At 36.8% G+C, this 118,157-nt stretch overlaps 14 protein-coding genes and 1 long non-coding RNA gene across 20 annotated transcripts; 5 read left to right on the top strand and 10 right to left on the bottom strand.

Moving 5' to 3' along the window:
* Positions 1–728: 728 nt before the first annotated feature.
* LOC133883105 (hydroxyproline O-galactosyltransferase GALT3) lies at positions 729–7,738 on the top strand. 3 transcript variants are annotated; one of them, XM_062322333.1, is made up of 9 exons: positions 729–995; positions 1,762–2,686; positions 3,046–3,281; positions 3,401–3,679; positions 4,410–4,538; positions 5,237–5,413; positions 5,503–5,610; positions 6,026–6,086; positions 6,287–6,426. In XM_062322333.1, the coding sequence occupies exons 2-9, from the start codon at positions 1,915–1,917 to the stop codon at positions 6,292–6,294; spliced, it is 1,770 nt and encodes a 589-aa protein (XP_062178317.1). In that variant the 5' UTR covers positions 729–995; positions 1,762–1,914; the 3' UTR covers positions 6,295–6,426. The 3 variants fall into 3 exon arrangements, with proteins under 3 accessions (XP_062178317.1, XP_062178310.1, XP_062178303.1); XM_062322326.1 differs by lacking the exon at positions 6,026–6,086 and having other exon boundaries at positions 730–990; positions 6,287–7,738; XM_062322319.1 differs by lacking the exon at positions 6,026–6,086 and having other exon boundaries at positions 730–995; positions 6,287–7,738.
* Positions 7,739–9,828: 2,090 nt separating this feature from the next.
* LOC133883087 (probable protein phosphatase 2C 47) lies at positions 9,829–13,258 on the top strand. Its single transcript, XM_062322295.1, has 2 exons — positions 9,829–10,239; positions 11,912–13,258. The coding sequence occupies exons 1-2, from the start codon at positions 10,030–10,032 to the stop codon at positions 12,908–12,910; spliced, it is 1,209 nt and encodes a 402-aa protein (XP_062178279.1). The 5' UTR covers positions 9,829–10,029; the 3' UTR covers positions 12,911–13,258.
* Positions 13,259–13,788: 530 nt separating this feature from the next.
* Positions 13,789–17,022, top strand: LOC133883080 (dihydrolipoyl dehydrogenase, mitochondrial). Its single transcript, XM_062322283.1, has 2 exons — positions 13,789–14,193; positions 15,550–17,022. Exons 1-2 carry the CDS (start codon positions 13,912–13,914, stop codon positions 16,798–16,800), a joined length of 1,533 nt encoding a protein of 510 aa, XP_062178267.1. The 5' UTR covers positions 13,789–13,911; the 3' UTR covers positions 16,801–17,022.
* A 993-nt stretch (positions 17,023–18,015) lies between these two features.
* On the bottom strand, positions 18,016–21,337 carry LOC133883096 (uncharacterized). Its single transcript, XM_062322307.1, has 5 exons — positions 21,223–21,337; positions 19,872–19,961; positions 19,602–19,726; positions 19,182–19,475; positions 18,016–18,777 (listed from the first exon to the last, which is right to left on the bottom strand). The coding sequence occupies exons 1-5, from the start codon at positions 21,251–21,253 to the stop codon at positions 18,412–18,414; spliced, it is 906 nt and encodes a 301-aa protein (XP_062178291.1). The 5' UTR covers positions 21,254–21,337; the 3' UTR covers positions 18,016–18,411.
* A 9,326-nt stretch (positions 21,338–30,663) lies between these two features.
* On the top strand, positions 30,664–31,218 carry LOC133860564 (pectinesterase inhibitor). The gene has a single exon (XM_062296147.1). It carries the CDS (start codon positions 30,664–30,666, stop codon positions 31,216–31,218), a length of 555 nt encoding a protein of 184 aa, XP_062152131.1.
* Positions 31,219–31,404: 186 nt separating this feature from the next.
* On the bottom strand, positions 31,405–34,091 carry LOC133883073 (stress-response A/B barrel domain-containing protein HS1-like). Its single transcript, XM_062322272.1, has 2 exons — positions 33,874–34,091; positions 31,405–31,821 (listed from the first exon to the last, which is right to left on the bottom strand). Exons 1-2 carry the CDS (start codon positions 34,011–34,013, stop codon positions 31,632–31,634), a joined length of 330 nt encoding a protein of 109 aa, XP_062178256.1. The 5' UTR covers positions 34,014–34,091; the 3' UTR covers positions 31,405–31,631.
* Positions 34,092–39,400: 5,309 nt separating this feature from the next.
* Positions 39,401–42,129, bottom strand: LOC133883065 (stress-response A/B barrel domain-containing protein HS1). The gene is made up of 2 exons (XM_062322262.1): positions 41,906–42,129; positions 39,401–39,743 (listed from the first exon to the last, which is right to left on the bottom strand). Exons 1-2 carry the CDS (start codon positions 42,043–42,045, stop codon positions 39,554–39,556), a joined length of 330 nt encoding a protein of 109 aa, XP_062178246.1. The 5' UTR covers positions 42,046–42,129; the 3' UTR covers positions 39,401–39,553.
* Positions 42,130–44,520: 2,391 nt separating this feature from the next.
* Positions 44,521–48,288, bottom strand: LOC133860554 (galactinol synthase 2-like). Its single transcript, XM_062296139.1, has 6 exons — positions 47,986–48,288; positions 47,542–47,865; positions 47,078–47,212; positions 46,777–46,948; positions 44,794–45,092; positions 44,521–44,607 (listed from the first exon to the last, which is right to left on the bottom strand). The coding sequence occupies exons 1-6, from the start codon at positions 48,286–48,288 to the stop codon at positions 44,521–44,523; spliced, it is 1,320 nt and encodes a 439-aa protein (XP_062152123.1).
* A 4,833-nt stretch (positions 48,289–53,121) lies between these two features.
* On the bottom strand, positions 53,122–55,329 carry LOC133883058 (galactinol synthase 2-like). The gene is made up of 4 exons (XM_062322249.1): positions 54,938–55,329; positions 53,882–54,202; positions 53,626–53,760; positions 53,122–53,497 (listed from the first exon to the last, which is right to left on the bottom strand). Exons 1-4 carry the CDS (start codon positions 55,238–55,240, stop codon positions 53,291–53,293), a joined length of 966 nt encoding a protein of 321 aa, XP_062178233.1. The 5' UTR covers positions 55,241–55,329; the 3' UTR covers positions 53,122–53,290.
* Positions 55,330–59,443: 4,114 nt separating this feature from the next.
* Positions 59,444–60,994, bottom strand: LOC133869534 (galactinol synthase 2-like). Its single transcript, XM_062306906.1, has 4 exons — positions 60,692–60,994; positions 60,248–60,571; positions 59,783–59,917; positions 59,444–59,653 (listed from the first exon to the last, which is right to left on the bottom strand). Exons 1-4 carry the CDS (start codon positions 60,992–60,994, stop codon positions 59,444–59,446), a joined length of 972 nt encoding a protein of 323 aa, XP_062162890.1.
* A 22,650-nt stretch (positions 60,995–83,644) lies between these two features.
* On the bottom strand, positions 83,645–85,859 carry LOC133883048 (galactinol synthase 2-like). Its single transcript, XM_062322237.1, has 4 exons — positions 85,469–85,859; positions 84,408–84,728; positions 84,152–84,286; positions 83,645–84,023 (listed from the first exon to the last, which is right to left on the bottom strand). Exons 1-4 carry the CDS (start codon positions 85,769–85,771, stop codon positions 83,817–83,819), a joined length of 966 nt encoding a protein of 321 aa, XP_062178221.1. The 5' UTR covers positions 85,772–85,859; the 3' UTR covers positions 83,645–83,816.
* A 7,161-nt stretch (positions 85,860–93,020) lies between these two features.
* On the bottom strand, positions 93,021–95,465 carry LOC133860537 (uncharacterized). Its single transcript, XM_062296124.1, has 2 exons — positions 94,710–95,465; positions 93,021–94,373 (listed from the first exon to the last, which is right to left on the bottom strand). Exons 1-2 carry the CDS (start codon positions 95,463–95,465, stop codon positions 93,021–93,023), a joined length of 2,109 nt encoding a protein of 702 aa, XP_062152108.1.
* Positions 95,466–95,779: 314 nt separating this feature from the next.
* Positions 95,780–97,190, bottom strand: LOC133871952 (uncharacterized). The gene is made up of 3 exons (XR_009900906.1): positions 97,160–97,190; positions 96,951–97,037; positions 95,780–95,811 (listed from the first exon to the last, which is right to left on the bottom strand). It is a non-coding gene; the product is annotated as an uncharacterized LOC133871952 (long non-coding RNA).
* Positions 97,191–100,887: 3,697 nt separating this feature from the next.
* Positions 100,888–104,509, top strand: LOC133883041 (small ribosomal subunit protein bS1c). The gene is made up of 7 exons (XM_062322224.1): positions 100,888–101,257; positions 101,997–102,272; positions 102,639–102,719; positions 103,235–103,516; positions 103,605–103,715; positions 104,023–104,109; positions 104,275–104,509. The coding sequence occupies exons 1-7, from the start codon at positions 100,958–100,960 to the stop codon at positions 104,377–104,379; spliced, it is 1,242 nt and encodes a 413-aa protein (XP_062178208.1). The 5' UTR covers positions 100,888–100,957; the 3' UTR covers positions 104,380–104,509.
* Positions 104,510–104,953: 444 nt separating this feature from the next.
* LOC133883014 (uncharacterized) lies at positions 104,954–116,842 on the bottom strand. Of its 4 annotated transcripts, none has more exons than XM_062322191.1 (14): positions 116,566–116,842; positions 116,234–116,346; positions 115,862–115,958; positions 115,605–115,729; positions 114,382–114,904; positions 114,032–114,217; positions 112,877–113,170; positions 111,683–111,835; positions 108,479–108,633; positions 108,192–108,297; positions 107,123–108,070; positions 106,545–106,626; positions 105,936–106,301; positions 104,954–105,442 (listed from the first exon to the last, which is right to left on the bottom strand). In XM_062322191.1, the coding sequence occupies exons 1-14, from the start codon at positions 116,668–116,670 to the stop codon at positions 105,246–105,248; spliced, it is 3,450 nt and encodes a 1,149-aa protein (XP_062178175.1). In that variant the 5' UTR covers positions 116,671–116,842; the 3' UTR covers positions 104,954–105,245. The 4 variants fall into 4 exon arrangements, with proteins under 4 accessions (XP_062178175.1, XP_062178189.1, XP_062178196.1 ...); XM_062322205.1 differs by having other exon boundaries at positions 114,391–114,904; XM_062322212.1 differs by having other exon boundaries at positions 105,936–106,298; positions 114,391–114,904.
* Between the last annotated feature and the right edge of the window lie 1,315 nt (positions 116,843–118,157).

Raw genomic sequence — 118,157 nt, 5'->3', positions numbered from 1 at the left:
TTTTTTGTTGATAGGGCTTATAGAGCTTGTTGCTCGTGTTTGCCCTGAGTGTAGTTTGTAACTAGTTGGGATGTTTTTGGGTTGGTTGGTGCTATAAAAGTTTTTTTTTTCATCAAAAAAAAAAAAAATTCGTTTTCAAGTATTTATAATTTTTTTTAATTTTTTTTTATAAAAAAAAAAGAAAAAAAAATCCATCCAAAGGTTAAAAATGCTCCTGGTTCTGTTCCTTCGTTATAAGTTTTCCTAATGACCCAACCCAAGGGCCCGAATAAATTCATTTGGTGGTCACTGGGCATCATCTTATCTATGTTTAATTAGATCTTTTAGATTTTGGTATCTCGAATAAGAGGAATGCTAGAATTTCTTTTAGTGTTATTTTTTTGTCCATTTGGAATGACATAAATGTAATAAAAAAATAAAAAAATTATATCCATGTCATCTAGAAAGATATAGATGCAATTTTTTTTATTACATTTATATCCTTTAAGATGAATACCAGAAGAACACTAGAAGGAGTTGTAGCATTCCTCCTCGAATAAAACTCGAAACTTGTAAATATTTAGAAAATAGGCCTACAACAAAATAAGTGCCACGTGTTCCACCGTCATCAAAGGTTGCCACGTGTTCCACCGTCGTCAAAGGTTGCCACGTTTTGTGTCATCGAAGGTCACGGAAGTTTCTTCTGCTCCTTGCTGCGACAAAACATAATGAATTGCGAAAGACATGGATTTGACAAACCAACCATCAAAACGACAGCGTTTCTTTGCACTCCCATCTACGCGACTACACGGACACATTGCCTGAAGAAGGGGGCTGATACAGGAGAAATAACAAGTTGAAACTTGAAGGCAGGCCTGAAGATGTAATGGTTTCCCCTCAAGGTCCCCCCAGTTCCAGAAACCTGAAGCGGTTAGTCTAGTTGGTTTTTGGTGCTCTCCTTCAGATTTGAAATCCTCAAGCTCTTTTATTCTTACACACTGGAGGATCCGGGTAAGGTATGCATCATGGTTCTATATCTTTCTGACGGCATTTAAAAATTTTCAGCTATATACTTATACAGTTATACTGAATACTGATTGCCTTGCTTTTGGCTGATATTGCTAAGTTTAGATAGAGACTTATGAAGAAGATTCATTGTTGATAATGTACTTTTCTTGAAAGACATATGATAAAGAAGATTGTTACGCGATAAGTGATGCTGTTGGATGATTGATTTGCTTGATCTGGGCCGTTCAAATGGTTGACTATCTTATGTTTTGACGATATACTGTGTTAAATATTAATGCACCTGCTTACATTTAAGGAAAGTTGGCAAACTTTGATCCATGGGATTAGTGTCTTTCACACTTTTATAGAGCTTATAAGCCATTGTTTGGTTGTTGGGAACACAAAAGGAAAAGAAAGTAAATTTTGGGTTCTTTACTTTCTTTTACTGTTTTCAACGAATACTTAAAAGTAGCCTTATCGGGTTTAGTTGAGGAAAATTTGTGTTCTTGGGTCGTGAAAAGTAAATTTTAAGATCCGAAATTAGGATATCTTTTCGTTTTTCTACACTTCACTCTGCAATTAAACTGAGCTAGGTTGGTCTTAATTTTGCTTTTTTTTTTTTTTTTTTTTTGTCCTTTTGAGTTTGATTGGTAACATTCGATCCTAATACCTAACCCTGTCCCCACCCAAGCCTTTTACCACCTGAGCCAAGGCCTTGGAACTTCTGTTATTGACTTTTTTTTTTTTTTTTTTACATTTGAAACTGTCTTACAGCTCCCTTATGATCTGGAGTATATGATGATGACAGAAGATGACAATGCAAGAACTGGGTTACATACTTGTTCACAATTTTTCCTTATGAAATGGTTAAAAGAAGAGTCGTATGGTTTTTCTGCGTCATGATTTAATTTAGCTGAAGTGTTGAAAATGAAGAAGTGGTCCGGAGGAATGTTTATCATGGCTCTTGCGATGATCATGTTTCTGGGTTACAGCCTTATAGTAATCCGGCCACAGAAGCAGTCAGCATATAGTTTCTTTAGAAACCATCCGGCCAATGATTCTCATACAAAGGACAGTGACTTCGTTAAGTCTTCTCAAATGGAAGTGAAAAAAGCATCAAAGCCATCAAAAAAGCCCCCTCTTATAAATATTGATGGGCTCAGTGATCTGTATGCTTCCAAAAAAATTTCTGGGGAAGAGTCGAAGGCCTTGCTTGTGTGGGCTCACATGCGTATGCTACTGTCGAGGTCTGACACTCTGCCTGAAACAGCTGAGGGGGTTAAAGAGGCTTCCGTAGCTTGGAAAGAATTATTCTCCACAATTGAGAAGGAAAAAGCCTCCAAGTTTAGCAACAGTAACAACACTGAAGATAAGAATTGCCCTTACTCTGTAAGTACACTTGATAATACAGCATCGCATGGTGGAGTCGTTCTTGAGCTCCCTTGTGGTCTAGTTGAAGATTCTTCCATTACTTTAGTTGGCATTCCTGATGGGCGCTATCAAAGCTTTCAAATTGAACTTGTAGGCTCACAACTTTCTGGGGAGCCAACACCTCCTATTATCTTACATTATAATGTCAGTCTGCCTGGAGATAATATGACGGAGGAGCCATTTATAGTTCAGAATACATGGACGAGTGAAGCTGGGTGGGGCACAGAGGAACGATGTCCTGCTCACGGGTCTGCCAACATTGTCAATGGTTCGTTTCATAATAATTTTTTGTGGACCAGATTTGCATCTTGTGAGAGTATGGATAATGCAGTGTGACGAGTGCAAAACAATTCTCTTGCATCTTTTGCATGCGCTCTGAACTGTATTTTAGATTTTGTTGGTGACTGAGCCATACTCTCATCATTTAATTTGGCAGGGAACAAACATTTAAGTCACATAGGAAGACTTATTCATCTCATGTATTTCCCATAGTTGTGTAATATTTAGTCAGCATATTTTCAGTATTGATTGATCTTGTTATTTAGTTCCTTTTTTATTTCTTTCTTTAACAAATTTGAAGAACAGTTCTTGCAATTAGTATCTAACATATCTTAGCAAACTTTGCAGTTGATGGGCTTGTTCTTTGCAATGAACAAATTGTCAGGAGCACTGTGGAAGAGAATATAAATGTGAGTCATCCTAGTAGTGACGCGTTGGCCAATGTTCCCAGTGGAAGTGCCCATGGAAGCGCTAGTTTCCCTTTTGTTGAAGGGAACCCTTTCACTGCCACATTGTGGGTTGGTCTAGAGGGGTTTCATATGACCGTGAGTGGAAGACATGAAACTTCTTTTGCATATAGGGAGGTAAGGTGTGAGATTACTTATACGATACGTATTAAAATGGGAAGCTGGGTAATACTTTGAAATTATGCATTTTTATAGGAGTGATCACTCTACCCTGGATGCATTTTCTACCAATGCAGAAACTTGAACCATGGTCAGTTAGCAGAGTGAAAGTGGCAGGTGGTTTGGATCTCTTATCTGCCTTAGCTAAAGGCTTGCCTGTTTCTGAAGACAATGATTTAGTTGTTGATCTGGAGCACCTCAAAGCTCCATCAGTTTCCAGGAAAAGACTTGTAATGTTGGTTGGGGTTTTCTCTACCGGAAATAATTTTGAGCGTCGAATGGCGTTGAGGAGGTCTTGGATGCAATATGAGGCCGTACGTTCTGGGAATGTAGCTGTCCGATTTTTTATTGGCCTTGTAAGTGATAAAACACAGACTGGGTAGAGTTACTTTGTTCTTATCAAGATAGTCTTCATGCTATTGCATTCACTCTGGTCTTCCCCAATGGAAAATCTTAGGCTGTAATCCTCTGTTCCAAGTTGTCTTGCTTGTCTGTTGAAGGAGGCTTTAGGTGTAATAATCATAAGTTATCATTTATCGTTTTTGAGCTTAGTTTTGTTAATTGTCTTCGTAATGTGGTAGTGGTTGCTATTGCCTGAAATTTTGAACCTTGTATGCCTTTGCTAAGCCGACTGCATAGCTGAGTCAATTTCTAAAACCTTGTACTTTGTCGTTGTGTAGCTATGACCGACTTAATTAGGGTTATCCATGGGAATTCCTTTCTTACAATTTTCCTTTGATGTTTGTTGGGGGGGGGGGGGGGGGGGGGGGTCGCAGTGGGATTGTTGTGTTGATGGTGCCTTACTTGGGAGATATACACTAAGATGTATCCTGCAGGACCAAGTCCATCTAGTCAGCCCTGCTTGACAAGATTCCTTTGAAATTTCAGTTCATAATATCTGATTCTAGCATATATCTGTATCCCTATATTCTTAGTGTTATGAATCTGAAAAAGAACGAAACAAAAACTGCTATACTGTAATACACTTCTGGATTTGAAGATAGGCATTGTGGTTGTGCTATCAATCAATATTGTCACTTCATCAGAAAAATGGTGTGGTAACTTTGATATCTTTCGAATGTGCAGCACAAGAACAACCAGGTCAATTTTGAGCTATGGAAAGAAGCTCAAGCATATGGGGATGTCCAATTGATGCCCTTTGTTGACTATTACAGCTTGATTGCTTTGAAAACAGTTGCAATTTGCATCTTGGGGGTAAGTTAAGTATATTCAAAGATTGGAGAGAGAAAATAATGGGATTGCTGCCAGCTATTTCTGCAAGCAAAATTATTCTCATAAAGTTTCCCTGATCTCTTTGCTTATTTGTAGTTAGATTTACTTTGGAGAATTTTGTTTTCCTTAATTGCAGAAGTTTACAGCCTTACTCTAATTTAATGGAAAGAAGACACAAAAAGACTTTACTATGAAGATTACTGAATACCTTACCCAGGAAACCTGCAGCATATGACTTCACTGACAACTCCCTGTAGCCAATCTCAGATAGGCTTGAAACCCCTCAAAATAAGAGTTCTAGTCAAAACAAAAATGAAAATAAACTAGTTTACCTTCATATACTTCTGAATATGGCCTTTTCGGGTTGTGGGTGGGAGCAGAGCAGCGCCCTCTGCCCCTTTTTTCTCACCCTTTTCTTTCCCTCATCCATCAAAATAGGTAAATAGGGCTCTGTACTTCAAAGCTGAGCATACAAGTAGTCGTAGCTATGAGTTGTTAGTAGAAGATTGCTGTTATCCTAGTGCTCAACTATATCAGGAAAATGACTAACATGGCACTCTGTTGTTTTATCAATTCTGAAATGTGCTCTTTAGAGTTTATCATTAGATGTGGCAGTCCATGATTGAAAAGGCAAAACTTCGTAGTTGATTTTCAAAAAATCTTATTTTCTAAATATGCAGACCAAAATCCTCCCTGCCAAATATATCATGAAAACAGATGATGATGCTTTTGTTAGGATTGATGAAGTTCTCTCTAGCCTCAAGGGAAAGGCATCTAATGGCCTCTTGTATGGTCTTATTTCTTTCGAATCAGCTCCACATAGGGATAAAGACAGCAAATGGTATAGTAGTACCGAGGTATCCATCTTAGTCAAAACTTTACTTTTATACGAATGATATTTCACTCTTTGACTTGACTTTGATATTTTATTTATTTATTCTTTAAGGAATGGCCACATGCTTCTTACCCACCATGGGCCCATGGTCCAGGATATATTATCTCTCGGGACATTGCGAAATTCATTGTCCGTGGCCACCAGGAAAGAGATCTCAAGGTAAAATTTACTTACAAACTGCAAAGCAACTCTAACATATAATCTGTTTATGATCTGCTTGAGTTGTTTAGAACACGTGTATATTTGCTTGATAAATAGTTAAAATTGCTCCATGCGCAAAAACAAAAAGTAGAAAATGGGGAGAGAGAAATTTACTTACAAACTGCAAAGCAACTCTAACATATAATCTGTTTATGATCTGCTTGAGTTGTTTAGAAAATAGTTAAAATTGCTCCATGCGCAAAAACAAAAAGTAGAAAATGGGGAGAGAGAGAGAGAGAGAGAATATTTGGGGAGTTTTTGGAACAATCAATGGGAAGAGTAGCAAATCCCATCTCTATTGACTAGTCTTGAACTTCATTGCAAGGACTCCTCAAGTCTGTAGATTAATTTAGGCTATCTATATGTGCCCCAGGGATTCAAACTTTTCCAAACAATGTGCAGTAGTAACAGAGGAAATAGTCAGCCAGATAAAGGTGCGCACTTTCACAAGGGAAGCTGAGCTAGTTAGTTTCCAACTTACGTCGAATAATCCTTTTGAGTCATCAGTGTCAGCATGATGCATGTCTCTCAGGAATAACCAAATTGCCATAGAAGTATTTTAGCTTCCAAAGCTCCTCTTCTTTCAGTTATGGCAATTTCTTCTTCTTGAAACTCGTCATTGCTCTTTTTTCAGCTTTTTAAACTAGAAGATGTTGCAATGGGCATATGGATCGAACAATTCAAGAAAAGTGGTCAAGAAGTGCATTACATCAACGATGACAGGTTTTACAATGCCGGATGCGAATCAAATTATGTTCTCGCACATTATCAAGGCCCGAGGAAAGTGTTATGCCTTTGGGAGATGCTGCAGAAAGAGCACCAGGCCATTTGCTGCGAGTAAATATATCAACCTTTCTGACAAATGAAACCCTTGATGAGCTCAAATCCTTCTATCCGAGAACCAAATACTATCAATAATTGCAGTCATGCAGCTATTGATATTCTTTGGTGCAAAAAGGATGGGTCAAGTTCTTTGTTTGACCTTTTCGGGTCTATTTTTGTAAAAAACTGTATCCTTTTAATCAAATTTTTTTTTTCTTCAGAAAGCACAACTTATTTGTTCATGGAACATTGAAGGCAACCAAATTCCCCAATATCTTACACCTGGCGTTTAAGCCAAGCCAAAACCTTTTGAGTGGTTGGTTTGATCCGTGAAATATGCACCACCCAGTCATGATTGACACGTTTGAGAATCAATTCTTTTTCTTACTCTTACTGACAGCCTCCAATTTTCAAGTGGAAGGACCACAGAAACTCTTGGAAGCTTTAAGCTTAGATTTGTTGTCCGTGATTCTTATGCAGACACGCATGCATACAAACTGCACATGGATCCCTGCAATTGAGTAGGCAATTTCCAATGAGGGATCCGACAAGATAACTTAGAATCTTTTGTAATTGTCTGCACCGACAATCATTTCCGGTCCAAAAAGATATTTATGAATCCCTCGCTCCTCCAATCGGGCAAGCAATCGTAAGAGGCTTACCGCCTGAAGGCCCTGAACACGTGCTTCGACAGGTGGCCGCATCGAAAGTCTTCACAATTGCAAGAAATTCCTCGCCATCTAGGTAGGAGATCCCGATCCAACTGTAGGCCGTACGTATAAGAATATGACTACTTTGAGGCAACAGCTTATTAACTTGGAAAAGATGGAACTTCTACCAACCAAGAAACATTCAAACCGGACAAGCAGGGTTAGGAAGCAACGTGGCTTTTTTTTTCTTTTGCCGTGGAGACTTAAAACTTCACGTGTGTTTAAATCTAGAAGCATCGCCAAGACACCAACTACCCTACAGTATTAATATAACACTAAAAAGTCTCGGCTGTTCTTCAAAATGTCATCATATCACTTGGTGAGTCATTCCAAATTGTAGCTTGCAAGTTAGTGCTTGGGGCTGCTGTATGCCATATCTGGAAGCACAGAAATGGTCTTTCTCATAGTAATAAGTTGAATTCTGATGAGCATATTCTTGAAATGATATGGGCTCCCGTAAATTTGTTAATACGGTTACTAATAGAAACTACTGTTGTTGCTGGAAGTGTCTGAGAAAGTGTTTACCGGATAAATTAAATTGGTGATTTGGTTTTTATATTTTTGTAGGTGCATAAATGAGTTTTATGAGTTGGTTTGAAATTGTGAGTTTGAGGTGAATTGCAAGTAGTAGGGAGTTTTGCTATTTGTGAGTTTTTTCTTTTTTCTTTTTTCTTTTTTCTATTCAAATATGGGGAAAGGGGAAGGTGATCAATCTACAAACCAACCGAACTTCAACGGAAAAGGCAGGAAAACACAAACACAAACAAGTAACAGTAAGCAATTGTGACTCCATCTATGAGTCCAAAAGAACCATAAACAAGCCGGGTATGTCCTAGGACGGCACAAGGCAGTTTAAAAAGGCAAAAAATCTCTATTATGTGCTTCCAATAATGATGTGACTTTTAAAATTATTATTAAACTTATAATTAATCATTATTGAATTTTGATCAAATTGTAATTTTAAAAGTCGTCTTATTATTAGAAAGACACAAGAGAGAAAAACTTGTAGAATTACTCAGTAATCTTCCAACCAAACCCCCACACGAAAAGTAGCTCATCATCACAATGATCACATGATTCACATTCTCATTTGCAATATTTAAATAAATATATACATTAAATTAATTAAAGTCAGCATTCGTTACGGGTAGCTGGTTAACGTGTTGCCTAAGCTACTTCCTTTAAACTTCTTTATTTCTTTGGGTATACGGATACCTTTCTTTAAACTTTATACAGTAGAAAGGAAAAAATAAATAATAAAGAAAGAAAACTTGTGAGGAAAGCTATCGTTATTGGGTTTTGGTTTTAAACAAATGAATTGGATGGAGATGGAGATGGAGCTTGTGTTTTGGTTCACACGAAGTGGCCGAGACGGCCTCATTTGGATCCGACAGCAGGCACTATAAAAAGAAAGTCCCCACTAAATGAACCCATGTACTCAACCCCCCCTTTCTGACTAAGCACGGCACTATGAAAGGTGCTTAATCATTGGCCTTCAATGACAATTGAAAAGGACCCTTTTTGTAAATTTATTTTTTTAAAAAAATAAAATAATATTATTCTGTAAATTTTTTTACAACAACTATCATACAACTGAATAATGTAATAGTAAAAACTAATTTCTAAATCAGTATTCACTTTTTTTTTTTAATTGTTGATCTAATGACTAGTTTTTATTGTCACACATACAACTGTATGACAATTATACATGAATTTATTAAATAGAATTATTTATTAAAAAAAAAAAATTAAAAACCAATGGACTGTCCAATAGAAGAAACAAACCATGGGTCTTATGATATATTGTAAGCAATTATAGTGAAAATCATTGGTTTTCAACGAAAATGACCCTTTTGTTGAAAAAGGACGCCACGAGTCTTAGAATATATTTTAAGTGACTATACATTCAACTTCCATTAAAAATCGTGTGGGAGAAGGGGGAGCAATTGCGTCTACGTTTGTTTCTCTTACTATTTTTGCCAACACTTATTTTCTTCGTTTCTTGATGATTTATGACGTCATCATTCTATAAGGATTAATTAAGATATAATTTAAGTTTTTTTTAAAATTATTTATCGTTATAATTTGTGGAGCAATAAATGGGGGAACTTCATATTTTCATATTTATAAAATATGTGGGTTTACATTTAACATGAACTTTCTTTGCAATTCTCACTTGAATTAAAAATACAATTCGTGAGGTTTAAATATGTTTTAGTAGTCTTTTATCTTTTATGTAAATTCCATGCTATTTTAAAGAGTGCTCTTAGAGTTTTTTTGTGAGAATAAAATGAAGAAAATCGTTTGTTAATATTTTTGACTTTTTTTCTTCTTTGGGAGAAGGAGTTCACATTTGTAGCGAAGAAAGCGTGTGCTATTATTCCACAACATGCCTCTTTTTATTTATTTATTTATTTATTTATTTATTACTTTTTCATTCATGATAAGGAATACATGCTTAAGGTGGAAGCAACAACAACCGCTCTCAATTCAGCAGCGCCGGCGCCGGCGCAGCAAAGGAAAATGAAAGAAGGGGCAAATTAGTCACAAAGGTGACACGTGTGAGTCACCAAAAAGCTGTGTACCGGCTCAGCCAGTCTCTACTGCCCTAATTACCCTATTAAACCAAAAACAAACCCAACACACGCGCATGAAACATATTACCATATCGAGAGAGAGAGAGAGAGAGAGAGAGGAGAGATTCCCATTCCCATACACGGTTTTCGAGAAATCAACAACGCAAAGCGCTTATTAGCTCTTATTTCAGATTCTCTGAATCCCATTAATCCAATCCCAAGACCTTGAGCAAAGAGTGAAGAAAGACAGCAATACGACGCCGTTAGAGATGATCGTGAGCCAGGAGATGGTGACCGAGGCTGAGATTATCCGCAAGCAGAGCCTTCCGATGCTGGACGTGAAGTACCATCTGAGCGTGGCCGCCACTACCCAAGACCACAACCTTCTCGTAGACGTGGCGCCCTCCCATTCGTCTCCGATCTTTCGCGAGCCTCGCGTCTCGGAACCCGTCTCCGCTGATATATCTCGCTCCGATTCGGTACGTCAGCCGATATCTCCTCCTTTTTTCATTTTTTTTTTTGGGTTTTCTTGAATGAGGTTATACTTATAGGATTGTATGAATTATTTTTGAACTCTGGTTTTGATGTTTGGTTTTTCTTGGGTTCCTAAAAATGGACCCTAAGAAAACCCTAGATTTGTGGTGGTTCAGAGTTCAATGAAGTTGTATATTTTTGAGTTCTGGTTTTGATGATATGGTCTTGTTGGGGTTTGTTTATTTTCGAGGTCATTTAATTCCTAAAATTGAAACCCTAGATTTGTGGTGGTACAGAATTCAGTGAGGTTGTATGTGGATTGAGTAAATTATTCTGGTTTTAATTTTATGGTTTTCTTGGGGATTGTTTATTTGAGGTCATTTAATTCCTATCATTGAAACCCTAGATTCGTGGTGATACATAGTTCAAGGAGGTTGTATGCATAAGATTGAATAAATTATATTTGAGTACGGTTTTGATGATATGATTTTATTGGGTTTGTTTATTTTGGGGTCATTTAATTCCTATTGTTGAAACCCTAGATGTGTGCTGATATAAAGTTTAGGCAAGATTTATTGCCGTTATACAATTTGAAGCTGCATTATATACCTCGATCTTGGAGTTCCAAAGTTTTTTGTGGTTTGATGATTGGATGGGGTCATTTAATTCCTATTATTGAAATCCTAGGTTTGTGCTGGTATAAAGTTAGTTAAGATTTATTGCTGTTATAGTTTTTATTGGGGGTTACAATTGGAAGCTGTATTATATACCTCGATTTTGGAGTTCCAAAGTTTTTGTGGGATTTTTTGTATTGGAAGCTGTATTACTACCTCAGTCTTGGAGTTCCAAAGTTTTTGTGGATGTTTTGTATTAGCTTATGATATATATATATATATATATATATATATATATATATATATATATATATATATATATATATATAAAGAAAAAGAATTGAAGCAATCAATTGAAATAAGTGCAGAAAAAGTTTCAAATTCTTGTTGGTTTCCTTTGCGGTTTGCCATAGTTGGAGAGGTAATTTTTTTTCTCTTTTAATCTGTGAGATTCTTGATTTGAATCATGATGAGGTATCTGGTTCTTGATTTTTGTTTCATTTTGTATTGGGGTTTATGTGTCTATCTGAATTATATAATTTCTCCAGTCTATGAGGTCAGATTGTATGCATAGATTGATGCAAAAAAACATTACCCTGCTAGAAATTGTAGCATAGGAATCGTTTTAACAGGGTTAGGGTTTACTATGGTATCTTGACTTTTTTTTCGATTATTGAGGTCTGATGATTTGGGCCTGTCAGCTTTCCTTTCTGTGAATAATGGTCTAAGGAGTGCAATTGATAGCTTGTGGATTTTGTTCTTATAAACGCATAAAAATGGGGGAAAAAAACATTTGGCAACATACTAGCAGGAAAAGAAGAAGGCATTATTTTGATATGATTGAAAAAGAATTGTTGCAATAGGTGAAATCAGTTCGATTTATGTTGTCAGTTAATAGATTTATATTGGGTATCTATTTATGATACTCGTTATGCTTCCTTGCTAAAAGTTTTGTTCTTTTCATCTTTATTCTTTTCTTTTATTTTCTTTTTTTGGGACAAATGCCTTAGAATGTATTAAGATGTCTCTGGACGTTGACTTACCCTTGTACTTCTTTAATCAGGTTGTGGGTTGCTTGGATGCTGTTGAAGATGCCGCTATAGAGTCTTCTGCTGCGAACTTTGCACCAAATATTCGTTCTGGTAGCTATGCTGACATTGGACCACGGGAATCCATGGAGGATGAACACATTCGAATTGATGACCTATCTACCCACATGGGTTCCTTCTTCGGGTGTTCTATGCCAAGTGCTTTTTATGCGGTATTTGATGGTCATGGAGGGCCTGATGCAGCTGCTTATATCAAGAGAAATGCTATGAAATTATTTTTTGAGGATGCTGATTTGCCACATACATCTGATATTGATGCGATCTTTTTAAAAGAGTTGGAGAATTCTCATCGAAAATCATTTTTACAGGCAGACCTCGCCTTAGCAGCTGGTGAACATAGCATTAGCAGTTCCTGTGGAACAACGGCACTAACTGCATTAGTACTTGGAAGGAATTTACTGGTTGCAAATGCTGGCGACTGTCGAGCAGTACTCTGCCGCAAAGGAGTAGCAGTTGAGATGTCTCAGGATCATAAGCCTTCTTGTTTACCAGAACGGAGGCGAGTTGAGGAGTTAGGTGGTTGTATTCATGGTGACTATCTCAATGGTCTCAGTGTCACCCGAGCCCTTGGAGACTGGGCCTTGAAATTACCACTTGGTTCTGCATCGCCTCTCATTGCTGAGCCAGATTTTCAACAGGTTCTGTTAACAGAGGAAGATGAATTCTTGATTATTGGTTGTGATGGGATCTGGGATGTGATGACTAGCCAGTTTGCAGTCAGCCTTGTCCGCCGAGGGTTGAGGAGGCATGAAGATCCACAGCAGTGTGCCAGGGAACTTGTCGCAGAAGCATTACGCCTAAATACGACTGATAATGTCACTGTGATTGTAATCTGCTTCTCTTCCCCTAATCGTGGTCGTGTTGCTGAGTCGTGTTCTCGGCCGCGAAGGTGGAGGTGTAGTCTATCTGAGGAGGCCCGACGCAAACTGCAAAGCTTGCTAGAAGGCAACTGAATGTGTAGAAATCATTTTATTTACTGATATTTCTAACGAGAAAGGATCATTATCTGTTTTTGGCTGTTTCAAATAGTTTAGAAAAAGCGGCCAGCAAGTTTTGTAGGGATTAGAAGAGAATTTAGGGTTGGCCTCCATTGGAAGCCATGTTTGTCGTGGCCACCATATTTGATGTGTATGTGTGCATTCAGTATTACCTTGGTATTTAGGAGATTCTGAAAAACAACACTGCTAATGCCTCCTGTGAAAGCAATTCTAATCGTATTGGTTTCACTTAATTTTTGAGAATGTGGTGAAAAGTGGTTGATTGTGTTACCTGATAGAATTGTAGATTGGTTCTTCTCTCAATCATGCTTTTATTTGTACGTGTGATGTATTGATGATAGCAAGTGGAAGGTGCTTTTGGATTTCCCATTTTGTATGGATGGATATATAACACCAACCCATTCGAGCTCAGGAGATACAAGAATCCTCAGCCCACGATAACCTCACACGTTTAGGGAAGCCAATCGTAATCGTCGTCCTCCACCAAGCATCCAAATGTTGATGATGGTAAGGCGTGTGAGGCCACCATTTTCTATGATGTATGTACGTTTATCATATTTCACGCCCACATAACCTCCAATCCCCCTGATTGGGCCCCTATAGCCAATTAGCATCCAAACCACTATTGTTGGGTCCAATGGCTTAGATTCCCCACCTTTATTTTTCAATTTTTTTTTTCGACGATCCAGATTGAATGATAATTTCTTTGACTGTTAACTCACTAAAAAATCAAAAATAGCCAGCATCCAAGATGGACAGACCGTACATAAATAAAAAAGCAAACGGCTGAGATTGCATCTCACTTGTCCTGAAACCATACGCGCACCAGTTCAGCCTAGTACCATTTTTCTAGTCTCTACTTGTCTTCGACAGCCGCAGTAGTATATTAATATTGTAGACCCAAAAACCAGACCAAAGCAGACGAGCAGGGTTGGTTGATCAAAAGAGAGAAGGAAATGGCCATGGCAAGCTTTGCGAGACGGAAGGCGTACCTGCTCTCAAGGAACCTCTCGAACTCGAGCCCGGACGTATTCAGGTATTCCCACTCGCTCACCGCCTTCTCCAGGGGCTTCGCGTCCTCGGGATCCGATGAGAACGACGTCGTCGTCATCGGAGGTGGGCCCGGCGGCTACGTGGCCGCTATCAAGGCCGCCCAGCTGGGTCTCAAGACCACCTGCATCGAGAAGCGTGGAGCCCTTGGCGGCACCTGCCTCAACGTCGGCTGCATCCCCTCCAAGGTAGGGTTTTATACTTTGTTTTCTATTGCGTACAATGGTCGTGTTATTTGGTTAAGTTTGGAATTTCTGAGATCTATTTTAATTGACTATGTGAATTGATATCGGATTTGAGGTCATTGAAGATAGTGTTAGTTAGAATGGTATTCATTTTCTTTCAATTGGATTTGATTTGGTATTGAAAGTTTTGCCATTTGAATGCACCAAGGTACTCCAAAAGGAGGTTCTTTTGTTTGGCCTCGAATAATGCTAGTAAACGAGTGTTTGGAAGCTTTTGTGTCTGGGTTTTATGCATAGTCGAAAACAGCGGCGGCGGATGCTTAAGATAAAGGAAGAGCATCTATGTGGCATTATTTTTTAACATATTAAACAACTTCTTCTCCTTTTCATTTTCATATCCCATATTTTTATGCCTCCTAAGAGGGATGAGTATGATCCAAAAGATAACCTACTCGTGTAATCAAGTCTACTGCACAATTAAGTTTTTTACAAAGTGTGCAAGTGAGTGGGTTTGGCATTAGAGCTCTGCTAAGATAAGGTCTTTCCACAATATTCATGACTGTCAACTAGTTTGAATTATGAGGCATGGGTGTGTGAGAATTCTTAATGTTGCGTCTCAATTGAGTTTCCTGTATAGCGGGGATCCTCCACGAGTTTTTCTCAGCAAAGTGATGGTGTCCCCGTGTGGTTGCACCCCATATTGCAGCAACCCAACAGGACCTTATCATTCAAACCGAATTGTTTTAAGTACTTAAACTAATGACACTACTAGTTTGTTCCGTGGAAATTGGGTTATCAATATTACTTATTGTCCAGTAGGCAGGCCTTTATTCAGATTTTCCAGGTTACTTGTTGTCCAGTAGGGAGGTCTTTATTCATCTCTCCTGGGTAAATAAAATCTTTTTGCTCTTTAAAAAAAGAAAAGTTGAAAAGAAATCCTTAAAAGATAAAGTATGACTGCTTGCCAATGGTCTTTGGACCAAATGGCATCTCTTTCCATCTAAAATAAAGGGTTGAGTGTAAAGTCATGGGTCTGATCTTGTATGGATGCATTAGTGGTGTTTACCTGTAAAAAAGAAAAGTGTGACTGCTTTTCTGATTTTCTTGTTCGTTTTTCTTTGCCTTCTTAGGCGTTTCCTTGTGTATATTTCCAGTGTACTTAGAGGGGCATCTTACGCTTTTATAAAATTTCATTTACTTATCAAAAAAAAAAAAAAAAAGTGTGACTAGTGACGTGAACTGGGTGAGTCTATGTTGGTTGTTTAAGTTAATAATTACATGCCTTTGTCCTTGATCAAATTGTGGATAGTACTGCGTATGAGATTTTTATCGTCCTATATCTTATGTTCTTGGGTTCAGGCACTTCTGCATTCCTCCCACATGTATCATGAAGCTAAGCATTCATTTGCCCACCATGGAGTAAAGTTTTCTTCTGTTGAGATTGATTTACCTGCCATGATGGGCCAAAAAGATAAAGCCGTCTCTAATCTTACTCGAGGTATTGAAGGCCTATTCAAGAAGAACAAGGTGAACTATGTCAAAGGCTATGGCAAGTTCATTTCCCCCTCTGAAGTTTCTGTGGACACCCCTGACGGTGAGAACACCATTGTTAAGGGCAAGAATATCATAATTGCCACTGGTTCTGATGTCAAATCCTTGCCTGGGATCACCATTGATGAGAAGAGAATTGTATCATCAACGGGAGCTTTAGCTTTGTCCGAAATCCCAAAGAAACTGGTGGTCATTGGAGCAGGCTACATTGGCCTAGAGATGGGCTCAGTCTGGTGCCGCCTTGGCTCTGAGGTAACTGTTGTAGAGTTTGCCCCGGATATTGTCCCAAGCATGGACGGGGAAATCCGTAAGCAATTTCAGCGTTCTCTTGAGAAGCAAGGAATGAAATTCATGCTCAGGACTAAGGTGGTAGGAGTTGACACTTCTGGAGATGGTGTGAAGCTGTCCCTTGAACCAGCAGCTGGTGGTGATCAGATCACACTTGAAGCTGATGTTGTTCTTGTCTCTGCCGGCAGATCTCCATACACAGCTGGACTTGGGCTGGAGAAAATAGGAGTGGAAACAGATAAGATTGGACGGATTTTAGTCAACGAAAGATTTGTTACAAATGTGCCAGGAGTTCATGCGATTGGCGACGTAATTCCAGGGCCAATGTTAGCCCACAAGGCAGAAGAAGATGGGGTTGCTTGTGTAGAGTTTATAGCTGGTAAGACGGGCCATGTGGACTATGACAAGGTCCCTGGGGTCGTCTACACGTCTCCTGAGGTTGCATCTGTTGGAAAGACTGAGGAGCAGGTAAAGGCACTTGGTGTTGAATACCGTGTTGGAAAGTTCCCTTTCATGGCAAATAGCAGGGCCAAGGCCATTGATAATGCGGAAGGGTTGGTCAAGATATTGGCTGAAAAGGAAACAGACAAGATACTGGGAGTCCATATTATGGCATCCAATGCTGGAGAGCTCATTCATGAGGCAGCGATAGCCTTGCAGTACGATGCAGCAAGTGAGGATATAGCACGTGTTTGCCATGCGCATCCAACAATGAGTGAGGCTTTGAAGGAAGCTGCCATGGCCACTTATGACAAGCCCATTCACATCTAGAAGGCTGGTTATTACTTTCATTTCTTTCCTTTTTTTTCGGTTTTAAAGAGTTTTGGAATGACTTGTGAAGGCTTTCCATTTTCTTGTTCATCCACTCATGGAAGCAGATCAAGTCTCTGAAAATAGAAATGTGCTGTTATCCTTTCACTTGGTTACATTGACAAAATAACTTTGTGCTTTTCTCATTCGTGTTTCAATAACAACATAAGAGGGTTATGTTGAGCTAATGGCTCATTACGACTAGTTTACTGCTAGCCTGTTGGATGTACCTTTATTGTCTTATCATGAGACACATAGATGCATATGAATATGAATGCATTGATATGCAATAATCTGCTTTTCCTACACACGTAGATACCTGAATGCTTGAATGCATGACTCGAAGACTTTCCTCTTTTTTATTCGCCATGAATCAGATGTGTGTTAAGTGCTGTTCTTCGATTTTATCTGTCGAATGTGCCTTTTAGTTTTATGTTTTCTTTATCTTATCGATATTTTTCTTAAAAATGTTATACGCATCCCTTTATCTATCGATCAAACTATCCACGCATGCGTGACTTGCGTGGGCTTTTCATCGTTTTATGCAGTTATACATATCTTCATAAATAAAACATATATACGGTGCCCATTTATCCAGGCATGCATGTAACAGTTGGGGCAATCTGGAAGCCTGCTTCGTGTTCTGTTAACGTCAAACTTCCTCACATTCAGTTTGACTAATCAAATTCAAAACTCCAATTCTTGGGCTTGTGATAAAAAAATGTATGAACAGGGCTTTTCTTTTTGTACTGATGAAGTCAGTGATACATTATTCCTACATCACATTAATCTACATCAATTTTACACTAAAACACATTGAATGTAGGACCCATGTACATGAAACTTACATATACGAGATCTACATGCATAGGTCTCACACCCTATATATGTTGATTTAGGATTGATGTAAGGTAATGTGATGTAAAAATATCATTTCTCTTACTGCTCCGGAGGCCACTTTTTTGTCTGTTCTGTCGAACAAAGAAAAGAAAAGGATTCCATTTCTACAGGCTAGCTCATCGTGTGGAAGGAAAATACTGGCTTACCGGTTAACAGTACAATTCAATAAAGGTCGCAGCAGCCGGAACGGGAAATGGTAAAATCAGTACCAGATTTATTTTAGGTAGCAATATATATATATATAAAAGAGAAAGAAAAGAAAAGAAAAGAGGGAAGGAAAGAAATAATGAAGGGTTAGACGAAGGAAACGAAATGTCATCCTTTATGTTTCATCAAGTGGTAGTGCATGCCTCAAGCTCTAAGAAACATGAGACCCACAATCCCACCAAAAAAAAATTAAATAAGAGGACAAATACTTTGCTGATATTCAATAAAAGCCTATTATTCTGGCCTCGGAATGATCCTATAAAAGGAAATCCCAATACCTGTTGAGGATTTATAAAACCTACACGCATCATATCCCCACCAACAATATCGAAGGTCTTATTTCCTCTTTGAAAGCAAAGACCTTCATAAAAATTATCAGCAACTCTCCACCATCTCTCCTCTTTGCAATTTTTACAAGGCAATGGTACAAACCATCAACTATGGAGAAATTTGAGTCTCATGCCATCATGGCTCCTCCCGCATATCTGGCCTCCTCCTGGCCTGCAGAGCCAGCCGTGCATCTCTCTCCCGCTCAAACTCCCGGTAATCTGTTCGTTGCAAGAAGGATACCCTATCCAAATACTGGTTTGAGCTCTTCTTGTAAGCATCCAATTCATCCTCCAACCCCTTATTTTCATCCTTGAACTCCCCCCAATCCTTTTTTGACTTGTCAAGCACACTGAGCTTTGGTTTCTTCTTGATTTGTTCAAGTACAGCATCAACAGCAGAAGATGCAGAACCTCTAGCTTTTTCAGAAGCCTCCTTTGAATCAGCATCAACAAGCTTCTTGACTTCAATTTCTTGCCCGGCAAAGTCCCGAACCTCAGAGATCTGTAGAAGGAAAAAAATGTATAACAATATTACTATCAAATTGTTCATAAACAAACCGAGGGGGTTTGCCAACCACCGCGACATGTGAGAGAATTTCAAATTTAAGATGCAGCAAACTATATATATATATATCTCTTAACGCATAAGCAATTTAGTTTCGAGTAATTTCCTGTGGATTCTAGCTAATTAGCAAAAGGCCAGTAGGTAATTTATCAAAGTCTACCTGCTAATTGTTGAAACAAAAAAATGATTCTGGAAGAAATTAAGAACTAGACTACTAGGCAAAAGTCAACTTCAATATTAACAACATAAACCATGGCAAGACTATGAAGCCAATATGACACAATGCTACATGAACACCAAAGGGGGACAATGAGAAGGGTATTAGCAAAAGAAGTAGTTACCTCAACTTTCCCCCTGCTTGCTGCAGCAGCTGCAGCATCCTTAACTGCTGAAAGAGCAGCAGCAGCAGCACGCCTCTTGGCCTCTGCAGCATCCTTAACTCCTGAAACAACAGCAGCAGCAGCAGGCATCTTGGCCTCTGCAGCATCCTTAACTGCTGAAAGAGCAGCAGCAGCAGCAAGCCTCTTTTCCTCATCACTGGTGCTATCCTGCATGACACCAGGTTCCTTCGGCAGTACATGTTGTCCAGGAGATATTGTATTCTTTGGTGCCAGGCCCAGATACGCCATCAAATTCTATGAAATAAAATCAAGCAAGAAGAAATAAATAGATAATTTCTATCCAATTAGCGTATAAGTAATTTCCATTTTTCAAAATACTGTCTATAACAGTTCCATCACAAATGATAATAAAATCCTCACCTTGGATGAATTCTTTGAGTTTTTATTCACAATCGAACTATGCTTGTTTGAAAAAATTTTGAGCGTCTTATTAGGTAGGCCTTTATTCATTTGCTCCCACATAGCATCTACCCGAGCTTTACTTTCTAGTAGAACAAAATGAACACATTAGCCCCTTTGTTTCAAGAAATAGCCCTTCGCTTCCACAGTGCTAAGTATAGCCCCAAGAACAATACAAGAATTGGAAAAACAAGAAGCAATTCTGAAGAATAAAGAATCATAAGTCCTCACTATTTTCTTCTGGTTCTGCCTTGGAGTTTGAAATGGGACTAGTTTCTTTCACAGACTCATTTGATAACCCATTGATCTCATTTACCGTACCTGAAAACAAAGTCCAACCAGCTACTGAGGTAGGAAGCCAAATACCGCACCAATAATGTGCATGATTGAATCCTGAATTAATTATCTGATCATAAAACTCTATGAAATGAAGAGTTTGGATGAGAATGGAGTATGCCATTTTCTTTTTAAAAATCCCAAGACAGCAGGTCTAACAAGGACAACTACTCAACTAAAAATGGATATAGATCATTGGATCGTCATGTGCCCAGTCTTGATAGAAACAAAGGAGGAGGCATGCAGTTAAAACCATTGTGGGTGTAGCATTAACTGTGGTTTGGGGAGGAAAAAAAGTCTGGAGAGTTCCATTAGCTGTGGATCCAGATAATAACTCTCTAGGTGTCCCTATTCCATCGTGATCCAACCCCGGCCACTTCACTAGAACTAAGAAAGAAAGATAGTGAACTGATTAGTCTAGGATGTGCCTCCACTATGTAGCAAAATAACTAAGTTTCATTCCTCCTCAAACCAACCTAAGCTAATTTTGGGATGAGCTCTTAAGAGAACACCAATCATCTTTCACAATCCACTGAAAATAAACGAGCATATAATAAGCTGCAGACACAAGAACAAAAACCAAACAACAATGATCTACAAGGTCTTGTAAGAAATCTTCTCATAAAGTAAATTACTCCAAGGAACTAATGCAACGTAAAATGGATTTTCTTTAGCTAAAAAACAATAATACCAATAACTCCCCAATCCTTTTGTCTATCTACTCTTTATTGTTCTAGATATCTCCAAAGAGACATTAATTAACACTCTCTAATTCTTTTAGATTAGGCTAATAGCAAGCATAAGACATGGAAAACCCAGGAAGACGAACGTACAGCATCGAGCAACCTACTACAACAAGATAACAAGTCCCAATAGCCAAACAAAAACCAAAAACCAAACTAATGCGTTCAAACACGCAATAGAAGGCAAACGCCGAGAGGATAAAACTCAAAAGCACAAATATGGGTCACACATATTTGCAATGCCTGTGGAAAACCTTCAATGTGCCTCACTAATTCACGTTGAAGGCAACTCAAAGAGAGTGCCCAAACACTATGAACACCACGAAAATAATAAACACTAAAAAAAGCTTCAGATTTTCCCGGGAAAAAAGTTTCCAAATTTTCCAGGGAAATAAATGGAGCCTGACGCTAATTGATTGCAAATCGGGAATTTCAAAATGAAATCTTAAATACCAAGAAGAAAAAACACATAAGTATATAAAAGCTCAAAGCTTAACAGGTACCTGAGGCGTCGAGTCCGCTCGTCGTAGCCATTGAAGACTTCAGAGTTCATCGATTGAGCTATTTAGGGCTTTGCCTACTCCGTCGGTTACGTCTCTTTCTGGGTCGGACCTTGAATCTGTGATGGGCTCATCCGAATTGGATTCTATCCAGACGTAAACTTTTTGGTCCAGCCCAAGCACGGCCCAAAAAATAATGATCCATCTGAGCTTTTCGATAGGATGGGCTTTTCGATAGCTCCACAATGTGGTGTAGTTTCTGACATTTCTGTTTCACAAATTAGGATCCCCTCAAATTATGTCTGAATTTTAAATTCGGACAAGTGATTGTGAGTGATCACTTATGGAACCCACCTGACCAGATAAGTGGTTGGACAATCCAATTTTTATTTGGTTAAGTGGGTCTCATAAGTGGTTTCTCACAATCACCTGTTCGAATTCTCTCAAATTCGAACAGATAATTTGAGAGGATCCTGATCTCTATTTCACTAGCTTGATGCTCGATTTTTTTTTTATTTTTTATTTCCTAGGCAAATACAAGGGAATTGGGAAAGAGATTAATTACATAAATAAATAAATAAGACACTAAGATTTCCTAGGAATGGGCCAAATAAATGGCTCAGTCCATATTATTTTTGGCCCATCTACCAATAAAAGGGCAGCCTAAATCAACAATTTTAAATGACAGTCTAGAGGTAGATCTGCCTGAAACAATACCGACCAGAGATGTATAAGCGGGCCGGTCGCCAACAACCACTACCCGAATAACAGGGTACCCTAGTTGCGGATACCCGTTATAAAGTTTAAGGAAACCAGGTAACCGGTGACCAGTTTTTATATATATAATTATGTAATTATATATATAACCTATTCTCATTATGAGAAACTCTAGTAGAGTAGCGGAGTAGGTTAGACAATTATTGCTGAAATTACAAAATTAAATACAAGTGATGGACGGGGGAGAAATAAAGGAAACTCTAGATTCCTGTGCAGATAAGCAATTAATTAATTATGTAAACATTCACGAGTACTAATAGAGTATTGAATATAAACTAAACTTCCTTCCCTCTGGTTGGAGGTGAAGTCTTTTCTCTGACTGCTGTCTTCAACGGTTGAGAGTTTTAGTTTCTTTTCCCTCTTTAGCCTGTGTCTGTGAGTCTTTCCCTCCTTGTTTGGTCTGTATTTCTCTGGTGTCTTCTGTTTTTCGTCATGGATGTCACGTTAGCTAACTTATGGGGTAAATTTTCGTTGGTGGAAGAGGAGAGTTTGGGGGTGTCTGTTGAAGCCGAAGAGTTGGATCCTTTGCTAGTTAAGGGAAAGGTATGTGCAATAGGTAAGATCCTTGCTGATCGGGTTATACCTAAAGATTCTTTCAAGGGTCCTTTATCGCGTGTTTGGAGGCAAGAAGGTAGCATTTCTTTCAAATCACTTGGGGAAAATCTTTTTATAGTCGAATTTGAAACTGAATGGGATTAGGAGAGGGTTTTGGAAGGAAGACCCTGGCTGTTTGATGGTTTTTTAGTCTCAATGGTTGATTTCGATGGAACCACGCCCCCGTCAAAATTGAATTTTGATAAAGCAGCCTTCTGGATTAGAATGTATAATCTCCCTTTGGCTTGTATGAGTAAGGAAGTTGGGCATAAAATTGGGAGCTCGGTAGGAACTATGGAGGAGGTGGATGTGTTCGAAGGGGAAGCTGGTTGGGGAGAGTATCTGAGGGTTAGGGTGATGATGGATGTTACTAAGCCATTAGCTAGAGGACGTATGTTACACCTTAAGGGGCAATCGGTGTGGATTGAGTTTAAATATGAACGTTTGCCCCGGTTCTGTTTTCATTGTGGTGTCATACGGCATGGATCAGGAGGCTGTTTCAGTCTTCTGAATAGATCCTCTACTGGCGCTGAAGTTGATCTTCCGTATGGTCATTGGCTTAGGGTTTCATACCCTAATCGGAAAGGGGGTAACGGTGTACAAAAAGGGAAGAATCAGAGGATTAGAGGAAAAAATTCAGTGCAGAGTGAGGGTGCTTTTTCTGATTTTAGTGGGGACTTGAGGTTTGCACCCAAAGATGGAGAGGCCGGAGTTGGTGACTGTTCCCCTTCCTACAGCGTTCCAATGGTGGATGATGGTGGTTTGAATCCCAATGAGTCTAACTTGGATACACAGATGTATGGTGCAGATCGATCCATTTTTCGGTGCCCAAGGGTCCCTACTGGTAGAAGTGACTCGGGTGATGAGCCTATTGTAAATTCTCAAGTGGCTGCGATTGGTGAAGCTACCGAAAAGACAGATGTTGCAATGGCTTCTTGTCTAAGTGGAAGTGATGGGGGCTTTTCGGAGCAAAGGGACGCGTGTTCGAAGATGGGTAAGAATTCTGACGCGTTAGTGGCTTTACAGCCTGGTTTTCCTGTTGAAGCAGGTCTGGCTTCAGGTCAGCAGTCTCATGAGTTGTGTTTAATGCCTGTATGTCAGTCTAGTTTTAATAATGATCTTGATAGTTACATTTCTGCCCTTACTGATAAGCCAATTTGTGGGGAGAAATTGGACTTTGCGCATTCTAAGTTTCTTGGGCACTGGAACTCAGCTAATGGACGCATGGATTGGACGGTAGTGGGTGGTGGTTTCAGTAATTTTTTGGGTGACTCTAGTTCTTCAAAAAGATCTGGTCCTAGTCTAGTGATTGGTGATGCCCCTCGAAAGAAGGTAAAAGATATCCAGGAGCCTAAAACTGCTGTTTTTCATAAGTTTGTAGGAGTAGGACTCCTTCTCAGCACAGAAGTGAATCGAAAAGGTGGAAGAAAAGAGCTAGGGGTCAGCTGGTACTGGAGGATGAAATCGAGGCTGAAGATGGTGATCCGTTTTCATCAAATTATTTCCGGGGTGAGTCCCAAACTGTTAGTCCAACTAAAAGGGCAAAACTTGATGTGGCGGTGGCTGCAGTGCAGCCCCGCCAATCACAATGAATATCCTATGCTGGAACTGCCGGGGGCTTGGGAACCTCCGGACAGTTTGTCATCTTTGCCGTTTGGTAAAGCAAAAGAGACCCGTGATTGTTTTTTTGATGGAAACCATGGTAGTCCAGAGAAAGGTTGATATGTTGAGAGTGAGATTTGGTTTTCAGAATGTTTTTTGTGTTGATAGTCTGGGACGGAGTGGTGGCCTTCTTTTATTTTGGAGCTCTGATGTGGATCTGGAGATTCAAAACTATAGTCAAAGACATGTAAATGCTGTTATCCATGCCTCTGATATTGGTGTAAAATGGAAGTTTACTGGGTTTTATGGGCATCCTGATCCAATGAAAAGAAAGGAATCTTGGTCATTGTTGAAATTTTTGGCTAGTTTGAATCCCTCTCCTTGGTTAGTCTGTGGAGACTTTAATGAAATTGTTACGTTATCATAGAAGTCCAGTTGTTCTAAAAAGTCTCAGCTGCAAATGTTGTCATTCCAGTCTGCTCTGAGAGACTGCAATATGTGGGACCTTGGTTTTAAAGGTCAAAAATTCACTTGGTCCAATGGTAGGCATGGAAGGGACCGCACTTTAGAGAGGCTGGACAGAGCTGTTGCTAATACGGAGTGGAGTGGGGTTTTCAATGTAGTAGAAGTGAATATCTTGCCTAGATTCTGTTCGGATCATAGTCCACTATTAATATCTTTTGATCGGGCTAGTTGTAAGACATGGACAAAAAATAGGAGATTTCTTTTTGAGGCTGGCTGGATGATGGATGAAGGATGTGGAGCATAAAAATCTGGTAAGGAAAGCTTGGAGAATCAAAGGTCCTTCAGATGATAAATGGCTTACTCTCAAAGCCAAGATGGATAGTTGTCGAGGTCTGTTGAAAAGTTGGGCTAGGAGTTCTGCTAACAAGGAGGGGTTGGATATAAAAAAGGTGGAGGAAGATCTTCAAAAGGTGCAAATGGAAGGGGATCCGAAGGACAGTGTCAAGGAGAAGGAGTTGAAGGATAGCCTTGATCGTCTACTGGAGATAGAAGATCTAAAGTGGAGGCAGAGAGCGAGAGAAAATTGGCTGCAATTTGGTGACAGAAACACCAAGTATTTTCATGCTTGTGCATCCTAAAGGAAGAGCAGAAATGCTATTAGGGAAATTAAAGACCTCAAAGGGAAGAAATGGTCTTCACAGAAAGGGATAGAGAGGGCTTTTATAGATTATTTTAATTGGTTGTATAAGGCTGAAAGTAATCTGGAGATGGAGGCTTGTTTAGATTCTATCTCCCCTAAAGTCACTGCCGAAATGAATTACCAATTGGTGGCCCCTGTTTCTGTGGATGAAATTCATCTTGCTCTCAACCAGATGGATCCTCTCAAGGCTCCTAGTCCGGATGGATTCCCTGCCTGTTTTTATCAGCACAATTGGGAGATTTTGCATAAAGAGGTATGTGATGCTTTCAAGTATTTCTTTGAAACTTGTAATTTGGATGCCTCTATAAATGCTACTGTTATTGCTCTTATTCCTAAACCTAAGAACCCTTTGTCGGTTGTAGACTATAGACCCATAAGCCTTTGCAATGTGATTTGTAAGCTTTTATCTAAAGTTCTTGCAAATAGGCTTAAGGTGATTTTGCCCTGCATTGTCTCAGAATCTCAAAGTGCTTTTATTTCTGGTAGACTTATTACTGATAACATTATTGCTGCCTATGAGACTATGCATACTATGCAGACTAGAATGTGGGGTAAAACTCGTTATATGGGTATTAAGTTGGACCCTCTGTGGATCAAATGGGTTATGATCTGTGTAAGATCTGTGTCCTATTCGGTTGCTGTGAATGGAAATGTGGTGGGTAAAGTTTTTCCTTCTAGGGGATTAAGACAAGGAGATCCAATCTCTCCCTACCTTTTTATTCTTTGTGCTGAAACTTTTAACTCCCTTTTGTATAAGGCTCAGCTGAAGGGATTTATTTCTGGAGTCCCAACGTCTAAGAAGGGCCCTTCTATCTCTCATCTATTTTTTGCTGATGATAGCCAAGTTTTCTGTAAAGCTAATATGGTGGAATGGAGAAGGATTTTGAATATTATTGATGTTTATGAGAGGGGTTCGGGGCAGAGGATTAATATTAAGAAGACTGCTGTTTTCTTTAGTCGTAACACTTGTATTGATATAAGAAAGCAGATTATCAACCTCTCTGGTCTAGTGGAAGCTAATAGATATGACTCTTACTTAGGGCTTCCAACCTTGGTGGGGAAAAAGAGGATTGTTGCTTTTAATTGTATCAAAGATAAGGTCATTCGGAAGTTAAATAATTGGAAGTCTAGATTGTTATCTTTGGCAGGCAAAGAAGTCCTTATTAAAGCTGTAGTGCAAGCGATTCCCACCTATTTCATGAGTGTTTTCCTTCTCCCAGTCAGCTTGTGTAAAGAGTTAAATCAACTCATGCAAGTTTTTTGGTGGGGACATTTGTGTAATGATTCCAAGATTCATTGGATAAGTTGGTCCATAATGGGTAGAGCCAAATCTGCTGGGGGTTTGGGTTTCAGGGACTTGTTGATGTTTAACAAAGCCCTTCTTGCAAAACAATGTTGGAGATTGGTTCAGTTTCCCCACTCTCTGAGCTCTCGGATTCTCAAGGCTAAATACTTCCCAAATTCCTCTTTTTTAGCTTCCGAGTTAGGGAAGAGACCCTCCTTCATCTGGCGTAGTTTTTTGGCTACAAAGGACCTTCTCTCCTCCGGTATTACTTGGAGGGTGGGTGATGGCAAATCTATAAATATTTGGGGAGACAATTGACTGCCTAATTTTGGAGTTTTAAACTTCCAATCTGAGTTGATTCTTCCTAGGGACGCCAAAGTCTCAGACCTTATAGATGTTTCCATAAGGGGTTGGAATGATGGCCTGATTGATATTTGTTTTCCTGCTCATGTTGCCAAAATTATTAAAAACATTCCTTTGTGCCCCTTATTGCCCCCGGATAAGATAATTTGGAATGGTTCTAAAAATGGGACTTTTTCGGTTAAAAGTGCCTATCATTTGGCTTTAGATTTGTTGAAACAAAAGAATGGGGAATGCTCATACAGTGTGGGTAGTAGTGATTTCTGGAAGAAAATTTGGACTATTAATGTTCCTAATGTTTCAAAAAATTTTCTTTGGAGGGCTTGTCAGAATGCTCTGCCTACTAAGCAGAATTTGTATAGGAAGGGTGTGGTTGAAAATGATATTTGTCCTTGTTGTCAACTAGAGGGGGAATCTGTTGTTCATGCTCTGTGGTGTTGTCCGGGTGCTCAAGATGTATGGGGCTGTGGACCTGTTTTCTATCAGAAATCCCCCTCTCTTTTTTCGGACATGGTTGATCTTGTTTCCTACTTATTATCTAAGTTAAATGCTGACATGCTGAGTCTTTTTGTGGTTATTTTACATAGGATTTGGCTTCGAAGAAACAAGCTAATTTTTGAAGGACAGTTTTCTCCTCCTCTGAAGGTATGTCTTGAAGCTTCTCATCTCTTCCAAGACTTCTAGAATTGTAATATGAGGAAGCCGCTGTCGTTGGTTTCCAGAGTTGATAGTTCTAATTCTTGCAAATTCTGGAATCCTCCTGTGGCTGGTTTTGTGAAAATTAATTGGGATGCTTCTTTGAATGTAAATTCTGCTTTGATTGGTATGGGTTGTGTGATTAGAAATGCTGATGGTTTGGTAGTTGCATCTAAATGTGGCGTTTCTAGGGCTGTTGCAGAACCGGTTTGTGCTGAAGCCATGGCTGCCCTTTTTGCTCTGGAGTTTTGTTGTGAGTTGGGTTATGTGAATGTTGTGAGTGAGGGTGACTCTTTGCAAATTATCAAAGGTGTTTGTGATTCTGGTTATTCCCTCGACAGAATTGGTCATTTTTTGGATGCCATTAGACAACAAGTTGGTGAGTTTTCTGAATGTAAGTGGAGTCACTGTCCTAGAGATGCCAATGAAGTGGCCCACTGTCTTGCTAGAAGGGCTTCTTCTCTTGGTCTTTGTAATGTCTGGACTGATAATATGCCTTTGTTTATTTCCTCTGTTTGTATTAGAGACTTTTTAGTCTCTAGAGTCTAGACTGTAATAGTCATCTTTCTTAATGAGAAGAATTACTTCGTTCAAAAAAAAAAAAAATAATTATGTATGTATATTTAGAAAAGATCCTTCGATGCAACTATAAATGATTTTCAACAACTATAAAAGATTCTTTGATATTGGATTAAAAAAAAAAACTGAAAAATAATAATAATAATAATTCAATAATGTATGAATACTGGTTACCTGGTTAATAACCGATTTTTAATAACCGAATAACCGGCAGTTGATAATAACCCCAACCTGTCCTGGTTACGATTGCGGTTATTTAAATAGGAATGACCAGGTATTCCGGTTGCGGTTACGAGGAAATAACCTCAACAACAACTGATTGTACACCTCTAATATCTACTGTAGAAACAAACAAACTTGACAACCACAATAGGAAGAGAAGAAAAGTGAAATTAATATATATATATATATATATATATATATATATATATATATATATATATATATATATATATATATATATATAAATATTAACTTTTTTTTTTTTAAAACAAAAAAAATGAAACAGTTATGAATTCCATTGAGTTTCCTTACTTGATCGTGGTAGCGGCTCGACCGAAGTTGCCGAAGAGCACAACCACTAGTCCACTACGATGTTCGGTGAGGTACCTGAAAATGAAGGTGCAAAGAACATCGCATAGGAATCTAGAGACCTCCATAAACAAAAGTGAGGCAACAACTATGGAAATCCAAAAGAGAGGAAGCAGGGGATCTAAGGAACTATCGTGGGAACCAAGAACAGGGAGGAAGACGTGTGCAGCCGTGCAGGCCACGCTTGCCATGCGGCACATGGGATGCACATGCAATGGAGGAGCTTGACGACAACAGGAGCAGGGGCTGCTAAAGACGGAGGAGGGAGCGGATGCACGGTAGATTTGGCTTTCAAGTCGTAGAAATAATAAATCTATAAATAAAAAAGGCAAGGATTCGTTAGAAGAAATAAAGGTACTGAGCACTCCCGATAACCTATGCATTTTTATATGCAAGATGACTAATCAAAACTTAATTTATATATTATATATCCGATTATCTATTCTTACTCTACATTTTTTCTTTATTTCTATTTTAAAGATCGTATTTTTTTTTTACCGTCATTTTGTCCAAACATTCTTTTATTGTCTTTTTCATACGGACATTTTTCTAACGGTTGTTTCGTTAAAACAGTTATTTTTTTAACACAAATTTTTCAACGGTCATTTTTCTAACTGTTATTAAAGTTCTCTACTATTCTGCACCATGCTATAGAAATAATTGCAATCCTTAAACTGTTTATACTGTAGTGACTAAGTTCGTTTAAAACTAATATCATCAATGAAATTGAAAAAAGCTGTAAATGCCAATACGAGTTTTTTCTCGTTTGCGAAGAAGTAAAAAATAACAACTAATTAATTATAATTACAAGCAATTGTGAGAAAAGAAAGAAAAAAAGAGAATTTGTGAATAGTGGCAAATCTATTTTGCATTTTTAGTAGATAATGGGATGGAATAGCCTTTTTATGACTTTGCTTAACTATTCTAGCTAAAAGTGAGAGATGCATAATTAATTAAGAATGCTCTTACATGACGAGAACGCTCACTAAAGAGAGATGTGCTCTCTTTGGAGTAACTTATGCTCGATTTTAAAGGACAAACGAAAATGATATATATACCAAATTGGTTGTGCCTAAAAATGTGAGCCCAAGAAGCCCATTTAAAAGAGGTTGAGTTCTGATAGGCAGAACAGGCCGCTTGGCCCATGGTTAAAGACATCACAATATGAATTCAGCTTGAAAGCAATAAATGTATCCGAAACTGCCATGATAATAAGTTAATAACTACTGAAATAAATTCTCCAAAGGCATACAAATAATTAATGAACATTTAATTCTTCACACGCTACAAGAAAACAGACCCAATAGACTACTTCCCCTTGGGATTTAGATTCTTTATGATTTTAAAGAAATTTGAGATTTTTAATTTTTTTTTTTTGAAATTAAGCCCTTTTTTTACATTGAAATGACGTGAAAAATACTACGTATTAAAGATATGACATGTTAACAATGAAACAAAGAGAAAAAGAAAAAAATCATTCCAAAAGATTTTTTCTTACACTTTATGCCGTATAAAAGTTTTGAGCAAAAAACTATATTTCAATTTATTATAAAAGAAACGTCTTTTCAAAAGTGAAAACAAGCTTTTTGAAACGATTTTTTCTTTTGGTTTCATTGTTAATATGTCATATATTTAATATGTAGCATTTTTCACGTTATTTCAATGTAAAAAACGGCTTAATTTCAAAGAGTTTTCAAATTTTCAAATTTCTTTGAAATTGTAAGGATCCAGATCCTTCCCCTTTCACCCACTATATATAATACGATGTTCTACATATTGTGAAGAGCGAATAGGAATGGCTTTTCCATTACGTAGCTCATCCTTTTTGTTGCCTCTTCTGATAGTGATCACATTCACTACAGCACCCTCATCAGGGAACCCAGATTTGAAGGTGAGCAATAGCACGATTAAAGCTGTTTGTTCTAAGACCCTCAACCCTCCCTTCTGTTTGGATCTTCTACATTTCTACGCCGATCATCCCCACGAGAGAAGCCTCAAAGACCTTGCCCGGATCACCATTTGCTTGGCGCATTCCAATGCCACGGCAACTCGTGACCTTCTCCACAGACTGATCCAACACACCGATAATCCTCGGCTGAAGGAACGCTACACCTCATGTTCCAAAAACTATGTTGACTCTGTCGGTGACATGGAGCAAGCCAAAAAGAGCTTGAAATCCAGTAACAAGAATGGTCTAAGAGATGCTGTGGCGGGTGCCATGGGAGAAGTTAATGCTTGTGGAGAAAGCTTCGGGCAACCCCCAGCTGATCCATCCACACTCCCTAAAAGCAACCAGAAACTGTTACATCTTTGTAGTATCATTTTGGTCATGTCCAAATTTCTGCTCTGATCAAATATAGTTTTTCTTTTAATTATCTATAGACTAAATGTCACACCTTGAGACCATATGAATTAAATATAGTTCCATTCCCAATAGCTTATTATGGATTTGGAGGCTGGGTTGGAGAAAATTTCCTTCAACCCAGCTTGTAGGAAATGTTTGTCCATTATATAAAAAATGGTGAAGATTGAGATATGTACAAGGAGTCCATTGATTCATATTTCATATCAAACAATGACATTTCCCAGGGCATTACTAAGATACAATACCAAAGGAAGAGTTCATCAAAATCAATATTGCATGGCATATAAGTTCGCCAAATGCCGTTCAACGAGATAGAAGAACTGGTTTTAAACCTTATGCATACCATAGTTCCATCGAAAGGCAGCATAGCAGGATCTGAGAGGCACTGCCATTAATATTCAGATACGAACAATAGTGGGTTTGTAGTCAATCACAACGAATTTCTCCAGGTTGGGAAGGATCAAGTTTGCATATTCAACATGGGCAGGATGAGCTATATACCCTGTAAGACCTTCAGCACTCTCGAAGGTAGATTCAAAGACATGAGTGAAGCCCTGATCCAGGTTTTCAATGCTTAGATCCGTGCCCCTGTAGTTAGATTGAAAAAGCAAAACAGGGGACAAATTTAAGATCTACCAAGTTAGGAGGCCACATTAAACCAGTGTTTCAGTGAATAAAATTCACTATAATTTTGTGTCCAAAGAAGACTGAGCAAGAAAATAAGGAGGGATTTCTCCACAACAAATTCGATGGACATAAACAAGTTATTTACAAGATTCTACAAGCTAAAGGAACATTTTACAGGTTAATGGTTCTCATTCATTATTTGTGCATAAGTTGGGATCATCCAAGGCAAGGCAGTCATCAAGTTTAAAAACCAAAAGCATTAATCCACCTCATGATGATTGCAAAATATTAAAGTCGTGATTTTGTTTTTCTGCAAGCACAATCATTATATATATAGTCTATTCAATGTAACAATGAACTATCCAACAATTACCCCTAGTATCCCACATAGAAATCTTTTTCTTTGGTATCTAAACAGAAATCTCTCTAGTACAATGAAGAGTAAGTAAGACTGTTAGGGATGATGAGCAGACTGTGCAAATGTACAAGAGCTTGAGCATCGAAGTCATGGCAAGAAAAATATCTTCTTCTTCTTTTCCTTTTTTTGGTGTTAAAAACTAAGGTGGCATGAACATCAAGTACTGTCGAGCAAAAAACCTTAACTTAGGCATTTGATCAAGCTCTTTGGAGTTGGACCCGTCACCCACCCCCATCATTAGTTAACAGAATACAGTAATTAATCAAACTAAAAGCCAACAATGTCTATACAAACTAAATTAAACCAAAACAAAACATCTTGCCAACATTAAAAGTTTGCAATTACTATGTATATATATATATATATATATCTCCAGTAGTGTCATACTCATATGTTGCCTTCTAAAAAATAGTGCCTACTTCCCCTTGATCAACTGTATATGTGGCTCCTAGCATGCAATGCCAGTCCAAGGGTTTTGAAGTTGGAGAAAAAAGGTCAAAGAAAGAGAGAAAAGGTCCCTTCTTTTCTACCATCTCCAGAATGCATTCGCGAGTAGTTTTTCCATTCACTACTCCATCGGCTGCTTTTCTGAGGGGAGATTCCGTTACAAGGGTGCTGTAAGTGTGATCTACTTGTACACTTGAGTTCTTCTTACGTTTGGCTGCTCCACAGTAGTTTTACTGTGTTCTTCAAAAGGTTCACTTCGTCAACAAAATCTGTAAATTGATTGTGTGATTGTTTATCTTTGCATTTGTTGTGGTTTGATAAATTGATATTCATTTCTAAATACTGTTTTTCACTCAAAGACAAAAAAATAAAAATAAAAAATCTGTCTTTCTGTTTGTGGGTTTTGAAATCTAATCCTCGCAAGCCAACAAAGATCTTCTAGGCTCTTCCCAAATTTCTCTCAAGTTAGTTTGTGTGATGTAATCTGCTTGCTTATCTAACAAACAATTGGCCCTCAACTAACAAGCTCATCAAAACTTGGCATGTATTTACCACAATCAGGTGAGCCTCGCAGCTCCGGATGCCATGGACCAAGTTAACCACTGTGAATAAGACTTCAAAAAGCCTCCACCGACCCATCTAAATACCCAAATATAAATCAGGATCTAGTAGATCTTAGTGTCATCATCAGTAATCTCTAATCATCGATCTCCCCCATTAAATTAGGCTCTTTGTATACAACTTGAAACTACAAAATTCAGAACATGGTTTCGCTAAAAACATTATATATATATATATATATATATATATATATATATATATATATATATATATATATATATATATCTCGACCTGGTCTTCCTTACCGGAGCCTCACTGACTATATATATAAAGTTATCTTTATCGGATTACTTAATACATATTCTAGTTTTCAGCATCATGGGGTTCAAATCTCTTTTTCGAGTTCCCTTCTAATTTTTACTTACCCGATAAAAAAAAAAAAATACGGGTTTCAAATCCAACAAAGCAAAAGACAAAGAAGTTATATTTGTTCTTACACTTTCTTGTTGCGTGTGTCAACTGCGTGGATCTAATGGAAATACATGAGCGCTACATGTTATATAACATGTTAGAGTGAGTTTAATTACCAGCGGAAGGACTTCATGGGTTCAGTGAGATTGACGAGGTTGGCGAAGCCCTTGATGAGTTGGTCAATCAGGTCCGGCGGTGTTCCATCTTTGAACTTGGCTAACATTACGTGTATCAACACTCCCTTCTGTTCCTCCATCTCTCTCTCTCTCTCTCTCTCTCTCTCTCTGATTTGTTCCTTATTCTATACTAGAATAACCATTAAAGTAATAAGAGCTCTACTATTAATTTGATCTTATAAGTCTGAATTTCTTTCACAATTCTTTTCTTTTTCGAGTACGAGGTTTACTCCACTCCTAGCCATATGATTTGGATAAGAATAATGATTCAATGCCACTTAAATATACAATTTTTCACCACCTTACCTATGTGGTAAGATGGTCTCCATAATTTTTTTGAGTTTTTTTTTAATTTTTTAAAATAAATTAAAGTGGAGGACCACATTGCCACATGGATAAGAAGGTGAAAAATTATATATTTAAATGGTAGTGAATCACTTATCTTACGTTATCCGCAAGTGCGAGTCGTGGTCTTTAACTACAGCCACTAGTGTTTAATGTTTATCGCCCAAATCATTTTTACTGTGGCGATGGATATGATTGAAATTTGAAAGAAAAAAGAATGCTGTGAAAATATAAAATATAAAATAAAAAAAGGCGAATAAAAATAACTACACTTAGTGAGAGACATAGTGATCAAGTAAAATCGTCTGCCCAGAGCCCCCCAAAAGGAATATGTTGTTGGCGGGGGAGGCAGGCCGCCTGCCTCCCTCCGGCTCGATTGTGTCCCTTAGTCCACAAGTCCATGTGAACTAAGGTCTTTTGCTCTCCTATCTGAGTTTTTTCAGTCGAGGCTTGACTTCTCCCAGTCATCTGGGCTGTTGAGGTTTTGTTCCCCCCAGTAGAACCGGTGGAGGCTGTCTTTCCCCTAACCTTTCGAGGCTATGGTGGCTTGTTTCTTGTGTTTTTGTTTTTGCTTTTTTTTTTTTTTTTTTTCTTTTCGTCTCAGGCAGGAAAGCTAAATCAAGGTGTCCCGCTTGGAATGTGGTGGCTGTTCGTGTTTTTCAACGGCGGTTATGACCTTTTCTTCAACTATTTTTCTTCGACTTTTTTGGTGCCAGATCTACTCAATCCCGTTGCTTTCTTAAAGACACACGCCCCTTAGCTGCGTTCCCCGACGTCGTCCGCTCCTTTTGCCGGAAGCATTGGTCACGCCGGTAGTCAGAGTCCAGTGCATGGTCTGCACGCGCCAGAGAGCTTTTTGCTCTTTGGCGCGCGTGACGGCCACGCTCCGCTTTTTTCTAGCCGGGCACGGTGGGGCTGGGGGCTACGGTGGCTGATCTGCGGCTGGGTGGCATCGGTGACGGTGCGTGTAGGACACGCGCCGCCGTCTCCGGCGGTTTCAGCCCCTGCCTCTTCTGCCGGCAGCTTGATTTTTGTGGCCTCTGTCTGTTTGTGTTGTGTATTCTCTTGTTTCTTCATGTACAGTCTGCTTGTGTATTACTCAGATTTTATTGGAATTTTAGTTGGCTTGATGCTAGATCGGCCCTCTTTTATTTGAAAGTGAGCTTTAATGTAAGAGAGGCTCAAATGTAATTCTGGTAAGGTTTGATGTTTCTGCGCAGGCAACTGTTTTTTAAGTCAGATCCTTTTGGCTTAGAGTTAAAGGGGTCTTGTCCTTTTACTCATGATGTACTTTGCAGATTTTATAATAGCACATGCTATTTGTTCAAAAAAAAAAAAAAGGCGAATAAAAGAAAATGACGACGAGATTCTCATGTGATTTGGCATCGGTCTACGATTTACGTTCACGTGGTAAAGTTATTAGACTACATTTTTGTTTTTATTCACTTTATATTTTTACAATAAATGATACTCTTATTTAAATAATAAAAAAAATTGAAGTAAATAAGTATGATAATCAAACTCAAGGCGAAAGATTTTAAAACTTTGAATTTTATCTTCTTCTTCTCTCTCTTTGTTTGCTGGAGATAATAGAGGTAACCGGAGGTGATCAGCAATAGTGGTTGGGTATGCGTCGTAAATAACAATAAGCTTAAAAGAGGGCTAACTATGAGCCAAAATGAAAGCTAACAAATGGCAAGAATGGGAGCCCAACTATGGTTTAAAATGAATTTAAATTTTAAACTATGATAGAAATTTCCTACAAACCGGTTTGTAGGAAATTTTCTACGACCTATGTATAAAAGTGACATGTGTCCTTTAAGCAATTGAGAATCACATGTTTTTTTATTAATGTTATTAAAAAAATATGTGATTTTCACATATTAAGGAACACATGTCACTCTTATACGTGGTTTGTAAAAAGTTTCCTACAAACCGATTTGTAAAAAAAAATTTATCCAAAATGGGCCGAAGTTTCAAACAAAATTACAAATACTAAAAGAAGAGTCTGGATAACAATAAAACGATATTTATGGGGCTGTGAAACACACGGATCCAAAGAACAGACATTTTTTTTTCTTCAACTGAATATATAGTCACAAAGCAACAATAATGATGCGTAAAAGCAATTAGAATGACAAAAGGAGGTTATGCACAGAGAAAGCGACTGGTTTTTTATTTTTTTATTTTTTTATTTTTTATTTTTTATTATTATTATTATTGGTAAATACAATTTTACAAAAAGCACAGCTACGAAATAGCAAAATTTCTGGAAATCATCCGAAAATTTTGCTTATCACTGGCATTTTTTTTTTTCCAGTTGTCTACGTGTGACTTGACATTAGCACTATGTACAATCCCCACGCGCACAAATGCCACGTGAGTTGTTCTATATATATTGGATTAGAAAACTGAAAACTTTTTTAGTTTGGTTGGGTTTTTTCACAAAACGAAACCAGAACAATTTCAAATTTTCTATTCTAAGAAAGGGAGACTTGAATTTTTAAGACTACAAAAGATTTTAAGACAGACTAAAGAAGAAAATTTATTTTCTATTCAAGAAAGAAAAAGAGACTTGCGGTTTTAATGTTTGTTCATTAAGACATGTAATTATCTAATTTTGCAATTAACTATTATTTTAACATTCAATAACATACACTATTACTAACGATCATTTAATGATAAATGTTAGTTTCACTTAATCTCAACCGTTACATTAAACTTAATATCAACCGATCGTTGACTTTACTAATAAGATCAAACCATCATATTGTATGATCATGATCATTCAAGTGCCACATCGATGTGCCACTAGCGCCCTACAACCAATTGTCATGCATGTGTCTGGTGCTTTGCACCGCACTCGAGCATGCTTTAAAGCAATAACTTGGTGTGTGTTGGACTTTTTTTTTTTTTTTTTTTTTTTTTTTTTTTTTATTATTATTTCTAAGCAAATTGGGAAAGGGTTATAGGGAATCAAAACACCGGAAAATGGGAGGGCTCTCCAACAACGACAAACCCAAAACAAAAATACAATCAAATTGTAAGAAATGAGCCCAAAAAAAATACCCAGTCCTCTCTGTAAGGGCTGTAAAAAAACAATAACTGTAATAAAATTAATGGCACGAACCTCGAAATGTCCCTCAACCATTTTTGAACCCCACTAGAAAGCAGTTGAAATGACAAGCAAATGGATGCTAGTGAAGGATACACATTGACGAATTTCCAATATGATCCGTCCAAGAAAAGGAACAATCTCTATTAAAAAAGTCTCCCAAACAAGATAAAAACACAAAGGCACAAAGAAGACTAAAACCCACAAAAACAACAAGAAAAACATAAAAATTACACCAAAACAACCAAAAACACACAACAAAACACCAAAAATAACATCGGCGAAGTAAGGTGACAGCAAGGTAGAGCGTGAGAGCCACACGAAAGTGCGAAGGGAGGTGACGGGGAATAGAGAGGCCAAGGAAGATGATGGTAAGGCACATTGGTGGTCGGGATTAACAAAGGGTGACAAATTAGGCTTTGTAAGAACCCAATATGAAATCCATTTCGATTTCGAGTGCAAGCCACCATGAGGGAGCTGAATAGGGATAGAAAACGTCACAGGGAAGGAGGCCAACATGACTATGGTGGAGGATGAGTTGAAACTGCTTTTTTGAAAGGAAAGAAAAAACCAAAGAGAAAGAGAGTAACATGAGAAGAGATCAAAGAGAGGAATGGAGAGAGGGGAACCTCCATCCTCCTGCACTTGCTGAGAGGCGATAAGTTCTCAAAAGAGAGACGAAAAAAACCTAAAGTTTCATAGCTTCTCTCTCTTGATTTAAGAGAGAGAAGAGTGGACCATAGTCTACTAACGTTAATAGTTGTGTGTTGAGCCTTTTAAATGCACACTTGAATTGCTCTTTTTCTCATATAGAACTATCTTCTTCCAAAACTTTTTAAAATCTTATATAGTTATATTTAACACATTCACAAACCACATGCTATTTATATATATATATATATATATATATATATATTGAATTTGAAAATTCTTTTACAAAGCAGCCTTGTCTAGTTGTCTCCGATCGTGTAGCAGGACCCCGAGTGCTTTGCATGGTAAACAGGTAGGATCTCCAAGGTCACGTGCCAAGCATTGGGCTCCAAGTGTCCGGTTTTGCTACTAAGGTGGTAGCCCTTGGCAGCAGACCTTAAACGGGATACCACTTCATTTCTCAGGATATCAGGTCCTTCCGAAGACACATTTCATTGTAAGTTAAGATGTTTTCAACTGTTTGTGCATACGATGTGCACTGTCATGAGCTCAACTTCAAAAGAAGGACAATCTCTTGAGGAGCTGTCAATAGCTTGGGAGGATTTTCAGCTTTTGGAGGCTTCTGAATAGTTAATACTTTTTTTCTCCTCTTCTGGTGACCGGGCTGCTGTTGCCCATTGTGGAGAGCAGTAGTGCCAGCAATAACGCATATAGAGAATATGATCCATTTCAGATAATCAATAGTCAATTATATAAGGACCGAAATTTCCTACAAACTAGGTTGATTGATGAAATTTTCTCCAACACATCCTCTAAAAGTGATATGTGTCTCTTAACCATGTAAAAAACATATACTTTCTTATTAATACTATTAAAAAAGTATATGAAAAACACGTAATATTAAAAAAAATATGTTCTCACATGCTTAAGAGACACGTCACTTCTAGAGGCTTGGTTAGAGAAAATTTCTTCCAACCTAATTTGTAGAAAATTCCTCTCCATTATATAATAGAGCTTGTTGTATTAAACAACCTTGATAGCATTAATTTCAATAGGAAAAATGGTGAACATTGAGATATATCCAAGGAGTCCACTTGATTCATATTTGAGTAATGCTAGATTCTATATTTTTATCCTACAAATTTACAATTATCCAACAATTTTGACATGACACTCTCAACTAACCTTTGGATTAATTCTTGTTAAACAATAATAAGAAAAAATTAACGATTGATTTGGAGTGCCTCGTCGACATTTTTGGATAATTGTAAGATAAAAATATAGTATCAAGTATTACTCTTCATATTCCATATCAAACAATGCCATTTCCCACTTCCCAGGGCATTACTAAGATACAGCACACAGAAGAGTTCATCACCATCAATAATGCATGGTATATAAGTTCACCAGATGTCGTTCAATGAGATAGAACTGGTTTTAAACCTTATGCATATCATAGTTCCATCGAAAGGCAGCATAGCAGGATCTGAGATGCACAGCCATTTCAATTCAGACACAAACAATAGTGGGTTTGTAGTCAATCACAAGGACTTTCTCCAAGTTGGCAAGGAACAAGTTCGCAAATTCAACATGAGCAGGATGAGCTATATACTCTGCAACACCTTCTGCGCTCTCAAAGGTAGATTCAAAGACATGTGTGAAGCCCTGATGCAGGTTTTCAATGCTCACATCCTTGCCCCTGTTAGATTGAAAAAGTAAAACAAGGGACAAATTTAAGATCTACGAAGTTAGGAGGCCACATTAAACCAGTAGTGTTTCAGTGAATAAAATTCACTATAATTTTATGTCCATAGAAGACTGGGCAAGAGGATTATTTTCTCAACAGCTCTAAGTGCAGGTGGGATTTCTCCACAACATATTCTTCTTCTTTTTTTTTTTTAAGAAAGTTTTATTAAAAAAGTGTAAGGCGCCCTTAAGTGCACAGAAGATATATACAGAAACAGCCAAAGCAGCCCACAAAAAGAAAAAAGAACACAACAAACCCTCAAACCCGAACCTCGAGAAGCATTCACCGCTACCGCACGTGAGTCTTGCCTTTCCTATGCCGAGTGGATGCACTTGCATCACCGTAGTTGATGGAGCTTACCACACGCACTTCTCCACAACATATTCGATGGACATAGTCACGTAAACATGTTATTTACAAGATTCTACAAGCTAAAGGAACATTTTACAGGCTAATACACACAAATATATATTTCATTTGATATCCAGCTCTCTCACGGTTCATATTCATTATTTGTGCTTGTCCACCTACATAAGTTGGGGTCATCCAAGGCAAGTCATTAAGCTTAAAAACTATAAGCATTCCACCTCATGATGATTGCAATATTAAAGTCATGATTTTTTTTGTTTTTCTCTGAGCACAATCATTATTTAGTCTATTCAAAGTAACAATAAACTATCCAAGAATTGCCCCTAGTATTCGTAACAGCCCATAGAAATCTTTTTCTTTGGTAAGTAAACAGAAATCTCTCTAGTACAATGAAGAGTACGACTGTTAGGACTGATGAGCAGACTATGCCAATGTACAAGAGCTTGAGCCTCTAATTCATGGCAAGAAAAGTATCCTCTCTCTTTTTTTCTTTTCTTTGGTATTTTGAAAACTAAAGTGGTATGAACATCAAGTACTGTCGAGCAAAAAACTTAAGAGATTTGCTTAAGCTCTTTGGAGTTGGACCCATCCCCATCATTAGTTAACAGAATACAGCAATCAAAAAAAAAGTCAACAATGTCTATACAAACTAAATAAGTAAACAATGTCTATACAAACTAAATTAAATTACAACAAGAAACATTAAATGTTTGCTATTACTATATATCTCCAGTAGTGTCATACTCAATATTTTGCCTTCTAAAAAATGGTGCCTACTTCCCCTTGATCATCAACTGTATATGGGGCTCCTAGCATGCAATGCCACTCTCCAAGGGTCTTGAAGTTGGAGAAAAAAAGGTCAAAGAAAGAGAGAAAAGATTGCCCTTTCACGAGTGGTTTTTCCATTCACTACTCCATCTGCTTGGCTAAGTGCGAAGCTAACCAATTATGTGCTTAATGACAATTACTCAAAGACACAAATATAATCCGTCTTTCTGTTTGTGGGTTTTGAAATATAATCCTCGCAAGCCAACAAAGATCTTCCAGGCTCTGCCCAAATATCTATCAACTTAGCACGAGTGATGTAATCTGCTCGCTTATCTAACAAACAATTGGCCCTCAACTAAAGGAACAGAGCACATTGTAATGTAATACACAACTGGTGGCACTCACGAGCTCAACAAAACTTGGCATCTATTTACCACAATCAGGTGAGCCTCGCAGCTCCGGATGCCATGGACCAAGTTAACCACTGTGAATAAGACTTCAAAAAGCCACCACCGACCCATCTCAATATCCAAATATAAATCAGGATCTAGTTGATCTTAGTGACATCATCAGTAATCTCTAATCATCTCCCCCATCAAATTAGGGTCTTTGTATACAGCTTGAAATCAAAAAATTCAGAACATGGTTTCGCTTAAAACAATATAAAAAATAAAATAAAATAAAATAAATTGTCTTTTTCGGATTACTTAATACATATTCTAGTTTTCACCATCATGGGGTTCAAATCTCTTTTTCGAGTTCCCTTTTAATTTTTACTTACCCAATAAAAAAAAATAAAAACATGGGGTTCAAAATTGAAATCCAACAAAGCAAAAAACAAAAAGTTGTATTTTTTCTTGCACTGTCTTGTTGGGTGTGTCAACTGTGTGGATCTAATGGAAATACATGAGTGCTGCATGTTATATAAGCAGAGACCAAAGGTTACATGTTACAGAACATCGACAGAGTGAGTTTACCAGTGGAAGGACTTCATGGGTTCAATGAGATCGACGAGTTTGGCGTAGCCCTTAATTAGCTGGTCAATCTGGTCCGGTTGTGTTTCATCTTTGAACTTGGCTAGCAGTACGTGTTTCACCACTCCCTTCTGTTCCTCCATTTCTCTCTCTCCCTCTGTTTCTTTGTTTCTTTCTGTATTTCTCGGATGCAGTACCGATGCGTTTCTGATACTACTCTAGAATGAGAATAGGCAAAATAAAAAATAAAAAATAAAAATAAAAATAGAAACTCTAACTAGGCCGTTTTTAAGTAGCCTTATGAATTATCATGTTTATTAATATGATTTTTCATAATAGGTAATTCAATTAGTCGGAGATCATACCTCATGAAGCGGAGGTTATTAGTTCAAATCCTTACTCTTCCTCTTATGTAGATATTTTAAAAAAATAAATAAATTGACATATTAAAAAAGCATGTAAGAAACACATGTTATTAAAACAACATGTGATTCTCACATGCCAAGGAACACATGTCAATATTATAAGTGGGTTGTATGAAATTTCCTACAACCGATTTGTAAGAAATTTCGTACAATTCATATATAAAATTGACATGTGTCCTTTAATCATGTGAGAATCACGTGTTTTTTTATTAATTCTATTAAAAAAGCATGTGAGAAACATATATTAAAAAATGGACACATATTAATCTTATATGTGGGTGGTAGGAAATTTTTGTCATTTTCCACATTATTAAAGAGTGTCAAAAAAGTCTTTTTTGTTAAAATATTATTATAATACCCTTATCAAATATCATATATTCAATTAAAAAAAATTAAAAAAAAAATTAAACAGTTTTAAAAAAATATTTAAAAGTCAAAGAAAAATTTAGAAAATATATATATATTAAAAAAAAAAAGAAAAAAAATGAAGAGGTGGCTATTTTGAGCCAAATTTTGGTTAAGGTCATCGTCATTTTTGCCCATGAGGATTATTGGCCACCTCTATTCTGGTCAATGAGAGTGGCCCAAACCACCTCCAAGGACCTTAGAAGTGGCTCGGCTATCCCCGTTTGACATGGGAGTGGATTCGGCCACTCTTAAGGGCCAAATCCTAAACATTTTTTTTTTTCTTTGGCTTTGTGGGGATGACATGTGACAAGGGTATTATAAAAATATTTTTAATAAAAATATTCTTTTTTACGCTCTTTAATAATTCAAGAGGTCATATTAATATACTCGGTAGTTCATAGAACTACTTTAAAAACAAAGAATAGTTTAGATGAATGTTTTTTATAATTTTCCCATTAGAATATGTGAAGCCCACTACCACACCATGGCCCCCGGCCATGCCAGTCATGTGATTTTTTTTTTTTTTTTTTTTATTTGTAAAAAAATTGACAATCGTATCGAAAGTGACTGTTCGACTATCAGAAGTTTGAAAAAAAAAACTCCAAATCATCCAGCTTCATTAATTACTGGAGAAGCGTCCGATAAGTGCCAGGAGTGAGAAGAGAAAGACGATCAACGGAGACGATCTTCTGTGGGCCATGACGACGCTCGGGTCCGAAAGACTATATGTTGAGCCTTTGAAGATTTATATGCAGAGGATAAGGAGGTGGAGGGAGAGAAGAGTGCTATTGGAAGGCAAGGGGAGAGAGATGGTGGTGATGGCAGTGTTGGGAACATGGCTTGTTCATTAGCTGGCTAATTAGGTAAGCATTTAATAGGTTTAGATTTGCGGTTTCAAAAAAAAGTGTAATTTAAAAAATTTAGTTAGATTTTTAGTAAAATTGTAGTTTATCTTTTAAAATAATATATTTTTAATAACACTGCAATTTCTTACCTGCGATTTGAAAATGTAGTATTTTTTTTTTTTTTTTTTTTTTACGTTTTTAAATCACAAATTTTTAAAACGCACTTCCAAGCGATACACTTTATAGGATTTTGTTTAAAATTGCAGATATAACACGAAAAATCAAACTCTCAAACACACTTTTTGGCATACAAAATCACACTCGCAAATGCTAGCTCCCCGGCCCCTCCCAATGAAATAAGGTGTAAGCAGTAAATATAATTAAGTTTTTTTAAACAAAAGATAATTTTAAGCCCCAATTATGGTAAAGTGCATGGTTAGTCAATCATCTTTAATTAATGCTAAATTATGGTAAAAAAAATTACTAAAATTGAATCAAAAAATATTGAGACTTTAGAGAAAAAGAAAAGAAAAAAATGCAAATTTTATTTTGTGCATATTAATTAAATTCTACTTAAAATGAATTATATGTGTAGCTCAATGCAAGATATGTAATTCGTTAACGCTAAATGTCCTGATGATTACATGGATTTTACATATTGTTTGGAAAAATTAAGATAAACATTTCTCTTTTAAAAAAAAAAAAAAAAAAAATCAAGAGTTGATGGCAACTTAAACTAACAAAATGAGGATGAAATGAGGAGTATTAATTCTTAGAGTATATATATATATATATTTGAAGAGAAAATGTAATCATTTCATTAATACACCCAAAGGGTAACATAGGTACAGACAGAAACACACTCAGACCAATAAGGGACTCATAACGATACAAATGTCCCATTACAGTTACCCCAAATTTCAGATTATACCGATAGTTACTACAAATAAACCTGGTCAACAGAAATGTGCCTCTGCGTTGACATATGAACCTCTACTTGCACTATGGAGTCGGTCACAAATCTGTGCTAAAAAGCAAAGACCAAGCTAAATCTAACACAGAGCAACCTATCAAATACAATCTGTAATCAAGAACAAGAAGACACCCAAAAAAGAGCTGTCGTCGGAATAATGCACCGCCGGAGATAGAGCGTGTACCACACGCGTCGCCGCCAGCATATCTCCTGCAGCAACCGAACCCAAATCCACCAAACGCCATCAAGCACGGCAACAGAGGCGGAAACGTGGTCATCACGCGCAGCCCAAGGAGTGACGAACCCCCTGGCTCGTGATGACCACGCGCCGGGCAACGGAGAGCTTTCCGGCCGTAGCAAGCAGCGGCAGAACCGGAGGACGACGGCGAGCAAGGCTGGGAGGCGCGTGTCGACTAGAGATTGGGGGAATAGAGCAGATCTGGAACTAAAAAATGATAAAACTGACACTCCCCAAATCGTTCCGCCGGCGACACGTACGACGGATTCTACCCCATCCGGCTCCTCTCTGGAGAGTTTTCCTGCCAAGAAACAAAGAAACCTAAAAAAACTAAAAAAACTAAGAAACAAACTATCCTCCATAGTCCAAAAAGACTAGGAGGACTAAAACCACCACTGGAACAAGTCCATGGGGACTCAAAACTCCACAAACCCTAGTGGTTGGAAGACTCTAGCCTCCACTGGAATAACCCAGGGAAGAACAAAATCCGGGAGGAGGGAGGCTTGGAGCCTCCCTCCCCCGGCAACCCAAACACAGATGTTTCTCCCTCTTTTCGTCGAAGTCCTAGAAGGGGCTCTCTTGTTGGAAACAATTCTTGGAGTATATTAAGGGTGCGTTTGAGATTTCGATTTCGTAGGCAATAAGTGCGATTTTAAACCAAATCGCAAAACATAGATCGTTTGGGAACTGCGTTTTTAAAAATTGCGATTTGAAAACGCAGAAAATCTGCTTTTTCAAATCGCAGATAAGATGATGCTTTTTTGAAAACGCAGAAATTTAAAGGTAAATTCGCGATTTTAAAGGCTAAACTGTAATTTTGCCAAACGCTTAACTGCGTTTTTAAAAATCACTTTTTTCAAATCGCACATTTTAAAATTGTTATTTTAAATCGCACTTTTTGAAATTGCAAACCCAAACGGACCCTAATTAAGTGTCTAATAAGTGTCCATCAAAAAATGAGGTGGTTTTTAAAATCACAATTTGATCAAAATCATCATTTGATCAATCACACGCGTAATGGTGATTTTAAAAACTACCTTATTTTTTATGGACACTTAATGTACTCCTAAGATTACTCTAAAATGGGAATAAATAGTATGTTGTGTTACTCTATCAAATAACCGGCTTTTTGAAGGCTTATTAACTCTTTACATAAAAAGAAATATTATCCAAAATATAAAATACATATATAGATATATAAGCATTAATTTTGAAAACTTTGATTAACGATCTTCAATATATGATCCGCAGGAATATATGGCATTTTTTTTAATATATGGATTTTATCTATGGGTAATCCTTCCTCATATAAACTATCAGGATATCTTCTAATATCCAAAAAAAGTTTGATGCATACTTTTTTCTTTTTTTCTCTTATTGGACAATATATTGTCCTCTTTTAGTCCCAAATAAAGCTAGGTACATTGCATGACTGCTTTCAGAATTCTGACTATGAAAAATGTTAGATTTACAATACCAACACAACAAGAGCACAACACTCTCTCACATGAGGGTGGGGTCCACCCTCATTTGAGGGGGTGTTGTGCACTTGTTGTGATGGTGTAGTGTAGGAATAATCAAATCCCTTTATTTAAATTTATATATGACAATTTTTTTTAATTAAGGGATGAAATTAATTAGATTAAGGGAACAACGCTGCTAATAAAATAAAATAAAAACACCACTTCAACAATATATAAAGACAATATTAAGGGAATTGTAACGCTAATAAAAAAAAAATAAAAAAATAAAAAACATTATTTGGCTACATGAAGCTGCCAAGGCTGTTAAATAAAAAACCAACAACCTTTGACATATAATGTAGCTTTCTAAATACTACGTACTAGCTTGTCGAATAAAACTTAGACAGTAGTAGCAACTGAAAAGACATTTACTACTTAGTCTATAAAATGGCTCTAATACTACTAGAGCTAATTAATCAATTAATTAAGCAGCCGATGGTGCATTATTCTGGTCAACCACACCAGCCTCCGATAACGCCTTGAATATTAGAGGGTGAGCTATAAAGTTAGACGCGGAATTCTTGTAATCCAAAGACTCGTCATCATAAATATCCCACCATTTCTTAACCAGCATCCTGATGTCTTCCCTCTCCATGTTTTCTTCCTCCCCTGTGTACCTCCAAGGCTTTGCCCCCTACATCATAGAAAATGAAAACAAGAAAACAAATTAGTCGTCGTATTCTAACCTAGCTCACAGACTAAACGACACCATTTAGAATCACCCGATTAATTAACAAGTGATAATCTATATTAATTAACATACCGCAGCACAATAGTGGACAACCTTCACGTTCTCAATGTCCACATTTTCGGGGTGGCGCCACAGCATGGCTAAGACAAGGTTGTACATGGAAGGGATAGGTTTATATATATCCCTGAAATACATGTTAAGCAAGTCCTGCATGCACAATATAACAGGTTAATAAAATGTTGTCTAAACAAAAGATATGGTTTACCTTTGACCAAACAAAAGAAACTGTATAATTTTCAATTACAAAAAAAGAATAGTTTTTTTTTTGTAAGTACAGAAGAACCGAAGCAACAAACCTTACAGCAACAAAAACTAGAAAGAACCAAATAAATCAAATCAACAGAAAAATCCAATCTAGACAGACAGGCCGGACATAACTGCTTCTGATCTAGGGAGACCTTACATGTAGAAGACGAGCGGGATGCAGACAGTTACAAAAAAAAAAAGGTAGTTAATCGTACGTTACGGTTAATTACCTGCTCAGCAAATGAAGTGGGAGGGGTCACTTGGAGAGTCTCTAAGAGATCATGGTAAGTCAAAAGGTTAGGCTCATAGACGAACATGCCCGCATTGAAGTAGAGTGGGGGAGGCGAGCCCATCTCAGCCGGCCACTCCACCTTTTGAGGGCACTGTTGGCAGTACCCAATAGTATACTGAGAAGAATTGCTCCATGTCTTCTCACAAAAGCAATCCATCACAGCATAAAAGTACCCATCCAGACAGTGATCAAAGAGGTGATCAATATTTTCAAACACTTGTATATCACCGTCCAAGTAGATCATCTTGTCATACTCCACGAACTACAAAACAGTAATCAGATTACAGATTCATATTTATAAATATACATTAGCATATATAGGCCAGGATACGTATTATTTGCTGCATGTACGTGTGACCAGAGCAAAGATATAAATATATACCTCCCAAATACGGAGTTTAGAGTAGTTGATGACGTAGTATGCCATAGCATACTGAGTCTGGTTCTCCGGAGGGTTCACCGGCTCGATCTCACGGACAATACATCCCTGAGATTCAAGGATCCGACGGTGCTCCTGGGGCACGTCAGGCAAAATGGCGACCACGAGAGGGTAGGCTGACTTGGCCTTCCTCAGGCCCTTGGCCAAACCGACCACTCCTTTCACGTAGTCACCATTCCCGGCCAAAAACGTCACGTAAGCTCTCCTAGGGACTTGCATTGTCTCTGTTATTGCTTCCGGTGCCATCAAATTATTTGGGTTAAACAAAATGAGTTCCCTAGTATATATATATATATCGCCTAATCTTCCGAGATATGCTACATTCAAAATCGTGTGTATATATATATGTATATATGATCGTTTTCAGTCTATATTAATGACTGAGGATTAATCAACTCTAATCCTTTGAAAGTGAAGCAAATTTTACCTACTAATTAATCTGCAAAAGGGTACTTAAAGTAAGAAAACTTCCATTTAGGTTTTTAACGGTTTTTTCCTTTCCTAGCTAGTTACCTAACTTGAGGAGTAATATTCTCTTATGTATACTCTATCCTTTTCTTGGGTGGCACGTTTCACATGCACGTTTGGTAGCAATTAGTAAGTTAGTAACAGTTTATATATGTTTCCCTGTATGAGTGATGGGTTTACGATTTTAAAAAGTGCGATTTAAAATAACGATTTTAAAATGTGCGATTTGAAAAAAGTGATTTTTAAAAACGCAGTTAAGTGTTTGGCAAAATCGCAGTTTGGCCTTTAAAATCGCGAATTTACCTTTAAAATTCTGCGTTTTCAAAAAAGCACCATCTTATCTGCGATTTGAAAATGCAGATTTTCTGCGTTTTCAAATCGCAATTTTTAAAAACGCAGTTCCCAAACGATCTATGTTCTGCGATTTGGTTTAAAATCGCACTTATTGTCTACGAAATCGCAATCTCAAACGCACCCTTAATTAGTCCAACAAATTAAATTAAAGAAACAGATGAACAAACAAATAAGCAAATAAGTAATACTGTTTGTTTGCAGCTGAGACTTTCAATATGCATGCATGATTGCATGCTACGTTGTTGATAAAAAAAAAAAAAAAAAAAAAAAAAAAAAAAAAAAAAAAAAAAAAAAAGGCCGGGCTTCTGATTATAATTATATTTTTTTTTTATGGAAGATTATAATTGAGAAAAGTACACATAACCCCCTCAAACTACCACATCATTGTCAATGTACCCCCAAACTACCAATTGTGTCAATCTCCCCCCTTAAACTACCAGAAAATATCAATGTCCCCCTAATGACAAAAATGCCCTTCATAAAATTATTAAAATAAAATAAAAACTAAAAAAAATTATTAAAAAAATATAAAATAACAAAAAATTATTCCAACAAAAAAATTAAAAATTAAAACTGTGTTTTATTATTTTTTTTAAATAATAATTTTCAGTTTTTTTTTCTTTTTTTTTTTTTAAAAAAAAAATTGTTCTTTTTCGTTTTTTTAATTAAATAAAAACTGGTTTTTTTTTTTTCATTTGTTTTATTTATTTTAAATAAATAAATAAATTTCAGTTATTTTTTCGTTTTTTCGTTTTTTTTTTCTTTAAAAAAAAATTGTTCTTTTTCGTTTTTTAATTTAATAAAAACTGTTTTTTTTTTTCATTTGTTTTATTTTTTTTTAAATAAATAAATTTCAGTTATTTTTTGTTTTTTTGTTTAAAAAAATTTGTTATTTTTCGTTTTTTAATTTAATAAAAACTGGTTTTTCTTTTTTATTTTTCTTATTTGTTTTTTTTTTTTAAAAAAAAAAAATCAGTTATTTTTTGTTTACTTTTTTTAAAAAAAAAATAAAAAATAAAAAATTTGTTCTTTTTTTTTTTTTTTAAATATTTTTTTTTCGTTTTTTATTTAATTTAATTTAATTTTTAATTTTTAATTTTTTTAAGTTTTTTAGTTTTAGTTTTAATTTTTTTGAATTTATGAGGACATTTTTGTCTTATTCAAAAAAAATTAGGGTCATTTTTGTCTTTTTGTTAGTCTTAGGGGGGACATTGACATTTTCTGGTAGTTTAAGGGGGGAGATTGACACAATTGGTAGTTTAGGGGGTACATTGACAATTGAGTGGTAGTTTGAGGGGGTTATGTGTATTTTTCCCATTATAATTATATTAAGTAACGTAATCACTTTGCACTAGAAAATATAATATTGTCGTCCATGATGCCTAGGCCTATATATACAATGCCACAACCATTGATCAGCTAATTAATATATGCTATAATATTAAGTAAATGATTAAATTCATTATTTTCTATTAGCTTCTTCTCTTTCTTTCTTTTTCTTTTTTTTGGTGCATAATTAGCCAGTTAAAACCTTATCTTAAATATTTGGAAAAACTACACTTACCCCCTCCCCCTCAAACTACCACCAAATTTGTAATGTCCCTCCAAAACTTTAAAAAATTATAATTTTCCTCTACAAACCGCCAAGACCTTTCACTTAGCCGACCGCGGCTAAGAGCTTCTATTACTTTGGATGGCAAATTCATACCTCCTATGAGATGCGTAAAAATACTACTACTCCCTTAGATAAAAATATTTTTGCTAGCTATGGCGGTGACCCACGGCCGGGTACGTCATGGCCGGGTCTCCTCTATTTTTTTTTTATTTTTTTTAACTTTTTATTTAAAAAGGGTTACTATTGTCATTTTGGGTATCACACATGACTCATTTTTCTTCGGATTTAACAAAAAATCACAATGGAGAACATTGCAAGTTTTTTAAAAGTACTTTAGGAAATTTTGCAAATTGGATAGCAGTTTTAGGGAGATAAGTATAATTTTTTCTAAATATTTTATTAGTTGAGCCTTACTAATTATTGCGGGAAAGTTTGATCTCACATATGGTCGAAAATGTTAAAATATTAATTAAATAATTAAATTCATCATTTTTTTTTAACTTAAACTTTAGGGATAAATAAAAATTGTAAAATACTCGTTACAAGATTAATCTAATTGAATTTGTCCCTTTTAATTCTTTAGATTTGTTAACCTTGTTTTACCATGACTAATAGCTAGGGTTAGATTAGGATTCCGCTTAATGTGGAACTATGTATAACTTTTAACTTTTAGAAATTTGATGTGGCAAGAGATCCTGGATTCATGGTGTAAACATAAAATTATATAAGAAGTCCGCATATACTTTAAATCCATAAATATTTTATAAATTTAATTTATTACTATCTTATTTTGACAAAAAAATAAATATAATAATAGGGATTAAGTATATTGCAAAATATTTATGAAGAGAGGATCATGCATTGCCAAGAAAGGGCCATTCCACTGCAAAATTTCGTAAGACACGCTGCCGTTCCTTGTCTAAATGCTAGATACTGGACGTAATCACTAACATCTATACCGTTCCGACACCATAATTATCATTGAATTTGTAAAATTACGTATAAGTTTCACAGATTTACTGATAAATTTGAAAAAAGACTGGACAAGAGATCAGTGAACAAGAATGAAAAGATCGAATAGCAGTTCTCTAGTGAAAATCATTATATCAATGCACTCTATTTTTAATTTTTAATTCCATATTAACACCCGGCCTCTTCAATTCTACCATTTTTTTTTTTTCAATTTTCCAATGACCCCGCAGACAGAAGCCACGTGAAAAAACGACCTACATATCATAGTATTAATGGTTTTATCCTAACTCTAATATCTTTAATTTTCCGAATTTTTTTCTTCTTTTCTTGCTCTTTCATATTGTAGTAATTAAATATACGATACTAGTTACCGTTATTAATTATACCCAAAATTATCTTAACCAAATCAAGTTAGAAATTAAACTTAAAAAGGGTAAAGGACTGGCCTGGCCTGATCAGTGAAAGGCTAGCTTGCATGACTCTTTTTTTCTTTTTCTTTTTTCACGATAAACATGGAGATCGACCTTCTTTGTGGCTGCGAAAATTTATATATATATAAATATCATAGTATGGAAAGACACCCCATCACATAACCCATATTTATAATGCATAAGACAATAATACTAATGCTCCGTTTGTTTCGACGTAAAATGGTTTCCGTCGTAAAATGGTTTTAGAGAAGTCATTTTTCTGGAAAATATTTTTCGTCGAAAGCATTTTTCGGTGTTTGGCGCGTACAGAAAATTACAAATATTTTTTATATTTTCATTCAAACATATTAGCCTATAAAAATTATTTTTTATTCAAAACATATAAATATTAATATAAAATAATATAAAAATCATCGATGACGAGATTCCGTCACTGACCGACAAGATTCTGACCATTTTTGTTTGATTTCGGTTAATACAGTCAGAATTCAAGATAATGGCCGGAATCCGGACAGTTTCGTCGGAATCTGGGATGGCCGGATTCCGGCGAAGTGGCCGGATTCCGGCACAAACGGCCGGATTCTGGCCATCCTGCCGGATTCCGGCCAGAGAGGCCGGATCTGGCCAGATCCGGCCGGCATCTAGCCGGAATCCGGCCTCTCTGGCCAGAGCCGGCTGGAATCCGGCCAGAGCCGGCCGGCTCTCTGGCCAGACCGGCCGGATCCCGGCGATCTGGCCGGATCTGGCCAGACCGACCGGATCCCGGCCAGATCCGGCCGGTCTGGCCAGAGAGCCGGCCGGATCTGGCCAGATGGCCGGATTCCGGCCATCTGGCCAGATCGCCGGAATCCGGCCGGATTCCGTCCAGATTGGTTGCCGGAATCTGGGCTGACCGGATTCCGGCGAAGGTGGCCGGATTCTGTCGCCGGATACCGACAACATTAACCGGATGTTGTCGGAATCCGATACCGATAAGATTTCGATGGTGGTCGGCTGCTTAAACGTGAAGGTCGACTGCTTTGTTTAAAATAAATCGACCGCGTCAGACGTCTTCGGAAAATGATTTACGCTTTTAAAAAGTGTAAATCATTTTCCAAAATTTACTAAGCATTTTTGGTCAAACAGAAATCATTTTCCGGTTGACTATTATTTTCGCCCCTACCAAACACCGAAAAATACCGAAATCATTTTCCAGAAATCATTTTACGCTGAAACAAACGGAGCATAAGAGAACAAAGGTTAATATAAAAGTCCCCACTTTATTTATTTAGCAATTGGCTGCCAGGGTTGGTAATACTAATAAATCAGCAAAACCCATGGCGTATAATAATTTAGCATAATTTCAACCTTACTTGTCCATACTCTTAAGACAGTATAACGGCAGTTCATGTATATAATATAACAACAATTAAGCAGCGGGTGGAGCAGTCATGTGGTCAACAGCAGCAGCCTCCGAGAGAGCCTTGATGAGAGGGTCAGCTTTTAAGTTAGACAAGGTATTCTTGTAATCCAAAGACTCATCCTCATAAACATCCCACCATTTCTTCACCACCATCTTTATGTCTTCCCTCTCCATGTTTTCTTCTTTCCCTGTGTACCTCCAAGGCTTTGACCCCTGTTCATAGTTATAAACAATGAAAAAAAAAATTATTAATCATATATACTAAAACCTAGCTAAAAGCTTAAACGACACCAATTAGAATCACCCAATTAGTTAACAAGACATAATCTATATTAACATACCGCAGCACAATAGTGGACAACCTTTGCTTTCTCAACGTCCACATTTTCGGGGTGACGCCATAACATGGCTAAAACAAGGTTGTATATGGGAGGAATTGGCCTATATATATCCCTGAAGTACATGTTAAGGAAGTCCTGCATAACATAACAAAAAAAGTTCAGAATTTTTTTTTTCTTTTCGCAGTGAAAGTGGAAACAAGAAAAGATCTAATTTGCAATGACCAAAACATAGGCAAGTACTGTTAATTAATATTACCTGCTCAGCAAATGAAGTGGGAGTGGTCAGTTTGAGATTCTCCAAGAGGTCATGGTAAGTCAAAAGGTTAGGCTCATAGACGAACATGCCCGCATTGAAGTAGAGTGGAGGAGGCGAGCCCAGCTCAGCCGGCCACTGCACCTCTTCAGGGCATTGTTGGCAGTACCCAATCTTATACTGAGGAGAAGTGCTCCATGTCTTCTCACAAAAGCAGTCCATCACAGCATAAAAGTAGCCATCCGGTGAGTCGAAGAGGTGATCGATATTATCAAAAACTTGTATGTCACCGTCCAAGTAGATCATCTTGTCATACTCCACAAACTACAAAATTACCAACAATCAAATCCCAGAATAAACTTCAGAGTAGTACAATACATAGCAATAATATGTAATTTAATCATTTAATTAATATTTTAAAACTCTCCCTCACATGTCGGTTTAAACTCGATCTCCTTTAATAAGGGGCTTAATATGTTAATTATAGGTACATACTTAATTGAAGAGAAACTCTTGCCTTCCAGATCAGATAGCAAGAACAAGAATTGCAGTGAATCACCTCCTAAATAATTGTATATCAATAGGTTTCTTTTAGGTAGTTATGATGTGAATCTTGTAACACATGCATAATAATCTCTTTTATCATTATAAATACAACACAATGCCCTATATATATATATATATGGTACCAAATTTTTACTAAAAGAAGGATACTAAAATGACGTAGAACTTATTGAAAATTATCAAAACAATTAATAAAAAGAAATGTTACGAATACCAATGAATAAGCTCCACATCATTTTAATATCTAATCCTTAGTTAAAAAATTGATACTCCAAGCATTTCTCTTAATTGAAATGTCCAACCCGTCTAATTATGATATCTTGTTAGAAAAAAAAAAAACAGCGATTTAATAAAACTAGACACGGAAATGGTGACCCAACTAAAAGTAATAAAGGGTGCGAAAATGGCTAGCTTCTTCTAAAACATGTGCGATATGCATGCACCATGCATATAAGATAAGAATGGCTCTTATAGGTGACAATGGAAAAGATTTACCTCCCAAATCCGAAGTTTAGAGTAGTTGATGACATAGTAAGCCATGGCATAGTCAGTCTGGTTCTCCGGAGGGTACACCGGCTCAATCTCACGAACAATACATCCCTGAGACACAAGAATCTGACGGTGGTCCTCAGGCACGTCCGGCAGAATGGCCACCACAAGAGGGTAGGCTGACTCGGCCTTCCTCAGACCCTTGGCCAAACCAACCACTCCTTTCACGTAGTCACCATTGCCCGCCAAGAACGTCACATATGCCCTCCTGTGCACATTCATAGGCTCAGTTATTGCTTCTGGTGCCATCTCGATCAAAGAGAAAAACAAAGAACAAAACAGATTTGGCTATTGAAGATGGTTTTTGAAGGATGGGTGTGTGGCTCTGTATATATATATACATCCATTTATGGTGGTGAAAATGGTGATGTAAGATATGGGAATTGAAATGAATATTATCATGTTGTATCTTTTGCTAAAGATTATGATTCTGATCATTTCGTATGCTGCACGCGGCATGCTCTGATTGGGTCATGGAAGAGGAGTAATCTTTTGAAGTGATAACGTACGGCTCTGATTTAATCTAATTATAGCGTTAATATCGTTGAGGTCGGTGGTCTAAATTATGTATAAAAGGCAAATAAAGAATATTAAAAGAAAAAGAAAAAAAGAAGTGAATTTTTGGAAGTATATACTACGTGCACGAAACGGCATCTTGTGATTCAGTTGGTTCCACCGTGTGTTCTCAGTTGATCAAAGATGTGTCTTTTCTTTTTCTTATTTTGTCTGAGATGATCAAAGATATGTCAATATCTCTATAATTACTCCCTTATTGATACCTTCAGCTTCCTTTTCTTCCCTTTTTTAGAGTGAATGATTTAAAAATGGAAAAATAGGTCATATTTCTTTTTTTTCTTTTTTTCTTTTTATAAAAAATATAACAATTTTCCTAGATTTGCTACATTGAAAAATGTTATTAAATTGAATGTTTAATGAGTGAGGAATCGATTTCAATCCTTTAAAAGTGAAAGAAATGACTTCTTAATCTATAAAAAGATACCTAAAATTAAAAACGTACGGTGTAACATTAATGTCAATCTCTTGCGCGCATAAAATATTATTTTCAATTATGTTTTTAAGGGTTAATTCCTTTTCTAGTTACCTTAATTTGAGGAATTAAATACTCTCCTCTTTGTATCCTAGTATCTTTCTCTTGTGCATGTACACGTACGTGTGGGTATATAGCAAGTAAAAGTTTAATTTGCACTTGCCCAGACCAAAAAAAAAAAAACCTAAGCTAGGTTTGCATTTAATTTGATATTAGTACGCAGTAACACATGCAATTAGGTCCTTAATTAGCCAAAACAAACAAAGAATAAAATAAAATGTGGTCCATATAATCCCTAGCCTATACCTTGCCACGTTAAAGTGCCATGCATGTATGTATATATATATATATATATATAAAAGCCAACGTGATCACCTAAAGAAAAGGCATTGATACTTTTTATGAAGTTATTTCCTGTTGACAACTCACAAGTAAATTCTGGAGAGAAATGACTTTGTGCCAGTATTGGAGATGGAATAAAATGTTCTGCACCGTCCGATCACGTACACTCAAATAAAAATCTAAATAAGGGGCTTTGATCAGCATGCATATGTGTAGTATTTGCTTTTAATTCCTACAGCTCATGATATTGCTTGTCAGCTTGTGGAGATTGTTGTTATTTTGAAGTACTATTACATATATATCAACAACACTTTCGTATATATGGACCCCAAGACAAATGGCAACGTATATAGCAACTAGCAAGATAATGTACAAAAAACAACCATACCTAAGGCTAAAAGTAAAGGCTAGAAGTAAGGGTTCCACCAGAAGATAATTCAAGATAATTTTATTTAATTATTTGATACAATTTTGGAGGGATCTTAAAGAAATTAATAAGACAAAATCTCTACAGACTACAGTTGATGATGATGATCACCACCACTGTTGCCGGGTCTCGTATATAGCAGTGCACTTGCAATATTAGATAATACATACGTGTATATATATTCGTGGCAGGAGTAACAACGTATCATTATATTCTACACGTGTTCGTACACTACAAAAATGCATGCATTTTGACACGTGCAGTTTGACACGTGTACAGTGTCATACACGTGTCAAACAGTTAGACACGTGCATTTTGACACGCGTGATACGCGTGTCAAATGTGCATGTTACGAACTGCACAATTTGACACGTGTATGAAAATACACGTGTCAAACGGTTTGACACGTGTATAAAAATACTCGTGTCAAAACGTTTTGACACGTGTATTTTCATACACGTGTCAAACCGATTTTTTTAAAAAAAAATTCCAAATTGCTAGCCACGTGTATGCATACACGTGGCTACATGTGTGTATATATATATACATATAAATTATATATTTTTCTTGATACGTGTTAAGAATACACGTTGCCAAAAATATTGCTTTAAAAAAAAAAGAAAAGAACATGTCTGTACGTTATTTAAAATATTGCCAAAATCAAAAATATTAAGCGTTGCTATACGAAACACATGCACTGATGATCGTCCACTTAGAACTGGCCGGTGGTCCGGTGTTGACGAGAGAGAGAGAGAGCGAGAGACAGAGAGAGCGAGAGAGAGAGAGATAGAGCGAGAGACAGAGACAGAGAGAGCGAGAGAGAGAGAGATAGAGCGAGAGACAGAGACAGAGAGAGCGATGGTCGGGAAGCTGGCCGGAGGGAAGGCCGACCACGCGGTGGTCGGGAAGCTGGCCGGTGGTCCATTTTTGACGGAGATCGAGAGACAGAGAGCGAGAGAGTGAGAGAGAGCGAGAGGGAGCGAGAGACCGAGACAGAGAGGCGAGAGACAAAGACGGAGAGGCGAGAGAGCGATGGTCGGGAAGCTGGCCGGAGGGAAGGCCGGTGGTCCATTGTTGACGGAGATCGAGAGACAGAGAGCGAGAGAGTGAGAGAGAGCGAGAGGGAGCGAGAGACCGAGACAGAGAGGCGAGAGACAGAGACAGAGAGGCGAGAGTCGCGTCGGGAAGCTGGCCGGAGGGAAGGCCGGTGGTCCATTGTTGACGGAGATCGAGAGACAGAGAGCGAGAGAGTGAGAGAGAGCGAGAGAGAGCGAGAGACAGAAGCTGGCCGGCCGGTGGTACAGAGAGAGTGAGAGAGAGCGATACAGTGAGAGAGAGAGAAAAAATAGTGAGAGCGCGCAGAGAGAGAGAGAGCGAACGAGAGTGTATAAAAAAAAAAAAAATTCCGTTTTGAAACTTAAATTAACAATCAGGTGGGCGCGGGATATAGTTCCCGCGCGCCTGCCTACACCAATCCGGGACGTGTATTTAAATACACGTCCCCAATTGTTAAAAATCTATTTAGTTAAAAAAAATTATATTTAGAAAAAAATAACATTTTGACACGTGTATTTAATACACGTGTCCAATTAGACACGCGTATTTAATACGCGTGTCCAATTGTTGAAATTCTATTTAATTAAAAAAAAATTATATTTGAAAAAAAATAACAGTTTGACACGTGTATGTAATACACGTGTCCAATTGGACACGCGTATTAAATACACGCGTCCAATTGGACACGCGTATTAAATACACGCGTCCAATTGGACACGCGTATTAAATACGCGTGTCTAATTGTTGAAATTCTATTTAATAAAAAAAAAATTAAATTTGAAAAAAAATAACAGTTTGACACGCGTATTTAATACACGTGTCAAATTGGACACGCGTATTAAATACACGTGTCAAATTGGACACGCGTATTTACTACTCGTGTCCAATTGTTAAAATTCTATTTAATAAAAAAAAATTATATTTAAAAAAAAAAACAGTTTGACACGTGTATTTAATACACGTGTCCAATTGGACACGCGTATTAAATACACGTGTCAAATTGGACACGCGTATTTACTACTCGTGTCCAATTGTTAAAATTCTATTTAATAAAAAAAAATTATATTTAAAAAAAAAAACAGTTTGACACGTGTATTTAATACACGTGTCCAATTGGACACGCGTATTAAATACACGTGTCAAATTGGACGCGTGTATTTAATACACGTGTCCAATTGTGGCGGCTGTACAATTAGACACGTGTCTCATAAGACACGTGTCAAATTGGACGCGTGTCTACAGTAACCGGTACTGTAGACACGCGTCCAATTGTCAGTATTTTTGTAGTGGTATGCATTATTCTGGTCATTTTATATATATATAATTTTCTTACATCTTTTATACATATTTCTTACACCTTTTCTTACGTGACGTCATTTTATATATATATTATTTGGCTACATGTAGCTGCCAAGGCTGTTAAATAAAAAACTAACAACCTTTGATATATAATGTAGCTTTCTAAATACTACGTACTAGCTTGTCGAATAAAACTTAGACAGTAGTAGCAACTGAAAAGACATTTACTACTTAGTCTATAAAATGGCTCTAATACTACTAGAGCTAATTAATCAATTAATTAAGCAGCCGATGGAGCATTATTCTGGTCAACCACACCAGCCTCCGATAACGCCTTGAATATTAGAGGGTTAGCTATAAAGTTAGACGCGGAATTCTTGTAATCCAAAGACTCGTCATCATAAATATCCCACCATTTCTTAACCAGCATCCTGATGTCTTCCCTCTCCATGTTTTCTTCCTCCCCTGTGTACCTCCAAGGCTTTGCCCCCTACATCATAGAAAATGAAAACGAGAAAACAAATTAGTCGTCGTATTCTAACCTAGCTCACAGACTAAACGACACCATTTAGAATCACCCGATTAATTAACAAGTGATAATCTATATTAATTAACATACCGCAGCACAATAGTGGACAACCCTCACGTTCTCAATGTCCACATTTTCGGGGTGACGCCACAGCATGGCTAAGACAAGGTTGTACATGGAAGGGATAGGTTTATATATATCCCTGAAATACATGTTAAGCAAGTCCTGCATGCACAATATAACAGGTTAATAAAATGTTGTCTAAACAAAAGATATGGTTTACCTTTGACCAAACAAAAGAAACTGTATAATTTTCAATTACAAAAAAAAGAATAGTTTTTCTTTTTGTAAGTACAGAAGAACCGAAGCAACAAACCTTACAGCAACAAAAACTAGAAAGAACCAAATAAATCAAATCAACAGAAAAATCCAATCTAGACAGACAGGCCGGACATAACTGCTTCTGATCTAGGGAGACCTTACATGTAGAAGACGAGCGGGATGCAGACAGTTACAAAAAAAAAAGGTAGTTAATCGTACGTTACGGTTAATTACCTGCTCAGCAAATGAAGTGGGAGGGGTCACTTGGAGAGTCTCTAAGAGATCATGGTAAGTCAAAAGGTTAGGCTCATAGACGAACATGCCCGCATTGAAGTAGAGTGGGGGAGGCGAGCCCATCTCAGCCGGCCACTGCACCTTTTGAGGGCACTGTTGGCAGTACCCAATAGTATACTGAGGAGAATTGCTCGATGTCTTCTCACAAAAGCAATCCATCACAGCATAAAAGTACCCATCCAGACAGTGATCAAAGAGGTGATCAATATTTTCAAACACTTGTATATCACCGTCCAAGTAGATCATCTTGTCATACTCCACGAACTACAAAACAGTAATCAGATTACAGATTCATATTTATAAATATAAATTAGCATATATAGGCCAGGATACGTATTATTTGCTGCATGTACGTGTGACCAGAGCAAAGATATAAATATATACCTCCCAAATACGGAGTTTAGAGTAGTTGATGACGTAGTATGCCATAGCATACTGAGTCTGGTTCTCCGGAGGGTTCACCGGCTCGATCTCACGGACAATACATCCCTGAGATTCAAGGATCCGACGGTGCTCCTGGGGCACGTCAGGCAAAATGGCGACCACGAGAGGGTAGGCTGACTTGGCCTTCCTCAGGCCCTTGGCCAAACCGACCACTCCTTTCACGTAGTCACCATTCCCGGCCAAAAACGTCACGTAAGCTCTCCTAGGGACTTGCATTGTCTCTGTTATTGCTTCCGGTGCCATCAAATTATTTGGGTTAAACAAAATGAGTTCCCTAGTATATATATATATATCGCCTAATCTTCCGAGATATGCTACATTCAAAATCGTGTGTATATATATATGTATATATGATCGTTTTCAGTCTATATTAATGACTGAGGATTAATCAACTCTAATCCTTTGAAAGTGAAGCAAATTTTACCTACTAATTAATCTGCAAAAGGGTACTTAAAGTAAGAAAACAGCGTAATTCATTGTTCAAGATTAAATATTCCATTTAGGTTTTTAACGGTTTTTTCCTTTCCTAGCTAGTTACCTAACTTGAGGAGTAATATTCTCTTATGTATACTCTATCCTTTTCTTGGGTGGCACGTTTCACATGCACGTTTGGTAGCAATTAGTAAGTTAGTAATAGTTTATATATGTGTCTCCAAGAGGTAGCTCAATCGGCTGGGGACCACGCCTCATGAAGTGGAGGTCTCTAGTTCAAATTCCTCCTCCACCTCTTGTGTGGACATGTCAAAAAAAAAAAAAAAAACAGTTTATATATGTTTCATGTATGAGTGATGGGATATGAAGTAAGTAACATTGCAAGCTTCTTAATTAGTCCAACAAATCATATATATATATATATATATATATATATATATATATATATATATATATACTCTGTTAATTCAGAGCTCCACCCGTGATGCTAACATCCGAATTCTTCGGATGATCAAATGGAGTGAAATCACACTCCCAAATGAATGGTTTATTGAGAATGTTACTCAACCAGCCAAGGTTGCTCAAAACGATGCTAATGTTGATTACATCCAACAATACATGGATGGATCTGTCAAAATTAGCTTTGCCGATTTAAATCTTTCAAGGGCTGAAAGGCCCTTGCCTAATGAGAAAAGAAATTCCTTCTCTGCTAATCAAAGAAGAAATTCTTTTGCTGATTCAACTACTACTGAAGGTTTTCAAAGACGTGATAAAGATATTGAAAACTTTTTGGCTGATTCTGTTTCTGCTGATTACAAGCTTATGGGAGTTGTCACCAGTTCCCAAGTTTGTTCAGCTTTTTATTCTGCCAAGCAATCGGCAGTCCCTTCCCAAGCCTAACAAGCTGAAGAAGGAGATATTTCTCACTCTGCTTCTGATTTAAATGCTCCTATGCCAGAGCCTGTTTTCCATCATTGTAATGCTATTACTTTTACTGAACCTAAGAAAATGGATTTTAATGATCTCGACTGGCCTTCTTTAGAGAAAGATTTTCGATCTGAAGAAAATCGCCAGAAGAGAATAATCTATTTTAAATCTTTTTCTCGAAAGGAACAAGATTTGTTAAAACTTCAGTGGGTGGAAAAGATGCTTGAAGAGCAGAGACATACTTTGTTTTTCGACTTTATTCAAAAGGTTAAACCTGGTGTTTTAAATGTTGTTAAAAAACCTTTTGTTTTGACTGAGGACAACACTGTTGTTAAAGCCTCTCATCCTCCTGTTGAAACCCTCCGAGTAAAGGGAAAAGATGACATTGTTGTCATTGCTTCTCCTTATAAAAATTCTAAGAATGATCCTACTCATTCTGAGGCTCGGAAGATTATTGAACAAAATAATTTTGCTAATCAATCTCTTCACATTATAGGTCAACAACTTGATCGTATTGAAGAAAAGATTGATTCTTCTTCTGTTAAAATTATTGAAAAACCTATTCCTATGGCTGTTAAGAAAGATGTTGAAAAACCTTTGATTTCTTTACCAGAAGAATGAAAAGGAATCAGTTTAAAAACTAATAGCCAAAAGAATTTGGAAAAAATTGAAGAAATGCTTTTGGAGATAAGCCTTCGCAAGGCTGCCCGAGAGATTGCTCCAGTCCCTGAAGCCAATTCTTCAAATATTTCTTCAAGTATTAATAAAGCCTGCGCCATCAACCATGACAAACGCAAAAATGTTTTAAATGTTTCAAACATTCTGAAAATAAGTTTGAAAAATCAGAGGAATCCAGTTATTCTGAACCTGAGTTATCCACTGATGAAGACATTAAAATTCTTGAACAAAATTTTGGGAAAATTGACATTTCTCCAAAAATCCAAAGAATTTTTAAATCCAAACCTGTTAACCTTACCAAGAATTGGTATAATAAACCCACTCCTCCTGATTTGCAGTTTGAAGAAAGGGTTTTCCAAAACCAGTTTTCTGTTTCTGTTGATAAATTATATGAGTGGAATATTGATGGTTTGTCTGAACAGAAAATCCTTAATAAGATGAATCATATGTCTATGGTTGCTAATGCTTACATGACTAACCATGACATTTCTGACTTTGATATTGTTGAATTATTAATCACTGGTTTTTCTGGCACCCTCAATGCTTGGTGGGACAAGCATCTTTCCCAAGATGCTAAAACCCGGATTAAAACCGCTGTTAAGACCAATGATGATGGGACTCCTGTCCTTAATGATGGCAAGCAATTGCCTGATGGTGTCAATACCTTGATATACACCATCGTTAAACATTTTGTTGGGACTCCGTCCAATATTACTTCTCGTATTTCTGATTATTTGAATAATCTTAGATGCCCTACTATGTCTGATTATAGATGGTATCAAGATGTTTTTATCTCTCGTGTTATGCTTAGAACTGATAGTTTTAAGCTTTGTTGGAAAGAAAAGTTCATTGATGGATTACCTTCATTATTTGCTCACAAAGTAAAAGATGAACTTGTTAATCCTACTACAGGATCCATTGATTATGAAAACTAAACCTATGGTGATCTGTTTTCAATTATTAAAAAACTTGGCATTAAAATGTGTGTCGATCAGAAGATGATAAGACAACAATTAAAGAATGCTAAGAAAGCTAAGTATGAAATGGGTAATTTCTGTGAACAATTTGGTTTACCTCCCATTGCTCCAAGCAGGAGACACAGGAAGAAACCGGATAAGTTCACTAAAAAATTCAGTCATACTAAAAGACGAACTGTTAAGCCTGAAGGACCTAATAAAATCTTTAGAAAGCATAGGCATTCTAAAACTGTTAAGACTTCTAAAGGAAGATGTTTTAATTGTGGTAAAAATGGACATTATGCTGATAAATGTCCAAACCCACCTAATAAATTAAAAAATAAAATTAATTCTTTAAAAATTGATGAAAATGACAGGAATGATCTTTTCAGGATTTCACAATCCCAAGATTACTCCGACTCTGATTCATCTTACATCGATGAAGCCATTACTTCTGATGATTCTCACTATCATTCTGCTAGCGAATCATCCAGTAAAGATGTTTTCAAAATTGGCTGTAGTAAATCCTGCTGTGAAAGTAAATTTTGTAACGTTACTTCTAAAGAAGAAGAATAAGAAAATTTACTAATCACTCTAATTGCGAAAATTGAAAATGATGAGTTAAAGGATGAATATCTTAAAAAACTCAAGAAAACAATGAAGCATGATTTTGGAAAATCTGTTAAAACCAAAATCTCTCTTGATGAAACTTTGGAAAGATTTTCAAAACAAAAATCCAAAGCTATTACTGTCTCAAACTTGCAGCATGAGATAAGTAATATCAAGAAAGACATTGTTGATTTGAAAAATGATATGCATCATATTAAAACTGATAATCAAGACTTAAAAAGTCAACTGTTAATAACCAATCTTCATAAAAAATTCCGGATTGAAAATGAAGATTTGAAAATTGAAGACAACACTGGTAACCAACATGAGCATTCTAATGATCCTGAATCCAGCAATGCAACTATCTGTTCCAGTAGTGATTTAAAATTTATTAAACTCGTCAAGAGTTTCATACCACCCAAATGGTATGCAAAAATTACTGTTATTGTTGCAAAAGATTATTCTTTTGATGCTATTGCTTTGATTGATTCTGGATCTGACATGAACTGTATCCAGGAGAGATTAGTGACTAGTAAATATTTTGAGAAATCTACTGAAATGTTAAATTCTGCAGTGGTGATTCTCTCCATGTTAAGTATGAGCTTAGTAAGGCTTATGTTTGCCAGAATGATGTTTGTTTTCCCATTCCTTCTGTGCTTGTTAAGAACATGAAGAGTGATAAAGTAATTTTAGGAAATCATTTCCTCTACTTACTTTACCCCTCTCTTCTATTGATGAAACTGGGATAACAACTGTTAAGATGGGTACAGAAGTGAAATTCACTTTTGCATCCAGACTGGATATTGAGCTGGACCGGCTCAACCTAGTCACTGCTAAAACCAGACACCTGAATTCCTTAAAACAGGAACTCAAGTATAAGAGAATTGCCCAGCAACTCTCTGACAAATTGCTACAATCAAAGATTGTTGCTTTTAATAACAAACTAGTTGATACTGTTTGTTCTGACCTACCCAATGCTTTTTGGCACCGAAAGAAGCACATTGTTGCTTTACCTTATACCAAGGACTTCTCCGAAAGGAAGATTCCCACTAAAGCTAGGCCCATTCAAATGAATGCCGAAACTTTAGATTTTTGCCAAAAAGAAATTGCTGATTTACTGGCAAAAAATATTATCCGAAAGAGCAAATCCCCTTAGTCTTGTGCTGCCTTTTATGTTATGAAAAATGCTGAACTTGAAAGAGGTTCTCCTAGGTTGGTAATTAATTACAAACCTTTGAATGATGTGCTAGAATGGATTAGGTACCCTATTCCTAATAGGAAAGACCTAGGCAACCGTATTAGTGAAGCCCTTGTCTTCTCTAAGTTTGATATGAAGTCTGAATTTTGGCAAATTCAGATTGATGACAGGGATAGGTATAAGACTGCTTTTACCACACCCTTTGGACATTACGAATGGAATGTTATGCCTTTTGGCCTTAAGAATGCCCCTAATGAATTCCAAAGGATCATGAATGACATTCTTAACCCCTTTAGTCATTTTGCCATTGTTTACATTGATGATGTCCTCATCTATTCTAAATCCATTGATGAACACTGGAAACATTTGAATTCGTTTCTAGAAATCATTAAAACTAATGGACTTGTTGTTTCTGCAAAGAAAATTAAATTATTCCAAACCAAGATTCGATTCCTTGGTTTCAACATTGCTAAAGGACAAATCCGTCCTATTGATCGAGCCATTGAATTTGCTAGCAAATTCCCTGATGTTATCACTGATAAAAGTCAACTCCAAAGATTCCTTGGATCTTTAAATTACATTGCTGACTTCTACAAAGATTTGAGAAAGTATTGCAAACCTTTGTTTGATAGGTTGCAAAACAATCCTCCTCCTTGGACAGAAGTTCATACTTCTCTTGTTAAAGAGATCAAAACTCATGTTAGATCTCTTCCTTGTTTGGGAATACCCACTGATACTGCTTTCAAAATTGTTGAAACTGATACCTCCGACATTGGTTATGGAGGAATTCTGAAACAGATTGTTTCACCAGGATCATCTGAACAAATTGTTCGATTCCATTCTGGATCCTGGAATAATGCACAAAAGAACTATAGTACTATTAAAAAAGAAATCCTTTCTGTTGTTCTTTGCATTACAAAGTTTCAATCTGATTTATTAAATTAGAAATTTTTATTAAGAATTGATTACAAATCTGCAAAATATGTTTTGAAAAAAGATGTTGAAAATATTGCTTCAAAACAAATATTTGCCAGATGGCAAGCAATTTTAAGTGTTTTTTATTTTGATATTGAATATATTAAAGGAATTAACAATTCCATCCCTGATTTTCTTATTCGTGAATTTTTGCAATGCCACCATAACAAGTAAAAAGGATCGAGGAAAATGAAAAGTTGTTAATTCTTCTATTAATAAGCCTCTGGCCATTAAGTCAAAGTTTTCTCCTGTTGGCCCAGCCGCCTCTTCTATTACCACTTCATTGGCACTTACTAACCGGTTCATGACTTTCAGCCCTGAACCAAATATTACTTACAGTAGTGCTCTTGCCTCTAAATACAGCCCATTCCTTAGCCCTTCTCATAGACCAAGAATGCCATTTATTAAAGCTGAAAAACCCTCAGCTTATATTCGCCTACCCTATTTCCAACACCAATTTTTTGTTGAAATAGGAATGGCTCCCATTAAAGATCCCAGCCAGTTGGCTCTTGCTTACTTCCCCCCTCGTTTTCATTGGGTTCCTGAACACCCCCTCAAAGATATTGCCTATTACACCACTATTTTGGTTGAAACAAAATCGGCCCATTTCAAACCGATTCCTGACCAAAAAATAGGTAAGACTCTCTACATGAGTGTCTACTTTGATAAGATCCTCCTTCTTAAAGATTGGGGTGAACATCCTTCCCAACCCAGAATGCTTGCCAATTCTGAGTTGTCCTATTCTTATTATGATTATATTGATGCCTGGTTCAGATTTATGCTTTACCAGAACTCTGCCAATAACCATTCATGGTTTATTAATTTTGATAAAAAGTTCATTGGGATACTCCCTCTCTGGTTCTCAAAATGGTGGGGACAGTTCGGAGCAATTCCAGATATTTTCCCTCTCCAGCTCGCCAAAGCTTTTGGAACCTTCAGAGACAATTACAACATTGATGCTTATGGAAAAAAGTTCCCTACCATAATGCATTTTGCTATAAAATTCAAGATTTCTTGGATTTTAAAATGGAATTATATTAAGGATGGTGATACCATTGATCTCCATTGGTTTGTTAAATGGTGGGACAAATTTCCCCAAACTGATGCTATTATTCAGACTGTTTACAAGGATTTTGCTAAGAGGTCCTCATCAGAAAAGAGTACTTCTCCAGCAGTTCCTATTACGGTCCCATTAATCACTACTACAGGACTTGTTACACCATCACACTTCCTTCCTCCTCCAGAAGAAAAGAAGGTTGCTGCTGATAAGGTCCCAGAAGACAAGTCTGCTGCTACCTCATCATCTTCATCTAAGAAGAAGAAAGGCCATTCCAAGAATGATATGAGAATGTTCCAGCAATTTCTCAAATCATACAAGGAAGAAAATAATGTTGAAGACAGTGAAGACAGTGGAGATGAAGAAAATGATAACTCTTTAGAATTCTCCCTGGACACTACTGGCTTGTGCGGATAAAACCGCTACCTATTCGGGCATGACCCGATTACTACTCAGGATGCTCTAATTGCCTTAGATGAAATCTCAGGCATTGAAGATATTCTAGAACTCAATTATTAACCCTATGGGTCCCCTATTGTTGATTCACACTTCAGACAGCATCATTGAGCTACACTGAAAGTTCATTTGTCTTTTGCGGAATTATTGATTGCATTTGCAGTTGGCCGACAACTTTATTGACTGCTACAGTACTACTACAGTTCCGTCGCATGCTGATCTACAGTCTTGTTTATTTACTATTATACCTCTTGTAATTGGCCTATAAAAAGGACCAAAGCCTTCGGGGTAAGGCAGAAGCTTTTAGACAAGAAAATTTAATTTTCCTGATCTGCTATCTCCTGCTCTCTCATTCTCCTATTGTGATCTTCCGATCTCCTCATTTGTATTATCCCCTATTAATTCTGTAAGTATTTCATTTTGAAATAAATTACAATTTGATAATTCTGTTAATTTTGATAAAATTTATTTTATCATTTTATTATCATTACTTGCATCCCCAGTTGGCAGGTTCATACCGCCTTCCCCTTCTCCCTCATACACACACACAACAACTTTCTCAGGTCTCTCTTGACCTCCTTCTCCCCACGCTCTTCCGCCCCCTTTATGGTATCAGAGCCATAAGTGTTAAGATCTGTTTCGTTTTGTTTATCTTCTCTCTCAGACTGTTAAAGCTTTCGTTTTCCGAAGACTTTCTCCTTAAGGTTAGGGATCATAACCACCCCCCTGTACATGCCGCTCTTTAGCACAGACCTGGTTCCCGTCCAAGCCGGGGTAGGCGTTTAGGGATTGGTCGAAAAAAGGTCTAGGGTCAAGGTATGTGTCGTAAAATAACCAACTAAGGTTAGAGACTTTGTTGATTATGTTTGTTTTAATGTTTGCTTGATTTTGATTTGCAAAATGTGGAGGTCTAACTCTTCAGTTAGCTGTAGGTCCCCTGTTAATTATGTAAATATTTCATTTTAAAATAAATTACAATTTGATAATTCTATTAATTTTGATAAAATTTATTTTATCATTTTATTATCATTACTTGCATCCACAGTTGGCAGGTTCATACCGCCTTCCCCTTCTCCCTCATACACACACATAGCAACTTTCTCAGGTCTCTCTTGACCTCCTTCTCCCCACGCTCTTCCACCCCCTTTATGATATATATATATATATATATAAAATAGAGGAATCACTAAGGAGATTGCATAACATTAATACAAGTGGCATCTTAAAATGCTTCCAAGTGTTCATTTTAAGTTAAACGGTGAGTTTAGGTTTGTGTTAAATGTGATAGTAAACTCAATCCCTATTTGCATGCTAAATAAAAACTGAATCCCTATTTTTTTCAAAAAAAAAAAAAAACTGAACCCTATTTTGGTGTTAAACATGTGTTAGCCAACTCATTATGCATCAGTTATTTTTTCCTACAAACTAACTAAAACTAAAACGTAGTGTTTCACAATAACTGTAACTGTTTACTACACTCTCAAAATCACAACCCTTTACAAAATCGTTCTCTGTACAAAAATCCATAACTATCTTCTGCCCCTTGGAGTTCGTCTTCAAATCTGAACAACCAAAAGGTTATCTCTCTGTAAATTTGTGGGGATCATATGTATTTTATTAAAGTGTATATATATATAAATTTTGATTTACAAAAAATAGAGTAAATTTTTTTTGTTTCAGTGGAAACAAACGCTACTTGAGAATTTAGTTTGACTCATCGCCTCTGACACCATTTTGTAGGAAATTAATCCCTCTCAAATTCCAGTAAAAACTCAAGTATTGTAGTATTATTAATTTATTATTATCACTCTCATTATTCAAAAGCCAGAAGCAAGAGGCTTACATGATTCTTCAAATCGTTACTTTGTTGTATTAAACGTAATGATTAATTTCTAGATTTTATTTCCTTTATAAGAAAACAGAGGTTAATGAATGCCTTTATGCGATATATGATTAGTATTTTCTTTTTTCTTGTTTTTATTTTCTGTGATTTTCTTCTTCCTTTCCTTTTTTGTTTTCCTTCTAATTTATTATTTTCTCTTTTGTAAATTTTATAGTAAATTTAGTAAATTTATGGTGAGAGAGAAAGATTCACATCGTTGTGTTTTGCACAAGGTATGACGATTTTTTAGTTTACACAGTTATTTATTAATTTTTTAAATCCTTTTTTTTTTGGAACATGTAATACACATTGTTTACGTATTTAATTCATGGACGGCATTGCTTTCAAGGTTTCATTAGAATAGGAAAAATTATACATAAAATACAGTTATTTTGTGTTATATTAGTATGTTTGATTCTTTGTTTTTTGTCTTTATTTTTGTCAAAATAAATAATGCTCTTACTTTCTTATTCTCTTATATAAGTGGTTTTTTATTTAGCCTATAGCAAAAATTTGGGGTATACATACACTCTATAATTTTTGTTTGCTTTATTGGAATCAGGAAAATATACAGCAAATAAATTTTTTTTTCCATTATTTGAGTAATTTCTCTTCTTCTTTTTTTGTCCCTTTTTTTGTCTTTATTTTTTATGATCATGTTAGTTTGTTATCGTTTTTTTTTTTTTTGTTATAATTTATATATTATTATAATTTATGTTCTAAAAGTAGTTTATATATATATATATATTATACATGCAAAGGATGATCGTAAGAAAAATTTCTATTTGACAAAACTTATTCCTATAGGTATGAATTTCATTGGAACCAAACAAATTGCTTTTTTCCTATTATGAATAGATTTTGTTTGTCGTTGGTAGTCCGTTTTCATTTTTTTTTTCCTTATTTGATATTATAATTTATATACAAAAAATACAATTATTTTATATTATAGGAGTATTTTTTCAGTTTCTGTTTATTGTCCGTTTTCATATTTTGTCCTTATTTTCTGTTATATTTTATATATTATTTTTATTTTTGTTCTAACAGTAGTTTTTTTTTTAACCTTATATATGCAATGGATCGTCGAAAAAAAAAAAAAAAAAAAATCTGTTAGACATAACTTCTTCTTATACCTATGAGGCTTTGAATTTGTTGTAATTGGAGAAAATATACAATAAAAGAAAAATAAAATTATTTTTAGACTATATGAGTATTTTCATTTTTTTTTCGTTTGTCATTTGTTTTCATTTTTTCTCCTTATTTTATGTTCTAATTTATATATTATTGATTATTTTGTGCTAAAAGTATTTTCATTTATGATATATATGTGAAGGGCGGTTGAAAGAAAAAAAAATTATTCTCATTTTGTCGGGACTTCTTCTTATACATATTAGTTTCATTGAAACCGAGAAAAATCTACAAAAAATACAAATCTTACGTTTCAATTTTTTGTCCTTATTTTTTGTTCTAAATATAGTTTCTTTTATGTTTAACGTGCAATAAATATATATAGACACCTCTAAAATGTTGTATGAGTTACACTTCATTTCATATTGCCCTCAATTTTAAAGGTAATAAGAAAACGATATTTATAAAAATGATAATATAATATTTGGCTTCATGTTTGATGGTTTATAAATTGTTAATTATTCATTATTTGATTATGGTGAAAGTGCGATTTTCTTTAGTTTAAATATGTTAATTGTTAACAAAAGTTTCTTTTGGGTTTCTTTTCTAAATATTAAATACAAGTTATAGCAATGATGTGAGTACACTATTTTGTTCTTTGTTTTTATGAATTCCTATATTATGTAAAAAGTCTCTTGAATTAACGTCTATAAAAATTGAATAATGTGATTACTTATAAAAAAAAAAAAAAATACATGTGTTTTATTTTGATTACTTACAAGACAATTTACAATATACATTTACGTATTTTTAATATTTTTATATTTTTATTTTGTTTCTTAAATTAAATGTAATGTTCTAATTTGTTATGCAGTTTTAATTAGTAAAACCTCGCGCATGACGCGGGTTACATGCTTAGTTAAATTAAAGAAACATATGAACAAACAAATAATCAAATAAGTAATACTGTTTATTTGCTTAGACTTTCAATATGCATGCATGCTACGTTGTTGAAAAAAAAAAAAAAAAAAAAAAAAGAAGAAGAAAAAGGCTTCAGATTATAATTATATATTTTTTTGATTGAAGATTATAATTATATTAAGTACATAATCACTTTGCACTAGAAAATATAATATTGTCGTCCACGATGCCTATATATACAATGCCACAACCATTGATAAGCTAATTAATATATGCTATAATATTAAGTTCTTCTCTCTCTTTTTTTTTTTTCTTTTTTTTTTTTTTCCGCATAATTAGCAAGTTAAAACCTTATCTTAAATATTTGGAAAATTACACTTACCCCCTCCCCTCAAATTACCACCAAATTTGTAATGTCCCTCCAAAACTTTAAAAAGTTATATATAATTTTTCCCTACAAACCACCATGTCCTTTCACTTAGCCAACCGCGGCTAAGAGTTTCTATTACTTTTTGGACAGCAAATTCATAAAATGTCTATTATACCTCCTATGAGATGCATAAAAATACTATTACTCCCTTAGATGAAAATATTTTTGCTAGCTATGGCAGTGACCCACGGCCGGGTACGTCATGGGTCTCCCCCTTCTTTTTTTTATACTTTTTATTTTAAAAAGGGTTACTATTGTCATTTTGGGTATCACACATGACTCATTTTTCTTCTGATTTAACAAAAAATCACAATGGAGAACATTGCAAGATTTTAAAAATACTTTAGGAAATTTTGCAAATTGGATAACAGTTTTAGGGAGGTAAGTGTAATTTTTTCTAAATATTTCATTAGTTGAGCCTTACTAATTATTGCGGGAAAGTTTGATCTCACATATGGTCGAAAATGTTAAAATATTAATTAAATAATTAAATTCATCATTTTTTTTTTAACTTAAGCTTTTAGGATAAATAAAAATTGTAAAATACTCATTACAAGATTAATCTAATTGAATTTGTCCCTTTTAATTCTTTAGATTTGTTAACCTTGTTTTACCATGACTAATAGCTAGGGTTAGATTAGGATTGCGCTTAATGTGGAACTATGTATAGCTTTTAACTTTTAGAAATTTGATGTGGCAAGAGATCCTGGATTCATGGTGTAAACATAAAATTATATAAGAAGTCCGCATATACTTTAAATCCATAAATATTTTATGGGAACTACACTTCACCCCCCTGATTTATCCACGGTGTGGCGATTTACCCCCCAATGTACAAAAATTGGTACATGACCCCCTTGAACTTGCCAGCGTGTAACGAAATAGACATTCCTTCCAGTCGCCCGTTATTTTGGACGGCAAGTCGGTCACGTGCAAGTCACGTGACCGTTTCTGACAGAAATTCTACCCAAAATACCCCCGCCTCACCTCATCTTTATACACCCCCGTGCTCGCACATATTTCTCATCTCCTTCACCAACGGCTCTTTGCAAGAACTAGGAACTAGGGTTTTCGAAGTGGGCTTCCGATTTTCGACATCTCTGACCAGTTTTGCACCATTTCCCGAAGATGCAACCATCAGGCACTGCTTCTACGGAGTCGGAGTCGACAACGAGTGGGGCAACTTCTGCAGTAATGCTGATTTGTTATTGCGAGCGTCCGGCATGTATGTTAACCTCCTACACCGAGAAAAATTTCGGTAGAAGGTTTGTAAAATGCCAAAATTACAAGGTAATTTAACTGAAAATCTTCAGCAATTTTTATGAAGAGCAATGCTGCTTACTTCTTACAGTACTTATATAAATATTTTTTTTAAAAAAAAATGGACTGGATTGATTTTTATTTAGTAGTTTTTTTTTTTGGAGCATGTTATTAGATTACATTTTTACACATGTGATTAATTCTGTATAGACACGTGACTTTTATTTTGTTAGTTAGTTAGACTGTTAGATTATACTTGCAAAGCAAGTCATGTAACTCGGTATATATATACTGCGAGTCATGTACAGTTGATTATGATATTCAATACTAAATCAGAGAATCATTTTTCTCTCAAACCTTTTGTTCAGTTTCATATTCACAGCTTGTTCCTGCTTTACATAATCATTCAACATCAAATTCAATACATGTATTAAACTCATTAATTTTCTGAAGATTAATGAGTTTTGAAATGATATGGAAAAGTGCATAAATAGCCTACGACGATTAATTTTCAAATAACATAAGCCAGAAATAACCTTTGTTTCTGTCTGTTTTATTTTATTTATTTTTTGATTTATTTTTGTTATCGTTTTTCAGATAAATCGAGCTTGTGGTTTCTGGCAATGGGTTGATCCCAAAATGTGTTCACATGGAGAAAGGGTGGTAGGTCGTTTGCGTGAGTGGCATGGAAGTTTGATTCAAGACGCTGAACGATGCCGTACAATGGTTGAAACTGAAGTTGCAAAGTTGAAGGCGAATATGGGGATAGAGGAAGCCGAACGATGCCGACTTATAGTTGAAGCTGAAGTTGCAAAGTTGAGGGCAAATATGGAGATTGAAAATGCTGCCCTCCGTAAAGAAATCGAGATTCAGGGGATCAATTACCAAACAATGAAGAAGATTTATAAGACAATAATTGTATGTACATGGATATTGATGATTGTGTATCTGCTTATGGCTGGATCAGAATCAAAGGGTGTATTCGATTCCAAACATGATCGTATGTTGTTACCATGAAGATTTAGGGTGATGATGTTTAGGGTTTAGGGTGATGTTTTGGGCAGGGTTTATGGTGATGTGTTTATGGTTACTTTATGTAGACCATTATTGGTACGTAATGGATGATGTTTTAGAAATGAAAAATGTATGTGTGTTGAACCTGAACTTATTTGAGTCCGGTTGTGTTAAAGCATGCATGTCCACTCTAATTTTGTGTTAAAGCATGCATTCACCAAACCAAACCTGTCCAAACCCATTTAACAAAACCTATCCAAACCCATTTAACAAAACCTGTCCAAACATACCAAAATCATGCATTTACCAATTCTGTCCAAACATAATTCTGTCCAAACATAATTTTGTGTTAAAGCATGCATTCACCAATACTATGCATTCACCAAACCAAACCTGTCCAAACCCATTTAACAAAACCTGTCCAAACCCATTTAACAAAACCTGTCCAAACATACCAAAACCATGCATTTACCAATTCTGTCCAAACATAATTCTGTCCAAACATAATTTTGTGTTAAAGCATGCATTCACCAATACCATGCACATACCATGCATTCATCAAACCAAACCTATCCAAACCCATTTAACAAAACTTGTCCAAACCCATTTAACAAAACCTGTCCAAACATACCAAAACCATGCATTTACCAATTCTGTCCAAACATAATTCTATCCAAACATAATTTTGTGTTAAAGCATGCATTCACCAAACCAAACCTGTCCAAACCCATTTAACAAAACCTGTCCAAACATACCAAAACCATGCATTTACCAATTCTGTCCAAACATAATTTTGTGTTAAAGCATGCATTCACCAATACCATGCACATACCATGCATTCACTACACCATAGGTTTTTTAAAGACACTGAAATCTGTTCAAACATACCAAAAGCATGCATTCACTACACCATAGGTTTTTTAAAGACACTGAAATCTGTCCAAAAGAAATCAGCATGCAATTCAAACTACTTACATAAACTACATGTCCAACCTTTTCCTATATACAAAATGCCATTATATTCCAAAAAACAAAAACTTCAATGCTTCCATTCTGGTCTTTTCCTTTTCGGCTTTGACTCCATAATCTGTAATCCTTTTTCAATGGTATGGGCGATCCTTTTTCCTTTCGCCGGTGTTGAGGATGTTGTCGCCGCACCGTGTTCTGCAACTTGTGGGGTTATTGGGGTCAACCCAAATACTCTCCCTCCTCCATCAGTACTAGTCCTAACTGTGAGGTCAATCAAAACAGGTGGACCCTTTTGAATTAGAACACTCTGCACCATGGCCCTGATTCGATTAGACACTCTTCTAACTGGTATGTATGGTTTGGGTGCTGGCGGTTGCCTGTTCCAGCTGGGCACTTTAAGTCCAACAGGATTTTGCTGCCATAAATTTCAAATATGAGATATTGACAAATAAACAGTAGGATGCATTTTAAAGACTAAACTAAAGTAAGTACTAAATTTTTCTCAGCTGTTACAATAGGTGGGCCAGTGGCAGTGGCAGTGGGCTGCTGTGTAGCACCAGTAATTGTCCTTTTGAGAGCTGGTTGTGCACCCCCCCTTCGACTGTTGGGGGCTGGTTGTGCACCCCCCTTCGACTGTTGGGGGCTGGTTGTGCACCTCCCCTTGTACTACTACTACATCCAACGCTTTGGGTCTGAAGGCGAACATTAATAACACATCAAATAATACATTAATAGCACATCAACTACTATACAACTATATTGGTTAGTGAGACTTACACTTGTTGGGGGTGGAGTGGGCAAACTAGCTGGGGGTGGAGTAGGCAAATCAACTTCTGTCGAGGGCTGGTCCTTCTTCATTGGACAGGTCCTGCTGTTGTGTCCAACCAACTTGCAAATCCCACATCTACCCTTCAATCCAAACTTTCTCATTCTATAAGGATTCTGAGGAACTCTCGACTCATCAGGACCTCTTACCCTGGCCTTTCGAGGTCTGCCTGACATATTTCTTAATCTAGGCGGATCCAATACATCATGCGCAGTCTTTACCCACTGTTCCTCACTAGGCATTGGATATATGATGGGAGCATAAGCTTTCTTGTACATCTCAATGCTATAACATGAATCTAAATAATCCTCCGGTTTATGCCCATGAAATGTTATGGCAGAATGTGCATGTGCACATGGGATCCCAGTCACCTCCCACTGTCTGCAACCACATGTCCTCCTCCTCAAATCCACAGCATATTGCCTTCTTCCCTGCTCTACTTCAAATATGCCATCACCAGCAAAACGGGATAGGCAGTCCGATGCAGCCTCACCAATGGCCTCAAGCTTCTCAACAATTCTAGGGCACAACTTGCCCTTCAATTTGTTGATGCCATCTCTTTTAAGTTGGTACCTTCTCATGAGCTGCTTCCTAATCATCTCAAGCATCGTCAGAATTGGCTTGTCACGTGCCTTCAGGATGTATGAGTTGAAACACTCGCATATATTGTTGACAAGGAGGTCACATTTAGGATAGTCACTGAACCATGCTCTCGACCATCCGCTGGGGTCAATCTTGTCTAGGTAGTCAAAGGCATCAGGACTGCCTTTCTTCATCTCTTCCATCTGAAATCTGAACTCGACCTCAGTATATGCCGATGCTGCCTTCCACAACAATTCCTTCAAGGTCACCCCCCGAAATCCTTTATCTCGAAAGTTGGCATATAAATGCCTTACACAGATTCGGTGATCCGCCATTGGCATAACAACATCAAAACTTGGCACAAGACCCTACATCAATCCAATGTGCAAAATGGGTAAGTTTATATGTAGAAAAAAAAAAATAGCTAAAAGTAATATGTAAAATTATGCAAGTAATATAACTAACCTTTTGCCGATCAGAAATGAATGTAGGAGCAGTGTGCCTCTCATGATGACCAAGATCTGAAACAAGGCACTCCAGGAACCAGGTCCAACTGTCTTTTGTCTCAGATTCTACAACGGCGATTGCAATTGGGTACATGTTGTTGTTGGCATCTCGACCAATCGCAGCCAGTAGCATTCCCTTGTAAGGTCCTTTTAGAAAGCACCCGTCTAGGCCTATGACAAGCCTACAACCTTCCAAAAACCCATTCTTCATGGCTGCAAGGGACAAGTAGAGTCTCTGAAACTTAGTAGGCAAATTAGGGTTTGGTCTTTCAACCTTCATCACTACACAGCTACCCGGGTTAGTACGCCTTAAAGTCTCACAGTAAAAATCCCACAGCCTGCCATACTGTTCACCTAGACAACCGTATATCTTCTTTTCTGCCTTCTTCCTACCCCTATACATTTGACTCCTGCTGACTTCAACATTCCATTTCCTCTTGACTTCATCTTGTATCACTCGCAGTGGCATGTCTGGTTGAACCTTAAACTTATCATAAAGTTTATCTGCTATCCACCTCGAATTGACAATTGAGCTCTTGTATACTTGAGTACAAGAATGTGTAGGTCTTAAGGACCTTATTTCAAATGAGGCCTCAGTCGCCATCTGTCTACCATACACTCTATAACCACAACCTAGATCTCTACACACAGCTACACACTTGGCTCTTTCATTTTTCTCAAACCTTATGTCCTTTCCCCTTCTCACATTGTATTGCTTAACAGCTTCTCTAAATAGTTGAATGTTAGCGAACTTCATTCTAAGCTTCAGGTTTGGATTAACAATGTCAACTTCATGGAACTCCACATCAGGGTGAGATGAAGTCCCACATGAAGTCCCACCATCCTCTTCATCACTGACAGGTACTGGTGACAATAGGATGTCACTTCTACCAATCTCAGAGTCATTCTCATCCACCTCAACATCTTCAAACGATGACATTTTTATACTAGATGGCCCACTCTGGCTATCATCATCACCCAAAGTACCCCCACTCTCACCCCCACCCTCAACCTTAGTACCATCACCACCATCTCTATCCCCATCCCCATCCTCCCCATCACCCTCCACGCCCTCATCAGTTTCTGGCATTTTTGAGGGGCCAGCACTATCCACCAGATAATCTTCAAAAACATCGTCATCATCACTGATTTTATCATCCCACTATGGATCATTTAAATCAACCCTACCTCCATCATCTCCCTCTTCATTATTTTCCAAATCTTCCCCATCCCCACCTCTATCATTTTTGAAAGAAACAATATAAAGGACTACATTAGGAGTATCCACATGTTTGGCAACCATATAAGCTACATCATAATCCGAGGATACTAGTTGTAGACCATCCACTAGATTTTTGGTAGGGTCCCTAAAGTAAATCAAATCACCTGGACTATACCCATATTGTCCCACTATAGACTCTATCAGGACAAATGACACATCATCAGGATCAACATTATCCGGATGGACATCCACTTGACCCCCACATAAATACATCCATATTTTCTGTCAAACCTACCCCCATAGTTTATCTCAAAGACTAGCTTCATTCTACACATGCAAACAAAAAAAATATATTATGCATGGGACAAGGGGACCACAATAATAAATCTCAAAGACCAGCTTCATTCTACACATGCAAACAAAAAAATATATTATGCATGGGACAAGGGGACCACAATAATAAGGCACTGCAACTAATATGCAAAGCACAACTGCAATCGGGACCCCACTGCATATAAAGTAGTAACATGCAAAACAAATAGTGCTCCAAAAAAATAGTGCAACTAATATGCAAAAAAATATATTTGATAGGTACACATACATATTAACCAATGCAGAGACATATTAAATAAGGACCCAATAATGCTCCAAAATCAATTGCAAAAAAATAGTGCATTGGGACCCCACTGCATATATAAGGTGTAAACAAAACAAACCACATGGGACCCAATGCATATAAACCAAACCCAATGCATATAAACAAAACAAACCAATTAGGTTCTCGGAAGACAACAAACAAATCAAAAAATGATACAAATCGGGACCCCACTGCATATAAATTAGTAAAAAACAACAAAAAGGATACAAATCGGGACCCAATGCACTTTAACAAATCAAACCCAATGCACTTTAACAAACCAATTACGTTTTCGGCAGACAACAAACAAAGTAAAAAAAGATACAAATCGGGACCACAAATGATTAAAAAACACATACTGTAAGCGAAACCCCTAAATCCCGACAAACCCTAACATTTTTTTATACCCAAATTGCAGTCAATTTCTACATTAAAAATGAGACTAAACAAACAACATTAACAAAAACCCCAAAGCCGACAACCCTAAATTAACAAAAACCCTCAAATCCGAAACCCTAGATTAACAAAAACCCCCCAAATCGCCTACCAAAAAAAAAAACTTTCTCCATTAAAAAACCACTAACCTTTATTTAACAACGATTATGAACGAGTTGAGCGGTATGGATTTCGGTATGGATTTCGGCGACAGGTTGTGGGTGGGTCAGTTCGTGTAGAGCCTTCGAAAGTAGCCGTCCGTGCTAAGTGGAAGTGGGGACCTCACGCACGAAATGTCTAAATCCAAACGATAGGTGAGGCGGGGGTATTTTGGGTAGAATTTCTGTCTGAAACGGTCACGTGACTTGCACGTGACCGACTTGCCGTCCAAACGAACGGGCGACTGGACGAAAGGTCCATTTCGTTACACGCTGGCAAGTTCGAGGGGGTCATGTACCAATTTTTGTACATTTGGGGGTAAATCGCCATACCGTGGATAAATCAGGGGGGTGAAGTGTAGTTATCCCATATTTTATAAATTTAATTTATTACTATCTTCTTTTGACAAAAAAAAATATATATATATATATAATAATAGGGATTAAGTATTGCAAAATATTTATGAAGAGAGGATCATGCATTGCCAAGAAAGGGCCATTCCACTGCAAAAATTTGTAAGACACGCTGCCGTTCCTTGTCTAAATGCTAGATACTGGACGTAATCACTAACATCTATACCGTTCCGGCACCATAATTATCATTGAATTTGTAAAATTCCGTATAAGTTTTACAGATTTACTGATAAATTTGAAAAAAGACTGGACAAGAGATCAATGAACAAGAATGAAAAGATCGAATAGCAATTCTCTAGTGAAAATCATTATATCAATGCACTCTATTTTTAATTTTTAATTCCATATTAACATCCGGCCTCTTCAATTCTACCATAGGGATAATTTCACAAAAGGGTATCGAACTATACCGCGTTTTGACAGAAGGGTACTGAATTATCATTCCTCTCAAACTCGGGGTTTTAACTATCAAAATGAGTCTCAGAAGGGCATTCCGTCTGTTCTCAGCGTTAAAACGTGACGGAAGTCAATTCACGTGACTTCCACGTGACTTTTTCAATGCCATTTGTCCATTTTACCCCTCACTTTCATGCATGTAAACACAACTCCTCAAGCTGAACCCACTCTCTACTCACACATGTAGATTGTAGTCGTCATCCTCAACCCGGTGAGAAGCCAACAACTGCGATATATATATATATATACGAGTTTTTCCTCTCTCTCTCTCTCTCTCTCTCTCTCTCTCTCTCTCTCTCTCTCTCTCTCTCTCTCTCTCTCTCTCTCTCATCTTTATTCACTAAGCTAATTAAACAAGATATGCAACATGACGAGCTTAGCCTCTGCCCGAGGCATAGCCGCCATTGTCGGCGCGGCGTGGGATCGAAGCTGGGTGGTATCAATTGCGTTGGTGGCTTTGGAAAAAAAAAAGGGCAAGTGGCAAAATTGCTATTTTATCCGTCCACGTGGTGCGCATTTGTTAAGCAGCTCACAATCTAGAAAATATCTTAGTGTACGTTGCAGAAGGTTAGACTTGGCTGACTTTTGCGGCACGAGTTCAGCTCACAAATTATTGATACCAGTTCAACCTTTGGGTAACATTTGGGCTTTGGGCTGCATTTGTTTCTCCATAGTCTTATATTGGGCATATGTATTTCACTTGCACACCTTGAGGGCAAGGTGTCTTAACGAGGGAGGTAGTGTAAGGAGGTATTATGTGAGTAGTATACGTAGCAATTCCTTAAAGGTACAGGAGATCGTTTCATCCAACTGCAGAGGATGGTGCAGAATCTTTGTGTGTATCTGTTGCTGTCTTCTTACTTGGGTGCGGCTGCTGGGTTTTTGATCCAGGCTGAAGGAGAACGATTGAGTACTACGAGAAGAAGAAAGAAGAAATGGGGCTGAAGCATTCCAGTCTAAATTGGGTGGAGATGTCACAAGCTGTAAGCAAGTCTTTGGAGTGAAGAACCAAGAAACTGCATCAAGAGAACCTAGAAGATTCGGGTATGTGCAAATTTAACTCAAGTTCACGTGCAGGATTCCTGTGTGTTCGGTGGCTACGTGGCTCCTTCATATCACATGGGCTCCTTCATATGTGTTAGTTTGACTCGAATGCCAAGGTAGGAGAGTAGCCTTCTCGAACAGGCCAATTCTTTCAATAAAATCCATTCTTTCCTTCTCAATCTTTCTTCTTCTTTCCATTTTCTTTCCTAAATTCATAACAAAACATTGGTTCTGTTACACTGGGCCGCTCCATCGCTCGCAAGTTCTCTCACGAATGCTACACCGTCGCCATTCTCGCTCACGAACGTTGGTGCCTTCCACTGTGCATGGATTTTCATGCATGTAAAAATATGACTATAATTTTCAGCTTCCTCTGTTTTAGCTTCATAAAACAGAGTGTAAGAGAGTGGGTTATGTTCAACTCTTCCACCAACCATAATCATCCATATGATCTACATATTTCAGTTTAGGCGAGTGTGGTGGTATTCGTGAGCTGTGAAAAGCCATTTTTTGGATATGTATGATCAATTTTGGATTGTGGTGGGCTAGTTGTTTAGCGGCTGCCAAGCCGCTAACACCAACCCCGATTATGGCAATTTTTGAGACCACAGGAGCCATAGTGGTGATCAAAGGCCGAGAACTCTAGGCTTCAAATGTGTTTGAACGTAGTTACATAGAGAATATATGAAGCTAGCTCGGTATTTATAGGGGTTCGCGCTTTTGAGTTACGCAGTGGGGAGGACGAGAACTGCTCTTAGGGGGAGTGCGTTTTTCTTCCAATCCTGCTCTGCAAATCTCTCTATCTCTCTCTCCTTTTCCTTTCTTTCTTTGATGATCATCATTACTGTGTTTTTCTCATTGTTCCTTCAACTTCCTTGGTCGTTACAGACGATGTGGACGCGGGTGTCCTCTAGGTGGGTCTAGTTTGGCAGATACTGTGGACAACGTGGACTTGGATGAGACGGATGGTGGAGATTCAACAACATCGACATGGAGGTGGAACGTGGCATGGTTTATGGTTTATGTTTTTAGTTTTTTTTTAGAGAGCTGAAGGGCAAAACAAACAAATGGCATTAAAAAAGTCACGTGGAAGTCACGTGAATCGACTTCTGTCACGTTTTAAAGCAAAGAACAGACGGAATGCTTTTCTGAGACTCATTTTGATAGTTAAAACCCCAGGTTCGAGAGAAATGATAATTCAGTACCCATCTGTCAAAACGCGGTATAGTTCGATACCCTTTTGTGAAATTATCCCCTTTTTTTTTTCAATTTCCCAATGACCCTGCAGACAGAAGCCACGTGAAAAAACGACCTACATATATATCATAGTATTAATGGTTTTATCCTAACTCTAATATCTTTAATTTTCCGAATTTTTTTTCTTCTTTTCTTGCTCTTTCATATTGTAGTAATTAAATATACGATACTAGTTACCGTTATTAATTATACCCAAAATTATCTTAACCAAATCAAGTTAGAAATTAAACTTAAAAAGGGTAAAGGACTGGCCTGGCCTGATCAGTGAAAGGCTAGCTTGCATGACTCTTTTTTTCTTTTTCTTTTTTCACGATAAACATGGAGATCGACCTTCTTTGTGGCTGCGAAAATTTAGAAATGCATATATATATATATATATATATATATATCATAGTATGGAAAGACACCCCATCACATAACCCATATTTATAATGCATAAGACAATAATACTAAGAGAACAAAGGTTAATATAAAAGTCCCCACTTTATTTATTTAGCAATTGGCTGCCAGCTGGGTTGGTAATACTAATAAATCAGCAAAACCCATGGCGTATAATAATTTAGCATAATTTCAACCTTACTTGTCCATACTCTTAAGACAGTATAACGGCAGTTCATGTATATAATATAACAACAATTAAGCAGCGGGTGGAGCAGTCATGTGGTCAACAGCAGCAGCCTCCGAGAGAGCCTTGATGAGAGGGTCAGCTTTTAAGTTAGACAAGGTATTCTTGTAATCCAAAGACTCATCCTCATAAACATCCCACCATTTCTTCACCACCATCTTTATGTCTTCCCTCTCCATGTTTTCTTCTTTCCCTGTGTACCTCCAAGGCTTTGACCCCTGTTCATAGTTATAAACAATGAAAAAAAAAATTATTAATCATATATACTAAAACCTAGCTAAAAGCTTAAACGACACCAATTAGAATCACCCAATTAGTTAACAAGACATAATCTATATTAACATACCGCAGCACAATAGTGGACAACCTTTGCTTTCTCAACGTCCACATTTTCGGGGTGACGCCATAACATGGCTAAAACAAGGTTGTATATGGGAGGAATTGGCCTATATATATCCCTGAAGTACATGTTAAGGAAGTCCTGCATAACATAACAAAAAAAGTTCAGAATTTTTTTTTTCTTTTCGCAGTGAAAGTGGAAACAAGAAAAGATCTAATTTGCAATGACCAAAACATAGGCAAGTACTGTTAATTAATATTACCTGCTCAGCAAATGAAGTGGGAGTGGTCAGTTTGAGATTCTCCAAGAGGTCATGGTAAGTCAAAAGGTTAGGCTCATAGACGAACATGCCCGCATTGAAGTAGAGTGGAGGAGGCGAGCCCAGCTCAGCCGGCCACTGCACCTCTTCAGGGCATTGTTGGCAGTACCCAATCTTATACTGAGGAGAAGTGCTCCATGTCTTCTCACAAAAGCAGTCCATCACAGCATAAAAGTAGCCATCCGGTGAGTCGAAGAGGTGATCGATATTATCAAAAACTTGTATGTCACCGTCCAAGTAGATCATCTTGTCATACTCCACAAACTACAAAATTACCAACAATCAAATCCCAGAATAAACTTCAGAGTAGTACAATACATAGCAATAATATGTAATTTAATCATTTAATCAATATTTTAAAACTCTCTCTCACATGTCGGTTTAAACTCGATCTCCTCTTTAATAAGGGGCTTAATATGTTAATTATAGGTACATACTTAATTGAAGAGAAACTCTTGCCTTCCAGATCAGATAGCAAGAACAAGAATTGCAGTGAATCACCTCCTAAGATAATTGTATATCAATAGGTTTCTTTTAGGTAGTTATGATGTGAATCTTGTAACACATGCATAATAATCTCTTTTATCATTATAAATACAACACAATGCCCTATATATGTATATATATATGGTACCAAATTTTTACTAAAAGAAGGATACTAAAATGACGTAGAACTTATTGAAAATTATCAAAACAATTAATAAAAAGAAATGTTACGAATACTAATGAATAAGCTCCACATCATTTTAATATCTAATCCTTAGTTAAAAAATTGATACTCCAAGCATTTCTCTTAATTGAAATGTCCAACCCGTCTAATTATGATATCTTGTTAGAAAAAAAAAAAACAGCGATTTAATAAAACTAGACACGGAAATGGTGACCCAACTAAAAGTAATAAAGGGTGCGAAAATGGCTAGCTTCTTCTAAAACATGTGCGATATGCATGCACCATGCATATAAGATAAGAATGGCTCTTATAGGTGACAATGGAAAAGATTTACCTCCCAAATCCGAAGTTTAGAGTAGTTGATGACATAGTAAGCCATGGCATAGTCAGTCTGGTTCTCCGGAGGGTACACCGGCTCAATCTCACGAACAATACATCCCTGAGACACAAGAATCTGACGGTGGTCCTCAGGCACGTCCGGCAGAATGGCCACCACAAGAGGGTAGGCTGACTCGGCCTTCCTCAGACCCTTGGCCAAACCAACCACTCCTTTCACGTAGTCACCATTGCCCGCCAAGAACGTCACATATGCCCTCCTGTGCACATTCATAGGCTCAGTTATTGCTTCTGGTGCCATCTCGATCAAAGAGAAAAACAAAGAACAAAACAGATTTGGCTATTGAAGATGGTTTTTGAAGGATGGGTGTGTGGCTCTGTATATATATATACATCCATTTATGGTGGTGAAAATGGTGATGTAAGATATGGGAATTGAAATGAATATTATCATGTTGTATCTTTTGCTAAAGATTATGATTCTGATCATTTCGTATGCTGCACGCGGCATGCTCTGATTGGGTCATGGAAGAGGAGTAATCTTTTGAAGTGATAACGGCTCTGATTTAATCTAATAGCGTTAATATCGTTGAGGTTGGTGGTCTAAATTATGTATAAAAGGCAAATAAAGAATATTAAAAGAAAAAGAAAAAAAGAAGTGAATTTTTGGAAGTATATACTACGTGCACGAAACGGCACCTTGTGATTCAGTTGGTTCCACTGTGTGGCCTCAGTTGATCAAAGATGTGTCTTTTCTTTTTCTTATTTTGTCTGAGATGATCAAAGATATGTCAATATCTCTATAATTACTCCCTTATTGATACCTTCAGCTTCCTTTTCTTCCCTTTTTTAGAGTGAATGATTTAAAAATGGAAAAATAGGTCATATTTCTTATTTTTTTTCTTTTTTTTTCTTATCAAAAATATAACAATTTTCCTAGATTTGCTACATTGAAAAATGTAATTAAATTGAATGTTTAATGAGTGAGGAATCGATTTCAATCCTTTAAAAGTGAAAGAAATGACCTCTTAATCTATAAAAAGGTACCTAAAATTAAAAACGTACGGTGTAACATTAATGTCAATCTCTTGCATAAAATATTATTTTCAATTATGTTTTTAAGGGTTAATTCCTTTTCTAGCTACCTTAATTTGAGGAATTAAATACTCTTCTCTTTGTATCCTAGTATCTTTCTCTTGTGCATGTACACGTACGTGTGGGTATATAGCAAGTAAAAGTTTAATTTGCACTTGCCCAGACCAAAAAAAAAAAAACCTAAGCTAGGTTTGCATTTAATTTGATATTAGTACGCAGTAACACATGCAATTAGGTCCTTAATTAGCCAAAACAAACAAAGAATAAAATAAAATGTGGTCCATATAATCCCTAGCCTATACCTTGCCACGTTAAAGTGCCATGCATGTATATATATATATATATATATATATATATATATAAAAGCCAACGTGATCACCTAAAGAAAAGGCATTGATACTTTTTATGAAGTTATTTCCTGTTGACAACTCACAAGTAAATTCTGGAGAGAAATGACTTTGTGCCAGTATTGGAGATGGAATAAAATGTTCTGCACCGTCCGATCACGTACACTCAAATAAAAATCTAAATAAGGGGCTTTGATCAGCATGCATATGTGTAGTATTTGCTTTTAATTCCTACAGCTCATGATATTGCTTGTCAGCTTGTGGAGATTGTTGTTATTTTGAAGTACTATTACATATATATCAACAACACTTTCGTATATATGGACCCCAAGACAAATGGCAACGTATATAGCAACTAGCAAGATAATGTACAAAAAACAACCATACCTAAGGCTAAAAGTAAAGGCTAGAAGTAAGGGTTCCACCAGAAGATAATTCAAGATAATTTTATTTAATTATTTGATACAATTTTGGAGGGATGTTAAAGAAATTAATAAGACAAAATCTCTACAGACTACAGTTGATGATGATGATCACAACCACTGTTGCCGGGTCTCGTATATAGCATGCCCTTGCAATATTAGATAATACATACGTGTATATATATATATTCGTGGCATGAGTAACAACGTATCATTATATTCTACCTGTTATTAAAAAAAATTAGAGAAATAATTTTCTTACATATTTCTTACACCTTTTCTTAATTACGTGATGTCCTTTTATATATATATATATTAAAAAAAAAATGAAGAAGAAGAAGACACCACGTAAGATCGATGAGGTGTACGTGAGAAAGGTGCATGAAAGATATTAGAAATAGAATCATTTCTCAATATTTTAACATTCTCTAATCACATGCACACGTAGAGACGGAACCAGAAGGTATTTTGGCCAGGGGCCAAGCCGCCAAGGCATGAATTACAAATATATTAAAATAGAGATAAGGGTCAAAACATGAATAAAAAAATATATTAAGATTGAAGATGAAATAAACATATAAAAACGAAATTAGCATCAATTTAGTTTTGACGAAAAAAAAAATATATATATATATATATAAAATAAGTGTTTCATAATACATCAAATTTCAGCAAAAATACCTATCAAAATGGAACTTGTCTTTTTTTGAATTCCGAAAACCATCTATGATTGAATCTATGCTAATTGTTGCAGCAACTTCTCTTTTAATGTACACCATTAGAGAATTCGTCAAAAACTCATCTTTAATAATTCTCACCCTCACCAATTTTTTTCTTTTTTACACTACAAAAAAAATTACAAATTGTCACGTGCATTTTGACACGTGCAGTTTGACATGCGTGAGACGCATGTCAGATGTGCACGTCACTAACTGCACAGTTTGACACGTGTATTAAAATACACGTGTCAAACCGATTTTTTTAAAAAAAAAAATTTCAAATTGAAATTTTCATTTAAATAAATTTTTTATTTAATTATTTAATTGTATTTTTAAATTAATTTAAAAATACAATTAAATAATTAAATAAAAATTTTAATTAAATAAAAACTTCAATTTAGAATTTTTTTTTCAGTTTAATTCTGTTATTGTTTATTTAAATTTATTTGGGTTAATAAATAAAAAATTTAATTAAATAAAAACTTCAATTTAGAATTTTTTTTCCAATTTAATTCTGTTATTGTTTATTTAAATTTATTGTTTATTTAAATTTATTGTTATTGTTTATTTCGAGTCTTAGCTAAGACTCGAAAATGAGCAAGGAGGACCTTGCCAGACGGAGATACAGAGAGCGGCAGAGAGAGATAGGGAGAGAGCGAGAGAGAGAGAGAGAGAGAGAGACATAGAGATACAGAGAGGGATACACAGAGAGGGAAAGAGAGAGAGAGAGAGAGAGAGAGAGAGAGAGAGAGAGAGAGAGAAAAAGATAGAGAGGAAGAGAGATAGAGAGAGAAAGGTAGAGAGAGAGAGAGACCGAGAACCGAACAGAGAGAGGTGGAGAGAGGGCGTCTCACCGTCGGAAAGGGCGGATGCGCGGTGGCCGGAAGTTGTCCGGTGCGGCTGTGACGGAGAGCGAGAGAGAGAGAGAGGGAGAGAGAGAGAGACCGAGAACTGAGCAGAGAGAGGTGGAGAGAGGGCGTCTCACCGGCGGGAAGGGCTGATGTGCGGTGGCCGGAAGCTAGCCGGTGCGGCTGTGACGGAGAGAGAGAGAGAGAGAATCCAGATCGGAAATGGGTAGCTTCCTGCTACCCATTTCTGATATATATATATATATATATATATATATATATATATATATATATATATATAATCTATTATTATATTATTATATTATTTGAATTTTAAAAATTATATATATATATATATACACACATACATAAGCCAGCATTTCTCCTGCGCAACTGTCCCAATTCGGGACGTGTATTTAAATACACGTCCCAAATTGTTAAAATTCTATTTAATAAAAAAAATTATATTTGAAAAAAAATAACAGTTTGACACGCGTATTTAATACGCGTGTCTAATTGTTGAAATTCTATTTAATAATAAAAAAAATTATATTTGGAAAAAAATAACAGTTTGACACGTGTATTAAATACACGTGTCCAATTGGACACGTGTATTGAATACGCGTGTCTAATTGTTGAAATTCTATTTTTTAATACACGTGTCCAATTGGACGCGTGTATTTAATACGCGTGTCCAATTATTGAAATTCTATTTAATTAAAAAAAATTATATTTGGAAAAAAATAACAATTTGCCACGTGTATTTAATACACGTGTCAAATTGGACACATGTATTTAATACACGTGTCAATTTGTGACGGCTGTACAATTAGACCCGTGTCTCCAAAGACACGTGTCAAATTGGACGCGTGTCTACAGTAACGGGTACTGTAGACACGCGTCAAAATGTTTGTATTTTTGTAGTGTTAATTAACCCATTAACTTAACTACTTTCTCAAGCTCCAACTTTCAAGCCATCATTCACAAATATCATGATGTAAAAAAACAAAACTCACTCACAAATCACAAATTCACAACATAACAAATTGACAATAATTCGATCTTCTTTCACACATTTTTTTTAAAAGGTAAAAAACTTTCTTAATTTCAAATATCACTTTAGTTAAACATATATTATTATCAACACAAATTACCATTCGAACAATTGACACAATCACTCTCACTGTTCTTTCTCACGAATCACGAGTTAGTGGAGACCGAAGTGTACTGTGAGTCTGTGTAATAGTCACGAATCATGAGTGACGACTGACGAGCACGAGTCATGAGTGGATCACAAGGCTTTTGAATTTTTTCCTCTTTTAAGTTTTCTCATTTTAGTCGGTTTGGTAATAGTTATTGCTCCTCTTTTGAGTCTTTTCTCTTGTCTCTAGAGTCTTCTTCCAAGTTAATTCCAACTGACAGACGGAGAGTTTTAGCCTTTAGGCTTCCAAGTTTCCAACTTTTCAAAATACATTCTTGAATCTTCCTCTTCTATTTCCAGTTTCAAACTCAAGTTCAGCCACTCGCAAGTTCCGAGTTTTTATTTTTAATTTTTTTTTTCTCCTGAGCAGCTCCCCCATTCACGTTTTCTTCTTTAGCTTTTTTTCAGATTTTTTTTTTGGTCAAGAAATTTGGGGGGAGCCATGGCCCTACCGGCCCCCCCTTAATTCCCATACTTCGCACCCATCTCAATACAAACCTGTTAAATCGCAAGCTTCACCCAAGGCTGATCCCAATAAGCAATATACTGCAACAATAAAATAGAATAGATTAATCTGCATGCCCCAATAATTTTGCGTGAACTTTTTGTAGTGGGAAAGAGGAACTACAAAAGTCTAAAGTCGAAAATAAATATATATATATATATATATATATATATATATATATATATATATATATATATATATATATATATATATATATATATGTTCTACGTACGTGGAGACCATTCCTGTCAATCTGTCATATTACTGTATCATTGAGGGATAGAGATCGAGGGTACTGTATGATTGAGGTGAAGAAATTCTACGTAAAACACCAAAGTTTTTCACCATATAATATAAGCTAGCATCATCCCATCTCTGTTTTTTTTTTTTTTTCCAATTTATTTCCGTCCAATTGAAACCAAGTAAGCTTGAAATAGCTAGTATTGATGGTTAAATTTTCTAGAAGCCTCAAAGAATTTTTTATAGCTTTTTTACCCAATAGAACGTTATATGAACTTACTTTAGTTAATTTTTCAGGTCAAAACTGGCATAAAAATTCAAATAATAGGATTAAGTTATAATTTTTCTTTATAAGGATTTCAAATAGAGCAGCTCCCTACATCTACAAGCAGGGGTGAGTCAGAATTTTAATTTACAAGGGGACAAGATTAAAAGATAGAGTTGATAAAAAACAATATAATAATAATAATTGATTAAAAATATTAAATAATACAAGTAACTAAATAAATAAGCAATTCAATGAAACTGCAATTTTATATTTCATACAGGATTAAAGGATCTATTGGTGAATTTGCTAGATCTACCTTGACATGAGTTTGTTTAGGATTTGGCTGGGGTTCAATAAAATTATTATTCCCCATAATTTTATGTAACTACAATTATATATTTCATACAGTTAAATAACATATCTCTCTCTCTCTCTCTCTATATATATATATATATAGAACTCCAAAAATCATATGATCATGCATGTATATTTTTTCCTTTCAAAAATAACATAAATACTTAAAGTATAATTGCTTATCATAATGGGCTCACCAAAGCTCAAAACATTCAAGGTTCACGACACGAGTGCCCAAAAAACCATGGACCCATCAGTTTGAGCCCAATTTTTATTGCTTCCATGGCCGGCATACCAGATTTGACCCAAAAAAAAATGGTAAATGTCTTCAATAACAAAAATATCCTTCATAAAATAAAAATTAAAAAATTTAAAATTTCTATTAAAAAAAATTAAAACTTTAAAACAAAAATGAAAAACCAGTGGTATTTTTTTTTTTTAAAAAAAAAAATAATAAATAAATAAATTATTGGAAGTATTTTTGTCTTATTGAAGAAAAAAAATAAGACATTGACAATTTTTTTGGTAGTTTGGCGACATTATCCATAGGGGTGGGCAAAATCCGACCCGTCCGGCCCTCAAAGTCCGGTTTTTAGGCTTAAATTTGTGGTTTCAGGTACAATCTTGGCAAAACGTGACACGCGCGCGTGCCCCGGGGCGGGCCGGGGGGGGGGGGGGGGGGGGGGGGGGGGTCGTGGGTATACAATTTCTAAAACCCAAGATACCTGCCCCACCCCGCACACTTAACCTGAAAGACCTCAAAAATAAAAAACCCTAAAATTTTAAACAAACCTATCTCTACATGCGCCTCTCACCCAGAGGTTGAAGATGTTGTGAACAAACAAGAGGAGACTGAGAATGACTTTACGCAAGAGAAGCTACGGTTCACTCGACTCTCAAACCTACCTCTACCTGCGCCGCGCACACCCTCTATGCCTCTTGTCCCTCTGTAGATTAAAATCTTGAGTCCCTTCCCATGTTCTTACTTCACTACGATAGTTTTCAGAGTGACTTATCTCACGTTCTTCCACTTTTCATTTGTGCCCTCTGCTTGATATTCAAGGCTCATGCGGTGCCAGCAGTAGTTATGAAAATCACTCAGGTAGCATGGAAGTGGTGTGGGATAGAATCTTGTGCCAATAGTTAGATGAGCTCGAGTCGATAGGTTAGTATGCTGGTTATATGGGCTTGTTGACCCGTAAGTCCAATAATTATTCTTAATTTCCTTGACAATTTGTGTAGTTAGGAGCAGGGGCGGAACCAGGATTTTTAATAAGGGGGGACGGCTGGACGAACTTATATAAATAAATAATTACATACGTACATAAATACATGTAGTTTTTCTCTATGTGTGTGTTTGTATGTGTTTATGTAAAATAAAAAATATAAAAACCTTAAATTTAATTATATATTAAATTGTAAGTCATTACTGTATACAAAAGTTACATGTCATAGAAAAGAAAACTTTCCTTTGAAATACACAAGTTTCCTATTTTTCTATAGACATATACAAAAAACAAAGATCCCAAAAAACATAGCTTCTCCTTCAAATTATGCTCGACGACGATTGCTGATGGAATAAAATTTATCCATTATCATCTCTGAAGTGAAATTCTTAGCAATTTCTTTCTCAATATAAACTACCATATGGTCTGCAAGAAACTCATCTTCCATTTTACTACGTAATCTAGTTTTTATAAGTTTCATGGCAGAAAAAGCTCGTTCTGTAGTTGCAGTTGAAACAGGGAGAGTCAACACTAGGCGAATCAACCTGTCAATCAAAGGATAGATCTTTGACTTTCCCGAATCTGCCAATCCTCTGCATAACTCAGATAATGTAGACATATTTTGAAAATCTGAATGCTTTGGTACATCAAGCTTATAATGCTCCAATTGAAATTTCAAACAGAATCTTTCTTGCTTGTTGAAATCTTTAGGATAAAACTTCTCAGCTAATTTGCATATATCATCAATCTTAAATGATTTGTATGCATCTTTTGGGCTTAAAGCAACGCTAAGAGTGAGGAGTTCTACAGCCTGCTCACCAAATCTATTTTTCAATTCTTGTAATTGAAAGTCTATTGCAGCAGTAAATATATCAACTCTAAAATGATGCTCAACTGTTGTCAAAGACCCTTCATCTTGACGACGAGATCGACCTCGAGCTCTACTGTAATGAGCATTCATATCAGGAATATCAATATCATTTTCTTCACAAAATGATTTAACAGTAGCAAGCAAAGGCTCCCACCCATCTTCTCTCCTCTGTTGAATGAGTAATTGTGTCGTTGAAACTTGACTCATGGCATTTAAAATGTCTATAGATTTTTGTTGCAAAGTTTGACACAACATATTAGTGAGTCCCATAATATCATTCATCAAATGCAATATGAAAACAAATTCAAATGATGTTAATACCATGTAAGCCGCTTCAGCATCACCACGTTGAGAATAATTAGCTCCCTCCTTGGAGATATTGTTGATAACTGAGCAAGTTGCACCAAACATTCTTATCAAACTGTAAATAGATTGATAATGAGATGACCATCGAGTATCTCCAGGTCGTTGCAAAGTACCAATTTGATTTGCACCCTTTCCAGTTTCAATTTTATTAGAAACAATCAAACTTTCAATTTCAGCAGCTTGAGCAGATTGTAATTCATCATGACGTTTAGAAGAACCACCAACAATATTGATAATAGAAGCCAACTGAATAAAGAACTGATGAATATGCTTGGCTTCTCTAGATGCTGCAACTAAAGCTAATTGTAGTTTATGAGCCATGCAATGCACATAATATGCATAGGGACAATCCCTCAAAAATAAAGCTTGTAACCCATTCCATTCACCACGCATATTACTACCTCCATCATATCCTTGACCTCGAATATTTTCAATTTGAAGGTTGTAACGAGAAAGAACAGCACATATATTCTTTTTTAAAGTTGATTCAGTAGTATCATTAACATGCACGACATGAAAGAATCGCTCTTTTATAAAGCCATCTTTATCAACAAACCTCAGAATAATGGCCATTTGCTCCCTTTTTGACTCATCCCGAGCTTCATCAACGAGAATGCAAAATTTGGCATCCCCAATTTCTTTTCGAATCACATCCCGCACTTTATTTGCAATGATATGCAGAATTTCCTTTTGAATTTTGGGTGATGTATACTTCGCATTCTTTGGAGCATTCTCCAAGACAAGTCCAGAAACATCATCATTATAAGTTGCTAGGAGCTTTATCAATTCAATGAAGTTACCTTGATTTTTTGAGTCAGAGCTTTCATCATAACCTCTAAAGGCACATGCTTGGAATGCTAGCCATTGAACACTATCTACCGAGGTTTTGAGCCGCAACCGATTATTCTCTGTTTCTTGTGATGTTTGTTTTTCAATTAACTTGTCAATATGCCGTGACTGATTCATTAGATCCTCACAACATTTCACAGCATTTTTATGTGGTGAATTTGGATCTTTTCCCACGTGTCCCATTAAAGAACTATTCATTGTGTCGCTCGCCTTTTTCCAATTGTTAAAGCCTTTCACAATAAATGCATCTGATCCTGGACGGCCTGTTGATTTCTTAGCAAAAACATAGCATTGAAGACAAAATATGGCATCCTTTGACTTCGAGTACTCCAACCAAGTTGAGTATGTGTTGAACCAAGAAGCTTGAAATCGGCGACGATTATTACCCTTTCCTGAAACTGGATATTCCAAAAGTATGGGTTGACATGGACCGGCGTTAATATAAGCACGTCGCATTTTATCTTGTAAGTTTATGGGAAATTCCCATATTTGCCGACGTAATCCTGGATCACATTGAAAAATAGTAGCATCCATTTCTTCAGGTTGAATTCTTGGACATTTGGAGGGACGCTCATCGGTCACTAAAGCTTCAATTTCTATTGCTAGAGGTGTATCAGTATTGACTGTTGAGTGACTCTCATCTTTTTTCTTAAAGAACGAATCAAGTGTTTTTGGCTTGCCCATATTTTTCTTAACTTTAAGAAAAATTTATGGATCAAGAATTAACCTGAAAAATTTCTAGAAGTATAAGATTTTTGTTAGAATTTCATTATAGTTTTTATTACTACTAACAAGTGATATTTATTTTAGTTTTTATTACCACTAACAATAAAAAAGATTGTATAATTTTTTTACATCAAAGTACCAATTCGATTCGAAATTATAATTTCAAATTTTCACGATATCACAAACACACAATAATATAAACTACTAGTAAAATAAACTAAGCACAATTTATAGGGTCAAAGAAAAAGAGTACCTTCAAGGGTAGAATCTTTCTCTTGTTCAGCAATCTCAACACAGCCTACACCTACACAACAACAAAATCTTTCCATTAGATTAAATTCCACAAAACTTTGGATCAAATACAAATAATCCCAATTTGATAAGATCAAAATGTAGTTCTTTAGGGTACTTTCTAATGGTGGATGCATACCTCTAAAGTTGAATCACTTCAAAATTCATGTGTTTTTCTTTATATATTTTATACTTTATTTTTATTTTAACAATATATATATGGTTCAACCAATGAATAGAAATATATTGGTCCATAAATTTAATGTTTTCAAATTGTGCCTATCACTCATTCTTAATGAGGAACATGTTTTTTTTTTAAGGAAATTCCTCCGTGTGTTTTGGATATTGTGACTGTTGAGCATTGTACTTAATTGATTTATATATATGAGATGCTTGACTGTTTAAAAAAAAAAACTTGCAAATTCTTAATTGTGTAGGTTTAGATTTAGTGTAAATGAGAAATAAGTTAAAATTGGATAATATATAAGTGAAATTGTCATATTTAATTGATTTATAGAAATGGCAGAGGCAGTTCTTTCTGCTCTTGTTCAGGTGATATTTGAAAATTTGTCTTGTCAGATTTTTGAAGAGTATGGTATTGGTATGTTACATGGAACTAAAAAGGAGATGAGAAAGCTTCAGAGCGTGTTGTCAACAATCCAAGCCGTCCTTGAGGATGCAGAAGATCAGCAAGTACTGGATAAGGCAGTGAAGGATTGGTTGATAAAGCTCAAAGACATTGCTTATGATGCAGATGACTTGTTGGATGAGTACATATCAGAAGCTTCACAACGCAAACTGGAGTTCCATGATCATGTGGATATCCAAGGTTGCATGACCAATGAGGTACGCTACTTCTGTTCTCAATCAAATCTGATTCTATCTAGTTATAGAGTGAAGAGAGCGTTGGAGAACATAATGGATAGATTAAATACAATAGCAGATGAGAGGTTCAAATTTCATTTGAAAGATAAGTTTCTTGATTATAGCAGATGAGAGGTTCAAATTGCATTTGAAAGATAAGTTAACTACAACTCTACAAGAACAAGAGGAATAATCCTTTTCAACCCAGAATACGTTTAAGTTTAAATACACAAAAATAAGAAAAGAAAGCAAAAAAACAGAGGAAGATCCGAAGATGTTTGTTCTTACCAGTTACCAGGACTGAAACTCTGAAAGTCTGAAATTATCCATGGCATTGGTTGATATTTGATAAGTGATAACTAAGTAACTTGTTAACTACAAGAACAAGAGAAATAATCCTTTTCAACTCAGAATACTTTTAAATTTAAATACACAAAAATAAGAAAAGAAGCAAAAATACAGAGGAAGATCCAAATATGTTTGTTCTTACTTCTTACCTCAGATTATTCTTCCTAAATCTTCCAGACTTCCAGTTCTTCGAGAATCGAAACCTCATGGGCCGCCCTCGATCAATGACTTCCACTGCGAGTCTGCGAGACGCCGAGACCCACCGTGGCTTTCTCGGAGTTGAGGACTCGAGGACGACGAGGAGTCACCGTCGGCGTCGAGCGTCAGTTTTTGGGGAGGAGAGACGACGAGGCGGACGAGCTGAAGTTGCTGCTCACGCTCAGCCTGCTCCCACTGTGGTCCGAGTCCGATGTACCCAGAACAGGGATTTCCAACACTGTCAAATTGTCAATACAACTCTTGGGGACAATTGGTCATCGACTCATCATCGCCTGACTCGCCTGTTTTCTTGATTAGGTGATTGCAGTCTTTGCAGACGTGCTGGTGCAGTGGTGCAGGCTTCACAGGCTGATTAGTTGATTGCAGACGTGCTGGTGCAGGCTTCCCACTTCCCAGGTTGATTTGTGACTTGCGAGCTCAGTCACAGTAAAAAAAAGGAAACTAGGTTTGGATTTTGGTTAGAACCTAACGGTACAAATCAAGGATATTTTTGGCTTTTCAAAATAAAAGAGGGGTCAAAACATATAAAAAAAATTTAGGGGGGACAAATTTAGATATTTTAGGGGGACAAATTTAAAAATTTAAAAATTTTTAAGGGAATTTTAAAATTTTTGGGGGGACATTCGTCCCCCCCAGCATACATGTGCGTCCGCCACTGGTTAGGAGGTAGTTTTGAAAGGAGTATGCAAACTTTTTCATAATTATAAGAACAATAATAAATAAATAAATAAAATAAAAAAGGTACTTACAATTCAAAATAGTGTAACATTAATGTCAATCTCTTGCATAAAATATTATTTTCATTTAGGTTTTTAAGGGTTAATTCCTTTTCTAGCTACCTTAATTTGAGGAATTAAATACTCTCCTCTTTGTATTCTATATCCTTATCTTGTGCATGTACACGTGTGCGTATATAGCAAGTAAAAGTTTGCATTTGCCCAGACAAAAAAAAAAAAAAAAAAGTTTGCATTTAATTTGATATTAGTACTCAGTAACACAATCAGGTCTTTAATTTTTTTATTTTTTATTTTTTTTGACATGTCCACACAATAGGGAGAGGAGGATTCAAAATAGTAACTTCCACTTCATGAGGTGTGGTTCCCAGCCGATAATACAATTAGGTCATTAATTAGCCGAAACAAATTAACAAACAAAGAATAAAATAAAATGTGGTCCATAATCCTCTTTTTTTTCTTTTTTCTTTTTTTCCTCCTATTCAAACATGGGAGAGGGGGAGGGGATCAAACTACAAACCAATCGAACCACAATGGAAAAGGCAGCAAAATACAATCACAAACAAGTAACAGTAGGCAATGGTAATCATCTATGATTTCAGAAAAATCATAAACGAGCCAGGCCTTTCCTGGGGCCGCACTATGCGGTTTTAAATGGCAAAAGGACTCAAAGAGCCCCAACCAAGAAAAACAACAACCACCGGAGGATGGATGTTGCTGAAAAACCACTACCAAAGACCGTAGAGGATCCGTTGGTGAAGAACGAAACCCAGCAATAATCTCCTCTAACAGATCAGCTTTCAAAGGAACTGTGAGATTATAACCCAAACCATAGAACAAAAGCAACAAAACACAAATAAAAGTACAAAAAGAACCCACAAAAATGTGGGAAAACAACAGAAATACAACAAAACACTAGCAGCAGCGACGAAGGAGAAGCTCGCACGGAGATGGACGACCTGCTACGCGTCGGCGCGTGAAACTCACACGCTAGCGAGTAAGATCTACTCCCCGGGCGCGTGCAGGAGACGCTCCGGGGCGTGCAAGCCGGATGGAGACGAGATCGGTGTCGGATGGAAGCGGTGAAGCCGAGGAGCACGGTGGTATGGTGCGTTTGAGGGTGGGACTTCCAGAAATTGACAGATCTGAGTTTGAGAAACCCAAATCCAAAAATTTCAAGAAGAAGTCGGATCTACCAAAGGGAACAATTGAGGGAAGCAAAATCCGAGAAGACGGTGGAAGAGGAGCCGATGAAGCTATTATTGAAAGGGAAAACCTCAAAAGAGGTAGATAAGGCCTCAAAAGAGACAGGTAGGGCCTTCAATGAGGCAGGTGGAGCCTCGGAGGAGACTGGAAAGGGAGGGGGGGGAAGGAAAATGGAAGAGAGGAGGAAAGGGGAGGAGGAGGTCGTGAAGAGCACAACCTCCTCTTCGGTAGCCATGACCAACAGAGAAGTTTGCTTTAGGAATAGGAGAGAGAACGGAGAACTTTTTTACACAAGTTAGATTATATATTTTCCAAGTTCTCTTCTTTTCAGAAAAGATGTGGTCCATAATCCCTAGCCTAAATGAAAATAATAATAATTTTTTAGACATGTTCACACAAGAGAGGGGAAGGAGATTCGAACTAGTGACCTTATGCAAGAGATTGACATTAATGTTACACTACTTTTAATTGTAAGTAGCTTTTTATTTATTTATTTTTTATCATTGTTATAATTATGAAAAAGTATACATATTTCCTTCAAAATACCTCTCAATTATACAAATTGTGAAGGGGATTGGGGATATTAATTGTTAGACTTACGCGCCAACATGCCCATATAACCAACATACTAACCTACCAAGCCAGGATCACCTAACCATTAGCACACAAGATTCCATCATACATCACTTTCACGCTACCTGAGCAATTTTCATAACCACCGCATGAGCCTCGAATATCAAGTAGAGGGCACAATAAAAAGTGGAAGAACGTGAGATAAGCTACTCTGAAGACCATCATAGTGGAGTAATTAGTGGTGAGCAGTTGAGTGCATGTCATTATAAAAGGTAACTCAAAACTAGCTAGGTAGAGGGTACTTTTGTCTCCGTCCAAAAATCTATCATAGTTTTATTTTGAGCCATTTTCTTAAATACATACTAACTTAAAAATCACAATTATCCCCCGCCGGACTACACCGGCAAGTTTCATTGTGTACTTTTCTCCTCTTTTACATGTACTTTCGATTGATATTCCGATGAAAATTGTAATGACATATACTAATTTGTGGGCTTCCAAAACTTTTACTTGAAAAAATAAAACAAACAAACCAAAAAAACAGAAGAAAGTTGTCTTAAACAGATGAACAATGATAAATTCGTATTCTTTTAATATCGACCTTCAAAATTGTTTTTGAGACTTACCAAGAATGCGTTTGACATTATGATTTTGCATACTAAAAGTATAATTTTAAACTAAATTACAAAAAAATATATTATTTGCGAGTGCATACTTTAAAATTTGCAATTTAAAAACGCAGAGAAAAATGGAGTATATCTTTTAAAAATGAATAATTTTGAAGGCTAAATTATAATTTTAAATGTCAAATAACAATTTTAACAAATAATTTTATTTTTAAAAATAATTTTTTTAAATTGTAATCCCAAACGTCTTTCCAATTTCATTACTTCAATTTGTGACACGTTTTATCGTCTTAGCACCTACTATCGCCTTAACAAGCTATGACTTAAAAAATTGTTTTCGAGCCTATTACAGCGATTACTTTTGGTCCTTACAACTTCTGATTTGCAACAGCCAACGGGGTTAAGAAAACTCTACATTGTATCGCCTTAGAAAAACTACAACTGCCTTAACAAGTTTATAACCATGGGCCCCGTTGAAGAAGCCTATCTAAGGTCTTCATCCATTTCATTTTCTTTATCTTATCCGACCCAACAAACACAGACACAAAAAGCTTATTCCACAGAGGGAGAGAGAGAGAGAGAGAGAGCCATGGCTTCTTTGGCTCAGCAATTCACAGGCCTGAGATGCCCACCACTCTCTTCGTCGCGACTCTCGAAGCCCTTCTTCTCTTCAAAACAGACCCAGAAAGCCACTGTGCAGCCCCCCATTGTCTCAGCAGCAGTGGCAATCTCAAACGCACAGACCAAAGATAGGGCCAAGCTCAAACAACTCTTCGAAGAAGCCTACGAACGCTGTCGTATTGACCCTACAGAAGGCGTTTCCTTCACTCTCGAGACCTTCCATGACGCTCTCGAGAAGTACGACTTCAATTCTGAGCTTGGGACCAAGGTTGGTTGGCCACACTTTTTATGTCCCTGAGTTTTTTCGATGCTTCTTTGAAATTGTGAATGGGAAATAGGTCTAGAGTGAGAGCTTGTTTCTGGGTATGAGCTAGAGTGAGGGATTATCAATGAGGGTTATGTGAAATTTGTATTTGTCAAAGTCAGGCATGCAAGGAATCGTGGTTTCTTGTGAGTTTCCCAGATGGGTGTGAGCTAAAATGAGGAACTTTATGTTAGTTTTTGTGCTATTTGATATTGGGTATGTGTGATTGGATTCACATTGAGTGCTGGCGGCTGCTGATGAGTTTGATATTACAAAATAGTTTGATGGGAAAAAGGATGAGTTTGTTTTGCTACAAATTTCAATTAAGAAGAGAACAATGGTTTTTCAATTTTTTTAAATTAAATTTAAAATCTTATGCTTCCATTGGGTTTCTGTAGGAAGGGTTCTGCTTTTCCTGAATTATGTGCTAAAATGATTTATTTCTTCCAAGTTTGTTAGTTTGGCGAGGATAAGGTTGGCATTAATTTTTCTTTTAAAAGAAAATAGGATAAGGCTTTCATGACATTGATTTATGAAAGAGAATTTTTCTTATGAGATGCAGAAGAAACCTGTTGCCTATTACTTTTGTTATTTGATTGTATTTCGTTCTTTTCATGGATAATTGCATTTGTATAAACAAGTGCACAGATACATGCACAAAAGGACGATTAGCTTGATGAGTTATATGGATATTTTCTCTCAGGTCAAAGGAATCGTGTTCAGTACAGATAATAATGGTGCACTAGTTGACATTACTGCAAAGTCTTCAGCATACTTGCCCGTCCAAGAGGCATGCATTCACAAATTAAAACATGTGGAAGAAGCAGGCATAGTTACTGGTTTGAAAGAGGAGTTTGTAATTATTGGTGAAAATGAAGCTGATGATAGCTTGATCCTGAGCTTAAGAAATATCCAATATGAACTTGCATGGGAAAGATGTAGACAGCTTCAAGCTGAGGATGTTGTCATCAAGGGTAAGGTGGGAATTTGCGCACCAAGAATTTTGCTTCTGTTCTAGGTCTTCTTTTGTCTGGAATATTAGTATGTGATCCTTGTCCAGTATTTTCATTGAGGCAATGAGTTTTATGCCAAGCAGCTTGAGTATTGTTTGTGTAGTGTTGCCGGTCAAGTGCTTTCTTGTACCTTCATAAAGTCTAAAGAATCAGTTGAGGAAGTTCTTGCTATAAAATCCTTCTTTTTTGTCACCTGGTCTAGGTCTTTCATGAATTCAATTATTCATGCATTGTTGGAACTTTGTGCTGTTCAAGTAACTGCTCGATTATTTCCTTTTTATCCTATTATCTTTCTTTATTTTTAAAATTTAATTCCTGGAATCTATATGCAGGTAGTTGGTGCAAATAAAGGTGGAGTGGTGGCTTTGTTGGAAGGCCTTAGAGGGTTTGTTCCTTTTTCACAGATATCATCGGTTAGTTCTTAAACATGGGTTGCACGTTCCAAGGCTCAATTTAATAGCTCCTCATAGTAATTATATGAAGAAAAAAAAAAGGTTTACAGGTGAAAAAGAATTAAGAGTTGGAAGTGGTGGTCGAGGTCGAGGTCGAGGTCAGGATGAACTGGCTGTACTATTGGCCACCCTTAAGTGTGTATCAAATGATGATAAAAGCAACAACTATAATTACTTCCTAACAAAGTATGCAAGATACTTATTGATGTCATGTTGAGAAGTTCCTTCCACACTAACTTTTCAAAAAAAAAAAAAAAAGGCTCCTTCCACACTAGTTTTAGATTAGGTAATTATTGTACCCAACATTATCTATTTGATTGGATTTTATCTTGTATAACTAAGAGAATAAGTTCACCATCCCAACATATTTTCTTTCTTCCGACATACATCTGTTCTATACTAAGCTTCATAATTGATATACGATAAAGTTCCAATTATTTGTAACCCAAATTTTATGCTCCTTGTAAATGTATTAGAAATCAACCGCAGAAGAGCTTCTTGATAAGGAGCTTCCACTGAAGTTTGTGGAGGTTGATGAGGAACAATCGAGGCTTGTCCTAAGCAACCGGAAAGCCATGGCTGATAGCCAGGCACAACTAGGAATTGGATCGGTGGTTATTGGAACTGTGCAGAGCCTAAAACCATATGGTGCCTTCATTGACATTGGTGGAATCAATGGCCTTCTTCATGTCAGTCAGATCAGTCATGATCGTGTCTCAGATATTGCGACGGTACTTCAACCTGGTGATACTCTTAAGGTATGTCCATAATGTAAGTTCTTGGCGGAGATTATGCTACTCTATGGAGACGAACACTAACACTTCTAAACTAATTCTCTTGGTGTAGGTCATGATACTGAGCCATGACCGTGAGAGAGGCCGAGTAAGTCTTTCTACCAAGAAGTTAGAACCTACTCCTGGAGACATGATTCGCAATCCAAAGCTTGTTTTTGAGAAGGTATTTTCTGAAAAATGATCCCAAACCTCACTACCAATTTCTTTAATGATTATATGGTAAATTCTAGTGTTAGAGGTTAATCCTGTCTTTTGGTCATGTTCCTGCAAGAATTACCCATTCCAGTGCCTATGAGAACTTTTAGTGTGACTAATATCTTGTAGTTTCAGAGGACAGAGGAAAGCACCAAAACGAAGTTGTTTAGCTCATGCTTCCCTTTTTTCTGATACATGAATTATTTCTGTCTTGCTCCCAAGCATATTAAAATTAGAGAGAAATTATAGTAATGTTTCTGATTCTGGTCTGACAGGCCGAGGAAATGGCTCAGACATTCAGGCAGAGGATTGCTCAAGCTGAAGCTATGGCTCGTGCAGACATGCTTAGATTCCAGCCGGAGGTACTTGTTTAGTTATATATCCTTAGAGATTTGCCTTTGTGCATGAACCAACAGTCCTGAAGATCAGGGTCCAAGGGCTGGGATGGATTCTCTGTTTTGTTTTTGAATAAGAGTGTCTGTTCCTTTTGGTGAGCCTAAATGTGCAAATACTCTTCTCATTTGCAGAGTGGACTGACCCTCAGCTCCGACGGAATCTTGGGTCCGCTTACTTCAGACTTGCCGGCAGAGGGTCTTGATCTGAGTGATGTTCCTTCAGCTGTAGAATCATGATTGAGACTAGCATAGCTTTTCCTCCTTTTTGTATGCTCCTATGTTAATTGGCTTGTAAAATTATTATCAAAACCTTTGGGGTCCGCCTCTGGCCTAAATATATTGATTCCTCAAATTTTATTGGTGATCACATTGCCTTTTAACTTTTTTCTTTTCCTTTTCACAAAACTTTCCTCTGTGATCTTGTCAGAAACAGAGTATATAAAGATTGCAAAAATATTATGAGATTCATTTGAAGCCGTACTTAATTTAGGAATCAAATGATCATCAGCTTTTTGTTCTTATTTGGTTATTCAATTATTTTGATTTAAGTAACCTGCCTCGAATGTTTATTTTTATCATTCTCTAGCTAAATGTTTGTTTGGTTATTCAATTATCTAGATTTAAGCCCCAAGTGCAAATGTTATAAAAAGCACAGGATTGGAGGGATTGCAAGCCTTTAAATTTTTGGCCTGAACACGGATAAGATAATTTTGCGCCGGAGGATCTGTGAGTAAAGATTTTGATCTACGCCAGAAAATTATACCTTTTGATATTTAAAGAAAAAGAAAAGAAAAAGCAGAAGGGACAAGGATAAAGAAATGATCGCCACTTGCACTCTTTATTACCAGGTAACTATATTCATTACTCGTATGAGATTTCAATTTCTTTGATTGTCAGTATTGGCTAAGCAAGGACTAGACTGATCGACATTTGCTTAATAAACAAATTAGCTGCACATACACACATTCTCGTTTTTTTCCCCAAGTAAACTAAAGGGGCTAGTTTTCAGAAGTTCTAATCTGAGAGAACAAAACTGAACTTCCAAAAAGAGAGCATAAACACGATGATTTGAAAAAGCCTCTGCTTGTTTTCAGAAACACCCACTACCTTCCTCCTTTGCTGCTGCTCTTCTTACCTTTCTTTTGCTTCTGTTTCAACTGGGTCAGTCCTGCAGCAGTTACCTTCACATTGCCAACAATTGCAGCAACTAGCTCAGGGTCTGTACATGCTTTCATCAATTCCTTCTCTCTATTTGTTGCCTCTGGCATGTGGCCAAACAAATTCATGGCCATTTTTGCAGCTACAAAAAAGTGAAGAAATAAAAGAAAAATAAATTAGCAAATCTACAAGATAAGTGATTGTTTGGCAACACTTTTTAGGACAGTAGCAAAAAAGCAAAAGCATTAACAAACAACTAAACATTCAAAACTATTTTCCCCTCTATGTCACATCACAACTAAAAAGCAAAAAGTATCATCTAAATTTTTTTTACCAAACAAACCTAAAGTCTTTGAACCTGGGGCTCAATTAACACCATAATGCTCCACAGATTAGCCCGCTAATAATATGTTACCATTCCATACATCCAAATTCAGATTGAAAAAAATTCAAAGGGATGCAAATTTTGTCCTAGTAATAGAGGCAGAAACACGATGGCACTACTGCACACACATGGCATGAAATATAGAGAAGCAAGTACCGACCAAGTAAAAAGCGGGGGAAAAGAAGACAACTTCAAAGAAAATAAACTTTGTCGAAGTGTACATTTTAGGAAAAATGGAAACATTAGATACCTTTCCCTTTCTTTGCAGTGCCTGGAATTATCTTGACACGGTATTTATATGATTGAACTGCATTGTAAGGACCACAGACAGGAACGGCATATAAGAGAACATCACTAGGCAGTGGATTCCCAGTCAAGTAATCAACATCATTCAATTTCCCTTTCTCGTCTTCACCAATCTCATGGATATCATCCTCTTCCATAGCCACCCTGTCTATTACAGAGGCAGTGTTACCCAAAATCACATGGGAGTCACCTTCAAAACTAGCATTTGAATGACTATGCGAAGATCCATCTGGATGCTCTCGACAGTCCCGGGAAAGGTGACCTGCCTTCTTACACTTGTAACATATTTTTGGAGCATCAGCAGGACCTGCTAGATTAAAATAATTTATATCAGAGGACCATTTTAGATGATCCCAAAAAAAACCAATACAAAATATGGTTTGTCATTAATGTTACTTCTGTGATATATGACAATTTGATATATCAGTCCCCAACTATAGATTCTCTACCGTCAAATAATGGCTTTTGAGCGAAGTAAAACAATCATGTAGAAAACTAAAAATGACATAACTGCCATTGACATTTCTGATGGCTAAAAACTTGGAAAACATACCACTACCAAGTTTCTTCTCTTTGGCTGCAGCTGCATTTTCATTTTGTGTCTCTCCATCTGTCTTGTTTATTTTTCCAGCAGACTGAAAATTCACAAATATTAAGTTTTGAAGTAATTAGTTGAGTAATTAGAACATGATAATGGAAGAACAACGGAGAGTTAAGGAACAAGTTTCCATCATTATTTGTCAAAAGAAATATCAACCCCTTAACATAATTGATATGCTTAGATCCAAATTGAGCATAATCTTTCACAAGATATAGGAATTGGCAACTAGAATGATGAGGAACTCTACTTTGCTAATAGAGTTGTGAATTTATTGAGCAATATTTCTTCAAGGAAAAGAACTTAACTAGAGCAGTGTAAAAAACAAAGAAAACTTTGAATTACTCTACGAGTAAGGCCACAGATATTCAAACCCATGCACCCACACACCCATAGCATGGCCATAGATTTAGCGGTATCAACAAAAAAAAAAAAAAAGGAACCAAAAACAAATTATATGGAAGGATAGAAGCAATATCAGGATTTCTACTGATGACTAGCACAGAAAGAATAGTGCAAGTAATTATACTCACAGCCAGTAAAGCCATACGAATGTTCCTTTCTTCCTCATCTTGATCAGCATACTTCTCCTTCATCTTCTTGAGTTTACCTCTCTGCCCACGACTGATTTTGCCAACACCTGGTTTTGTAGTTTGAACCTTTTTCTCTTGATAAGCGACAGAAGCATCAGTTTCTTTTGGTTTTTCAGTTTCCTGCTCAACATTTGCATCTACACCCACATTGTTCTGATCTTTCTTGTGCTTTCTTCTTTCAGCCTTTGAGATATAAGGTTTATCTTTGACTATAGCTTTACTCTCTTCATGATTATCCTCCTCAAATGGATCAATATGAGAAGCTTCAAGCCCATAACTTTTACCAGATACACTAGCAGAGCCTAGCCCAAGAGCTCGATCAATGAGGTCCTCAAGTTGCGGGTTGACAGGAGAAACAACATTTCTAGCAATACCAGAAACATTTTCCTTATTAACACCACCCAAGGTGGTCCTCTCCTCAACAGGCAAATCATGCGAATCAATAGCTTCTTTAGCATTGGTGGTAGTTGAGCCATTATAAGCAGGTTCAACTGCAGATCCCTCAAAAACTGATTTACGTAGATCTGCAGATGACTCGGGAATGCTTTCCAGTTCTACTTTAAGTTTTTCATCTGTGGCTTCATTCTCTGACTCTGTATCAGATTTTTCTTCGAGAAGCTGACTTTCTTCAACATCATTTATCGCTTCCTCTTCTCCTCTTACCCTCCTTTCATTTAAATGTGATCCCAAGGAGCTCTCATCTAACCGAAATAACAACCCAAAGCCCATAATAAGAGGGTGTGGAGGAAGAAAATTTTTCTTCCCACGGATCATAAAACTCCCGACTGTAAGATATTCCCCAGTAGGAGCAGTTTTACTGACCTGGTGAGGATAAACCCACCAAGCGCTAGTGACGATCTTTGCATCCCATGCCTGACTATGGCAAACCTACATCACATATTAAAAGATAGAGTTGAATCATATTGTATCCTGTGTTATTATTCGCTCCACTGCAGAAACATTTGATAAAGAATAGTATTAACAATACATGGAAACATTACTGACTTACCGTGAAACATCCTGTTTGGTTTAAAGTCAGAGGAGGTACTGGTTGTTCAGGCCTGTGATTTTTTATCACAGTACTGGAAGCTCCATGCAGATCTGCATGGACATACCTGTTATGTAATCCAATCAACATAAGAAGCAGACATCAATTTAACTTCTCATTAAACCTAATGACTAGAATATTCATAAAATCTGAACTAATTGAAGATATCCTTAATTTTCCTAGAAAAAGATAAATATCAGAGTCAGGAGTTGGCACATACTACAATAACAATGATAGCATTTACTTACAGATCTCCTTTTGACATATAGCGTTTGACTATCATCTCGTTCTGTTGAGCATCACGCCCACTGATAATCAAATAGTTCTCACTGCTGATGAACCAATTGAATTTCTCAAACCAGTGAACTTTGCGCATATGTGAAATTGTGGCGACGGTTTTTTCCTGCATTTTTATGGGAGAAGACATATTTGATATATCAGCTTTGATCCAGAATGGTGACTACTAGAACTTCCTTAAACGCAACACTACTAGTTCGAAAATCCCCTTCCCCCTCTCCTTGGAGCCAATTACTAATCAAAAACAAAATATATCCTTTTTGCATGGCAGTTCATACTATATATCTTGAATGAAACAAACATTTGGTGCAACACAACCCTCCTTGTGGGAGGATAACATCTGAGATCTTTAATGTGTCTGAATTAAATATATTATTTATCTTATTAACTGACTTTTTCATTTTTAGCCAGATCATAGCCATAGTAATCAGTTGCAAGAAGTATTTGAGATTCAAGCCCAAAATCTCTCATTACACCATGATCATCACCCCTGCATCCCAAGTAGCAAGTTTTGAATTAGTGTTGAACCTAATAAACTTTTTACAAGCTAATCCCAAGGGGTTGGCTCAAGTGGTAAGGGCCTTGGTCTTGGAGGCATTTTCTGTCAATGGACAGCTGTGCATAATTGTTCACAACTCCTAGAGATAAGAGTCGATAAGAGTCCTACTTGTATTGAGTGAAAGAGTTTTACTTGTATTGTATTTAAGTTAGTTTAGATTACTGATTACAGTTTTGTATTAGATAAGTCTATCTCGAAGAGATAGAATTAGATCAGGAAGCTAGAAGCTAGAAGTTAGAAGTTATGTTGTACTCTATGTAATCTCTTTATATACTGAATAGACGCTCACTAGATGGGTATGCATTCAAAGCCATTCACATAATATTTTGACATGGTATCAGAGCCCAATTGCTAAGTTTTTCCCTACGATTTTTTTTTTGTTCGGTTCTCGGTTTCTGGTTTGGGCATTCACCGCACGGTGGTCTGTCCCTCTCGGCACAATTCTCTTGGCTCAAGTCTCTCGGAACAATTTTCTGCAGCCTGTGTTGGTGTTTTCGGCAGCCTCTGTTTGAGGTCTCAGTGTTTCTTTCTCGGTCACTGCTGGGTGGGCGGTGCTGTCTTCTCTCGGTGGTTTTCTCGGCACTTCTCTGGGCAGCCTCTGTTTGAGGTCTCGGTGGTTGTTTTTTTCTCCGTCACTGCTGGGTAGGCGGTGCTGTATTTCTCGGTGGTTTCTTGGCAATCCTCTCCTCTCGGGTTCTCTATGGATTCTGCTCCTATGTGTGTTAAGTTTACAGGCACCAATTATGCTACCTGGGCATTTCAGTTTGAATTTTTTCTCAAGGGCAAAGCTCTTTGGGGTCATATTGATGGCACGGATGTTGAATCCTTGCCAGCTTCTAAGAAATCTAAGGCTGATGGGTCTTCTCCGTCCTGGGCTGTGCTTGATGCACGTATCATGTCCTGGCTTCTTGGTTCAGTGGAGTCTCATATTGTCACTCACCTGCAACCTCATCGCTCAGCTCAAGCCATGTGGGGCTTATTTGAAGAAGGTTTATCATCAAGATAATGATGCTCGTCGCTTTCAGTTAGAACATGCAATTGCCATGTTTCAGCATAATAGTCTTTCCATCCAAGACTATTACTCGGGTTTTTTGACTCTTTGGCATGAATATGCTGCCTTGGTTACTGCGGAAGTTCCTGCTGCTGCTCTCTCTGCTATTCAATCGCTTCACGCTTCTACCCAGCGTGATCAGTTTCTCATGAAACTTCGCCCAGAATTTGAATCCGTTCGCTCCTCTTTACTGAATCGCTCTCCGGTTCCCTCTCTTGATGTTTGTTTTGGTGAGTTACTTCGCGAAGAACGTCTTAGTACTCAAGCTATTTTGGAGCAATCTCATGGCAGTTCTGGGGCTGCAACTGTGGCTTTCTCTGCCCAAGGCCGTGGACCACCTATGCATTCTCGGACATTGCAGTGTTTCTGCTGCAAGGAATCTGGACATATTGCTGTTAATTGTCCTAAAAAATTCTGCTCTTATTGCAAGAAGAAGGGTCGCATTATCAAGGAATGTCGTATTCGTCCCTCGAATCGTCCAGCCCAAGCATTTCAGACTTCAGTTCTTGCCACACCGACTGCTGCTCCTGCCACCCCTCCTGCACCAGATTATTGCACTCCAGCAATGGTACAACAGATTCTAATTTCAGCCTTATCAGCAATGGGGTGTCAAGGTAAACATTCCCCTAAAATCTGGTATGTGGACTCGGCTGCTTCTAATCACATGACTCCTACTCACACCGCTTTGCGTTCACAACTCCTAGAGATAAGAGTCGATAAAAGTCCTACTTGTATTGAGTGAAAGAGTTTTACTTGTATTGTATTTAAGTTAGTTTAGATTACTGATTACAGTTTTGTATTAGATAAGTCTATCTCGAAGAGATAGAATTAGATCAGGAAGCTAGAAGCTAGAAGTTAGAAGTTATGTTGTACTCTATGTAATCTCTTTATATACTGAATAGACGCTCACTAGATGGGTATGAATTCAAAGCCATTCACATAATATTTTGACATTTTCATCAAGGTTTAAGGTTTGAATCCCATTGAGTGCAAACAAATCCTTGGGGCTAGTCCCCCAGCGAAGTCAAAATATTACCTGATCCGTGTGGAAGGGCGCTTTGTATGGGTCCGAGGTTTACCCAACAGGAGTGGGTACACAAAGTGACCCTACCTTGGAGGGGTTCCTCGTCATCAAAATAATAATAAAATAATAATAATAATAATAAATAAATAAATAAATAAAAATTCTACAGGTTATCAGTGTAAAGACCATTGCAAAATCAAATAAGCCAATGATAGAAATATGTTAAATCCCAATGCCGCCAGCCACCCTGACCTAATTCATGATGAGCCCACCAACTTCCTGGCAAAATGCCTATGATTAAAAACCACCAACACATCAAGTTATGCATGTAAGTTAGCAATCTGATACCATATGTCATGACATTAATGACTACTGACTTTAGAAAATTAAAATGTATATCCAAAATAACAATGCCCAATAGAATGGGACCATTGAGCCAATGATAGTTTAGTTAACATACAAAATTAGAGTATCAGCAGTTCAGCAACCATATGTAAAGAATCACTGCAATGTGAAGCTACCTGTGAAAGCTGTAGACGAGTCTTTCTCTCAGCAGCTTTAAAAGCTTTCTCATGTGAGGTAATGGTCTTTTCATGTTTGCTCTCCTGTTTTTTCTTCATTTCATACCACCGCCGAGCATTGGCATGCGCTGAAAGAGCTAAATCAACTTCAACCTAAAAAGTCCAATTATAATCACCAAAGTATAAATGTTAGAGACATCTTTTTGATTATATAGATTAGCAAAGCTCAAAATAATGCCCAACAGAAAGATAAGCTTCCATAAGAGAAAGTGTTGAAAACATGGCGACGATGACAAGAATAACTATAGAACATTTCAGCATTGATAATACTAAAATCTTATTCGCCATTCAAATGGGAAGAAGATGTTAGACAGTTTATCACTGACTTCTTTGCACTCATCTAACTCTTTGTGCATAGACTAATCTGAGACCAACAGTCCAATCTATCGTATTCCAAAACCTCAACGCAGCCCACAACAGCAAGTCCTCCCCTCATCTCATCAGTGGCAGCATCCCCCTTCAACTGGCTCAAAGTTAACACAGATGCAGCCTTCGATTCTTCAAAAAAGACTGGCAAAGTGGTGGTTGGCAAGTTTTTCAAAATCATGGCTAATTCAGTGGTAGTGGCAGAGGCATGGGCAATGTGTGAAGCTGATTTTCTACAATGCTCTTTACATGTTAGGCCAGCCATCCTTGAAGAAGACTTAAAGCCTAATTAAATCCTACTCCGGTGCTCATTTTTCAAGGGAAATCTCTCTAATGGAGCAACCCATTGGGTTGCTGCTGCATCAAAGAAAGGCTTATTGCTTATAAATTCAGTTTTCATTCATCCAAAAGGCCTAAAACAACTTCTCTCAAATTCAGTTTCTTCTATCTATGTTTTTTGTTGTTTTTCTTTTCTTTTGTACTTTTTTTTTTTTATCTATTTGTTACTTGGGTTCCTTGAAACCAGATTTTTTTTTTTTAAAAAAAAAAACATTAATGAAGACATAATAATAAAGCACAAAAACCATGTACGTCCATGCATATAAACATAGATGTCTACAGAAGAAAGTAAAACCAAATAAGTAAATAAAAACCAATGATAGAAGCGCATAAAAGGCAGAGTAAGCTGAAGTGCTTCATCTTTTTTCTTTTTTATCTAAAGCAGATTGAGCTGAAGTAAAGAATACCAAATTATAATTCATGTAACACCTTATCCACTGGGAGTGTCTTCTCATCATCATCCATTTCATCAAGATTGTTGCTCAACAGCAATGTCATACAATTCCTTTCAAGATGGAGCTTGTCAATGAGGCCAGCCACAGGGTTTCCGGATTTCCTCTCCTCCTTCACCATACGAGCAAGGTCCTCCCAATTCATGCCCTTTGCAAGAGTTACACGCACAGCTAATATTGCAGCATCCACATCTTCCAAGTTGTATTCTATCAACTCCGCCATTTGAATACTACGATCAACTTCACTCCTTAGTGTATGCACACGATTTTCCTAGAGTAGGATATAGTAATAAAATGAACTCAAAAGGAAGCTCCAAAAAGAAAATTTCTTATTCACATTAATGTATACTCTAAATTTTAAGTAATCCTAATCCAAAAGATCACTGATCTCTTGACTGGTTACATGATTTTTTATTTTTTTTTTTTCTATGAAGACATAACAGTGCAAGGAAATGAAGGACTCAATTGTTGTTCACATCCAAACACAAAACCTCAAAGCTAGTCAGTTGGATAAAATGGCCAATGGCTAGCTACTTTATCAATTTGTCATATGACCATCATCACCCACAAGATCTTTTCAATTTTGTTCTGACTACAGAGCAACCACCCTACTGAAATCTATATTTATTTTCTGGTCAAATCTGGTGATGCTAGGAAAAAAAAATTGAACTTTTACACTTTGACTTTCATAGATATCTCAGCAAATATATAGATGAGGAAACAAAATAATGCAGAAAAGGACTCATCTCCCTCCCGCCCTCCAACTTCAAAAAGGGTTCCTAATCCACCAGTCACCTTAAGACCTTTTTATGATAAGGCATATTTTGCAGCAAAAGAGGCAAACTCAAGCCCCATAAGTGGACGGATATTGATGACACATAATGTAACACGAGGGGGCAAGATGTAAATCTGAAAATTAATCTTCTATGGATGAATAAGTTCAGGAAGTCCACTCCAAATGCCCCCCCCCCCCCCCCCCCCCCCCCCACCCAAAAAAAAAGAAAAAAAAAAAAAGAAAAAGAAAAAAGAGAAAAGAGAAACAACAGGGTTCAGTCAATTCTCCAGTCATATCAACTCCTTTTAAGTGTATGTACTCAGTCCATATACCTCAAAAATGATAAAAGTAGCAAACCTGATCCAAGCGTATTTTATTCAGTTTCTGGATGGCAGAGTTCTCTTTTGCCTTTTGCTGGTGTTCTACCTTTTGACCCTCAATTTTGCTGTAGAACTCATCCAAAGCAGCATCAAATGTTTCAAACTTCACATACTCCCTAGTCTTGAACTGGTTCAGTAAGATGGGGCAGAAATCATGGTAAATCTGCAAAGGAATCGAAAGCAAAAATTACAAAAATACAATGCAACTCAATATTCAACTAAAATGCTTAGATATGATTGGCACTTTCTGACCATCAAACAAAATCTAATAGAACAACAACTGCACTCTAAACCAGCATATGTGAAGGAAGATGAACAGAGGACTACCAAAGTAACCTGCCCAGTATTTCCAGGTTCAGAATTTTGTTTCTGCAATATGAATCCTTCAGGAACTTTATCTCCAGAAATAATATCCTCCAGCCAGTCCTCAAACTTTGTAACAGCTTGGAGCAAAGCCTGAACTGTATCATCATCCCACTTGTTATCTTTAGGAACTTTTGTATTAGGAATCAGATCAGCATCGAGTATAATATGCTCAGCAAGTGCAGGTCCATAACCAAGTCCCTCCCCAACGACAGTTTTCAACATGGCCTGTTTGGCATGAGTACCATCACTGGTATTTTTACTTGACTCAGATGATTTCCCACCTTTACGGCTACCCTGCTTTTCTTTTGGTGCAGCAGACACATTAGTTCTAGCATTATTATTTTCAACAGGTTCATTGTTATCAGGCCCCTTGGAAGAAGTAAGGGCTGCTTGTAACTTTGCAGCAGTTGTTCGCTCAAAAACTCGACAAATTTCAGTAGGATAACGGTGGCGTGACATGATTGCAAACCCTTTATCATCATCCCTGTTGTTGATGAGTTGTTGTTATTATCTAGCTAATAACTCAATTTAATGGGAAAAATGAGAGAACAACAAAAGTAGAAGTTTATTTGATTTTTACTACTAAACAGGAAAGCATAGTAGGAGCTACCAGAGATTATCCTGGCCATGTTTTAACGAAAAAATGCCAACATCCAACGACAGTGCAATCAAGCAAGCAAAAAAGCCTAGCAACAGGGTCCAATAAAACACCAGTATAATTAAGGTGTCTCAGCAACCCCTAGGCAGTTGAGCCTCCCAAGAAAAAGCATGACAAAGCAATATCTAATAAACAAAGATAATTCTTTCAACACCTCCATAAAATTTTCAAAATAAGCGATAGATGCAAGTAAATAAGAACTGAATAAACAATCTTTGAGCAAATGGATTTTACTATAATTTTTCTTTTGGGACAAACTATTTTAATAAATAATTAAACAAAGAATGCTAAAACCCCATCTTCTTTTTTTTCTTCAAACATCAGCCAATCAGCACACCAGACATAAAAAAGAGAGTACATATCATACAATATAGACGAATCATGTAGGTGGTGAATTCTGAGGTAAGGCATACAACTTTTTCATATTATTTATAAATTACACACGCACTCAATCAGCCTTGAACTCACGACCCCACCCTCTACAGAAAGGCATTACCATAAATAGAATGAGAAAGTGAATCACAACCTGTGGGACCGGAGAAGGGTCATGACCATAAAATCAGAATCTGTTAGGAGAATGTTTCCATGAGCATACAGCTCCAATATAACATAGTATGCATTAGCACCCAGTCCAAATTGAAAGAGAACAATCTGTAACAAGGTCAGGGAAAAAAATGGGAAAAAGGATAAAAAGGAACAAGGAAAAAAATAAAATAAAATAAAGAGTAAGTAGTCTAAAGCACTCTGAAGCATGAACAAATATCCACAACGATATACTTATACCCGATCATATCCAAGTTGCCGTACATCCTCAAGCCTTCTGGTACGTATATGCTTCCTCAATTTGAGAGTAAACCCCGAAGGGGTATTACTTTTGTCCCTATTGATGGTGAAGAACAAAAAAACATTTAAATTGTTTATTTTTCTTTCTTTTTTTTCCCTTCTACTTTGCCAGATTACCTAAAGTATGAAAACAGAAAGCATATATAAACATTTGTAAAAATTTCACAACACCCACTTGTTATCTCCAAGTAAAAGAAAAAAAAAAAAATCCCTTCTCTTTTTCTTAATCCTTTCTTGGATTTCTCAGCAACCAAACGCATGGTAGTAACAATGTAGGCAAAGCTTGTAATGCCCTTATCAATGAAGTCTCACCTAACATATGCGGTGGTGTGCAATCTAGCACCACTTTCCATCAACAATAGGACTTTCTCGCTCTCGCCGGACTCCGTGACTCCACTACTATTCATCAACTTGAACACATAGGTCTGCAAACAATTCACACACCACACCACTCCATTTTATATCCTCCTTGCAGGAAAATTCAATTAATTCCAACAAATACTTCAAGTGAATATTAAAAAAATGAATTTGTAGATATATGCGTTAAATACAATAATTGCTTGTTTTGCTGGTTCAAAGCTTGTAGTTACAAGCGAGTTCGTATGTATTGGAATTAGGGTTTTGTAAAATAGGAAGGAGCATACCTTGGGAGAAAGATCATAGACATTGGAGCAACGCATGCCGATTAGCCTACGCAAGCACTTCACCTCTGCGGCCACATCGGCCGTGTTCATGCGCACCTTCACCATTTTCTTCTTCTTCGATATCAGGTTTGTTCGTCAATTGCGAGCTTCAATGAAAACAGAGTTGGTTTCAGTTTCAGGCGCAGGCGCGAGCGCCGCCTCTCAATTGGTACTGCTTTGTATTTGCTGCGGTTTCAGGGGGCAAAAATAATTAACTAAAAAGATCTTTCTTTTATTTATGAGAAAAATATAAAATCAGTCCGGTTATATACTTATATGGGTTTGCAACGAGTTTTTTTTTTTTTTAACAAAATCCGAATCTTATTGATAAATGAGAGACCAAAAATCAACAATGGGAGGCGATACATTACTATAAACAATGTCATTGATGATAGGTGGAATTTCTTTCAGTTATATTAAATTTATTTTTACCTTTCTTCCTCACAGTGCTACACTGGTGGAGGTTGTTTTGTCTTTGATTGGAGCAAGCAGAGGCTTTTGGTTTCTGGTTCGTGGAGATAGACGGGTGTTGGAGAATGGCCGGCGGAGATGTTGTTCAAAGTTAGATCTGTTAACCTCGGTTGGCTCTTTTTCGACAAGAATCTTCCTGTTGCGGTCTTCGGCCCTCTCCGGTCTCGATGGTTACCTGGCGGGTCGTGTAGCTCTCTCCTGGTCGGCGAGTGATCAGCACACACCGGGGGTCTTCCATCTTGCCCCCGCGCGTGCGGGTTATGGCTTGCTTTTCAGGCTTCGCAAGGTGCCGATCTGGACTTCTGAAGGTCGTCCGTTGTTGGGGGGGTTCCTGGAGACGACGTGTGTTCCGCACGCGCTGGTTTCTCCGGCTGTTTGTTTCCTGTGCTTGTATTCCAGTGCTTCTTCTTGTTTTGTTTGTATATTCTTTACCTGTTTCACAGTCTACCGGTCTTCGGTAGCTTCTTTAAGCTAGGGTTTTCCCTTGCTTTGTGGTTAGAGGTTCTTTACCTCTACTCACTACCTTCGGCCGTCGGCCTTGGTTTAGCTTCGCCTACGGGCGTTTGTAATGCCTTCTTTTCTTTGATTTGTGTATGTTTCTGATCGTTGTAACCCTTTTGGGTGGTTTCTGGGCGTTTCCTCCGGTAATGAAGAATGTGTCTTTTACGTTCAAAAAAAAAAATGTTAATTTTTTTTTTTTTTGATAAATGTTACTACTGATTTCATTTCATAAAACATGCATACAACTAGAACCACGAAGGTCCTAAAACACCCTGAGACTAAAAATGTTATTAGCTCTATGTAGTATGTAAAAATAATAGGGATAATTGCACCATTGGTCCCTGTGGTATGTCATAATTATTTTTCACTCCCTATGGTTTAAAAAGTTCATAGGAGGTCCTTTTTGAAAAACTGAAATTGACTTCTAAAAATAAAGTGTGTGCATAAGTGTCAACAAAAATTAAAGCACATCGGAAAGTAAATGACACAGATTTTTGTTGATGAAGTGGAAACTCAGTTAAGAGAAAAATCACTCCGGGACAGCCAAACTCAGGAATTTCACTATTCAGAAGACATAGCTA

Source organism: Alnus glutinosa, chromosome 1 (assembly GCF_958979055.1).
Source record: "Alnus glutinosa chromosome 1, dhAlnGlut1.1, whole genome shotgun sequence".
In the NCBI taxonomy this organism is placed as follows: Eukaryota; Viridiplantae; Streptophyta; class Magnoliopsida; order Fagales; family Betulaceae; genus Alnus; species Alnus glutinosa.
The sequence above is the reverse complement of the archived record's forward strand: the minus strand, read 5'-3'. Positions and strand labels throughout refer to the sequence as shown.

Coding starts and splice junctions, on each gene's coding strand:
- LOC133860554 (XM_062296139.1), bottom strand. CDS start 48,288: ATGGCACCGGAAGCAATAACAGAGACAATGCAAGTCCCTAGGAGAGCT. Junction 46,949..47,077: donor TTGTCCACTATTGTGCTGCG/GTATGTTAATTA, acceptor TCTATGATGTAG/GGGGCAAAGCCTTGGAGGTA. Junction 45,093..46,776: donor CAAGGCGTTATCGGAGGCTG/GTGTGGTTGACC, acceptor GTTTCTTGGCAG/GAAAACTCTCCAGAGAGGAG.
- LOC133883073 (XM_062322272.1), bottom strand. CDS start 34,013: ATGGAGGAACAGAAGGGAGTGTTGATACACGTAATGTTAGCCAAGTTC. Junction 31,822..33,873: donor CCCATGAAGTCCTTCCGCTG/GTAATTAAACTC, acceptor ATCTAACTACAG/GGGCACGGATCTAAGCATTG.
- LOC133883065 (XM_062322262.1), bottom strand. CDS start 42,045: ATGGAGGAACAGAAGGGAGTGGTGAAACACGTACTGCTAGCCAAGTTC. Junction 39,744..41,905: donor CCCATGAAGTCCTTCCACTG/GTAAACTCACTC, acceptor TCAATCTAACAG/GGGCAAGGATGTGAGCATTG.
- LOC133883041 (XM_062322224.1), top strand. CDS start 100,958: ATGGCTTCTTTGGCTCAGCAATTCACAGGCCTGAGATGCCCACCACTC. Junction 102,720..103,234: donor CTTTTTCACAGATATCATCG/GTTAGTTCTTAA, acceptor TAAATGTATTAG/AAATCAACCGCAGAAGAGCT. Junction 103,716..104,022: donor CAAAGCTTGTTTTTGAGAAG/GTATTTTCTGAA, acceptor CTGGTCTGACAG/GCCGAGGAAATGGCTCAGAC.
- LOC133883048 (XM_062322237.1), bottom strand. CDS start 85,771: ATGGCACCAGAAGCAATAACTGAGCCTATGAATGTGCACAGGAGGGCA. Junction 84,287..84,407: donor CCACTTCATTTGCTGAGCAG/GTAATATTAATT, acceptor TATGTTATGCAG/GACTTCCTTAACATGTACTT. Junction 84,024..84,151: donor TTGTCCACTATTGTGCTGCG/GTATGTTAATAT, acceptor AACTATGAACAG/GGGTCAAAGCCTTGGAGGTA.
- LOC133883014 (XM_062322191.1), bottom strand. CDS start 116,670: ATGGTGAAGGTGCGCATGAACACGGCCGATGTGGCCGCAGAGGTGAAG. Junction 115,959..116,233: donor CACACCACCGCATATGTTAG/GTGAGACTTCAT, acceptor CACCATCAATAG/GGACAAAAGTAATACCCCTT. Junction 114,905..115,604: donor ACCCTTCTCCGGTCCCACAG/GTTGTGATTCAC, acceptor CATCAACAACAG/GGATGATGATAAAGGGTTTG.
- LOC133883087 (XM_062322295.1), top strand. CDS start 10,030: ATGATCGTGAGCCAGGAGATGGTGACCGAGGCTGAGATTATCCGCAAG. Junction 10,240..11,911: donor ATATATCTCGCTCCGATTCG/GTACGTCAGCCG, acceptor TTCTTTAATCAG/GTTGTGGGTTGCTTGGATGC.
- LOC133883080 (XM_062322283.1), top strand. CDS start 13,912: ATGGCCATGGCAAGCTTTGCGAGACGGAAGGCGTACCTGCTCTCAAGG. Junction 14,194..15,549: donor TCGGCTGCATCCCCTCCAAG/GTAGGGTTTTAT, acceptor TCTTGGGTTCAG/GCACTTCTGCATTCCTCCCA.
- LOC133860564 (XM_062296147.1), top strand. CDS start 30,664: ATGGCTTTTCCATTACGTAGCTCATCCTTTTTGTTGCCTCTTCTGATA.
- LOC133883096 (XM_062322307.1), bottom strand. CDS start 21,253: ATGGCTACGACGAGCGGACTCGACGCCTCAG. Junction 19,476..19,601: donor ACTCAAAGAATTCATCCAAG/GTGAGGATTTTA, acceptor TTTATTTCATAG/AATTTGATGGCGTATCTGGG. Junction 18,778..19,181: donor CAAGCAGGGGGAAAGTTGAG/GTAACTACTTCT, acceptor TTCCTTCTACAG/ATCTCTGAGGTTCGGGACTT.
- LOC133883105 (XM_062322326.1), top strand. CDS start 1,915: ATGAAGAAGTGGTCCGGAGGAATGTTTATCATGGCTCTTGCGATGATC. Junction 3,282..3,400: donor CTTCTTTTGCATATAGGGAG/GTAAGGTGTGAG, acceptor CTACCAATGCAG/AAACTTGAACCATGGTCAGT. Junction 3,680..4,409: donor TCCGATTTTTTATTGGCCTT/GTAAGTGATAAA, acceptor TCGAATGTGCAG/CACAAGAACAACCAGGTCAA.
- LOC133860537 (XM_062296124.1), bottom strand. CDS start 95,465: ATGGGCAAGCCAAAAACACTTGATTCGTTCTTTAAGAAAAAAGATGAG. Junction 94,374..94,709: donor ACTTCATTGAATTGATAAAG/CTCCTAGCAACT, acceptor TCTCGTTACAAC/CTTCAAATTGAAAATATTCG.
- LOC133869534 (XM_062306906.1), bottom strand. CDS start 60,994: ATGGCACCGGAAGCAATAACAGAGACAATGCAAGTCCCTAGGAGAGCT. Junction 59,918..60,247: donor CCACTTCATTTGCTGAGCAG/GTAATTAACCGT, acceptor TTGTGCATGCAG/GACTTGCTTAACATGTATTT. Junction 59,654..59,782: donor TTGTCCACTATTGTGCTGCG/GTATGTTAATTA, acceptor TCTATGATGTAG/GGGGCAAAGCCTTGGAGGTA.
- LOC133883058 (XM_062322249.1), bottom strand. CDS start 55,240: ATGGCACCAGAAGCAATAACTGAGCCTATGAATGTGCACAGGAGGGCA. Junction 54,203..54,937: donor CTAAACTTCGGATTTGGGAG/GTAAATCTTTTC, acceptor GTAATTTTGTAG/TTTGTGGAGTATGACAAGAT. Junction 53,761..53,881: donor CCACTTCATTTGCTGAGCAG/GTAATATTAATT, acceptor TATGTTATGCAG/GACTTCCTTAACATGTACTT.